The following is a 144,179-nucleotide window of genomic DNA, read 5'->3' on the forward strand; positions in this document are numbered from 1 at the left end:
GGAAAAAATAAAAAGGAGGAATTTGGTGTAAAAATTTCAAGTTGTCTTTTGTTGAATAATAAAATAAATTGCAATAAAATGAAAATTTACATAAAAATGAAAAGTTTCTGATTAACCTTGCTCCAGCAAGAGGTTTGTGCTCCTACTACACAAGTTATTTATCTGTTTAAATAGGATTATTTATGTACGATATAAGATATACGATATAACTGTATAAATACATACAAAAGTAAATACATATACATTATGTGTTATATTAAGCACAACAATGCAGTTGAGTTTTCGATTCAGAATGTTCAAGGTGTTGAGTAATTTTTTTCAGTATTAATGCACTCTTTTTAATACATTATGTCTAAATGATAGAAATGTGAGTGTGGGTGTGTATGTGTGTGTACATAACACTTAAGAGAGAGAGAGAGAGAGAGAGAGAGAGAGAGAGAGTTTCAGTAGAATCTCATCTATATTAATGTGAAAGTAGTCTAAAGATTTTTGTAAAATGGACTAAACAACAGCAAACCTTGAAGAGCTCTTGCACAAACGTGGGAAAAAACAAGAGGGAGAGAAAACACTACACTAAAGTGATCTAAACACATTCAATTAATTAGGCAAGTACATGAAAACTCTATAATAATACTTTACAATAATTATAATAATTAGCCTATAATAATTATAATTATCATCATCATCATCATCATCAGAGAATCAGACTCAGAATCAGAGAGACCTTCTTATGTCGGAAAGGATTAATGTACAATCAGGTGTTATTTTATGTTTTAGGGAAAAGTGAAAAAAAAAAAACACAAAATCACCTATGTACAAATACAAAGTCATGGATAACACTGGATAAAGTTCATCTTACCCATGATGAAGCTGATCCTGATCAGTAGACTTTCCAGAATAATCTGAATCATTTTCTGTCTCGCCATCACTCTCACTCTCCAGTCCAGAATAACAGCCGTTTTTTTTTTTTCCCTGCTCGTGTTTTTATGAAAGTGAAAGAGAAAATGTGTCTCATTAGTAAATGTTGATCAACACGAGAGAAGGTAATGCTCATTACTCTGCAAAATCTTTATGAGTGAATATCCTTCCTGTGAAACAGGGCGTCGTTTAATTACTCAGAACATGCTTTCAGTCCTTGGTGTCAAATTTTATTCATTTATTAATTTATCCAAACATATTTTTGAATGATTATATTCAGTAACATTATCTTGCAATTTTTTATGAGAAAGGGCTTGCATCTATTCACTTTACCCTTGATCCCAGACATGCAAAAATATGAGAAATTGTCCTTTCAGTTGTTTAGGGCGGCAGTTAAAGTGAGACATAACAGTCTACAATGGTGTTCTGGGACCTTCGATAAATAAATAAATATCCAGATTGTCAGGTCATAATAAAGATTCTTAAACACTACACTCTATATAAATATAATATATAAATATAAAGCACTTACGCTGATCATTGCACTACTCTATATTCTACCCGTATTTATTCTGTATATATAGTACTGTATCATTCAGAACTCATATGTACATATGTGTATCTTGTTACTTTTGAGCATGTAGTCTTTCAGACACACTAATCTAGTGCACAATGTTTGCACAGTTACACTGTATTATACTGTATATTATTATAGACATACAGTAGATATATATGTATACCACATTTTTATTATCTAATGCACCTTCTGTTTATTATGGCACATTAACTGCCCAATGTTGCACAGTTACACTGTATATTATTACTACATATATACCATATAGTGTAACTCTATTACTTACTTCTGTTTGTATAACACATTGTTAGTTATTGTAAATAGGATAAATAATAAGTATGTGACAAATAAAATTTGAATTTGAATATGCACTTCTACAGTAGTTAGATGCATACTGCATTTTATTGTCTTTCTACATGTACTTTGCACAATGACAATAAAGTTGAACCTCAATGTTCCTCAATCTAATCTATGATCAGTGGTTCATGCTAATGTTAAGCAATCTGTTAAATTACCATTTCGTGTGTTGCAGTCTGATTGCAGCTTGTATTTCCTTCAGGTTCTTACCATCAAGATACTCCTTCAACAAATCAGAACTTGATATATGGAGCTACATTATTATTACTATGGTGTGAGTGAAAAAGCACATTGTGCACGCCAGTGGCGGCCGGCCCATAGGGGGCGCTGGGGCACCGCCCTCCCTGATAAGAGGGGCTAAAAATGTAAAATATATTTTTACAAATTAAGATTTTAAATTCGGTTTACCCACCAGTATGTGCCTACATGCGATATGAATAACATATACAACATTTCCCACCTAGTGACATTCATTCACCAGTGAATTTCCACAGACAGACTTGTATCGTTTCTGTCATGGGGCGCTGAGAAAAAGCGCCCCTGAGTGCAGCCAAATAGCCAGTCATGTAGCTGTTGCTAGGGTAAATTAATAAATATGCGGCCAATCAGATTCTCAGAATTTTATGGTCTTGGGGCGCTGGAAATTCTGCCCCAAGCCGCAGAAAATACCGCGAGATTTAAGTTTTTTTTTTTTTTTTGAGGCGCGGCCAATCAGAGAGAGGCGCGGTCAATCAGAGTAATGATGGCGAACTTAACGAGCGAAGAGCAGTTTCCACCAAATTCGGTGAGATCCTTATTAATATACCCGTTTTAGACTGTTGTGTTAAATTGCATTTTTAAAACTCTTTTTCTTTGTGTAAACCACTTTGAGATGCAACTTTGCTTGAAAGGTGATCCAGCTGATCATACCCTTTGATGTTGATTATTGTATTTGATACTCTCTTAAGCATGCATGGCGTATTATACAATGGAAATTTGTTCATTTACTTTATCTGTGAAACTGGTGATTTTGAGGAGGAGATTAAATCATTACTGTTAATTGTAATCATCGTCTGACTGTTGATTTTAATTCTTATATTGGACTAAGCAAAGAAATATTTTGTCACATCAGCCCCACCAGGAAAAATTTCCACCAGCCGCCACTGGTGCACCCGTTGAGTGTGCACGGAGTTGAGTGTTATTTAGAGGCGATTCCTTTCCCCTGCTGCACTGCTACACTGGGTTTTAGGATTCCCCCCACCTGCCAAATCTACTTCAATCCCAGTCTGCCAGGTATTTCTGCAGCTTCATTAATGCTGTTGTTGGTCTCTCAGCAGTCTGTCTGATCTGTTTCCTTCTTGTCCTTCCATTAATCATAAAGGGACAGTCTGTTATTGGTAATGTCACTGTACTGCCCTGTTTTCCCCACCTGTTAATGCCAGCTCTTCTGAACAATATGTTTAGCTAACGAAATTTCTTACATGCTTTGTAAGATCTTTATGGATCATAAATTCAGCAGTGAGATGAAATTAATATGTCAAGAAAATTACAGAACATGACATGCTGGAACACCTTTTTTTTATTTGTAGATAATTAAAATCACACATTGATGACAGCTGGGCTATATCTTCTTTAAGAACAAAAAAAAATCACAAAAACATGCAAATGCAAATGTTTAAGAACTTTTTTAGGGCAAATGTATATAGTATGTTTGTACTTTATGTTCATGCAAAACAATAACTTATAACATACACCAATCAGCCATAACATCATGACCAGCCACCTAATATTGAGTAGGTGTAAGGATTCAAGCAACTTTGACAAGGGCCAAATTGTGATGGCTAGTTGACTTGGCCAAAAGAACTCCAAAAGTGCAGCTCTTATGGGATGCTCCTCTTTTTGTCTGTACCTACAAAAATGTTCCAAGGAAGAAGAGCCAGTAGATGGCGGCAGGCTCATAGGCAGCCAAAGCTCACTGACACATAAGGGGAGAGAAGGCTGGCCCGTGTAGTCGGATCCAAAAGAAGAACTGCTGTAGTATAAAGTGTTGGAAAGGTTCATGCTGGTTCTTATAGAGAGGTGTCAGAACTCACGGTGCATTAATGTTTTGGTGGAGAAGGGGAATCCACTCAATATTAGGCAGGTGGTCACCATGTTATGGTTAATCATATATACAAGACATTTAGCTGTCTGGATTCACCCTTATATCATATAGACAGACAGGCAGACAGATTTTTTTCAGGGTCACCAATGTAACGTAAGGATACAATAAAAAGAGTGAGTTCTCATAAATGTACAGACTAAACCTTTCTTTTATTTATAGTGATAGAATTAGATCCACTCTTATGCCTCCTTCACTTCTGTAATAATAAATTAGCTTCGTAAATTACAAGTAAAAATAAATTGCATTTTAAAAATATACACAAACTTTGCAGGTCTGTTTCAGGGGTTTAGGATTGATAAAAACAGACACTAAATTCCAGGAGACTACAGTTATTTTGTATTTTTTACATTTGTTATTAGTTTACATACTATACACTGACTATTTTATTTTTGATGCCTTTTAATGTTTAATAATACAGTAATCAGTGGTAAGAGACAAAAGATTTTGAAAAGATTTGTTCTCCAAACTACTCTACACAATTTGCATAAACGTCCTCATCACCCTCATAGTCATTTTCCACGGCCCTTCTTTGTTCATCAGCATCATTACCGTAGACATCATCCAAGTCCTCTAAATTCTTCTGTTGGAAAATAGTTTCTTGGTTTTCATAATCAGCTTCATCATCTGTGTCATTCTCTCCTTGTGGACTCTGATGTATGTTTCTGTCACCTACAAATTATTTGTTTCAAAATACACACAAGTTTACAGTTTTAATTCTATCTAACTTTTTTTTTTTATTTAATTCTAAAGGCAGATAAAATAACTTTTCAATTCCAAAATGATTACATTAAGATAATAATAAATTAATTAATTAAACCATAGGTTTTGTGCTAAAAAAAAAGGGTATATCTCTACCTCTGAAAATGACCTGATACTGGAAATTTTAAGAAACATACCAATTTACATTTTGAATTTGGCGGGATTCCTGTAAAAGATTCTGCGTAGGTTGTTACTATGGATACAGTAACAAATTACCATGAGCTTGTAAATATAAACCTGAGATTTGTGGCTGCACTACTATAAAGAAAATCCATTTTAAAAATCTAACAGCTCTGTAGTATAAAACAAAATTAGAGTAGTTCTGTCTGAAAACGGATGTTATTTAATATAACGAAACATTTATGACTTTAGAAACTCACCTTGTGCATTACTCTTCCTAACTCCTTGAGGGTTCCGTCTTTTCTGTGTCTTCAAAAAGCAAATGATTAGAAATAAGATAATAAGCAGTCCTGCTGTTCCTCCAGCACCAATGTAGGGAGTCAGATATGCTGAGAGACAAATCATCATCATCATCACTATCATCATCATAATCATTAACATTATCTTCTAAGAACAAACTGCATAACACACACAAGAACAGGACTAGTTTATTTTACTATACGTTTCACAGTGATGAACAGGGGCTCAGTAGCAGTGGAGGTAAAGGTGCGTGAAGACACGTTAACTTCATAAGTACAGCTGTAGTTTCCTTGATGAACAAAATCTGCCTCAGGAAAAAGGAAGACAGCTGAGTGGTTAACAGCTGACTGAGTCCTGGTGATGTTGGATTCTTTGAAATCCAAGTGGAAGGAACCTCCTGGATACTGAGGTTCAGTGGAGCAGTTGATGGAGAAGCTGTAACCTCTTGTTACTTCTGGTTTATCAGCATCACTGAAGGAGATATTGGGCTGTTGGAGGTCAACTAGAAAATAACATGCAGTGTTTTTTTTCAGGATCTTCAGATATAAATCTAAGAGTCTTATTAAAAATAAATTACAATAAAAATGACAGAACTAGGCTGCAAACAGAGGTGCAATAAATTGGTGCAAGTAAAATGTCCAGAAAATGTCCCTTACCCACAGTGATGGTAATGGAGCTGCTCCTGGATGATCTAGAGTTACTTTCCCTGTATGTGTAGTCACAGGTGTACTGGCCCTGATGTGATTCATCTACAGTCAGAGTAAATGTTGTTGTAGTCACTGCAGTTTGCTTCTTTATTAATGTCCCAGTTGTATACAAACTGAAGTCTACAGAGATGCATGTTGGGCTGGGTGTGGAACATCTGAACTGAAGGACTTCTCCAGGTGAGACCACAGAGTTTGGGGAGATCTGGGTCAGTGTGGGAGTCTGTAAATCTTACGATGAAGTAATATATTTAATTCCTCTAAATTAAATATGTAATTTAAATGTATTTGTAAATGTGTTCACTTCAAACAGGGTTCTTCTACAACAGACAAAAACAACTTACTTGAGCACACGACTCCAGCATCATCACCATGTCCACAGTTCTCTACTCCAAATCCTCTGTGTGAGCACTGATCTATGTAGCTCTCAGTTCCAGTACAGCGAACATCATCCAGCCAGGTTGGTTCACTTCCTTGACCAAAGCGGGCATTATGAGGAGCGCTGACTGCTTTACCACATCCAAGCTGTCGACACACCACCTCTGCATCCTTTAAGTCCCAGAAATGATCACACACTGTTCCCCACTGGGCTTTGTGCTGGATCTCTACTCGACCACAACAGTTACTCGCACCGTTCACCAGCCTGATCTGTTTGTGAACTAATTTATGATAAAAAAAAGGTTTTTCTTTTCTTTTTCTTTTTTTATTAATATTACATTTTTTGGCAGTTTTGGTGAGTTATACAGTATAATAATTGAAGTTAAGCCCAAAAATAAATAATTAATAACTCAAAGCTGTTCAGATTAACTTATTCTCTCTGCTCTTACCCACAGTGATGGTAATGGAGCTGCTCCTGGATGATATGGAGTTACTTTCCCTGTATGAGTAGTAACAGGTGTACTGGCCCTGATGTGATTCATCTACAGTCAGAGTAAATGTTGTTGTAGTCTCTGCAGTTTGCTTCTTTATTAATGTCCCACTTTTATACAAACTGAAGTCTACAGAGATGCATGTTGGGCTGCGTGTGGAACATCTGAACTGAAGGACTTCTCCAGGTGAGACCACAGAGTTTGGGGAGATCCGAGTCAGTGTGGGAGTCTGTAAATCTTAGAGTGAAGAAATACTATTTACTGTAACAATTTGGTAATGATCTTTATCTGAAACAGGTTATTTCTCCAAGACTTACTTGAGCACACGACTCCAGCATCTTCATGATGTCCACAGTTCTCTACTCCAAATCCTCTGTGTGAGCACTGATCTATGTAGCTCTCAGTTCCAGTACACTGAACATCATCCAGCCAGGTTGGTTCACTTCCCTGACCAAAGCGGGCATTACGAGGAGCGCTGACTGCTTTACCACATCCACGCTGTCGACACACCACCTCTGCATCCTTTACGTCCCAGGAATGATCACACACTGTTCCCCACTGGGCTTTGTGCTGGATCTCCACTCGACCACAGCAGTTACTCGCACCATTCACCAGCCTGATCTGATTATGAACTGATTTACAGTATATAAAAAAAAAAAATTGTGTGGTTTCTTTTTTACTAATATTAGATTTTTTTGCCAGTTTTGCTTGAGTTATACAGTAAAATAATAGAAGTTAAGCCCAAAAACAGCCAATAACTCAAAGCTGTTCAGATTAACTTATTCTCTCTGCTCTTACCCACAGTGATGGTAATGGAGCTGCTCCTGGATGATGTGGAGTTACTTTCCCTGTATGTGTAGTCACAGGTGTACTGGCCCTGATGTGATTCATCTACAGTCAGAGTAAATGTTGTTGTAGTCTCTGCAGTTTGCTTCTTTATTAATGTCCCAGTTTTATACAAACTGAAGTCTACAGGGATGCATGTTGGTCTGGGTGTGGAACATCTGAACTGAAGGACTTCTCCAGGTGAGACCACAGAGTTTGGGGAGATCCGAGTCAGTGTGGGAGTCTGCAAATCTTAGAGTGAAGAAATACTATTTACTGTAACAATTTGGTAATGATCTTCATCTCAAACAGGTTATTTCTCCAAGACTTACTTGAGCACACGACTCCAGCATCATCACCATGTCCACAGTTCTCTACACCAAATCCTCTGTGTGAGCACTGATCTATGTAGCTCTCAGTTCCAGTACACTGAACATCATCCAGCCAGGTTGGTTCACTTCCTTGACCAAAGCGGGCATTACGAGAAGCAATGACTGCTTTACCACATCCAAGCTGTCTACACACCACCTCTGCATCCTTCAAGTCCCAGGAATGATCACACACTGTTCCCCACTGGGCTTTGTGCTGGATCTCCACTCGACCACAGCAGGTACTTGCACCATTCACCAGCCTGATCTGGTCATGAACTTTTTTATATAAAAGACAAAAGTATTATTTTTTACTAATCTCAGATTTTCTGGCAGATGTGCTAATAAGCTCACATGTTGTAGAACATTTTAAGAGTACATCACAGAGTCAATGAAATATAGCAAGATCTTAACCCACATATTTATGCATCACTGACAAACAATACTAATGTGTTAGTTTATTTTATTAAGCTTTATATATATATATATATATATATATATATATATATATATATATACAAACTGCAGGTAATAAATACATTATAGAAATTGCAAGTAATAAAATAGCTTAAATAATTAATACATGCCGCAAAGAACTGTAAAAGCATCCTCTCTGTAAAAGCACTAAAAAAGCATCTTACCCACAGTGATGGTAATGGAGCTGCTCCTGGATGATGTGAAGTTACTTTCCCTGTATGTGTAGTCACAGGTGTACTGGCCCTGATGTGATCCATCTACAGTCAGAGTAAATGTTGTTGTAGTCTCTGCAGTTTGCTTCTTTATTAATGTCCCAGTTTTATACAAACTGAAGTCTACAGAGATGCATGTTGGTCTGGGTGTGGAACATCTGAACTTAAGGACTTCTCCAGGTGAGACCACAGAGTTTGGGGAGATCCGAGTCAGCGTAGGAGTCTGCAAATCTTAAAATAATGAAAAATATATTTAATTTCGATGTAGTTTTTTTTCACTTGAAACAGAATTTTGCTACAACAGACAATAACAACTTACCTGAGCACACAACTCCAGCATCTTCATGATGATCACAGTCCTCATTTTCAAATCCACTGTGTAAGCACTGATCTATGTAGCTCTCAGTTCCAGTACACTGAACATCATCCAGCCAGGTTGGTTCACTTCCCTGACCAAAGCGGGCATCTTGCAGAGCGCTGACTGCTTTACCACATCCAAGCTGTCTACACACCACCTCTGCATCCTTTAAGTCCCAAAAATCATCACACACTGTTCCCCACTGGCTATTGTACTGGATCTCCACTCGACCACAGCAGTTACTGCGACCATTCACCAGCCTGATTGCATTCTGGCCTGATTTATAATATAAAAGTTTGAGATTTAATTAATTATTTATCTGTCTTCCAATTTGCTCATGAGAAATAAGGAGAAGTAATATTCAAAACAAACTCAATTTGAAGCATAAAATATGGCCGTTCCATCAGAGAAGGAAATACTCCATAGATGTGATAACCTGGTGATTTAGTACATTCAGGTGGTCAGCTGACTTCATTTTATTGCCACATAATGTTGCTGAGTCTAGAGCTGTGCAACTGAAGCAACCCCAGATCATAACATTGTCTCCAGAGGTTTGTACAGTTGTAACTGGGGTCAGCCATGATACAGAGCTGCTGGAGCAGATAAAGTTAAGGGTCTTGCTCAAGTGCCACACTGGTAACCTAGTGGACTTGGAGCTCAAACCACCGACCTTCTGATCAACAACTTAGTGCCTTAGCCCTTTGAGCCACCACTGCTCCTAAATCTACAAGTGTTTAAGTGATTTCCATGCATATTTTTTTTACCCAGACATTGTACATTACAGATGATGTGCACTATCTAACGCAATAAATAAAATTCATGTGAAACTTATTTACCTTTAACTAATAAAAATGCTGTAAAATAAATACTGGATGCATACTGTAAAATTACAGTAGATTCCCGGCATCTGTGCTGCGAGTAACTTACAGTTATTTAACAGAAATATTTTTTAGAGTGTACTATAGAACAGCACGTCCCCATGAGACAATACGTATTATCTACAGCAGGTAACAAGAAAAACCAACAATTTTTTTTACATAACATTTCAAGTAGTTCAGCTCTTGTATATAATCTATCTAGATGTTAAAATGAAACTCAGCCAACTTCAACACATTTAGAATTTGTAGCTTCCAGTTCTGAAAAGCAGAAAATCTCTAAGATGTAAACAAAATTATTGCTCCGTTTTTTTTCTTTTTGTTTTAACAATGAGAAGTTGTGCGTGCGCACACACACACACACACACACACACACACACACACACACACTTTCTGTACCTGAACAAGTAACACCAGCATCTTCACTATGGCTACAGTCATGTGATCCAAATTCATTACGAGGGCACTGTGTGATGGAGCTTTCACTTCCTGAACAGCGAACATTATCCAACCATATTGAGCCACTTCCCTGACCAAAGGACGCACTTTGATGAGCGCTGACAGCATTACCACATCTAAGCTGTCTACACACCACCTGTGCATCACTCATGTCCCAGTCATCATCACACACTGTTCCCCACTGGTTATTATAATAGACTTCCACTCTACCAGAGCAGGAGTGACTGCCACCAACGAGTCGTATGTTAGCGCCATCTGAGAAAAACAGCAAAATGTATATTAATATTAATTATTGATAATCAATCTCTATGCTATTTTGTAGCCCAGATTTTGCTATAATAAATAATAAACATTAATTTATTTGGGTATTTAATATTTTACTCCTTAAAAACAGTTTCTTATTATTTTTAAACCATTTAATATTTTTGTATTAGAATATATTGTGCTATAAACCACTTTAAACAGAAGCACAGAGAAAGAAAAGGAAAAGAGGAGAAAGAAAAAAAATATTTCAGACATTTAGGGTCTGTCACTAGGGGTAGACAAACTGTACATAAACAATCAGCTCTTTAAAGATTACAGAACTACTTAACTTCAACTCTCAGTCTACAACTCTACTTCTTAAAATGAAATCTCACCAGAGATGGATTAACATGATTAAAAGCCTCCACTAGAACTTGGTGAGTAGTGCACAAGACGTAAACACACATAGACAACTCTATAAGATTACTTAGATTAATGATAACGTGGGAAACTGGACGCTAAAATTAAAAAAATCAAACACCAACCTGTATCTTTCTTTAAATAATAAATAATAGCTCTTTCTGTATACTACCTACTGATCTACAAACATTAAGGCAAAAATACATTTTGACAATTGCTTATATAATTATATATTATTTATGAAGCTGCAGATCACATATATCACAGAATACATATGACATCTGGGGGAAAATGATGTCTGCTCCAGTTAGAGGCTGGTTGCCAAATGTATGCGGATGACACGTATTGTATATGTACAGTAACAGCAGAAACTCCACGTCAGGCTGCAGAGATGTTAACCAGGCAGCTGGCCAGTGTTTCCCAGTGGCTGCAGGATAACTGTTTAACGTTAAATTATACTAAAACAGTTTCAATGTGTTTCTCATTAAAGAACAAAGGCCAGAATATATTTAAAGTCAAAATTGACCAAAAGGAAATTGAGAAAGTGAGTGAATTTAAGTATTTAGGGGTCATTGTAGGCTCTAAATTTAAATTTGATGCATATATCAGAAAAATGACTAAGATTATTAAGACAAATTTAAACTGTTCATATAATATCATGTATATCTCTCAAAGCAGCTCAAATGTATATGCATGTTATAATTCTATCACATATGTCTTACTGTGTGATTGTTTGGGGCCAGGCCTCCCAATCAGTTATCAGGCCGGTAATGTCCTTATACAAACAAACTTTAAAAGTAATGGATCAGAAACAAATGAGATGGCGTCACTGGGAAATTCTTCAAAAGGATAATTTGCTAGGTTTTAATATTTTTTTGAAGTTTTCATTCATAAAAATTATATTTAAGTGTATAAATGGGCTTGCGCCTAATGTTATCTGTCAGCTGATACAAAAATATAATAGTGCTGGGGTGAAGATCAGAGGTGCAACAAGTGGAAATTGTAGAGTTCCAAGATATAGAACTACTAAGGGTCAGTCATCTTTTCCAGGAAAAGGTTCACAATTACTGTATGTAACATGATACCATTAGAAATGGTAGTTAGAGTAGATAGTAGAGTAAAAGTACTAGTAGTAGTTCTTCACAAAGCTGAAACAACGGCTAAAACAGCAACAGGAATGTGAGCAGTGAACAGCTTGGGATGGATCGCTAGATTCACACTGGTAAAATTTGTGCTTTCTCACTGGGTCCTGGATGTCATACACTTTGACACAACCATGGACATGTACAACTCCAAACCAAGTCACAAATACAATGTTTATTTTGTTGTGGTTTTTAATATCTATTCTTTTTTCTGATGTTTGTTTTGCTGTGCTATATGCCCCATATAGCGGCATCGCAGCATCGGTTGCCTGTGCGCAGCAATGCTTAGTGTGCGGTCCCTAATTAAATAAACAAATAAATAAATACAATTAATTAACAGATGAGAAAAATACCTTAACAAAAGGGTTGATGATTTGTCAGTCGAATTACAAGTTCAAGACTTCTGGCAAGAAATCACTAAAAAACTAACACAACTATTAAAGAGCAGCATTTTATTCCCCCCTTCATGTGCATCCTAGGTAACAGAAGCTCTCTTTACACATAAATCATGCTATAATGGCAGTAATATGATTCCTGTTATTTAGTTTGCCTTGCATTTTGTAGTTCACACAGAACCCATAAATGAAGTTCTGATCCACCTTATTGTTTGCCTTAAAGCAGCACATGACTTTCCATTATTAGAGGAGCCATGGCGTTTTTCACAACCATAACAGCTTCTAGAGTGACTTGTACCACATGTGTCGTGAATACTGTGCATAACATTGCTTTTAGAACAACAAATACCTGTAAATTGAGTGTAGAGGTTATAGCTGTGCACATTTACATCAACCACTGCTGTCTTTCCAATTCACTCCAATTCTCATTGCACAGGCATTTAACTGAACTGCCTTTAAATCCCACCCCTGCACTCTAGCATTGGCCTTTATTTGGTCCACCTAACCAATCAAAGACAAAGCTGAATTCTTGTAATATATCACTATAACCAAGTGGGATTTGTCAAAAAAAGGTTATTTTTACATCTTACAGTGTCTCTGGGAGTCAAAATGAGACCAGTGCTTCATAACGCATTAGAAACACTTTACTAATTTTAAAGCTGACTTTGCTGATCAATCTCAATCATTATATTAATTAAGTGCAGAAGAAAGTCTGATCTACTTTATGTAAATTATATGCGTGTGAACTGCTAACAGTTGGCTGACAGTTGGATTTGCAAACATGACACTTTTTAAAATGTCAGACCCCTACCCCGAGCCCAGCGACTGCCTCTAATTCCACACCTGTTCCTTTCATACAGAATGCTGAAGCACAACAACAATGCAGGTATTCCAGCCTTAAACTGGCCATGTGAGTGGGGCTAGAAATAAACAAGCAGGACACAACTACACCACAATGCTGACAATTCTTACAGACCATTATCACTGCAGCCCTCCACCAGTCGGGGCTTTATGGCAAAGTGGCCTAAAGGAAGCCTCTCCTAAGTGCAATACACATTAAAAAAAAAAACACCTGAAGGACTTTAAGATGGTGAGAAATAAGATTCTGTGGTCTGATGAGACCAAGATAGAACTTTTTGGCCTTAATTCTAAGCGGCATGTGTGGAGAAAACCAGGCACTGCTCATCACCTGTCCAATACAGTCCCAACAGTGAAGCATGGTGGTGGCAGAATCATGCTGTGAAGGTTTTTTTTTTTTTCTCATGAAGAGCTTATGATGGGGATTGTTAAAGACAGCCTCAAGCTTGAGGTCATGCCTAAGGTTACGTTAAAGTATGTATAAGAAATACTATTTACTACAAGTGACTCCTTTGACTTTGCTGTGGCCAGGGAGGTTGTTGAAATTTCTACCAGGCAGGAAGCTCACACTAGTTATTTTTGATCTTCTGGGTGTATCTGGGTGTAAACAGACTTGCTAAACTTTACAACCACAAGTTTGGTGGATGCTATAATAAACTACAAACTACACGAGACCAAACACATCTAAAAATATATAAAGAAGAAGATATATATATATATATATATATATATATATAAAATCACATGAGTTTATATCATTATTATTATCATCATCAGAATGAGGGGAAATGTCTCACATATAGATGCACGCGCAGGGTAAAAAACTAAAACACATACGACTATCCAAATAGTCCAAAAAATTTGTTGTGACATGATGTTGAGATGTTGTGCTAATGCTAACTATAGAAACTCTGCTGGTCTCTGGATGTGGAGCGTTGTGCATGCTCGCTTAAGTATTTAAAAAATGTTCAAATGCTCAATCTACCTGATTTACTCTGTTATAAAAGATCTTGACTAATTTTCACTAAATCCTGTCTAATGGACCTTTTTTTTTTCTTTCAGTTTAGATCAGGGGTCTCCAAATCCAGTCCTGAGGGGACAGTGTCCAACACAGTTTGGTGATTCTTCTTCTCAGACACAGCTGATTTAACTAATCTGTTAATTACTAGGTTCAGTGGGTGTGTTTAGGTGTTGGTGAATTACAAACTGTGCTGGTCACTGGGCCCCCCGGACTGGATTTGGAGACCCCTGGTTTATATGAATGAAATTGAAACTCACCCGTCAGCAGAGAGGCTCTAAGGACACTGACTATGGAGAGAAAATAAAGAGGAAAGATTATATTAAAGCAGTGATAAAAAATGTGAACACTTTGTTTTTGTCTTAAAATCATCAATTAAGTTAATTAAACCTCCACTATATTTGAATATATTACAGTCAGGTCCATAAACTTTGCAACAAATACACTTGTATATAATAAAGTTTGCTCGGGCAAAAGCTTTGTGCTTCTGATACACAATGCTGTTAAAACTATAATGTGACTAATGAAAATGATACAAATTCACAACATGTATAACTACTTTTGTATATTGTCTTATTGTATTTTTGTATGGACCTGTGTTTGTGCATATAATTGGTAGAGTTCTATCCAGAAATATTGGCACCCTTCATAAAAACGATTTCCTCACAGCAAAAAAATAAAACAGGCTAGAATTTTGTCATTATTGCATGCAAATTATGATGTAATTTATGTAAACATAAACATGCTTTGTAACAGTTTTTCTCTAAAGAATGTGTTCATAGTAAAATAAACATCGGAATTCTAAAATCACCCGAAGATCATTAAGAAAACCTTTTAAGATTATTAACAATCAGCTGATTAAAATAAGTTGTGCAACATATTGCTTTATAAATAACCCTGTATTGTCTTGTCTTAACTAATCATATACTTACTGTGTGTGGATAAAATGTTAATATGGTATTAAGGACAAACCAGATGCATTTATTTGAATATTGAACTTACCAAGTATTATGTTGAGACGAAGTCTCAGTGTCCTGGTTCTTGAGGTGTCTTTCATTTTGGTATTAATTTCAGGATTTACTGCTGCTGTCTTCTAACAATGAATCTTGTGATGTCTGATGATTTTTTATGCATCTGAAGTGACCAGTTCTTGTTAAAACTATTTTTGCTGCAGGCACAATGCTTAAGGTGTAAAAACAGCCGAAACCATTCTTGTTAGTGAAAGTTAACAAGTCGCTATTCAAACTCCCAGAATATCAATGGTGTGATACCCACTTCCTCTGGTTACTTCCTTTCAGCTAGTGTCCTCACAGTGACAAATGAAATAAATAAAGGACATGAAGGGTGTCAGTAAGAAGTCAGGTCATGACAGGATGCCAGATCAGCTTTTCTGGAATGGTCCTGGAGACATGAAACATTATTCTTCTAAAATATTTATGGTCAGTTGTTGTTTTCATGATGCACATCTCCAAAGTCTTCTGGTGGAGGACTTGATGGTAAAGGACACACATACCATTACTAGGAAATGAGAAATAATTCTGGCATATTTCTGTAAAATTACTATGTGACAGGATCTATTGCTAAAAGTGCTTAACAAATAAAATGTAATTACATCGACTTACACTTACCTAAATATCACCAGGACTTATTACCAGGGGTTAACGTGTGGCGGAACAGTCTAGAATGGCGTTATGACTCCTTCGGTAAAGAAATAAATAAATAATCGGCTTGGCAGTTTATTCCAAAGATTCTAGAGCCATTTGGCCCAGTGTTTATCTGCCATGCTCCAGAAAAAATCTAAAATTCCGTATTTTTTGTAACTCCTAATCAACAGTTGTTTAATCTAGATCGATAATAACAGTCAAGTTTGGATATTCTTTTTTCCATAATGTCATGCATGCACTTAACCACGTATCACATGATAAGAAATACAAAATATTTAATAACAATTATCTTATTTTGACTTAAACTTTATGGGCTCCAGTCAGATCAAGCAGAGACTCAGAGACAGAAAGAAGGGGAAGATGGTAGGGACAGAAGTATCACCTGGCTGTAGTTGGTGCTAAACATGCTAGCTCGCTAATCTAACTTGAAGGTATGGCAAATGAGTCGAAGTCAACTGACAGAAAACTTTATAAACCGAAAGAAAAAAAGATTATTCTAGTGTTTAAACGCTCAATAACCTGCTCATTTATGAAGTTATCCAATCAGCCAATCATGTGGCAGCAGCACAATGCACACAATCATACAGATACAGGCCAAGAGCTTCAGCTAATGTTCATATCTAACATCAGAATGGGGAAAAGTGTGATCTCTATGACTTTATGGCTGTTGGTGTCAGATGGGTGGTATTTCAGAAACTGCTGATCTCTTGTGGTTTTCATTTACAGAAGTCGCGAGAGGCTTTATTTTAAACTGCTGACTTAATTCATAAAATGATAGCGTTTAAAATATTCTTTGTCCCCAATTATTAAATTAAATGTTATTATTGTAGAATGCAGAAAACACAATTGTACAGCAGACGACACCGTCATGTTGGGCCTGATCTTTGACAACGATGAGACTGGAGCAGATTGGAAATCTGGGGAACTGGTGCCAGAGGAACAATCTTCTAAACGCCAGCAAGACAAAGTAGTTGATAATGGACTTCAGTACAAAGCAGGAGAGGAACTACCAGACCCCCATCATGGTCCTGTCACATCAACACTGTGGTAAAAAAAAGGCCCGGCAGCGTCTTTCCCACCCCAGACGCTTGAGAGACTTCAGACTGCCCTCCAGGGTGCTTAGGAACTTTTACTCCTGCAGTAGAGAGCATCCTGAAAGTAAACAACATGACCGACAGAGGGTGGTGAGATCAGCCAAGCGCACCATCTGCATCAAGCTCCCTGCACAGCAAGTGGTGCTGGACCAAGGCCAGGAAGATCGTGAAGGACCTCGGTCATTCCAACAACAGACTGTTTTCTCTGTTGCGGTCAGGAAAGCCAGGGATTTCCCTCCCGGAAGGCCAACACAGAGAGACTGAGGAGGAGTTTCTTCCCCGCAGGGAATACGGTCTCTTAATCAGTACACCACACAGAACTAAAAACGTCCGTTTTGCACACTACACTTCTCACACCGGACAATTATAGTCTATTTATGGACGCTAGACATTTGTACATTCATGCACATTTGCGCTCATCCTGGACATTTCTAGACATTTATACTTCATTTCATTTTGCACACTTCTGGTCATTTCATGTTTGCATACTTCCTGGAGATTTATATCTATTTCATTTTGGACACTCTTGCACATTTTCCACATTTTTACATATTTGTAAAGCCATTATTGTGTATTTTGTACAGCTAGGTTTTTAAAAATATTTTTATATCCCGTATTTTATATTTTGTTCTTTTCTCTGCAGTTTCTCTTTTTTTATAGAAGGTTTTTATATTTTATTCCATTCACTAATTTATTTCTATTGATAATTTAAATTTTAAGGTCATGGGCGGTCGTATAAGCATTTCACTGCAAATCGTACTGTGTATGACTGTGTATGTGACAAATAAAATTAGAATTTGAAATTAAAGTTTCAGCAAAAGCGGTGTAGCAACAGTAGTAATAATGAGCCAAGTTCATATGGTACTGTACACATTAGCATGTTTTATACATGCAACAGGCAATCATTTAAAAAAAAAAAGTGTGATTTCAGTCGGGGGTCTGTGCCTCTGTAGAGCTTTATGTCCAGCAACGGCTTTCAAATCAATATTTTCAGTTATATTGAGGGGAGTTATTTTTCGCCGTTGCACCACTACACTGGGTTTTAAGGTTCCCCACCAGCTAAATCACATGTTAACCCCTGATTACTACAATAGACATTTACCGTACAGCTTTAGAGTAATGAATATTTACATTAAGAACATTGTTAGGACAGAAATGGGTGTGAGCGAGCTGTGACTTTACACTTTTTTTCTCATACAGAGTGATTGACATCACCACTCAAAGTTAACTCTGAGACCAGCAAGAAGAATTGAGTCTACAAATTTAAGTGCACCACATATGTTAAATTGCTTAGTTCTATTGTACTCTATATACAATGTAGAAGAAAATGCTGAAAATCTGAAAAACATGATATATAAGCATGATGCATATATCAGTTCATAATACATCAGGACAAGGTCTTGCATGGTGTCCATGCCCTTGGGGACCAGCAAGGTCACTTTACCTTGGACAAGAATTCTTCCTCTGGACTAGAATCAAACCTTTATGAATGGAAATATGGAAAATATTGCCAGGAGTGTATTCTGGCCACGTGTTTTGGTTGTTAAAAACGTTGTGGCAGAACTTCCGGTTATGGAGTGGTACTGAGAAGACACGAGATAATGACCCTCCTATAATTTTGTATATAAATCCTTCAATCTCGCTTAAAACTTTAATACTTCATTTGATATTTAACGCATAAAAGTCTAACAACCGAAATGGCACCGAAAAAGAAGAATAAAACTCAGGAAAAAGTATATAACGAAGCTCAAGAGATGTCCCAGGATTCTGATAACGCAGACGAACTAAAAGAGACAGAGGAAGATGACGACAGCGAACCTACGAAAATAAGTACGTCAAGTCCTAGTAATGCAGATGTGTTACAAGCCATTAAAGAAATGGACAAACGAGTTATAAATAAAATTGACGGTGTCATGTCAGCAATCAAGGAGGTAAATGAACGCGTGAGGGAGACTGAGGAACGCATTTCTGGAGCGAAGGATGAAATCGTTCAACTCAGTGCTCGCGTGAATTCCCTTGAATCACAAGTTGGACGACATGGAAAACAGAAACAGACGGAACAACCTGAGGCTGGTGGGTTTGCCAGAGCGGGAAGAGGGAGGCGATGCATGTGCGTTTTTGGAGGCCTGGATTTCAAAAATATTGGAAATGGACTCGAGTACATCGTTAGTTATAGAACGCGCACATAGAGTCGGCCCACAACGAAACATGGATGCTTGGAACACAAAACGGGTTGCCAGTACACCACAAAGAACACTAATAATGAAGTTCCTAAACTTCAAGCAAAAAGAACAGGTGATTAAAGTGGCCAGGTCCAAGGGGGTGATTTCATACAAGAAACACACTCTTCGTTTTCATCCAGATGTTTCGGCTGAAGTTCATAGGAAACAAAGAGCATATGCTGGAGTGAGACAGAAGCTGCGTGAGAGAGGAATCGGTAAACACAGGATCATATATCCCACCCATCTACTACTTACTCATCAGGAAAAATCAAGGGTGTTTGACACACCGGAGGCAGTCGAAAATTTCATTGAAGAATTACATAATAAAGGTGGGCTCAATTCAGCTGAACTACTTGAAACCTGAATGCAGATGTAAAATAATTCATATAATAGATTATGAACATTATCCTCTTTTTGGTGCGAAGACTCTGTAGTGATTAATGGAGACTAATTTGTAAAATAATAATCAAAGGTATTCAGGTGTTATTATTCTCTGGAATTGTAAAAAAGCGTGTTAATAGTTTGATATAATATGTGAGAATAATGTTACAAATAGGGTTGTTTGTGACAAATATAGACAGAAGTACCGGATAGTTCCTTATGGAGAGAAAGGGGTGGGGGTTAAACCACACATCGCTAACCTTACTCGCTCTTGTCGATTTCTTCTTTACAATATCAGAAGAATTCGCCCACTTCTTTCTTCACAGGCTACTCAGGTGCTTGTTCAGTCCCTTGCTATTTCAAGACTGGACTACTGCAACTCACTCCTGGCAGGCCTGCCTCTGTCCACGATTCGTCCTCTGCAACTGATCCAGAATGCAGCAGCACGTCTCGTTTTTAACCTCCCCAAATTCTCCCACACCACCCCACTCCTCCGCTCCCTGCACTGGCTTCCTGTAGCTGCCCGCATCAAATTTAAAACACTGATGCTTGCCTACAAAGCTAAAAATGGCCCAGCACCCACTTACCTCTCTGCTCTAATCACACCACTCACTGCACCACGTTCCCTCCGATCCTCCAGCACTGCTCGCCTCATTCCACCATCTCTCAGGGATCGAGGGCGGCATTCATCCAGGCTCTTTTCTGTTCTGGCACCTAGGTGGTGGAATGAACTTCCTCTAGATGTCCGTACATCAGAGACTTTGACTATCTTTAAACGACGACTCAAGACTCATCTGTTTCTCCAGTACTTGGACTAACCTCTCCCCCCATCCCCCCCAAAAAAAAAAAAAAAAAAAAAAAACTCTTCTTAGTTGTGTTGGACTAATGGCACTTAGTTATTAACCTAGTTAACCCAGTGTAAGTATGTATCCAATGATGTAAACATTAAAGCACTTTTTGTAAGTCGCTCTGGATAAGAGCGTCTGCCAAATGCCTAAATGTAAATGTAAATGTAAACGCAGTAGTATGGACGCTACTGGGGAAATCCGGATTGAGGTGGAATGTTCTTTAATGTTAGGAGTGTTGTTCATTGTTGTTTATATGTTTATTTTTTGCTTCTCATTATTTAAGAGTGTTGATCTTGTAAAAGGTAAAATACTGCTTAGTAGGAAATGTAACAGATCATGGGGAAGACAGGGAATGTGAAATTTGTAACTTGGAATTGCAGAGGATTGGGCAATAATAAAAAGATAAAGCAGGTAATGGATAGGATCAGACAATTACACGCACAAGTAGTATTTCTTCAGGAAACTCACATGGTAAAAAGTAAAACCATTAGGATTCGTCAGAGATGGCAATCGTAACAATGATTTGACTCATGTTGTAACACAGCCCCTTTTGTATGTGGCACTGTTAAGGAAGTGAAATGCTGTTCAGTAAACATAGAGTTACAAACATAATGGAGTTATTTATATACTCACTCTAGAGAAAGAACGAGAGTGAAACAGCAAGGGCAAGTGTTTGCTGCTTGTCACACTTCTAATGCAAGAGGGGTAATGATTTTAATTCATAAATCAATCCCAATACAGGTTCAGAAAGTAATTAAGGATACACTAGAAAGATATATTGTCTTACAATGTACATTTTTGTCAGAGAAGTTAATTTGATTAACATTTATGGTCCAAATGATAACAATCCTGCATTTTTTAATGATACGTTTTTGTTAAATGCTAATTTGCCTGGATACTATTTTATAGCAAGGGATATGAATTGTGTTCTAGATCCCACTAAAGATCGTTCAACAGGGATTGATAAAACACATACGATTGATAAAACCATACGAAAACCAGGAAGGTGATACAAGAATTTATGAAAGACCTTAATTTAGTACTGTAGATGTTTGGAGGAATCTAAATCCTACAGCAGTATCATATTCCTGTTTTTCTGGTATACATCAAACACACTCACGTATTGATTACTACCTAATTTCTGCACAATTGGTTAACAATATAACAGACTGTAGTTATCACAGTATAGTCATATCTGACCATGCAGCAGTATCTTTATCATACAAAACTACAAAATTTGGAAAAAAAAAAAAAACTCCTAAATGGCGTTTTCAGATCGGATGGCTTCATGATTTAGAGTTTGTAGAATATGTGGGCAAACAAATTGATTTTTTATTTTTAAATTAATAAGTCTGAAACATCTGCTTGTATTAGATGGGAAGCATTCAAAGCTTTTATTCGAGGACATATAATTGGGTTTTGCAGTTCAAAAGCTAGGAAATCAAGAAAAGAAATGAAACAATTAGAAGATTAAATAAAAAAAACCCAAAAAATAATATTTTTCAATAAATCATAGATAAAGCAGAAGCAAAAGAGAAACTTTTATTACTTAGGTCCCGATATAATGAACTGTCAGCAAGTAGAGTAGCGTCAAAAGTTTTAAGATTGAAACAAAATTTTTATAAATATGGAGATAAAACAGGACGGTTACTTGCTTGGCAAATTCGGCAACAACAGACAGAGCGTACAATCACAACAATTAAGAGTTCAACTGGAAATGATTTGACCCAGGAAAGATTGATGAAGCATTTGGAACCTATTATGAAAAATAGTTCAGAGTGCTCGCTAAAGGTAGATATCCAGACGCAATTTTTTGATAGTCTAAATATACCTCGGATTTCAGCTAAAGAAAAGAACAAATTAGATGAAGACCTCACATTACAAGAAATTGCAGAAGCCATTGACTCTATGAAATCAGGAAAAGCTGCGGGCCCAGATGGGCTTCCTATAGGAATTTATAAGACGTTTAAAGAAAATTTGATATCTTTTATAGAAATGATAGTAGAGGCGTATCATCAAGATCTTTTGCCTGCATCAATGAGAGGAGCTTTAATTACACTATTACCGAAACCAGGAAAAACAAACACAAAGTGTGAAAATATGCGGCCAATTAGCTTGTTAAATTCAGACACAAAAATATTAAATAAAGTTCTAGCTAAGAGGTTAGAAGGTACGTTACTTAATTTAATAGGAGAGGATCAAAATGGTTTTATACAGTGTAGGCAGGGATTTTAAAATGTTTAAAGAGTCCTAAATATTCTATATGAACAGAGGGGTGAACAAGATACTGCTCTACTATCATTGGACGCAGAAAAGGCCTTTGATCGGGTTGAATGGTCTTATTTGTTTAATGTGTTGATTAGATTTGGTTTTGGTGAAAGGTATTGTAAGTGGGTTAGATTACTTTATAATAGTTCTACAGCAGAAGTGTTGACAAATAATATTGTTTCAAAACCATTTAGTGTATCAAGAGGATTTAGACAAGGTTCTCCACTTTCTCCTCTACTTTTTCCCATCTCAATAGAGCCTTTTGCAATAGCATTAAAAAAAAAACATGTGGAATTAACAGGTATTAAGATTGAAGAGATAGAACATAAAATTGCGTTATTCGCTGATATTATTCTTTTCCTAAAACAACTTGATACATCAATACCTGCTTCATTAGATCTTATCAATACATTTGGAAGAATTTCTGGATAAAAAAATTAACAATTCTAAAAGTTCTATTCTATATCAAAATAAGATTAACAGACAGCAACCTAGTAATTGTGTTGCAACCTTCAATGTTGTGGATTGTTTTACATACCTGGGTATAAAAATTGTACCAAAACTAGAGGATGTAGTGCAAGTAAATTATGATCCTCTTCTGGAAATTGTTAGTAGATCTAAAAAAAATATGGATGCCCTAACACATTTTTAATTGGTCAAATAAATATTTTAAAAATGAATATTTTGCCAAAATTTTTATATTTCATTGGTATTATTGGGCGGTGCAACTTAGAACAATTATGTTTTATTTTTTTTTATCTCATGTCTGTCCATCTTGGGTGGATATGGAATCAGCTGCCACTAAGTCTGGCCTGCCTTTAAATTTATGTTCATCAGAGTTGAAAGATCTTTTTAAAAAAAGTGTATCCAATCCCATAGTTATAAATATGATTTCCGTATGGTCTGATGTAAAAAAATATTTAGGTGTCGTTTACCCGTTGTCTTGTTTTAGTCCCTTTTGGGGCAATGAAAAATTTAAACCAGGCAAATTAGACGCAGGTTTCAAGATTTGGGCTGACAAGGGCATTCGAAAGAAAGCAGATTTATATGTTAAAAACACTCTTTTGTCATTTAAGGAAATAGTTAATACATACAATATTCCTGCAAAACATTTAAGTATTTACAAATAAGAAATTTTATCCTCAAATCACAAAATAATTCCATTGATATGCCATCATTGTCTATCTTGGAAAAAGAAGTGACAAGAAATTGTTTTAGTAAAGGTTTAATTTCTTCATTATACAATATGCTAATGTCAGGATCAAAGGAGTCTTCAGATTATAAATTGGAAGCTTGGAGATTGGATCTTAAAGTGGATATTTCGATGGAGGACTGGATGGAAGCATGCAAGGAAGCTCAATCAGTAATAATGAACACACGTCTGAAATTGCTATAATACAAGTGGTTGATGAGGATTTACATAACTCCAGTTGTATTACATAAATACAATGAAAATATCCCAGATACTTGCTCAAGATGTAGTGACTTTAAAGGAACACTACTGTATATCATTGTGTTTGGGAGTGTGAAGAACTTCAGACTTTTTGGAAAGGTGTGAAAGGAATGATAGAAAAGATTCTTGATGTAAACATACCACTGTTACCTTTAATCTTTTTATTTCATTTATACCCTAAGGATCTCAAGTTTAAAAAAAAAAAAAACAGCATTTATTTACAAATATATATATTCTTCAAGCAAAACGGCTTATTTCTTTAAATTGGAAAAGTACATGTGCACCAAGTATAGGCCGTTTTATATATAGAAATTTTTGATGGAGTTGGGGGACCTTTTAAATTGTTTGTAAAATGTGGTGGAGTTGGAAATATTTTGATAGAAGACTAAGAAAAGATGTTGTATTGTATGGTATTGTATATAAATGTAAGATACTGAGAAGCCTTTGGTTTTGTTCTGTTTAGCTTGTTTGTTGATTTATGTTTCATCTGGTACATTGATATTTGTATGTACATGTGTATAGTTAAAATGCAATAAAAAGCAATAAAAAAAACGTTGTGGCAATTGAAATTCAGCAACGTTACTGGACACTGTTGGCAATCGATAGTTTTTTTTAATTAAAGCGACTTTTACACAGTGGTGTTGGAGCAGTTTCGCCTCATGATGTTGTTCCAACATAAATGACCCAATTACAGTGTTGAAAAGACGACTTCAAAACAATTAATAATATTATTGTATAATTAGTATTTTTGTAGCTCAAATCTGAAAGTCCTTATCCTGTTTGTAGGTTTATTTACTGCAACAAAGTTAATGCACTGTGCAGCACTTAAATGCTGAATACTGTTAGGGCTTGTAACAACACACATCTATTGAGTAAGCTTATCTTTAAGATAAGATAAACCTTTATTAGTCCCACAAGTGGGAAATTTGTTTTGCCACGGCAGCAAGTGGACAGTACAAAGCTAAAAATTAAGAAACAACTGAATAAAGTAAAATAAGATAAAAATAGGGGAAATCAAATAAAATAAATACTAACTGTATAAATGTATACTATACAATCTGGCTATAAAATATGGACATCTGTGTAGTAAAAAATATTTACATAAATATATATTTAGACAATAAGTAAACACAGTTGGCTAAGTAATATGTTCGTACTCACTGAATATATGTATACATACAGAGAGTGAATGACTAAATGTTTTAAATTGCACTTTGCCCAGTTATGGTGGTTTCCCGAGACAGAAAGAAAAATTGCATGTTTCACCATAGTATTGCACATGACTGGAGATATTGCACATCACTATAAAGTTTAAAATGTTCCTTCATAATATTGCACATAACAATGGTGTATTTCATGTGTGTTTGTGCATTTGCTTGTGCGTATGTGGTCAGAGTCTAAGTTGTACAGTCTGACAGCAGTTGGTAAAAAAGACTTGCGGAATCTCTCCTTCCCACATCGTGGGTGCAGCAGCCTGCCACTGAAGGAGCTGCTCAGTGCTGTCAAATACTCCTGCTTTGTCAAACAATCAGCAACACAAAATAACTACTCTAATTTAAATTTATTATTTATTTGCACAGGAATACAAGAAAGTATAATTAATGTGTTCCCCATAATTATGAACTATATTTACCTTTTGATTTTTGTTTATATCACAAAATATGACAAAGTATGAAAAAGCCTTAATTATACAGCACTAAATATAAAAATAAACTGTAAACACAAAAAAAATATTTTTCTTTTAACATAATTGAGATGTTTCTTTCTAAAATAGTTTAAATCTTTTAGGCTGTGTACATTCTGTGAACATGATATACTTATATTTTACTCTAAATGAATGTCATTACGTAAAATAGTTAAGTTTGACTTTGTATGTAATTTAATATACATTATTTGATTTTAATGAACATTGCATTGGTTCAGTGTAATGGAGTTACTGTAGGTCTTAGTTTTCACAAAATCACATTAGTTCATTGAGATTGTGTTGTGATACTTTTACTATAAATGCCCATATTAATGCAATCTTGTGTTCATGATCCAAGAAACATTTGTACTGTACAAAACCTGAGCCTGATTGTTATCCTGGAATATGGCCACATTATCAGGGAAGGAAATACATAGAGAAGCGTTTGCCATCACTTCCTTCTACAGTGGGAATGATAGAGCTTTACTGACCAACTGTCTCACTGTTTGTACTGCATAGTTTTAGACATATAGCCAGTTGTAAGAAATATAATCTTAGATCCCTTAAAGACAATGATAAAAATAATAATGCATCATTTTAGCACTTAACATTCAATCTGCTTAGTGATTAGACAAACAGTTACAGGTTATGACTGTTTTTAGATTATAAATCTGAATTGTTTTATCTCATATTGTTTCACTGATATTTACCACTTGATGTTATTTATTTATTGCTTGATTACATTCTGGAAGGTGTATTTGTGTGACTAGAAAGGTGTCAATAGGCGTCACCATCTTTTAGTTCCTTAAAAATGTAAGAAAAAAGTGGCACAATAATAGTGTTACTTACTAGTGAAACCAATATTAGTGTTAATCAAAATATGTCTAAATATATTAAAATAATGTAACAGACCTAATTTGATTTTGTTATATTGAGCTAATGTTAGATGCAGGGCGCTCATGATGTGCATATGTGAGGTGCATTTATCACCTCGGGGCTTGCCATAGAAGGGCAAGGTGCATGCGCACTTCCTGCTCATTAGTGTCGCAAATGTTTTGAGTTCAGTTTTGGTGAATGGTGGAGAATAAACAGATAAGAAAAACAATAAAATTTTACATTACGTATAATATATTACTTATATATACTTATAAGTGCAGGCTCAGGGAGTAAAACATTTAATAATAATAACAGCTGTAGTTTATATCATAATATATGCATTATACATAATGTGCTGATGATGGCTGGGCAATAAACAGTATATAATCTAGAGAATAAACAGAATTTATTAAAATAAAAAGAGAAAAAACACTTTACAGCCAGGGAAGCACTAAAGAGACTGGATATGGGGAAAATAAAAAATAAAATAAAAATGAGGAATTTCATTAAACCAGTGGTGTAAAAACTCCAAACTGTCTTTTGCTTAATAACCTTAAAATAAACTGCAATAAAATAAAATTTAGATTTTCTAATTGACCTGCTGTTAGATTTATAATGTCTTGGTAATTAATCTGTCCAAAAATGATTACTCCTTTTTAATAATACAGTACTCTATTTCTGGAGGGTTATGTACAACATACCTACATAAATACATAAAGCAAATACATATACTTGTGCAATATGTGATAATTTAAGTACAAACACTCAGTCTGTACCTCTTTATCCTGTATACAGGGTCACAGCGGGGCTGGAACCTATCGCAGGAGACTTAGGGCATAAGGCAGGGTACAGCCTGGGTACAGAGGGGGATGAGGTGAACAGTCTTTTTAATAACAAAACATGAACGAAGGGAGTTGACTTTACCTTGGAGCATGTTAGAAACAGAACTCATAAAATAATACTTAAACATACACTGACTAGGGATTACACAAACCAACACAATACAAACAGGGGATACAAACCAGACGAGACAAGACACACTAAACAGCGCAGCGGGCTAGACGCACGGGCCACTAAACAGCGCAGCGGGCTAGACGCACGGGCCACTAAACAGCGCAGCGGGCTAGACGCACGGGCCACTAAACAGCGCAGCGGGCTAGACGCACGGGACACTAAACAGCGCAGCGGGCTAGACGCACGGGACACTAAACAGCGCAGCGGGCTAGACGCACGGGACACTAAACAGCGCAGCGGGCTAGACGCACGGGACACTAAACAGCGCAGCGGGCTAGACGCACGGGACACTAAACAGCGCAGCGGGCTAGACGCACGGGACACTAAACAGCGCAGCGGGCTAGACGCACGGGACACTAAACAGCGCAGCGGGCTAGACGCACGGGACACTAAACAGCGCAGCGGGCTAGACGCACGGGACACTAAACAGCGCAGCGGGCTAGACGCACGGGACACTAAACAGCGCAGCGGGCTAGACGCACGGGACACTAAACAGCGCAGCGGGCTAGACGCACGGGACACTAAACAGCGCAGCGGGCTAGACGCACGGGACGCTAAACAGCGCAGCGGGCTAGACGCACGGGACGCTAAACAGCGCAGCGGGCTAGACGCACGGGACGCTAAACAGCGCAGCGGGCTAGACGCACGGGACGCTAAACAGCGCAGCGGGCTAGACGCACGGGACGCTAAACAGCGCAGCGGGCTAGACGCACGGGACGCTAAACAGCGCAGCGGGCTAGACGCACGGGACGCTAAACAGCGCAGCGGGCTAGACGCACGGGACGCTAAACAGCGCAGCGGGCTAGACACACGGGACGCTAAACAGCGCAGCGGGCTAGACACACACACACACAAGACAGACTTGGCTAGGCCTACAGTACTAGCATTTATGCACATTAGCTGCTAAGCTAGCTAGTAGCTAAACAGACTAATTGCTAAACAGGCTAGTAGCCAGAGACCCAAGGGGCGAACAGACTAGGGGCACAGCAGACTAGGTATGAAACAGACTAAGAACTCTAAAGGTTAGTGGCTAAACAGGTAAGTACCTAAACAGACTAAGAGCTAAACAGACGAGGAGACTAGACAGACTCAAAGACTAAACGGAATAAGATCTAAGCAGGTTAGTAGTGCACTGGTTAGTATTTATAAAGACTAAGAACTAAACATGCAAAGGAGGTTACTTACACATAAGGGTAAACACAAAAGTCTTCTTCTCCTAGAGGCTAATCCTGCTAGGAGACACAGAGACAGAGACATACTAAAATAAGACAAATATAAACCGAACTTAAAGCTCCAGAAACCAAAAGGCCAACTATAATTAAACAAACTAAACCAGAGCATAACCAGACAAAACAAAGGCCCATTTAACAGAACTCACAGTAATGCCCGACCCAGTTTCCCAGAACAACCAGCTATTTATAATGTAACTAATTAGCTACCTCGTTCAGGTGAGCCCCCTGCTTCACCTGACCGAGGTGCCTTCTGGAAAACTAAGTCTACCAACAAAAACTACAAACCAAAAACAGTGCCCTCTAGTGGTAAACCCTTACACGAGGAAGGAAAAAAATTGTAAAAAACCACTGCACTGATTGATTGATGGGCGTGGACAACAAACGCGCTAAATTCACAGGAACGATGGAGACTGACTGCATCACTGGCATCTGTTTTGCCCGTCTCCACCATTCTTTAGTGCGTTTGTAGTTTTTACAGCTGAAAGTGAAATGCCAACAAATTCTTATGAAGCAAACCCCTGTCCATATTTAAGCGACCCCCTTGATTTCAAGCACAATAAAGGGAACAGATTTATTATGCAAGGGTGTTCCATCCCCCATCCCACCCACGCTGTTAAAAAAAGTAACGCAGTAACTTTTACTCTGAGTAAATTTTTAATGAGCTACTTCTTTTTACTTTTACTTGAGTATAAGGGAAACTTTACTTGTACTTCAGTAAAAGTTCACTAAAGTAACAGTACTTTTACTTAAGTACAAAATTTTATTACTCTTTCCACCTCTGATCAGTTGTTATTTCATGTTTTAGGGAGAAGTACAAAAAAAAAAAAAAGCACAAATCACCTATAAATACAAAGTCATGGATGGATAACACTAAGTTTAGACTTACCCATGATGAAGCTGATCCTGATTAATACACTTTCCGGAATAATCTGATCACTTTCTGTCTCCGCATTCTGTCTCCAGTCCAGGAAAACCACAGATTTATTTTTTCCCGAGTTTTTACGAAAGTGAAAGTGAAAGTGCGGCTCATTAGTACTGTAAATCTTTAATAAATATTCACTCTACTGTTTTACAGATTATGTACTCAATGGATTAAATGTTGATCAACACGAGAGAAGATAATGTTCATTAATTTGTGAAATCATTACGTGTAAATATCCTTCCTGTGAAAGAGGGCATCGTTTAATTACCCAGAACATGATTATCACTTTGTTTGTTTGTTTGTTTGTTGGCTTAATCTACACATAATTGTCTAATTATATTCAGTAAATAAAAAAAGAGATGCTACACTATCTGTAAATAAAAACAATATTAAATGTTTTGCTTTTTAATAGACTTTACACACTACAACAGGTTTTAAAACATATGTGCTGTGGCCCTCTAGTGGAACATCTTCTTTAATTTTAAACATCTCACTACAGGGAAAAAGCAAAGATGTTAATGTAAATGACACAAACAAACAAAAAAAAATTAAGATAATATTGTAAAAAATGCCTTTTTTTTCTTTAACTGACAAAAAAATCCCTAGAACTCAAAGATTCCTTAAAAACACACTGGGCACAGTGACCATAAAGGCATCACCAGAAGTGGGCAAAAAACATGAATTCATTTCCACAGGGCAACTGTTACTCAAGTAAAAGTAAAACTTAAATTACATGTGCACCTGAATAAAATCACAAAAGTGCTCACCTTCAAATTTACTTGAGTAAGAAATGTATAGTGTAACCTCGGATTACGAGTAACGCGGAGAACAAGTGTTCCAGAAGACGAGCAAAGATTTTTAATAAATTTTGACCTAAAAAAACGAGCATTGTCGTGGTTTACGAGCTACGAGTATCATGTATAACTGTAAGGGCCATATTTCATTCTTGTGATTTGTTGTTGTGTTTATTTTATTTCAGTATATTAGTTAAGCATTAAGCATTAAGTATCATACTCATAATTTGTATTGTGACATCATTTCATAAGTTGTTCTGTGACATCATCTAACAGTTATGTAGCTGCATGTCTATCACGCACGTTAGTTGTTCAGTTGTTGTTAAGACACGGAAGGATACAGAAAGGTGTGGAGAACACAAGCTTGTAGACCGTGAGACAGTAAGCTAAAAGGATACAGTAAAATGAGTTGTTGTAACTGTGATCTATCGAAGCTACAGAACTTAGCAAACGACTTGTCGTGACTACAGTGGATTTATGCAAGAAACTGTAACAACCGTTGTACTTTGATGTTAAAAATAAACAAGAGACAAAGAAATCAACGAAACGTTTGGAGTCGTGAGTGACACTGTGTAACAAAAGGGACACGCGTCAGAACTTGTGAATAACATGCATGTACATGTAAAGTCAAAAGCTTTCTTCACTGCAAAATAAAGATAAGTCATTAAAGAGTGGGACCGTGGAGTGAAGAGCGCGTGTGCGATTTAAAAAAACGCGCATCGACTGCCGACGAACAACCGAAAGCGACAAGAGGACTTGCCTGCTTTAAATTTCACCATGTCACACGGCGAGGACAACGTCGCTTTCGTCGAATCTGAGCGGGTGATGGTGCTCGACGAAAACGATTCTCCAGACAAGCTTCACAAACTGAAAAATGCCAGGGAAGGCAAGTGGAGTCAGTTGACTGTATTATACAACGAACTAGAGGCGCTTATGGACAATGCTTGTAACTTGCATGACGTTAAAGCCAAGCGCTGCGAATACGAAGGGCTGCTAAATGACTTTATTGAAAGCAATGTAAAAGTGCGAGCGTGCGCAAAGGATGAAGAGCGTGAAACCGATCAGCACCACTGGTATCACCCCAGATTGACGCGGTGCACAGAATTCATGGTAAGAGTGAAGTCATGGATTGCGGAAACTAGTAATCGCTTTAAGTTGCCCCAAACAGTTGACGATGGAGTTTTGCCAAACTACAGTGTGTCAATGTTGGAGCTCAAGACGCCCGCCCCTAAAAGGCACGGAAGCGTAACGTCAGCGGCATCTAAGAGGTCCTTAACATCTACAGCATCCGCAGCTCGACTAAGAAAGGCAGAAGCCAACAAAGCAGCTTTGCTGGCTAGAGCAGCAACCTTGAGAGATCGGCAGGCCCTGGAACTAGAGGAAACACAATTAAAGGTTGAGGTAGAGCAATTGAAAGCATGATTAAAGGCTAAACAAGCACAATTAAAAGCACAAAAGGAAAGGCTGGAAATGGAAACGGCGCTTGCTGAACTAAATTCGTACCAGGACCGTAAAAAACAACATTCTGCGAGACGGAGCGTGGTCATCGAAACGATTGGTGCATGTCTCCCCGAACCGGAACACAATGACCACCACGACCACAGTTCGGCAACGGAATACTTCGAACTGCCATCACACCTCCGAGCAACCCACTTAAGCATGCCCGTGAGTGCCAAACCCATAATGTCAAGCACCTTAATGGAACGGCCTACCCAAGGTAACGAACACTCACTTTACAACATTGACATAGTAGAGCCTCAGGGTAGGATGCCACTTCAGGCAGATATTACAGAAATGTTTGCGAAGAGTCAAAGGCAATTTCCCTTACCTCCGCGCAACGTTTCTTCATTCGATGGTGACCCTCTTACGTTCACGTCCTTCGTAAGAACCTTTAAACATGTCACTGAAACCAGAACTGATAGCAATGCGGATAGGCTGTACTATCTTGAGCAGTATACCATAGGACAGCCTAATGACCTCGTGAGAAGCTGCCAGCTCATGCCAGAACATCGCGGTTATGCAGAAGCCATGAGATTGTTACATGATAAGTTTGGAAATAAACAAATGATCGCTACAACACTGATGCAAAAGGCACTCAACTGGCCGGAAATAAAGTCAGAGGATGGAAAGTCGCTGACAACTTTCTCCCTGTTCCTGGTAAACTGTTACAATACCATGTCAAGCATCGATTATATGGATGAGCTAGACAATGCTACCAACCTGAGGATGATAGTCTTAAAAGTGCCCTACAAATTGCATGAAAGATGGAGGACTGTAACTAACTCTCTGCAGTTAACAGATAATCACTTCTACATCGGCCTCCCATTTAAGAAAGCAGCTATTCAAATGCCCAAAAACCGAAGTGCAGCCATGCAGCGCGCACTGAACCTCAAAAGGAAGTTTAAGAATAACCGCTCCTTTTATGAAGAGTATTCAAGCTTCATAAACGACATGTTTGAAAAGGGTCATGCAGTCAAGGTCCCTACACCTCACCTAAGTCGACAAGACGGGCAAGTGTGGTATATACCTCACCATGGTGTATACCATCTTCAAAAGAAAAAGCTAAGGGTAGTCTTCGACTGTGCCGCTAGCTATCAGGGAGTATCATTAAATAGCGAGCTCCTGCAGGGACCCGACCTGACAAACTCACTCATTGGAGTGCTCACACGCTTTAGACAAGAGAAAGTTGCCATGATGGCAGATGTGGAAGCCATGTACTATCAGGTTAGAGTTCCGGAAAAGGACACAGACTTGTTGCGTTTTCTATGGTGGCCGAATGAAGATGTGAGTCAGGACTTGGTCGAGTATAAAATGGTCGTTCATTTGTTTGGTGCAAAATCAAGTGTAGCTAACTTCGCCCTTAGGAAAACAGCAGAAAAAAATCGCAGCAATGCATCTGCCGAGGCAGTCAATACAGTACTTAAAAACTTTTATGTAGATGACTGCTTGAAGTCATAATCAAGCAGTTGCGCTACCTGTATATAGTAATCTTACCAAACCTTGCGCAGGTGGAGGGTTTCACCTCACCAAGTGGACAAGTAATAGTCGTACATTACTAACTTTCATTCCTGAGAGTGAAAGAATCAAAGACATAAGGGACTTAGATTTGAGTAAAGACGCACTCCCTGTCGAGAGAATTTTAGGGGTGTTGTGGTGTATCAATTCAGACACGCTCAAGTTTAAGATTAGTTTAAAAGAGCGGCCTGTGACTAGAAGAGGAATCTTGTCAGTCACTAGTTCAATTTATGACCCCATAGGCTTCCTCGCACCAGTCATACTGCCAGCTAAGATCTTAATGCAGCAGTTGTGTAAAGAGAGACTCGCTTGGGACAATGACATTCCCGAACAATTTATAAAAAGATGGAGGGCCTGGCTACAAGAGTTGCATCAACTGTCTGAGTTTAGTGTAGCAAGATGCGTAAAACCATTTGACTTTGGAGTTACAACTACAGCACAACTCGAAATGGGATATGGAGTTGTCTCATACATTAAGTTAGTAAATGCTGATGGACATTCATGATGGGGAATTCTCGCGTAGCGCCCTTGAAACAAACTACTATCCCCCGAATGGAATTGACAGCGGCAGTGGTTGCTGTAAACAACGACAAAATGTTGAAAGGTCAACTGGAAATAGAACTGCTGGACTCTGTGTTTTGGACCGACAGTACAACTGTCTTAAGATACATTGTCAATGAAAAACTTTGCTTTAAAACCTTCATGGAGGAGGAGGTATGTCAACAGGAGGTATGTCAACACTTCAAAAAACCCAGCTGACGCTGCATTCAGAGGAGTTTCCTGTGAAAAATTCATGAAAAACAACAATTGGATCCATGGTCCCTCCTTTCTCAAAAAAACAGAGAGTAAATGGCCTGAGAACATTTATGATCTGTCAACGAAAGAGGATGACATTGAGATTAAACTTTCAGCGTCTGTGAATCTCGTAAAGACTACAGAGAGCACAGATGCCATGAGTAAATTGATTAACTATCACTCTGACTGGTACAAGTTGAAAAGATGCGTTGCCTGGATTCTTTGTGTTAAGGACATGCTTAAACAGAGAACAAAAAAGATTAAGGGACAGGTAAATAACCCAATAACAGAAAACCCTAGGTCTCTAACAATTAAGGACTTAACAATGGCAGAAAACGAAGTCATTAAGTTCGTTCAAAACCAAAAATTTAAAGACGAAATTTCCATGTTACAAAAGGGTAATGCATCCGTAAAAAGAAACAGTTGTCTCTCCAAACTAGACCCAGTACTGCAGGACGGAGTGCTAAGAGTCGGAGGACGTCTTTGTAGGTCTGCAATGCCTGATCATGTAAAACACCCAGTCATTATACCCAAAGACTCACACATTACAACTTTAATCTTAAGAGACATTCACGAACAGGTCGGACACTGTGGAAGGAATTATATGCTTTCAAAATTGCGGCAGAAACACTGGATTCCGACTGCAAATTCTCTTGTGAGAAAGTTTCTGTCCAGTTGTGTGACATGTAAAAAGATCAGAGCAAAGACTAGTGAACAAAAAATGTCAGAACTGCCACGTGACAGAATAACACCAGATCACCCACCGTTCACTAACATAGGGGTAGACTATTTTGGACCCTTCGAGGTCAAACAGGGTAGAAGTAATGTTAAAAGGGTCATACGGGCCTACATGCACTTTTTTAAGCTGTTTGGACTGAACTGTGTGTTAGGAGAGTGCGTACACAACCACTCTATGATGATAAAGAGCCGCCCAGTGATTTTCTTTTTATTTATTAAAATAACATGCCCCCTCTGAAATCAGGCCAATCTCAAATGCCTTGTAATGTGACGCCACACCAAAAGAGGCCGCTCCTACACTAGTTGATTGACACTGGTGTTTTAGCAAAGACCCGCCTCGAGTGAGAAAAAGCTGTCGGCCATTGTTTTTCGCCGCTGGAGCAAAATGTCGCCTAAGCGAATGTGGTGTACAGGTATTGGGTGTAATAGAGAACACAGCAGTCGTCATTCACTACCGACATCTGAGCCGCTGAGGACGCAGTGGCTGAATTTTGTTTTTGAAGCTAACGTCCCAGCCGATCTACCTAAATGCGTTCATGTTTGCGCTAATCATTTTTCACTAGACTGCTTTATAAACGTGGGTCAATATAAAGCAGGTTTTGCTACGTACTGCTCCTGAAAAATGGATCTGTAGGCTTGGGGAGTGTAATTTCTTTTTCTATGAATCTTTGTGTTTAATAACTGTGTTATTTGCAAGTTTGTCCTCCAGAATTAATAAAAAAAAAAAAAACGTACAGTAGCTGGAATAATATCTTTAAATACATCACTCACCAAGAAGCCACCCATCGCGCACCCTGCCACCTTGGAGCCTCATCCCAACCATGCTGTTTGTAAAGATAAATGAATCCTGGGTTTACCCAGGCCACCTTGCCACAATATTTGTTAGGCGCATTTGAGCATCACATATTATTTGCTCATTTATTAACTGGAAATGTTTCCGATTCACGTATGCAAATTCGTCTTCAGATGGCGCCTTTATAGCAGTGTGCGTGCAGTCGATCGCTCTGATTACATTAGGAAAACCGGCGATCGCTGCAAATTTCGCTTTAATGTTTGACTAGTCAACTGCATGGTATGGAAACCTTATATACCTGCTAGACATGCGGATGATCCCGTCCCATACAGTTGGCATTGCACGGCTCAAAGACGACTGGCTTAACCCCGAGCAGTCTGTCAGTTCCCTTTGGAAAGGACCAGTTGCCAGGAAACCAAGCGTTGTCAGCACCTGTAAGGGAACGGGTATTGCGTGGCTCCTCGCTGTCTCTCTTTCCAAATTTGGACCCAACTCAGCACAGAGCTCCAAGAGGATAGCTCTTGGAAATCTGAAACGGCTAATAAGCCCGTCATCATCGTGGGCCAGAAAATCACTGTGATCCCTAAAAACGCGTTCCCTTCAGATTCGGCCACTGACAATGTCCTCTAATAAGGCCAACACTGCCATTGCCATAGACTAAGGGTTGTATACATTTACAAATGCTTTTATATGTTCTAAATCACATAATTGGTAGGAAAAATATTGTGTCAATTAACCTATTTTATCAATTATAAATTAATAGCAATGTTTTTCATGTGTTGGTGCGATACGTTGTAGTGTGCAATTTAACATAATTGCCTCTAGGAGTCGCCAACGGGAATAAAACAAACACACAAGAAATACACGTACGCCAGACATGAAGTTGGCGTGGAAGAACGCACATTCTCACGTTAATTTCACTGTTAGTAAATCTGACCGTGAGCCTGAAAACTGGCGTAAGCAAAGTTTTTGTGCGTACACAGCGTTGATACATGAGGCCCCTGGAGCCCCTGACACCTAACCACCTGCTGCTGATGAAAAAACAGCCAAACTTGCCTCCTGGACTTTTCAAAAAAGAGAACATTTACGTACGTCGCAAGTGGAAGCAAATTCACTACCTTGCCGACTTATTCTGATAGCGATGGGTGCATGAATACTTGCCCTTGCTTCAGGAGCGCCAAAAATGGTCTCAAGTAAGAAAAAACCTCATGATCGGAGACAAAGTTCTAATAATTGACGAGTCCTCTCCAAGAAATTCATGGGTCGTCGGACGGATCACAAAAGTGTTCCCTGATAAAAAAGGACTTGTGAGATGTGTGCTGGTCAAAACTAAAACCAGTACCCTGGGAAGACCCATCGATATGCTGTGCCTCATATGTGAAATGGACTGTTAATTACCTTATAAAGTAGTCATGTTCCTTCACAACAATATGAATACCTTAAGTTAAATCGTTAACAAATGTTTAAAGTGTTAAGAAAGTCAATTCAAATTTTAATCTAATAGTAAATTTTGTGGCCCTATTGTAAAAAAAAAAAAAAAAAATGTGTGACAATTGTCTGCACTGGCTTCCTGTCTCATCCTGCATGGAATATAAAATCTTGATGTTAACACATAAATGTCTCACTGGTCAGGCACCATCTTATCTGCAAGAGCTGATCTCTGTATAATGTTCTAACCGCACCCCTAGGTCATCTGGAAGTGTGCTCCTTAAAGTCCCTTTTACCAGTCTCCGTACCATGGGGGACCAAACCTTCTGCTCAGTTGCACCACAGCTCTGGAATCGCCTTCCTGTTCATCTGAGAGCCACACAGAGCCTAGACTCTTTTAAAGCTAACTTGAAAACTTTTTTATACAAAAATCAAACAATTGTTGATGTGGTTTTATTTGAATGTTTTTGTACTTTTTGCTTTAATGTTAGCACTCTGAGATTTAATGAATGAAAAGTGTTACAAATAAAATGTATTATTATTATTATTATTATTATTAAGAGGTTACAGTTCGCCAAAGAACACATTGACTGGCCTAAAGGGAAATGGCGCAATATTTTGTGGACTAATGAAAGCAAGATTGTTCTTTTTGGGTCTAGAGGCCCCAGACAGTTTGGGTCTAGGAGCTGCAGACAGAAAGTAAATTCATCACTTTGTAAAGATGAATGATGACACTGCTATTTTTTTAACAGACTAATATTTGTTTTTCTTTACTTTCTGTAAACTAATAATACATTTAGCACATTTTTCTTCATGTTGTGATTTAGAATAGAATGTGCAGGTTGTGTTATAATGCATTTGTGTTATTTAAATTAATAGTTATTATATGGATATGGAGCTTTACTCACTTTTTTCAACACACTGCTATTATTTTGAAAACCACTGTATAAAATAATTTTTTTTTAATTGTTATCTGAAATATAAAAAAAACTTAAAACCTTAATCAATTAAAAAACTATATAATAATAATCCATCAGATTTCACGAACTATTTCAGTTGTAGTTTGAGTGATATAAAAATAAAATCTAAATTTTAGTATTTAGTATTTTTCCACATTTGTCACCACTTAATGAAAAACATGAACTGCATATTTTATATATAGTACAGTAGCAGTGGGATAACTGAGTACCAATAAACTTGTAATAAAAATGTTACTTCTAAAAACTTAATACAGTGGCATCTGAAAAAGCTATATAGACTAAGTAAAGGACAAAATGATTTTAAAACCTAAAACTCTATAATTTAAAACAATAGTGTCGTAGGAAGGGAAACATTAACAGTGATGGTGTTAGTGGGCTGTGTATTATGTTTAGTTCTTCACATTGCTGTAAACAGTTTGCATTTTTTTTTTCAATTCTTTTTTTAGGACTATCAATATCACTGCATTCATTATTAGACATGTCTAAATCCTTCTCCTGGAGTTTTAATAACCCAGCTTCATTATCTGTCTCCTTTAGCATTTTCATATGTCTGTATAAAAATTTGGTCAAAAGAAACACAAGTTTTGAGGTTATTAATCTATCAATACAGTAAACTCTGTTTAATGATGTTACAGGAAAATTATCTATAACCTAACTTTGATTATTGTCCCATAACTGTTCAATCAAAATTTAATTTGTCTTCAAGTTTAATAAATACAAAAATTACAATCACTTAAAATTCCATGAACTCAGATTCCCAGAAGCAATTGAAAATCAATCTGTTTACCCCTTTTTTTAACTTAACTAATAAATAGATGCATTAATTATAATTGCCAGTGATTATAATTCAGTGGTAGACCCTGTGTTAGATCTACACAGCTTGCCCTATCATCCGGAGATTACTGGTTTGATTCCTGGGTGAGGGCCTGGAGAGAGATGATTAGCTGAGCTCTCTCAGCGGGGTGGGTGTGTGTGCTGCCCCAAGACGGTTGAGAGAATGAGACAATTAAGAGTACATGATTACCGAATTCCATTCCATGAGAATGTTCATAATTAGGATTTGTTTGTAAGTCACACAGAGAGAGTCTTATACACAAATTTAATAAATATTTAATACAAATATATAACATAAAGCATGCCAATCCTCTTGACTATATCTGTCCCCTTTGTCAACACAAATGTACAGTACTAACAAATATAATCACGCCTAAGGAAATTAGTCTCACAGTAAAAAACAAATCATGAAAGAAATCCCAGACATTTGTAACTCAAAGGATTTGTAACTCATTTACATTTACATTTACATTTAGGCATTTGGCAGACGCTTTGCCAGAGCGACTTACAAAAAGTGCTTTAATGTTTACATCATTGGATACATACTTACACTGAGTTAACTAGGTTAATAACTAAGTGCCATTAGTCCAACACAACTGGGAAGAGGGTTTTTTTTGGGGGGGGGAGGGTAAGTTCAAGTACTGGAGAAACAGATGCGTCTTGAGTCGTCGTTTAAAGATAGTCAAAGTCTATGCTGTACGGACATCTAGGGGAAGTTCGTTCCACCACCCAGGTGCCAGAACAGAAAAGAGCCTGGATGAATGCCGCCCTCCATCCCTGAGAGATAGTGGGGTGAGGCGAGCAGTGCTGGAGGATCGGAGGGAACGTGGTGCAGTGCGTGGTGTAATTAGCACAGAGAGGTAAGTGGGTGCTGGGCCATTTTTAGCTTTGTAGGCAAGCATCAGTGTTTTGAATTTGATGCGGGCAGCTACAGGAAGCCACTCAGTAACTTCAAATTCATAAGTCGGGGACTACCTGTATTGCTCTTTTTAATTATTAAACTAATTATTAAACACTTCTATTGTGACAATCTGCCAAAACAGAGGGTGTGAAAAAAAAAAGAAACTACCATATTGTATTCAAATGAGTTTGTTAATATAATTGTCTAATTTCGTGAGACACTTTAGAGCTGCTGCTTTAATGAAATATCTGTCTTAAGAATTTCACCTCACTGTGGTTTTAATGTGTTTAGTTAAATTCGGACTTACACAACTTAAAACATTCCTGTTTGTGCACCTGGCATGGCCATTTTTTCTGTGTCGCCAAAAAGCAAATGATGACTGGAATTAATAAGAGAAGTATTCAAGCTGTCACTCCAACACCAATGTACTTAAGTACACTTAAATATACATTTTAAAGGTAACAGTTAATTGAGTCCTTTTATTATTATATTTTGTCGGATGAGATATGAAATGCAGATGTACCTTGCACAAGCACAGGTGCAGATGCTTTGATTTGATTTGACCCAAGACTTCTGATTGTGACAGTCTGGGGCATAGAGGCAACAAGCTTGCTGTAGTTTTGCTCACTTTGCATTGGTCATTTAAGTCGACACCCGTGGAATCCTTTTTGTGGAGGACTTAAATTGCACTTCTGGCAGAGAGCATAAGATGTGGGACATCTCTAAGCCAATATGACTGCACTGATGCCAGTTTTGGTTGGGTCAACTGAAATAGCCAGTGGTATATAAACCTTACAATATTTACCATATGTACCAGGGTCAGTCTCTTTCTTGCACCCAAGTAGTGCTAAAAGAGAGAATACAATTTAAAGGACACCCATCCGGTAGCCCAGACAGATAGAAAGGCCCATGAGAAGTCAGTTAACAGTATACAGTAGTCTTTAAAGGTAAAAATTTATTAGACTAGTTGTTCGCACCTGATCTCACAGGTCAGAGCAAGTTTACCTGGATGTCGAGTTTAAAAGGAAAAGGTTGTGTGGTCTGATGAGTCCAGATTGCGGTTTTCCAGAGTGATGGGTGCGTCAGGGTAAGAAGGGAAGCGTATGAGGTAGCTTAGGTCTAGGCTTAACAATTTTATGTGACAATAAAATAGTGTTTGTGTCTTTTCTTTTGTAATCAGTTTTTTTTTGTAATTTTGTAAAATTGTTTGGTGCCACATTGTCTCTTCTTTGCAGAATCAGTCACTGTGTGCTTCCCCATCTTTCTTCCTCAAAAACTGTATATTTGCATAAATAATCTATCTACTGTAGGTGCATGAGAAGAGACCTTACCAAAAGGCTTGATGATGCCAGTCAAGTTACTAGTTCTAGACTTCTGGCATGAAATCAGACCAAAACTAGTAATTAGAGTAATTTTATTCAGTATTAATGCACCGTTTTAATACATCATGTCTAAATGAGAGAGAATTTTTAGTAAAATCTCAGCTAATAATATGAAAGTAGTTTTTAGTAAAATAACCTAAAACAACAGCAAACCATAAAGAGCTCTTACACACACACACACGCACACACACACACACATGTGGGGAAAACAAGGGGGAGGAAACACACTCCAGTGATCCATAGTTATTAAACACATTCCATTGTGGAAGTCTTGGATGAGAAATACATTAAAAAAAACTCTTTCTTTGAGTCAAGACAATAATCATCATCATCATCATCATCATCATCATCATCATCAGAGAATCAGATCTGCTTGTGTCGAAAATCATTAGTGTACAAACAGTTGTTGTTTCATGTTTTATAGGGAAAGAAAAAAAGCACAAATCATCTACTAATACAAAGTCATGAATAACACTGGATAGAGTTCAGACTGACCCATGATGAAGCTGATCCTGATCAATAAACTTTCTGGAATAATCTGAATTGTTTTTGGTCTTGCCATCACAAATCTAAAAAAAAATGTGTTTGTTTGTTTGTTGGTTTAATCCAAATATAATTGTTTAATTAATTTAATAAATTACAAGAAGAGATGCTGCAATATCTGTAAACAAAAACAATATTAAATGTTTTAGTCTTTTTTATTGATTTTCCACCTTAGAGCAGTGATTCGAAAAGTGTGTGCTGAAGCCCCCTAGTGGTACATCTCCCTCTGTTTTAAACATCTCACTATGGAAATACAGTGGAAACTTGGATTACGAGCATAATTCGTTCTGGAAGTAGGCTCGTATTCCAAAACACTCGTAAATCAAAGTGGGTTTCCCCATAAGAAACCCAAATTATTTGTTTTACAGCCCCAAAAAATGAATACATAAAAGTAATTAACACAAAATAGAAAGTAAAAATAGAACAAATTAATCAGCACTTTACCTTTAAAAAAATAAAATGAAATCCAGACAGATAAGTGTTTCTGTTTATGCACGCAGGCGCTGTGTGTGTGTGTGTGTGTGTGTGTGTGTGTGTGTGTGTGTGTGTGTGTGTGTGTATGTATATGTGTGTGAAGCTAAAGTAAAAGGAGAGGAGGAATCAGCCCCTACCCCTTCTCATCTTACACAGTAAACCTTCCTCCTCTCTTATTTGAGTTTCACTAACACACACACACACACACACACACACACACACACACACATTCATCAGAATAATTAGCAAGGATAATAAGTCTTGCGTGAGCGCACACTAACGGAATCAGTGCTGTAAAGTAAAAAAAAAAACATGCACTTAACCTTTGAAATGAATCACAGCAGAGCAGTGTTTCCATTGAAGAGAAAGAGAGAGAGAGTGTGTGTGTGTAAAGGCGAGAGGAGGGTTTGTGTGTCTGTGTGTGTGTGTGTGTAAAGGCGAGAGTAGGGGTGTGTGTGTGAAGGGGCATGGTGTTCAATGACGCGCGCGCACACATAACAGCAGGCTGACACACAGAGAGAGAAAATGGATCTTTAACCTCTCTGATGAGACTGGCTTTTACTTTACACACGTTTCACAGTGATGAACAGGGGTTCAGTAACGGTGGACGTAAAGGTGCGTGAAGACACGTTAACTTCATAGGTACAGCTGTAGTTTCCTTGATGAACAAAATCTGCCTCAGGAAAAAGGAAGACAGCTGAGTGGTTAACAGCTGACTGAGTCCTGGTGATGTTGGATCCTTTAAAATCCAAGTGGAAGGAACCTCCTGGATACTGAGGTTCAGTGGAGCAGTTGATAGAGAAGCTGTAACCTCTTGTTACTTCTGGTCCACCAGCATCACTGAAGGAGATATTGGGCTGCTGCAAGTCAACTAGAAAATAACATGGAACTTTAAATATAAATGTGTGTCTTATTAAAAATTAACTGCAATAAAAATTACAAAACTAGGCTGCAAACTGAGATGCAATAAATTGGTGCAAGTAAAATGCCCAGAAAATGTCCCTTACCCACAGTGATGGTAATGGAGCTGCTCCTGGATGATATAGAGTTACTTTCCCTGTATGTGTAGTCACAGGTGTACTGGCCCTGATGTGATTCATCTACAGTCAGAGTAAATGTTGTTGTAGTCTCTGCAGTTTGCTTCTTTATTAATGACCCAGTTTTATACAAACTGAAGTCTACAAAGATGCATGTTGGGCTGGGTGTGGAACATCTTAACTGAAGGACTTCTCCAGGTGAGACCACAGAGTTTGGGGAAATCTGAGTCAGTGTGGGACTCTGTAAATCTTAGAGTGAAGAAATACTTTTTACTGTAACAATTTGGTAATGATCTTCATCTCAAACAGGTTATTTCTCCAAGACTTACCTGAGCACACGACTCTTCATGATGTCCACAGTTTTCTACTCCAAATCCTCTGTGTGAGCACTGATCTATGTAGCTCTCAGTTCCAGTACACTGAACATCATCCAGCCAGGTTGGTTCACTTCCCTGACCAAAGCGGGCATTATGAGGAGCGCTGACTGCTTTACCACATCCACGCTGTCGACACACCACCTGTGCATCCTTTAAGTCCCAGAAATGATCACACACTGTTCCCCACTGGGCTTTGTGCTGGATCTCCACTCGACCACAACAGGTACTAGCACCATTCACCAGCCTGATCTGGTTATGAACTTGATTTATTATATAAAAGACAAAAGTATTATTTTTTACTAATCTCAGATTTTCTGGCAGATGTGCTAATGAGCTCGCATGTTGTAGAAAATTTTTAAAGTACATCACAGAGTCAATAAAATATAGCAATTTAGCCCACATATTTATGCATCACTGAGAAACAATACTAATGTGTTAGTTTATTTTATTAAGCTTTATATATATATATAAATAATGCAGGTAATAAATACATTATTAATTGCAAGTAATAAAATAGCTTAAATAATTAATACATGGATTAATACATGCTGGATGCATACTGTAAAATTACAGTAGATTCCCGGCATCTGTGCTGCGAGTAACTTACAGTTATTTAACAGAAATATTTTTAGAGTGTACTGTATAACAGCACGTCCCCATGAGACTACGTATTATTTACAGCAGGTGACAAGAGAAACCAACATTTTTTTTAAACATAACATTTCAAGTAGTTCAGCTCTTGTTTATAATCTATCTAGATGTTAAAATGAAACTCAGCCAACTTCAACACATTTAGAATTTGTAGCTTCCAGTTCTGAAAAGCAGAAAATCTCTAAGATGTAAACAAAATTATTGCTGTTTTTTTTTCTTTTTGTTTTAACAATGAGAAGTTGCACGCGCACACACACACACACACACACACTTTCTGTACCTGAGCAAGTAACACCAGCATCTTCACCATGGTTACAGTCATGTTTTCCAAATCCCCTATGAGTGCACTGTGTGATGGAGCTTTCACTTCCTGAACACTGAACATTATCCATCCATATTGAGCCACTTCCCTGACCAAAGGCGGCACTTTGATGAGCGCTGACAGCATTACCACATCCAAGCTGTCTACACACCACCTGTGCATCACTCATGTCCCAGATATCATCACACACTGTTCCCCACTGGTTATTATAATAGACTTCCACTCTACCAGAGCAGGAGTGACTGCCACCAACGAGTCGTATGTAAGCGCCATCTGAGAAAAACAGCACAAGGTATATTAATATTAATTATTGATAATCAATCTCTATGCTATTTTGTAGCCAGGATTTTCATATAATGAATAATTAACAATAATTTATTTGGGTATTTAATATTTTACTCCTTAATAACAGTTTCTTATTATTTTTAAACCATTTAATATTTTTGTATTAGAATATATTGTGTTATAAACCACTTCAAACAGAAGCACAGAGAAACTCTACATAAACAATCAGCTCTTTAAAGATTACAGAACTACTTAACTTCAACTCTCAGTCTACAACGCTACTCATTAAAATGAACCAGAGATGGATTAATATGATTAAAATCCTCCACTAGAATTTAGTGATTAGTGCACAAGACGTAAACACACATAGACAACTCTATAAGATTACTAAGAGCATAATGATAACATGTGGGAAACTGGACGCTAAAATAAAAAAAAATTAAACACCAATCTGTATCTTTCTTCAAAAAATAAATAATAGCTCTTTTTGTATGCTCCCTACTGATCTACAAATTATTTCAATAAAAACATTAAGGCAAAAATAAATTTTTACAATTGCTTATATATTTATGATATTTATGAAGCTGCAGATTACATATATCACAGAATACATATGACATCTGGGGGAAAATGATGTCTGCTCCAGTTAGAGGCTGGTTGCCAAATGTATGCAGATGACACAATTGTATATGCAACAGCAGAAACTCAAATTCAAATTCAAATTCAAATTTTATTTGTCACATACACAAACATACACAGTACGAAATGTAGTGAAATGCATTATACGACTGCCATTGACCCTAAAAGAGAGTTAAATTTTACAAATAAGAAATAAATATGAATAAAAGAAATACGATAGAAATTAAATAAAAAAATTAAATTAAACTAGGAAAAATAGAACTAAAAATAAAAATAGAAATAGAAATGTGCTAGGAAACTCCACGTCAGGCTGCAGAGATGTTAACCAGGCTGCTGGTCAGTGTTTCCCAGTGGCTACAGGATAACTGTTTAACGTTAAATTATACTAAAACAGTTTCAATGTGTTTTTCATTAAAGAACAAAGGCTAGAATATATTTAAAATCTATTTGATACACATATTAGGAAAATGACTAAGATTATTAAGACAAATTTAAGTTTAGAGTCTACAATGACCCGTAAATACTTAAATTTACTCACTTCCTCAATTTCCTTTTGGTCAATTTGGATTTTAAATGTATTCTGGCTTTTGTTCTTTAATATTTAATGGTATCGTGTTACTTACAATAATTGTGAACCTTTTCCTGGAAAAGATGACTGACCCTTAGTAGTTCTATATCTTGGAACTCTACAATTTCCACTTGTTTCACCTCTGATCTTCACCCCAGCACTATTATATTTTTGTATCAGCTGACAGATAACATTAGGCGCAAGCCCATTTATACACTTAAATATAATTTTTATGAATGAAAACTTTAAAAAAATATCAAAACCTAGCAAATAATACTTTTGAAGAATTTCCCAGTGATGCCATCTCATTTGTTTCTGATCCATTACTTTTAAAGTTTGTTTGTATAAGGACATTACAGGCCTGATACCTGATTGGGAGGCCTGGCCCCAGATAATCACACGGTAAGACATGATAGAATCAATCATCTTTTTCAGTAAAAGGTTCACAATTATGAAACACGCTACCATTCCAGATGAAATCAGAAACAGCACTCGGTGAGTTCTCCACAAAGCTGAAACAATGTGCAATTGCACAACAGCAATGTGAGCATAGAGCAGCTTGGGTTGGATTGCTGGATTCACACTGGTAAATTTTGTGCTTTCTCACTGTGTCCTGGATGTCATTGATGTCATGGGGTGTTGATTGATGGCACCTGAAGGGGAGCCATTTTAAATCCCAGAACTGGCTCACACTCTCCTTGGCTGTGCTAATTAGCACGGCAGCAGCAGTTTTTGTGGATTTCTGGTGACCTGGCGACCTGGCTTTTTACAATACAAACTCTTTCTGAACTTGAATCACTAGCCAACTTCTTAACATGAGATGAAACAGGAAACTTTCCAATTCTGGACCTATTATACAGGTCTTTACCCTGAGACTCTGCCCGTTTGTCCCTAAAATTTACTTTATGAGTTAAAACAAACTCATCGGCCAAGATTGCAGCTTTTTCTAAGGTTACTGCTCATTCAAATAAACAGACACAACGTCAGACAGACAGTTTTTGAACTCTTCAAGCAAAATAAGCTGTCTGAGTTGCTCTCTAATTTCTACCTTCTGAGATGTACACCACCGATCAAGCAGATTCAAAACCATGGCGTTTTCCACAACCTTAGGGTGACGTGTACCACATGCTGACAATTCTCACAGACCATTAATTATACAAAACTACACCTCTGATAACAAGATTAATCAGTTAACAAACACTTTGGACCACATTGAGTAGATATACAGTAAATGGACTCTTTCATTATCATGATTTTTGTAATACTAACATGCAGAAAGTTTGTAATTAACTCAGATAACATTTCTCTGAAGAGAAGAGGCTAGAGTTTATGAAGGGGATTTTTAAAGACAGCCTCCAGCTTGAGGTTAAGGTTAGGTTAAAGTATGTATAAGAAATGGTTACTATAGTGAAGGTTGTTGAAATTTCTACCAGACAGGAAGCTCTCACTAGTTGTTTTTGACCTTCTGGGTTTATCTGGGTGTAAACAGACGTGCTAAACTTTACAACCACAAGGTCGGTGTCAAAGTCAAGTCAAAGTGGCTTTTATTGTCATTTTAACCATATACAGTAGGTACAGTACATAGATAAATTAATCATCTAAAAATGATATTTAAAAAACCCTAAGCATAAAATGCAGACGTGCAAGTATGTGCAAGACAATGCAAGACAGTATGCAGTTCTATCTTGAGTAAAATTTTAAAACAACATATTGTAACATATTAAGAATAAATTTGAAGAATGTAAACATGACTTATATCTTGGAAAAAATAATACATACGTAGAATGATTTTATGTAGAAAACACAGGGGTTCCCTAAAAACGACTAGCTGACTTTAACTGGGTTTCTACAGACAGGATCACATATTTGATGAGTTTCCCAAAATGCAATGTTTCAGGTGGGGCTACTTGTCATACATGGTGCATTGTGTTCATCAGCTAATATATATGTTATATCACATGAGTTTATATCACTATTATTATCAGAATAAGGGAAATGTCTCACATAAAAAAAAATTCTTTAATTTTTGTGAAGCTGCTTTGAGACAATGACCATTATTAAAAACGCTATATAAATAAAATTGAATTGAATTGAATATAGATGCACGCGCAGAGTAAAAAACTAAAACATATACGACTATCCGAATAGTCCGAAAGAGATGTTATGACAGGCTATGCTAATGCTAACTATAATAACTCTGCTGGTCTCTGGATGTGGAGCGTTGTGCATGCTCGCTTAAGTATTTAAAAAATGTTCAAATGCTCAATCTACCTGCTTTACTGTGTTATAAAAGATCTTGACTAATTTTCACTAAATCCTGTCTAATGTACCTTTTTTTCTTTCAGTTTAGATCAGGGTCTCCAAATCCAGTCCTGGAGGGGACAGTGTCCAACACAGTTTGGTGTTTCTTCTTCTCAGACACAGCTGATTTAACTAATCTGTTAATTACTAGGTTCAGTGGGTGTGTTTAGGTGTTGCTGAATTACAAACTGTGCTGGTCACTGGGCCCCCCGGACTGGATTTGGAGACCCCTGGTTTATATGAATGAAATTGAAACTCACCCGTCAGCAGAGAGGCTCTAAGGACACTGACTATGGAGAGAAAATAAAGACGGAAGATTATATTAAAGCAGTGGTGTAAAATGTGAACGCTTTGTTTTTGTCTTAAAATCATCAACTAAATTAAAATACTAATGAACCTTCACTATATTTGAATATATTGCAGTCAGGTCCATAAACATTACCAAGAAATAAGCATTTGGTCTCTGTACACCACCACACTGAATTTGACATTAAACTCTTAAGACGTGAGCGAAGACAAGACTTTCAGCTTTATTTCAAGGAGTTTGACAAACATGTGGCATTAAGCATTTAGGGAATTCCACCCATTTCCATCCATGCACACACACACAAACACACACACACACGCACACTCTTTTGGGGGGTCCATAAGTAATGGAACAAACTAATCAAATTACAAACATAAGGATTGCATTTAATACTTGGATGAAAATCCAACCCATGGACATGAAGGAATGCAGAGTTAAATTTCTCGAGATACCTATTCCTGAATGGTTAAAGACACACTTTTTTATCAAACCCCTTAAATTGAACCTGAGTCATGAGTTTCACTGCAAATTCAATGTGGTGTACAGAGGACAAACGCCAAAAACTTGTCTTTGTTCCAGATTTTATGGTCCTATACGAAATATTGTAGCTGCAATTTAGTCATAAATGAAACAGTACGTTTTCTTCAACCTCTGCAATTTTAGCAACAGAAATAAAACCCTAGTATATGATAAAGTTTGCTCGGGCAAAAGCTTTGTGCTTCTGATACACAATCCTGTTAAAACTATAATGTGACTGTAATGAAAATGTTACAAATTCACAACATGTATAACAACTTTTGTATATTGTCTTATTGTATTTTTGTATGGACCTTTGCTTGTGCATAAAATTGGTACAGTTTTATCCAGAAATATTGGCACCCTTCATAAAAACATGCCTTGTAACAGTTTTTCTCTGAAGAATGTGGTCATAGTAAAATAAACATCTGAATTCTAAAATCGCCAAAAGATCATTAAGAAAACCTTTTAAGATTATTAACAATCAGCTGGTTAAAATAAGTTGTGCAACATATTGCTTTATAAATAACCCTGTATTGTCTTGTCTAATCATAAAACTAATCATATACTTACTGTGTGGATAAAATGTGCAAATTATAAAATGATATTAAGGACAAACCAGATGTATTTATTTGAATATTGAACTTACCAAGTATTATGTTGAGACGAAGTTTCAGCGTCCTGGTTCTTGAGGGGTCTTTCATTTTGGTATTAATTTCAGGATTTACTGAAATGCTTAAGGTGTAAAAACAGCCGAAAGCATTCGTTAGTGAAAGTTAACAAGTCGCTATTCAAACTCCCAGAATATCAATGGTGTGATACCCACTTCCTCTGGTTACTTCCTTTCAGCTAGTGTCCCCACAGAGACAAATGAAATAAATGTAGAACGTGAATGGTGTCAGTAAGAAGTCAGGTCATGACAGGATGCCAGATCAGCTTTTCTCGAAAGGTCCTAGAGACATGAAACATTATTCTTCTAAAATATTAATGGTCAGTTGTTGTTTTCATGACGCACATCTCCAAAGTCTTCTGGTAGAGGACTTGATGTTAAAGGACACACATACCATTACTAGGAAATGTGGAATAATTTTGGCATATTTCTGTAAAATTACTATGTGACAGGATCTATTGCTAAAAGTGCTTAACAAATAAAATGTAATTACATCGACTTACACTTACCTAAATATCACCAGTACTTATTACCAGGGGTTAACGTGTGGCGAAACAGTCTAGAATGGCGTTCGCCTTCGGTAAAGGAAGAAATAAATAATCGGCTCTGCAGTTTATTTCAAAGATTCTAAAGCCATTTGGTCCAGTGTTTATCTGCCATGCTCCAGAAAAATTTTAAATTCCATGTTTTTGTGCCTCCTAATCAACAGATTATTATTTTTTTATCCATAATGTCATGCATGCACTTAACCACGCATCTCACGATAGGAAATACATAAGTTTTAATAACAATTATCTTATTTTGACTTAAACATTATTGGCTCAAGTGGACGTCAAAAAAAATATTCAGACAAGGCAGAGACACAGTGACAGCAAGAAGGGAGAGATGGGAGGGACAGAAGTATCACCTGGCTGTAGTTGGTGCTAAACATGCTAGCTCGCTAATCTAACTTGCAGGTATGGCAAATGAGTCAAAGTCAACTGACGGACAACTTTAACTGTATAAACCAAAAGAAAAAAAAAATATTCTAGTGATTAAATGCTCAATAACCTGCTCATTTATGAAGTTATCCAATCAGCCAATCATGTGGCAGCAGCACAATGCACACAATCATACAGATACAGACCAAGAGCTTCAGCTAATGTTTATATTAAACTTCAGAATTAAACTCTATGAGTTTATGGATGTTTGTGTCAGATGCTGATCTCTTGTGGTTTTCACTCACAGCAGTCTCGAGAGGCTTTATTTTAAACTTTTAACTCAATTCATGAAATGAAAGAGTTTAAAATGTTTTTTGCTCCCAATTTATAAGTTAATTGTTATTATTGTAGAATGCAGAAAACACAATTATACAGCACACGACACCGTCGTGGTGGGCCTGATCTCTGACAACGACAAGACGACCTACCTGGAAGAGATTGGAAATCTAGAAAACTGGTGCCAGAGGAACAATCTCCTTCTAAACGTCAGCAAGACAAAGCAGTTGATAGTGGACTTCAGTACAAAGCAGGAGAGGAACTACCAGACCCCCATCATGGTCCTGACACATCAACACTGTGGTGAAAAAGGCCCGGCAGCGTCTCTACCACCTCAGATACTTGAGAGACTTCAGACTGCCCTTCAGAGAGCTTAGGAACTTTTACTCCTGCACCACGTAGAGAGCATCCTGAAAGGAAACAACATGACCGACAGAGGGTGGTGAGATCAGCCAAGCGCACCATCTGCACCGAGCTCCCTGACCTGCACTCAATCTACATCAAGCGGTGCTGGACCAAGGCCAGGAAGATCATGAAGGACCTCAGTCACCCCAATAACGGACTATTTCCTCTGTTGCAGTCAGGAAAGCGATTTCCCTCAATGAAAGCCAAGACAGAGAGACTGAGGAGGAGTTTCTTTCCGCAGGCGATACGATCTCTTAATCAGTAGACCACACAGGTTTTGCACACTGCACGTTATGGACATTTCTCACACCCAACAATTATAGTCCATTTATGGACACTATACATTTGTACATTCATGACTTGATCATGATTTGTACATTTCTAGACATTTATACTTCATTTCATTTTTGCATACTTTCTGGACTTTCATTTCCATAAAATTTTGGACACTCTTGCACATTTTCCACATTTTGAATATTTGTAAACCCATTATTGTGTATATTTTGTACAGCTAGGTTTAAAATATTTTTTATAAAAATATAATAATTATCCATGATAACACTAAGTAATTCTCCTTATGGGGTTTTCTCTCTTTTTTGTTTCTTGGCATCTGGTTCATATGTGGCAGTGTTTCCCCTAAAAAAAAAATGTTTGTCTGTTTGTTTATTTATTTATTTATTTATTTTAATTTAATTGAGAGATACGTTTCTGTTTAAAATAGTTAACTTGCACATTCTGTGAACATTGTTATGACTCAGTCTATGGTTGGGCTGCACAGCAATATTAAAGGTGAATGAATAATGGTAAACTGGAAAAGGAGTGTGGTACTGTTTTACCTCAAAAACGAAACACATGTAACAGATTGTAATTTATATATTGAATAAAGTACTATACAAAATAACCGGTGTGAACTTCAGGGTGGACCAAGGCCAAAACTTTATACAGAGACTAGTCATTTACTTACATACAAAAGATACTAAGTTTCACAGACTTACTAAGCCACAAGGGCAGACCCATGGACCAAATAAATGAACCAAAAATCCACACATCAACCACCAGAAATAGCAAACACAAAACAGGCAAAGAATATGCTGAATAGTCAAAAGCCACCACCAGCACTGGCTTCTGGGGTGGTTAAATACTGTCGGCCAATAATGATGTCTTCGGGGCGGAGACAATCACACAAGCTGAGGAGGAGAGTTGCAAGTCCTGGACTGGAATCAGGAAGGGACTGACCTGCACACATGAGACAATACATATATACAACAAAGCCCCCCACACACACAAATGTGAACCAACCACTGGTTCACATCGAATCAAAGAAACATACCGAACCATTTAAAAGCAGGACAGGGTGTCAGCTACTATATTGAGCATACCTTTCTTATGGGTAATATCAAGATTAAATCCTTGTATGAGTAAAGACCAACGCATCAGTCTTTGATTAGAATTGCACATTTTGTTCAAGAAGACTAGTGGGTTGTAATCAGGTGTATACCTGAACGGAAGTGGAGCTATTACCGAAATACACTTCAAAATGTTGTAAGGCCATCAATAAGGCTAAGGCCTCCTTTTTAATGGTGCTCTAGTTAAGCTGGTGTCTGGCAAATTTCTTTGAGAAGTAGCACACAGGGTGATCCAGTCCATGGTTGTCCTCCTGGATAAGCACAGCCCCAGCCCCGGTACCACTAGCATCTACTTCAAGTTTGAATGGCCTTTTCAGGTCAGGAGCAGAAAGGACTGGAGAGCTTGTTAACAATAATTTTACAGCATTAAAAGAAGACTGACATTCAGGAGACCACCTAAAGGCAACATTGTGGCGAAGGAAGTTGGTCAGGGGTGCAACAACATTGGAGAAACTTTTACAAAAACAACGATAGTAGACATACCTAAAAACCGTCTAAGGTCTCGGGTTGTCGTCGGAGCAGGAAATGCACAAATAGCTTGTATCTTAGCATCAAGAGGCTTTACCCTACCACCTCCCACAAGTTTGCCAAGATTTAAGACAATACCTTTTCCAAATTCACATTTTTCCAAATTTAAATACCAGTGAAGCCTCAGATAAACGGGTGAAAACAAGCTCAAGCAACTTTAAATGCATCAAGATAGGCTGCGCAATTCGGAACATCGCCAAGCACATGGTTCATTAGTCTCTGGAATGTCGCTGGTGCATTCCGGAGGCCGAAAGCCATGACTGTATACTGGAGGAAGTTATCAGGAGTAGCGAAGGCAGATATTTCGAATGCCCTTGGGGTAAGAGGTACCTGCCAAAAACCCTTTATAAGGTCCAGCTTAGTAGTAAATTTAGCTGTACCAACACAATCAACACAGTCCTCCATTCTTGGCAGAGGGAATGAATCAGGTTTAGTTACAGCATTTACTTTTCTGTAATCAGTACAGAAGCGAAAGCTGAGTCAGCTTTGGGCACTAATAGGCATAGGGAGCACCAAGGGCTAACACTAGGAACAGCTAACCCATGTGTCAGCAAATACTCAGTCTCCTTCTTCATGATGGCACGTTTGGTTGGGTTGACTCTATAGGGATGCTGTCTGATAGGTGGGTGGTCATTCACATCTATGTCATTCAATTAGGGTGGTGCAGGATGGAACATCAGAAAACAGGCTAGGGAACCTTTTAACTAATTTCCTTATAGTTTGTTTTTGCACGAGAGAGATGCTGCTTTTTCCCGAGCTCTGCTAGACTGACCAATTTTTCAACTTTTTCGTCCGCTTGCGAAGAGTGAACATATAACAGATAAGTATTTTATACTATCTTATAAAATATTCACTCGAAATGCCTGTTATATCGTTACGATTTAATTGTTTTCCTGCACACCGCTTTTAACCAGCATTAGCATCGCTAGCCCATTAGCCCGGCTACCACAAGTTTGTTTACGCTTTTTCACACCGGTTATCTCCGTTTCTATACACCATGTCGGTTGGGTCTCTGCCCCTGTGTGCAGGTGAGGAGACACTGGAGCTGCACTCGGTGGACTTGGAGCTGGAGGCTGTGGAGAAGCTGATCCGCGACCTACAGGTGAAGTTGGCCCGGCTACAGCAGCGGAAAGCCACGCTGGAATCGTCGCGGACCGACGCTCACCTGTCCCAGGTAAATTCACGGCGGGAGAATTCTCCTACAACCTCAACCCCGCGTGCTTCTCTGCCCAGGTCCAATGCACCGAGGACGCAGCCCGCCCAGCTTTCCTTCACCCCGGCGCCGGGATACCACGAGGCCTGGATACTGCAGCAGCGGAAGACGCGCGCCAAGCCCCGGGCGAGGACCTCTCCTCCTCCGCCACCACCAGTCTTCGAAATCTCGACGCGAAACCGCTTCGCTCCTTTCCGCGAGACGGCACACGACGCGCTGGTCATTGGAGACTCCATCGTCCGGCACGTGCGTGCTACCACGGCTAAAGGTAAGGCGTACACTCGCTGTTTACCTGGTGCACGTGTTCTTGATGTTGCTGCACAGGTGCCTGCGGCCCTGAGGAAGAACATTCGAGCTGTGGTTCTTCATGCTGGTACGAACGACATCAGGCTGAGGCAGACGGAGATCCTAAAAAAAGACTTCAGAAGCCTGGTTGAGAAGGTCCGCAGCACATCACCATCGACAAAGATCGTCGTATCTGGACCACTTCCGACATTTCAGAGAGGAATCGAGAGGTTCAGTAGATTATTTGCCTTTAATGAATGGTTACAATCTTGGTGTCAACAACAGAGATTACCCTTTGTTGATAACTGGAATGTTTTCTGGGAGCGTCCTAGGCTCTACCACACAGATGGCCTGCACCCTAGCAGAGCTGGAGCAGCGGTCCTTTCAGACAACATCTCCAGGACATTACGAACCATCTGACTGGCGGTAAGTCATACCTTAGATTCTTTAGATATCAGCCACAATACAACCCACCATACTAATAGATGCACACACATAGCTTGTACTATAGAAACTGTGTCTGTTCCCCGAATAGTGAGAAAAAAGAATAAATTCGTTAAATCCAGCCGAAACAATCTGATAACCATAAAACCAGAAAAAGGCCAAATAAGCAATCGAAATCTACCTCTAAAGTTTGGACTTCTCAACATTAGATCCCTTGCGCCTAAAGCACTTATTGTTAATGAAATGATATCAGATTATTGCCTTGACGCACTCTGCCTCACCGAAACCTGGCTTAAACCAAATGAATATATTGGTCTGAATGAGGATATTTGAAGGATGAAGGATATTTTTTATAAGCACGAGCCCCGTCTAACTGGTCGTGGTGGTGGTGTCGCCACTATCTACAATGATGTACTCACTGTTACTCAGAAAATGAGGCCCAGGTTTAACTCATTTGAAGTGCTCGTCATTAATGTTGCACTTAATGAAATACATAATAAACCCGCACTATATTTTACAATGGCCACCGTGTACAGACCCCCAGGGCCATATGCCGATTTTCTTAAAGAATTTGGACATCTGCTATCAGACCTAATTGTTAACTGTGACAAAGTGTTGATAGTAGGAGACTTTAACATTCATGTAGATGATGCTAACGATGCTTTAGCCCTCGCATTTATGGACTTACTAAATTCCTTTGGGGTTATACAAAATATAAATGAATCAACTCACCGCTGTAATCATACGCTAGATTTAATTATATCTCATGGTATAGATGTCTCTAATATAGAGATTTTACCTCAAAGTAATGATATAACAGATCATCACCTCCTGATATATACTCTACCCGTAGAACAGATGAGCTGTGTCCCCCCACGTTATCGATTTGTTAGAAATATGAATCCGACTACTAAAGACAGATTCACGAGTAATCTGCCGGATCTGTCTCAAATTCTTATAAGACCCCAAAATGCAGACGATCTGGATGAAATGACTAGCAGCATGGGTACTATTTTTACCAGTACATTAGACACTGTTGCTCCCATCAGATTAAAAAAAGTCAGAGATAAAACACTTGCTCCTTGGTACAATAATCATACTCGCGCCCTAAAGAGAGCAACTCGTAACCTCGAGCGAAAATGGAGAAAAACTAAATTAGAAGTTTTTCGAATTGCGTTTAAAGACAGTATGTGCAGCTATAGACAGGCTATAAAAACTGCTATGACCGAGCATCTTAGCCAACTGATAGCATGCACCGAAGTGATGCATACGGTTGGAGAGCCACTTTTAAACATTATTAATTCTTCATTATATCTAGGTCACGTCCCTAAACCTTTCAAGTTGGCAGTTATTAAGCCGCTTCTTAAAAAATCTAATTTGGACGCAAATGAAATAACAAATTATAGACCGATTTCAAACCTCCCCTTTATATCAAAAATATTAGAAAAAGTAGTATCAGCTCAAATATGCACATTTTTGCAGGAAAACAATATCCTTGAAGAATTTCAATCAGGTTTCAGGCCCCATCATAGTACAGAAACTGCACTAGTTAAGATTGCAAACGACTTGTTTTTAGCTTCGGACCAAGGCTGCACCTCAATTCTAGTCTTGCTTGATCTTAGTGCTGCATTCGACACTATAGATCATAATGTTCTCATAGATCGCTTACAAAATCACATAGGTATTCAGGGACAGGCATTAAAATGGTTTAGATCATACCTGTCTGATCGATACCATTTTGTAGATCTAAATGGAGAACTGTCTGGTGTAATCCCAGTGAAATATGGGGTCCCACAAGGGTCAGTTTTAGGACCTCTGCTGTTCTCAATATACATGCTTCCCTTGGGTAATATCATTAAAAGACATGGGATTAGTTTCCATTGTTATGCTGATGATACCCAATTATATATCTCAACAAAACCAGATGAAATACCTAAATTGTCTAGATTAACCGAGTGTGTCCAGGACATAAAAGATTGGATGACCAATAACTTTCTCTTACTAAACTCAGACAAGACAGAGATATTACTCATCAGCCCAAAAACCAGCACACAACAGCTTTCACAATTCAGCCTGCGTTTAGAAGGATGTACTGTTACTACTAGCTCAACAGTAAAAGACCTGGGCGTAATATTAGACAGTAACTTGTCCTTTGAAAATCATATTTCCAATATCACAAAAACAGCCTTTTTCCATCTTAGAAATATCACCAAACTTAGGAGCATCTTATCCGTATCTGATGCAGAAAAGCTAGTTCATGCATTCATGACCTCCAGACTGGACTATTGTAATGCATTACTAGGTGGTTGTCCTGCATCCTCAATAAACAAGCTTCAGTTAGTCCAAAATGCAGCCGCCAGGGTTCTCACCAGATCCAGAAAATATGATCATATAACCCCAATATTATCATCCCTGCACTGGCTACCTGTTCAGTTTAGAATTAATTACAAAATAGTATTACTTACATACAAGGCTTTAAATGGTTTAGCTCCCACATACCTAACCAGTCTTCTGAAACGCTATAATCCACCACGCTCCTTAAGATCACAAAACTCCGGACTTCTTGTAATTCCCAGAATTTCAAAATCTACAAAAGGGGGTAGGGCCTTTTCATATTTAGCTCCAAAACTTTGGAATAGCCTTCCAGACAGTGTTCGGGGCTCAGACACAGTTTCCCAGTTTAAAAGTAGACTCAAGACGCATCTCTTTAATCTGGCATACACGTGACTCATCCCATAACCTCATACTCCAGTACATCTACCCTGAATGGCAACTACGCTAATTCTCTCCATCTGTTCTGTACTTTTCTACCCATCCTGAGGCATCTGGTGATTGTACCAGCTTCAGTAGACAAAGGCCAACCCTGCGAGGATCCTGAGGCATCCAGAGAAGGACCAGCTCCAGCTGAATTCTGCCTTATTATGGTTGGAGCTACACATCCTGCTCCTGTGCTCCCAGTGATCCAGATCCCATCTGCCCTCTGCACCTACTGACTTATCCCTATGTTGAACTGGACTTCATGTTAATTTAAAGAATTTCTGTTATATTGTACTGTACTTTCAGCTGCATAACACACATGGTGTTATATCATCTCTATCTGTTATCACCCAGATGAGGATGGGTTCCCTGTTGAGTCTGGTTCCTCTCAAGGTTTCTTCCTATTACCATCTCAGGGAGTTTTTCCTTGCCACTGTCGCCGTCACCCTTGGCTTGCTCATCAGAGAAATTTCATTCATTCATCTCGTTATTATCTAGACACATTTTTCTCACACATACACAAATTATTATTATTATTTTATTATTATTTTATTTTATATATATATATATATATATATATATATATTTTTTTTTTTTATGAATTTCTTTTATCTTTGTGAAGCTGCTTTGAGACAATGACCACTGTTAAAAGCGCTATATAAATAAAATTTCATTGAATTGAATTGAACTAATGCTAGAATGTCTTCTTGGAAAGAATGAGGCAAATTTGCCAACTTCTCTGGCACGTTAACCAACACAGCAGAATTAGACAGTTGAGTAATGGGCAAACAGTTTCTCCCTAGACATAGACCATCCTGCTCTGGAAAGTATTCAGCCGGCACAACATTTACATTAACAGGTAAGGTGGCGACAGGTGAAGTAGGTTCTGTCTCAGGGGGTGTGCGAACATGGTACCTTTTTAACAAATTAATGTGGCAAAGGCAAGTTTTATTTTTATGGTCCGGAGTACTAATTACATAATTTGTGGGGCTAAGCTTCTGCTTTACTTCATAAGGCCCAACAAATCTAGCTTGGAGTGAGGATCCCGGCACTGGTAATAAGGCTAAAACTTGATCTCCAGGACAAAATGCATGAGGAACTGCCTTACGGTCGTATCGCTCCTTCATGTCATCCTTGGAACAACATAGAGCTTGGTGAGCCATGTCCCTTGCAATTCTTAAATGTTCACGAAGGGCCTGAACATACTTTAAAATTGATTTCTCTTTGTGAACTGGTGACGTGGACAACCATTGTTCCTGTAGGACCTTTAATGGCCCTCGCATAATGTGACCAAACACAAGTTCTGAGGGACTAAAACCAAGAGACTCATGCACAGCATCACAGATTGCAAACAACAAAAGGGGAACACCCTCATCCCAGTCCTTTCCAGTGTCAATGCAATATGAGCGCACCATGTTCTTAAAAGTCTGCTGGAAACGCTCAAGGGCGCCTTGTGATTCAGGGTGATGGGCAGTGGAGACCTGATGGTTAATTTTAACTCTCTAATTACCTGAGAGAACAGGCATGACATGAAATTAGAGCCACGATCAGTCTGTATGCATTTAGGCATGCCAAATGTAATGCAGAATTACACAAGGGCTTTAATGACTGTCTTAGACATTAGTGAGCACATAGGGATAGCTTCTGGGAACCGCGTGGCAGCACACATGAGAGTGAGCAAATAACTATTCCCAGAACATGTCTTAGGCAGGGGACCTACACAATCAATGATGATATGCTCAAATGGCTCAGTTCTGATAAGAATAGGCTGTAGCGGAGCAGAAGGAATAACTTGATTAGGCTTACCCACTTTCTGACATGTGTGACAAGTACGACAGTAGCGTGCCACATCGCTCTTCATGCCAGGCCAAATAAAACACCTTAATGCATGCGAATATGTTTTACGGACCCCCGTATGTCCAGAGCAGGGGTGATCAAAAGCCAGTTTTAAAACCTGTGGCCGGAGGGAGTAGGGGACCACCACCTGGAACCTCTCCAACCAACTATCAGATGACCCAGAGGGAGACCATTTCCTCAACAGAACATAATTTTCTATAAAATAAGCAATCGGAAAATCGTCAAAAAGACGACATTAGGTGTCCCATCACAACCACTGTCAGGAATTTTGCCCTCTAAAGGTCCCTTTTGACACAAGAATGTCTCAGAAAGATCTACCACGTCACTCAACTTCTTTAGCCGGGCACGAGTTAACACAGGTGTGAAACACAGAGGGATACTGGATGGCTACATCAGGACTGTTATTGATACTGTAGGTTCAGACACGAATTCAGGTAGGGAAAACACTATTACCAGCTATATCATTTCCCAAAATGAAAGATATCCCACTAACTGGTAATGTTGCACGTACAGCCACCTTTACAAGCCTAGAGAAACCTTTAGTCTCCAGATATACATGATGTAGGGGTACAAGGATTACAGTCAACTCAATGGCTTGAATTAAAACATCACTGCCTGCTTAGGAGGCTTCTGAGAGGGGAAGCACACTTTCTAAAACAAAAGACTGAGCAGAACCAGTGTCTCTTAAAACATTAACCGGATACTTTACTTCATCAACACCTAACGACACATAACCTAAAAAAACAAATGAGTCGAATACTGGCTCAATAGTACACTAGGGAACTGAAATATCCGACCTGATCTCTGCTGCATTAACTTTCTTAACTGCAGCCTGCTGTCTCACTCCTTTACGTTTCAGTACTGGGCACACAGCGATTAAATGACCTTTTTCATGACAGTAAAAGCAGTCTCGAGATTCAGAAGGGGAACCGGTGGATGAGCGAGTTTGGGGCGGTGGACTAGACTTTAATGGGTGCAAGGACACATCCTTACGCGAAAAAGAGCTACTAAAAACTGTTTTGTGGGTTAGCACAAACTCAGTGAAAATGGCAGCTTTATACAGAATATCAATCTTTTGCTCATTCAAATACACAACTACCTGCTCAGGAACACAAGACTTAAACTCCTCCAGCAACATCAACTCTTTAAGCTGCTCAAAATTCGTCACACCACTAGCCGAACACCATTTATCAAACTGAATTGCTTTCTCATGAGCAAATTCAACACAGTCTAATTTAAGAGTTTTTAAAACTCTGCCTGTAAGCTTCAGGCACGTGCTCATATGCACGAAGAACAGTTGCCTTTACCACTTCAAAATCTACACTTTGTTCCAGCGTGAGAGCTAAGCATGCTTCCTGCGCTTTCCCTGACAATTTACACTGCAACAACAGTGTCCACAAACTTTTAGGCCAGTCTAGTGTGGTAGCTATTCTCTCAAACACAGAAAAGTATGCATCAACCTCATGCTCTTGAAATACAGGCACTAACCCAATATAACGGCTCACGTCAAAAACAGGCTTACTTACCGGAGAGGTCTGGTTTGGAGCAAGCGGAGACGCTGACGCACTTAAGGTCTCAGCCATCACAGGATCAGGGAAGCCCACTGGAGAAGAGCAAGACTTCCGTTGAAGTGGCACTGGCTTCCTACTCTGAGCAGTTAGGTCAAGCTTCTTACTCTGAGCAGCCAGGTCAAGCTTCTTACTCTCAGCATCCAGCTCCCTCTCACGAACACGCAACAGCTGCGTATTCCTGCCGCTTAATTTCCAGCTCCAGCAGAAGAACCTGCAAACCGGGGTCTACTGTAACAGCCCATAGCTGTCCGGAACCTACACCACCCGCTAACCGCTCTCCAAGCTCCGCACCACCATCTGTAGCACCCGAACCTCGAAGGGGCGGGGTGGCGACACCCGGATGCACCTCTCATTCAGTAAGACCTGCAGAGCCACTAGTGCCTGATACAATGCCACTTTAACATCCTTCTTTGCAGCTAACCTTGGAACTGTAATATTAAAGAAATCTGCCATTAAAAGCAGATCATCCTTCCTACACTTATCAAAATCCTCCAGATTTGGACAAAGCATAAACATAGTAAGGTCGAAAGCCATTTTTCACACTAACAGGCCTGAGGAAAATGCAGAAAAGAGAAGATGAGTACAGTGGTTACCTAATCGGAATGTAGGTTCTACCGTTGCGGCGCTCGGCGGTACCGTTTGGCTTTGTGCGTTTGCTGGCTTTTACCGCTGAGTGGCGCTATATAACTACAGACTGACGCCTCATGCCTTAGTTCATTCTCCGCTGGATTAATGAGACACGGAGTTTTAGAACTGCACGTAGTAGCGGATAAAATCAAGTAAAACATTGTAGTTAAACAAATTTATAATCACAGAACTAAAATGACAGTACAAATGTAGAATTCAAATTAAATTAAATCTTATTAGGATTAAATTTTAACAAAATAAATGTTAACACAGTGAGCCTTTAGATTTTATCACGTGTAATTAGAAAAGACGCGTGTAGGGTTTTGTGTCGTCTTATATCTTGGGTTCTTTAAATTTATAGTAGATTTATTAACTGAAATAAATGACCATAAAATTATAACATTGTCAGGATGTTCTACTGCGTCAGCTGATGTCGGTCAGCCCCGCTTGTGTTTTTGCGTTATTATAAGAATGAAATGCAGTAGACTGTTATGATCAGTAACGGGTTCGATCCATGTTGCACGGGCGGCACCATAAAGCACGGACACGAGGCGAGGTCTTACGGGAAAAAGGCTAATTTATTTAGGTAAAATGGGGAAGGAAAGTGTTGAAGGAGGGAGAATGGAAAGAAAGGGATAAAGGTTGTGCATGTGTAGTTCCGGGGGCTGTGCCACACTGGCATGTGGGCATTCTAAACTGTCGATCTAAACACAGCTGACGATAAGTGTTGGTGCGCGGAGTGGCAGAACTGAGCACGCGGAGGCAGCGCTCCTGCACACTCCCTCTAGTTTAAAGCACTACTTCTAGTTTAAAGTCCCTGGGGCGCGTCACATCGCCCCACTGATATGCTTCTTTCATATTCTCCATCACATCACGTACTTCCCGTGGACAAAACTCCGCGGACAAAACTCCGCGCTTTGCTTTTATAATGCGGAGCAAGCACGAGATCACATATTAACGTTAATTATCGCCAGCCGGCACGAATAGGTGGCTCTGTCTCTTTGCCGCCTATTCAGGGAGCCTACGGAGTGAGCGAGTAGTGATAGTAGATTTGGCCGCACACCCATCACACGCGCACGCCGTGGCAGATCATAATAATTGTCCTAAACTTGTATTTCATAAGGTTTTCCCAGCGGAAGTACAGCGCAACGGCCGTCATTATTTACTATTAAACATTAAACGAATTTACAAAACTTTATGCGTGCGATTAAGCGCTGATTCTACGTAGGAAAGTAAAGAAGAGGATCATGATGCTCAACATTCCGGAGACCAAACCCCATTTAAATTAAATTAACAAATATTGCAAGTAAATAACAGTAGCCAACGTTTAAAAAAGCATTTTTATTTAGATTATAAAAAAATTATCCTGCATCTGTTTTAGGTGTTCCAGCTGCCACTGTTCTAGAATTCAAATTAAATCAAATTTTATTATGGTTAAATTAAGGCACAATAAATGTTGCCTTTTGATTTTATCATTTGTAATTAGAAAAAAAGCATGTAGGGATTTGTGTCATCTTATTTCTTGTGTTCTTTAAATTTATAGTAGATTTATTAACTGAAATAAATGACCATAAAATTAAAACAGTGTTAGGACGTTCTACTGCGTCAGCAGATGTCGGTCATTTAGCCCCGCTTGTGTTTTTGCGTTATTATAAGAATGAAATGCAGTATGCTGTTATGATCTGTAACGGGTTCGACCCATGTTACTTAAACAACTCAGTTCAGGTGTAAGTAAATGGATAGAAAGTAAATGTCTGTGCTGTTTGGGGGAGGGACGTGCTAATGATTTGATCGGCTCTGTGTGTGTGTGTGTGTGAGAGAGAGAAAGAGGGTGTCGCGGTCGTTTTCTGTCAAACAAAGGCTCAGCTGAAAAATGTTAGGCACATCAGTCACTTAACCCCCAATAAAAGGTATTTGAGTGTTATGATAGTTGTAATATAACAAATGCGCACTGAATACTAAACCTAAACCAGGCACGAAGATTAATAAACCAAGATAGCCCCCATACCCGTTTTAAAAAAAAAATACCAAAGAATATTATTGTATATAGACTGATTAAAAACAATGCAATTTACGCTATCATAAGGAAAATCTCAAGTTCTTCCATTCCAAGGATTAAAAAAGGTAACAATGTCAACTTTAGAATCTAGAATCCAGAAGATTAAAATTACACAAATTGAAATCACTGAAAGTCTCCAGAAGAGCCTCAGATTCAAGAGGTTTTTAAAGTGTGGAGAGGTCCATTACAGTTTCTCTGAATGTATAGGTGAGAACAGCCGATTCACACCTGGGGAGGGTGAATCATTTGTATTTGAATGTTGTCTGGCATTGTAAAGCACTATAGTGACACTAAAAGAACAACCCAGGATTAATAAGAATTATTATACTGCATAAACATTATTTAGCACAAAAAATTCCTTGCGCTCGGGAAAACTATGCGTGCAGTTGAGCGCTGATTAGACTATAGGAAATTAAAGCGGAGGGTTTTTATTTAGACTATAAAAAAATTAACCTGCGTCTATTTTTTAGGCGTGCCAGCAGCCACTTTTTAGTTAGAAGTTTTCAATACAAATCTTATAATGCCCACGCTGACTCTGCTCTCCGCGAATGGCCGGACCGGCCCCTCCCACCTCTCGCTCCTTTGAAGTCCCTGGGGCGCGTTCCATTTGCCCTACTTGCATGCCGCACTTCCGCGTTGTTGCACGCGCGTTGCATACACAGCGCGTAGTAAAATCCACTGTAGCCCAACAAACCCCGAGTATTTTATAGCGCGGGGTGCAAGCCCGGGCAACGATAGCAACGATAGCTCACCAGTCATGTGTAATTCTGCGGTCCTGCTGCTTCGCATGTCTGAAGGGGAGGACGCCTAACTAGTGAGCGAGGAGCGATATTGATTTGGGCGCACGCCGTGACAGGCTGAAAAAACTGTTGTCAGATTAATGTGCAAAAACTATATAATAAAACTATATAAGACTACATGGCCTTTATAAGACTTAACTTTTATTTAAGCGCACTCACAATAACGAAAAAACGTATTGATTAGTCTACTTCTGCCGGTGCACTCTGGAAAACTTTATGCATGCGGCTGAGCGCTGATTAAAACTATGGAGTAAATTAAAGAGGAGAATCACGATGCCGAATCGAAGTCCTGAGCCCAAACCTCATTTAAATTAAATTAACAAATATTATAAGTAAAAAACAATAGCCCATGTTTAGAAACCGTTTATAAATTCTTTCCGACATGAGTTGGCCGGTGTTATGCGCAGAGCGCCGGGAGATTTCCTGAAGCTCCGAAATCACTGGGGCATTTTTTCTAAATAGACGCTATCTTTAATAACTGATGGAGGTTTTGAGCTGTATACACACGCATTCCTGCCTAAACAACTCTTAAAACTACACCTGTGACACAATAAACAGTAATATTTCGAACAGTCTGCAGGCTGATATTTGGAGAAACGAAAGAATAATGAATAAACCAGTTGTTAGGTCAAAATAACCCAACCAGGTGTTCATTTGTAAACTACATCTCATATGAGCCAACATGAGCAACCCAACAATGTGTTTAAAGTATCTAAAGTAATCCAGAACAAATAACAATAAACAGATACAGAGATACGTTATATAACAGCCACTATTGTATTTACTGCAACGAGCGAAAATGTCACTTTGCGCCACCTGACAGCCATTTTACGAATGACTTTGAAATGCAACTGATTTATTTTGGCCGCTGACGTTTTTACACGGCGGTGAGTGCGACGGTAATAACCATTCCAATTGATTAACTACTGTACTTCCTAACCTTTAGCTGGATCCCGGACGAGCCCCCAATTCTGTTACAACCCAGTCTACGGTTGCGCCGCACAGCGATATTAAAGGTGAATGAATAATGGTAAACTGGAGGAGTGTGGTACTGTTTTAACTCAAAAATGAAACACACGTAATAGATTGTAAATTATATATTGAATAAAGTACTATGCAAAATAACCGGTGTGAACTTCATGGTGAACCAAGACCAAAAAAACAAACAGAAGAACTGATTTAAGAAAGCTCTAACTTCCCTACAAAAGAAAAAAATTAAAACACAATTTGCTAACCTAACTCCCTATCCATTTACAGTTAAGAAAAAACCCCTCCCACACCCAACAAAAAAAAAAAAGTTGAAAGGTGAAAAAAAAGAGAAATATATACATAAAACACTAACACTTTATACAGAGACTAGACATTTACTTACATACAAAAGATACTAAGTTTTACAGACTTGCTAAGCCACAAGGGCAGACCCATGGACCAAATAAATGAACTAAAAATCCACACATCAACCACCAGAAATAGCAAACACAAAACAGGCAAAGAATATGCTGAGTAGTCAAAAGCCACCGCCAGCACTGGCTTCTGGGGTGGTTAAATACTGTCGGCCAATAATGATGTCATCGGAGCGGAGACAATCACACAAGCTAAGGAGGAGAGTTGCAAGTCCTGGACTGGAATCAGGAAGGGACTGACCATAGTCTGTACCTCTTTATCCTGTATACAGGGTCACAGGGGGGCTGGAACCTATCGCAGAAGACTTGGGCCATAAGGCAGGGTACACACTGGGCAGGGTACCAATTCATCTCATAGCACACACTCTTAGACACACACTACAGACAGCTTGGAATTGCCACTTAACCTAATCTGCATGTCTTTGGACTGTGGGAGGAAACCCATCAAGCAGAAGGAGAAGATCCACCAAACTCCATCCACAGACCCGAGGCGGGAAACAAACCCGGTTCTAACCACTAAAAGCCACCGAGCCGCCAATAAAAACACTGTACTGTTTAAGGTGTTGAGTAATTTTATACAGCTTTAATGCAGCATTTTGAATACTTCATGTCTAAATAGAAGTGTATGTGAGAGAGTGTCATGATTGGGGGGTTTCCAGCCTATCCAGGATAGGTGCAGAGGGGATGATGGTACAATAAGAGTCTTTTATTGATCAAAACATAACACAAAACATGGGATAATAAAGAAACTAAACAAACAAAGAAACAACCCAAGGACTTAAACCAATTAAACAAGGTCTTTAGCTTAATAAAAATAATCTTTAGTTTAACAAAAAGGTTCTTTAGCTTGACAACGGCGAGACAAACAAACTAAACATGGAGCAGACTTTAAACAGAGACCGGACTAGAGACTAAACGGGTTAGTAGTTAGTGTGGTTAGTAGCTACTCTGGTTATGGAAGACCTGGATGATGGGCTAACGGGTTAGTACCTAAGCGCGTTAGTAACTGAACCTACACGGGGAGAACTAACACACGAAAGGCTAAGCACGCATGCTAAACAATAGTGTAAAAAATCTAACGATTGGACTTTTTGTAAAATGAACTAGACAACAGCTAACCGCGAAACCGTCTTAAGTTTAAAGGGGAAAAACGACACTCCAGTGATTTATATTATTAACACATAAATTTGCCCCAGAGAATAGAAGATTTACCAGAATACATGAAAACTCTAAAAGAAAGCAGAAAAAAAAAGTGCAACTATGTGGGAATGTTGCTTTTCTTGTAATAATAATAAAAAAATAATAAATAAATAAAAATAATAATAATAATCAGAGAATCAGACCTGCATGTGTCGGGAAAGGCATCACCAGAAGTGGGCAAAGAACACAAATTCAAATCCACAGGGCAACTGTTACTCAAGTAAAATTGGGTGAAAGTCCCCATGTGGTGTAATTTGGCATTCTACTTAATATTGTGTGTTAGATCTATGGAATTAGCACCACAGTTGTGTTACATGTTTCCAATTTTCTGCTTACTGTCTGAGGAAGAATCAAATAAGATAAGATAAGATAAGATAAGATAAACCTTTATTAGTCCCACAAGTGGGAAATTTGTTTTGCCACGGCAGCAAGTGGACAGTACAAAGTTAAAAATTAAGAAACAACAGAATAAAGTAAAATAAGATAAAAATAGGGGAAATCAAATAAAATAACAAATACTAACTGTATAAATGTATACTATACAATCTGGCTATAAAATATGGACATCTGTGTAGTAAAAAATATTTACATAAATATATATTTAGACAATAAGTAAACACAGTTGAATAAGTAATATGTTTGTACTCAATGAATATATGTATACATACAGAGAGTGAATGACAGGCATTTACAGTAATATTCTAAATGTTTTAAATGTTTTAAATTGCACTTTGCCCAGTTATGGTGGTTCCCCGAGACAGAAAGAAAAATTGCATGTTTCACCATAGTATTGCACATCACTATAAAGTTTAAAATGTTCCTTCATAATATTGCACATAACTACAATGGTGTATTTGATGTGTGTGTTTGTTCGTTTGTGCGTTTGCTTGTACGTATGTGGTCAAAGTCTAAGTTGTACAGTCTGACAGCAGTTGGTAAAAAAGACTTGCGGAATCTCTCCTTCCCACATCATGGGTGCAGCAGCCTGCCACTGAAGGAGCTGCTCAGTGCTGTCAAATACTCCAGCATGGGGTGGGAGATGTTATCCAACAGGGATGACAGCTTAGCCGCCATTCTCCTGTCGCTCACCACCTCCACTGGGTCCAGAGGGCATCCTAGAACAGAGCTGGCCCTCTGAATCAGCCTGTTCAGTCTCTTTCTGTCTCCAGCAGAGATACTGCTGCCCCAGCAGACCACACCATAAAAGATGGCTGATGCCACCACAGAGTCATAAAAGGACTTCAGAAGTGGGCCCTGCACTCCAAAAGACCTGAGCCTCCGCAGCAGGTAGAGCCTGCTCTGCCCTTTTTTGTAGAGTGCATTTGAATTGTGGTTCCAGTCCAGTTTATTGTTCAGGTGAACACCAAGGTACCTATAGCTCTCCACAGACTCAATGACCATGCCTTGGATGTTCAGTGGTTGTAGTGGAGGATGTTTGTGCCTCTGGAAGTCTACCACGAGCTCTTTGGTTTTTCCAGTGTTGATCTGAAGGTAGTTCCTTTGGCACCAGTCCACAAAGTCCTTGTTACTGTAAGTTCCCTGTACTCCTTGTCATCCCCTTCAGTGATGAGGCTGACTATTGCAGAGTCATCGGAGAACTTCTGCAGGAAGCAGTTGGTGGAGTTGTGAGTGAAGTCTGCAGTGTATATGGTAGAGTGTATATGTATAGAGTAGAGATATGTTCATATACTTTTGGGCACATGGTTTAAATGTGGAGTTCAACACAATAACGAAGATGAAGATGAGGGTAATTGCTTTATTTAGTTTTTATTATTATCACTGTTGCATCACTTTTTAAAAAAGAGCAAATTTAGAATAACTTTTTTATTATGTTTTATTATATTTTCAAAGTAAATAGAGTGAACAAAAGTACATGAATTAAACATACACACAAGTCACAATTAATTTTAAAAAACTATATAATTTAAAAAACTACTGAGTCAAGTCAGGAGTAGAAGTGACCCAGAAGATCTTCCCAAAAAACAGCTGTGAACAGCTTAGTTAGCACTTGCTCGGTTATACCGATCATTCACTTCTGACCGGCTACTCTAAGTCTGCGGGCTCCTAATCTGGTGTGAACATTCTGTTATGGGGGTCGCTTTAGAACAGATCCACTGGGTATGTTGTCATGGGGGCAATCAGGAGAGTCCGGAGACCGGCATATGACGTGCAATCATTAGGTGGCACCAGGTGTCAGTTTAAGTGCAAGATCAAGACAAAGACAAAGAACAGAATTCTGCATCAAAGAAAGAGAAAGCAGCACGCAATGTGATAAGGGAGCCCGAACCAAATATAAAAAGATACAGATAAAAAAAAGTGATAATGAAAGAGAGAACTGAAAAGAAAATGTAACGGCAGAGGGGCAGAACACATGATGTGCTATTATTACAGTAGAACCAGGTGAAGAGTGCTTTGCTTCAGTAATAGGGCCAAAGAAAATATCAAGCTTAAGAGAAAAGACATCAAGAGGTTAAGAGTCTGAGAGCGAGCAGCACATGCCATTCAAACCAAAGTAAAAGTTAAACAAAAAGAGAAAACTGAAAAGAGACAAAACGTGAGAAAAATAAGAGGTAAACCCACTAAAGGATAACCTCGTCTTGAGCAGAAGAGAGCATTTATTGTTTGATACCAAACTCCACCCTGTCTCGAGGAGACGAGGGAGCTTTTTGTTTTGGGTTTTTGTTTTCAGTTTTATTTCAGGTGTTTATTCAGTATTAATGCACCATTTTAATACATTGTGTCTAAATGATAGAAATGAGAGAGAGAATTTTTTGTAAAATCTCATATTTAATAATATGAAGGTAGTTTTTAGTAAAATAACCTAAAACAACAGCAAACATAAAGAGCTCTTACACACACACACACACACACACGTGAACAAGGGGGAGAAAACACACTCCAGTGATTTATAGTTATTAAACACATTTAATTGTGGAAGTATTGGATAAAGAATACATAAAAAAAACTCTTTCTTGGAGTCAAGACAATAATCATCATCATCATCATCATCATCAGAAAATCAGATCTGCTTGTGTCGGAAATCATTAGAATACAATAATTTGTTATTTTATGTTTTATGGGGAAGTGAAAAAAGCACAAATCATCTACAAATACAAAGTCATGAATAACACTGGATAGAGTACAGACTGACCCATGATGAAGCTGATCCTGATCAATAAACTTTCCTGGAATAATCTAAATTATTTTCTTTCTCGCCTTCCCAAATCTCAAAAAAATATTTGTTTGTTGGTTTAATCTAAATATAATTGTCTAATTAATTCGATAAATTAAAAGAAGAGATGCTACAATATCTGTGAACAAAACTTTTAGACTTTTTATTGATTTTTCAGCTTAGAGCAGTGATTCGAAAAAAGTGTGTGCTGAGGCCCCCTAATGGTACATTTCACTATAGAAATACAGTGGAAACTTGGATTACGAGCATAATTCGTTCCGGAAGCAAATTCATATTTCAATACACTTGTAAATCAAAGCAAATTTTCCCATTAGAAATAATAGAAAATCAAATTACTCGTTCCACAGCCCAAAAAAATAAATATATAGAAATAATTAACACAAAATATAAAGTAAAAATAACACAAATTCACTTTACCTTTAAAAAAGTCAAAATAAATCCAGACAGATAAGTGTTTCCGTTTATGTGCGCAGGCGGTGTGTGTGTGTGTGTGTGTGTGTGTGTGGGTGGGTGGGTGTGTGAGTAAAACTTAAATAAGAGAGGAGGAAGATTTACTGTGTAAGATGAGAAAAGGGAGGGGCTAAATCCTCCTCTCCTTTTATTTTAGCTTCACACACATACACACACACACACACACACACACACACACAGCGCCTGCGCACATAAACGGAAACACTTATCTGTTTCCGTTTAATTCAGGGAAAGACTGTTTTATCTGAAAAATTTGCAAGGAACATGGCTAATAATTCTCGCGTGAGCGAACACTAACAGAATCACTGCTGTAAAGTAAAACAAACAAACAAATGAACCCTGCACTTTACCCTTAAAAAGAATTGCGACAGAGCAGTGTTTCCATTAGAAAGAGTGAGTGTTTGTGTGTAAAGGCGAGAAGAGAGTGTGTATAAAGCGGAATGGTGCCAATGATGCGCGCACATACATTACGGCTGGCTGACACACAGAGGAAGAAAATGTATCTTTAACCTCTCTAATGAGACTTTCTTTTGCTTTACACACGTGTGTTATAATAAACAGTACACGCATGCATGGATGTTGATTATACCAGTGAAAGACGAGCACTAAGACCCAGCAGGGGAGACGATTACCCACAATTCCGCAGCACAAGAGAGAAAAAGTGTTGGTTCAGTTGTGATCACGTGACGCTCAGCGTCAAAAGAAGAAGCGCATGCGGGATACATGACACTCAGTACTCGTAAACCAAGACTTTTTCCAAATTTTGATTTTCCAAGTCAAAATTTATTAAAAATCTTTGCTCGTCTTGTGGAACACTTGCAAACCGCGTTGCTCACAATCCGAGGTTTCACTGTATATATAAAATGAGGATATTTTTACAATCTAAAGTTATCCAATGTAAGCATGCTTGTTTCTAGACTGTTGATATTGAATAAATGTTTTGTTCTCCAAACTACTCTACACAATTTGCATAAACATCCTCATCACCCTCATAGTCATTATCCACGACCCTTCTTTGTTCATTAGCATCAACATTAGCGTAGACATCATCCAAGTCCTCTGAATTCTTCTGTTGGAAAATAGTTTCTTGGTTTTCATAATCAGCTTCATCATCTGTGTCATTCTCTCCTTGTGGACTCTGATATGTGTTTCTTTCACCTACAAATTATTTGTTTCAAAATACATACAAGTTTACAGTTTTAATTCTATGTAACATTTTGTTTATTTATTTAATTGTATAGGCAGATAAAATACATTTTTAATTTCAATAAAATGAAATAAAGATAACCAATAAATCTAATTTGTACGTCTTGTGCTAAGAAATTATATCTCTACCTCTAACTTTTAAAATGACCTGATACTGGAGACTTCTTTAAGAAATATCAATATACCAATTGACATTTTTTATTTGGCGTGATCCCTGTAAAAGATTCTGCGTAGGTTGTTACTATGGATACAGTAACAAATTACCATGAGCTTGTAAATATAAACCTGAGATTTGTGGCTGCACTACTATAAAGAAAATCCGTTTTAAAAATCTAACAGCTCTGTAGTATAAAACAAAATTAGAGTAGTTCTGTCTGAAAACGGATGTTATTTAATATAGTGAAACATTTATGACTTTAGAAACTCACATTGTGTATTGCTCTTCCTATCCACCTGAAGGTTCCGTCTTTTCTGTGTCTTCACAAAGTAAATGATTAGAACTAAGATAATAAGCAGTCCTACTGTTCCTCCAGCACCAATGTAGGGAGTCAGATATGCTGAGAGACAAATTATCATCATCATCATCATCATCATAATCATCTTCAAAGAACAAACTGCATAACAGACACAAGAACAGAACTGTTTATTTTACTATACGTTTCACAGTGATGAACAGGGGCTCAGTAGCAGTGGAGGTAAAGGTGCGTGAAGACACATTAACTTCATAAGTACAGCTGTAGTTTCCCTGATGGACAAAATCTGCCTCAGGAAAAAGGAAGACAGCTGAATGGTTAACAGCTGACTGAGTCCTGGTGATGTTGGATCCTTTGAAATCCAAGTGGAAGGAACCTCCTGGATACTGAGGTTTAGTGGAGCAGTTGATGGAGAAGCTGTAACCTCTTGTTACTTCTGGTTTATCAGCATCACTGAAGGAGATATTGGGCTGCTGCAAGTCAACTAAAAAATAACATGGAACTTTAAATATAAATGTGTGAATCTTGGTAAAAATAAACTGTAATAAAAATTACAAAACCAGACTACAAACAGAGGTGCAAGTAAAATGCCCAGAAAATGTCCCTTACCCACAGTGATGGTAATGGAGCTGCTCCTGGATGATATAGAGTTACTTTCCCTGTATGAGTAGTCACAGGTGTACTGGCCCTGATGTGATTCATCTACAGTCAGAGTAAATGTTGTTGTAGTCTCTGCAGTTTGCTTCTTTATTAATGTCCCAGTTTTATATAAACTGAAGTCTACAGAGATGCATGTTGGGCTGGGTGTGGAACATCTGAACTGAAGGACTTCTCCAGGTGAGACCACAGAGTTTGGAGAGATCCGAGTCATTGTGGGAGTCTGCAAATCTTAGAGTGAAGAAATACTATTTACTGTAACAATTTGGTAATGATCTTTATCTGAAACAGGTTATTTCTCCAAGACTTACTTGAGCACACGACCCCAGCATCTTCATGATGTCCACAGTTCTCTACTCCAAATCCTCTGTGTGAGCACTGATCTATGTAGCTCTCAGTTCCAGTACACTGAACATCATCCAGCCAGGTTGGTTCACTTCCCTGACCAAAGCGGGCATTACGAGGAGCGCTGACAACTTTAGCACATCCTAGCTGTCGACACACCACCTCTGCATCCTTTAAGTCCCAGGAATGATCACACACTGTTCCCCACTGGGCTTTGTGCTGGATCTCCACTCGACCACAGCAGTTACTCGCACCATTCACCAGCCTGATCTTGTTATGAACTGATTTACAGTATATAAAAAAAAAGATTTTGTGTTTTTTTTTTTTACTTATATTAGATTTTTTTGCCAGTTTTGCTTGAGTTATACAGTAAAATAATAGAAGTTAAGCCCAAAAACAGCCAATAACTCAAAGCTGTTCAGATTAACTTATTCTCTCTGCTCTTACCCACAGTGATGGTAATGGAGCTGCTCCTGGATGATGTGAAGTTACTTTCCCTGTATGTGTAGTCACAGGTGTACTGGCCCTGATGTGATTCATCTACAGTCAGAGTAAATGTTGTTGTAGTCTCTGCAGTTTGCTTCTTTATTAATGTCCCAGTTTTATACAAACTGAAGTCTACAGAGATGCATGTTGGGCTGGGTGTGGAACATCTGAACTGAAGGACTTCTCCAGGTGAGACCACAGAGTTTGGAGAGATCCGAGTCAGTGTGGGACTCTGTAAATCTTAGAGTGAAGAAATACTATTTACTCTAACAATTTGGTAATGATCTTTATCTGAAACAGGTTATTTCTCCAAGACTTACTTGAGCACACGACTCCAGCATCTTCATGATGTCCACAGTTCTCTAGTCCAAATCCTCCATGTGAGCACTGATCTATGTAGCTCTCAGTTCCAGTACACTGAACATTATCCAGCCAGGTTGGTTCACTTCCCTGACCAAAGTGGGCATTACGAGGAGCGCTGACAACTTTACCACATCCTAGCTGTCGACACACCACCTCTGCATCCTTTAAGTCCCAGGAATGATCACACACTGTTCCCCACTGGGCTTTGTGCTGGATCTCCAGTCGACCACAACAGTTACTCGCCCCATTCACCAGCCTGATCTGATTATGAACTGATTTACAGTATATAAAAAAAAAGATTTTGTGGGGTTTTTTTTACTAATATTAGATTTTTTTGCCAGTTTTGCTTGAGTTATACAGTAAAATAATAGAAGTTAAGCCCAAAAACAGCCAATAACTCAAAGCTGTTCAGATTAACTTATTCTTTCTGCTCTTACCCACAGTGATGGTAATGGAGCTGCTCCTGGATGATGTGGAGTTACTTTCCCTGTATGTGTAGTCACAGGTGTACTGGCCCTGATGTGATTCATCTACAGTCAGATTAAATGTTGTTGTAGTCTCTGCAGTTTGCTTCTTTATTAATGTCCCAGTTTTATACAAACTGAAGTCTACAGAGATGCATGTTGGGCTGGGTGTGGAACATCTGAACTGAAGGACTTCTCCAGGTGAGACCACAGAGTTTTGGGAGATCCGAGTCAGTGTGGGACTCTGTAAATCTTATGATGAAGTAATATATTTAATTCCTCTAAATTAAATATGTAATTTAAATGTATTTGTAAATGTGTTCACTTAAAACAGGGTTCTTCTACAACAGACAATAACAACTTACTTGAGCACACGACTCCAGCATCTTCATGATGTCCACAGTTCTCTACTCCAAATCCTCTGTGTGAGCACTGATCTATGTAGCTCTCAGTTCCAGTACACTGAACATCATCCAGCCAGGTTGGTTCACTTCCCTGACCAAAGTGGGCATTACGAGGAGCGCTGACTGCTTTACCACATCCACGCTGTCGACACACCACCTCTGCATCCTTTAAGTCCCAGGAATGATCACACACTGTTCCCCACTGGGCTTTGTGTTGGATCTCCACTCGACCACAGCAGTTACTCGCACTATTCACCAGCCTGATCTGATTATGAACTGATTTACAGTATATATATATATATATATATATATAAAATAAAAAAAAAATTGTGTTTTTTTTACTAATATTAGATTTTTTTGCCAGTTTTTCTTGAGTTATACAGTAAAATAATAGAAGTTAAGCCCAAAAACAGCCAATAACTCAAAGCTGTTCAGATTAACTTATTCTCTCTGCTCTTACCCACAGTGATGGTAATGGAGCTGCTCCTGGATGATGTAGAGTTACTTTCCCTGTATGTGTAGTCACAGGTGTACTGGCCCTGATGTGATTCATCTACAGTCAGATTAAATGTTGTTGTAGTCTCTGCAGTTTGCTTCTTTATTAATGTCCCAGTTTTATACAAACTGAAGTCTACAGAGATGCATGTTGGGCTGGGTGTGGAACATCTGAACTGAAGGACTTCTCCAGGTGAGACCACAGAGTTTGGAGAGATCCGAGTCAGTGTGGGAGTCTGCAAATCTTAGAGTGAAGAAATACTATTTACTGTAACAATTTGGTAATGATCCTTATCTGAAACAGGTTATTTCTCCAAGACTTACTTGAGCACACGACTCCAGCATCTTCATGATGTCCACAGTTCTCTACTCCAAATCCTCTGTGTGAGCACTGATCTATGTAGCTCTCAGTTCTAGTACACTGAACATCATCCAGCCAGGTTGGTTCACTTCCCTGACCAAAGCGGGCATTACGAGGAGCGCTGACTGCTTTACCACATCCACGCTGTCGACACACCACCTCTGCATCCTTTAAGTCCCAGGAATGATCACACACTGTTCCCCACTGGGCTTTGTGCTGGATCTCCACTCGACCACAGCAGTTACTCGCACCATTCACCAGCCTGATCTGATTATGAACTGATTTACAGTATATAAAAAAAAAAAATTGTGTGGTTTCTTTTTTACTAATATTAGATTTTTTTGCCAGTTTTGCTTGAGTTATACAGTAAAATAATAGAAGTTAAGCCCAAAAACAGCCAATAACTCAAAGCTGTTCAGATTAACTTATTCTCTCTGCTCTTACCCACAGTGATGGTAATGGAGCTGCTCCTGGATGATGTGGAGTTACTTTCCCTGTATGTGTAGTCACAGGTGTACTGGCCCTGATGTGATTCATCTACAGTCAGAGTAAATGTTGTTGTAGTCTCTGCAGTTTGCTTCTTTATTAATGTCCCAGTTTTATACAAACTGAAGTCTACAGAGATGCATGTTGGTCTGGGTGTGGAACATCTGAACTGAAGGACTTCTCCAGGTGAGACCACAGAGTTTTGGGAGATCCGAGTCAGTGTGGGACTCTGTAAATCTTATGATTAAGTAATATATTTAATTCCTCTAAATTAAATATGTAATTTAAATGTATTTGTAAATGTGTTCACTTAAAACAGGGTTCTTCTACAACAGACAATAACAACTTACTTGAGCACACGACTCCAGCATCTTCACCATGTCCACAGTTCTCTACTCCAAATCCTCTGTGTGAGCACTGATCTATGTAGCTCTCAGTTCCAGTACACTGAACATCATCCAGCCAGGTTGGTTCACTTCCCTGACCAAAGTGGGCATTATAAGGAGCACTGACTGCTTTACCACATCCACGCTGTCGACACACCACCTCTGCATCCTTTAAGTCCCAGGAATGATCACACACTGTTCCCCACTGGGCTTTGTGCTGGATCTCCACTCGACCACAACAGTTACTCGCACCGTTCACCAGCCTGATCTCATCATGAACTGATTTTAGCAGAAAAGAAAAGTATTTTACCTTCCTAGATTTGTTTGGGAAGTTTTGCTCTTGAGTTATAAAGTAAACTATTAGAAATTTAAGTAATAAAAGACTTAAGTATTACATAAAAAGAATGAAGGGTTTTCTTAATGATTTAGTTTTGTGTCTACCAGTTTGATCATGAGCTATAAAAAACAATGAATTATGAATTAGGTAGATACAACACAAAAAGTGATGTGGCCCCTTTAAACAATTTTTTTATTAGATAGTAATGTGCCTGTTATATTTTTTGTAGTAACAACTTACACAGAGACTCTCCATAAAAACCACCTGAACAAATTAAAAACCTGTAATTGATGACATGGTAAAGTTTTCTGTAAGAAAAGTATTAAATATCACTATAAATAATTTTTGCTTTAGCCTTTTAACTTAAGAGTTTTTGGTACCTGAGCAAGTAACACCAGCATCTTCACTATGCCCACAGTCGTGTGTTCCAAATCCCCTATGAGAGCACTGTGTGATGCTGCTTTCACTTCCTGAACAGCCAACATCATCCATCCATATTGAGCCACTTCCCTGACCAAAGACAGCACTTTGATGAGCGCTGACAGCATTACCACATGCAAGCTGTCTACACACCACCTGTGCATCATTCATGTCCCAGTCATCATCACACACTGTTCCCCACTGGTTATTATAATAGACTTCCACTCTACCAGAGCAGGAGTTACTGCCACCAACAAGTCGTACTTTAGCACCTAAGACAAACAAGAAAGGTTTCATATCAATTAATGATAATGATTCTAATATAATTGCAATATTACAGGACTTGAACTAATATAAATCAATTTGTATTACTCCTAAACTGTTCTTAAAATGATGACATGGCTTTTATATGATGAATAATGAACATAATTTAGGCAAGATATTTGTGAAAAACAAGGATAACAAAGTTATTAAATTAAACCAAAATACAAAAAATATTTCACAGTTTTTACAAAATCTTAATATTATTATGATTATTATTATAAACATAATTTTATTATTAAAATACAATATCTCTTGTACAGTAATTTTAGTCTGGACGTTGCTAGGTTGGTGCAGCCCTAATCAGGAGGAATAGACTATTCCACAATTTTGGTGATATAAATACAACAGCTTGATCTCCTTTGAGTTCCAAAAGTTCCAAAAGGACACTAAACTCTTACGTGTGTGTGTTTTTGTGTGTGTGCTGCATTGAGTGTTCTGGTTCCATTTTTTTTTCTTTAAGGCCTAAAAATGTTCCTCACTTGACTCTGTGCTGGATCTCCTCTTCCTCACAACAGTTATGTGTACTATTCACCGGCTTGATCTTACTCTGAGCTTCATTATTATGTGAAAAAAAGAGGGTTTTACTAATGATCAAGTTTTGTGTCTACCATGTGCTATTAAAAAACAAGAATAGAAACAAGATAAGATGGCACTTATATACAATGAAAAATAAAGTAATTTGTATGTAAAATCCATGTTTTATTGCTATAATTTTATTAATTTTCTTAGTTTTTGGTAATGAAAGTATTACATTTCATGGTATATGCCATACAAGGTCATTATATAGTTTTTTTTTTTTTTTTACCTGCACAAGTAACACCAGCATCTTCACTATGGCTACAGTCATGTGATCCAAATCCCCTATGAGAGCACTGTGTGATGGAGCTTTCACTTCCAGAACAGTGAACATTATCCATCCATATTGAGCCACTTCCCTGACCAAAGGCGGCACTTTGATGAGCGCTGACAGCATTACCACATCCAAGCTGTCTACACACCACCTGTGCATCATTCATGTCCCAGTCATCATCACACACTGTTCCCCACTGGTTATTATAATAGACTTCCACTCTACCAGAGCAGGAGTTACTGCCACCCACGAGTCGTATATTAGCGCCATCTGAGAAAAACAGCACAAGGTACATAAATATTAATTAAATAATAAATCTTCATGTTATTTTGTAGCCCAGATTTTGATATAATAAATAATAAACAATTTATTTGGGTATTTAATATTTTACTCCTTAATAAAAGACTCTTTTAAACCATTTAATATTTTTGTATTAGAATATATTGTGTTATAAACCACTTCAAACAGAAGCTCTACATAAACAAACAGCTCTTTAAAGATTACAGAACTACTTAACTTCAACTCTCAGTCTACAACGCTACTCATTAAAATGAAATTTCACCAGAGATGGATTAAAAAGATTAAAAGCCTCCACTAGAATTTAGTGATTAGTGCACAAGACGTAAACACACATAGACAACTCTATAAGATTACTAAGAGCATAACATGTGGGAAACTGAACGCTAAAATAAAAAAAAATCAAACACCAATCTGTATCTTTTTTCAAAAAATAAATAATAGCTCTTTTTGTATACTACCTACTGATCTACAAATTATTTCAATAAAAACATTAAGGCAAAAATAAATTTTGACAATTGCTTATATATTTATGATATTTATGAAGCTGCAGATCACATATATCACAGAATACATATGACATCTGGGGGAAAATGATGTCTGCTCCAGTTAGAGGCTGGTTGCCAAATGTATGCAGATGACACAATTGTATATGCAACAGCAGAAACTCCACGTCAGGCTGCAGAGATGTTAACCAGGCAGCTGGTCAGTGTTTCCCAGTGGCTACAGGATAACTGTTTAACGTTAAATTACACTAAAACAGTGTCAATGTGTTTTCATTAAAGAACAAAGGCCAGAATATATTTAAAATAAAAAAAAGTGAGTGACTTTAAGTATTTGGGGGTCATTGTAGACTCTAAACTTAAATTTGATGCACATATTAGGAAAATGACTAAGATTATTAGGACAAATTTAAACTGTTTCCTTTAAACTGTTACTTTCAAAGCACCTCAAATGCATATGCATGCTATGATTCTATCATATATGTCTTACTGTGTGATTGTCAGGGGTGTCAGAGATGAAATCACAAACAGCACTCGGTGTGTTCCCTTTCAAAAGCTACACTCGATGTTGCGTGAGGACGCTATGGGCACATCTTTTTGTGTTGCCGGTTGTGAAGCATGTGTGTATCAAACACGCAAAAATTTTTTGGCTTATACTGTATAACTTTGGTCAGGTGACGTCATCTGATAAAGTGCACCTGCAGGTTATAAATGGGAGTGAACCGGAAACATTCCTCAGATCTTTTTGTCTTTAGGACTGCTTTGTTGTGTTTGCGTGTGTGTGTAAACCAGCTAAATTAGGAAAGTGTTTAACTCACCGATATGGCTGAGTTTCAAGCGAGACGTGTCCCTCCGTGTGATAAACCCACCTTGAGGGCGATCTCCACACTTACTGTTTTGAGTGTTAGGAGATCGTTACTTTGCTGTAACCGTTCCCTGAAAAGGCGGGAACGAGATGCTGTGTGAAAACGCTATGGGAATATCTTTTTATGTTGCCAGTTGTGAAGCATGTGTGTACCAAACACGCCAAATTTTGGCTTATATAACCTATACTAGATCCGAGAACAACACTCTGGTCGGCCAACAGAGCGCTATCCATAAGAGGCGCAAACGCTGTTGACCCTTGCCAAGACTCCCGGGAGCAGAGCTATCAGGCAAAACGCATAAAGGCGTAACTGTAACTGTAACTGCTCCCACATTCATATGCCCTGGAATGTAAATTGCCCTGAAGGACAGGAACCTGGTGCACTAGCTATTAGTGGCGCGAGCACAGTCCGCCCTGGCGATTAATATATGAGACTTCCATAGTGTTGTCCACCCGCACTAGGACATGGCAGCCTTTTAACTGCTGGAGGAAGTGCTTTATGGCCAGAAATAGAGCCATCATTTCAAGGCAATTGATGTGCCGCGCGAGAAGATGGCCTCTCTAGCTTCCTTGGGCTGGACGGTCATCTGAGACCACACCCCAGCTTGTAAGAGAAGCATCTGTTGTTAGCATCTGCGACAACAAGATGAAGTTAGGGTGGGACCCAGAGTAAAAACCGGGGTCTAACCACATAGGAAAGGTACGAAGCACCTGGCGCGTAATCTTTATTGGGGATTGGCCCTAGAGTGAAATCCCCTGGTTCTTAGCCACAACTGAGATGCTCTCATGTGCAAAAGGCCCAAAGGTGTCACCGTGAATACAGCTGCCATAAGAGCTAAGATCTCTGAAAGTGATGGTCACTTTGCTTCACTTTGCTGAGGGATAGGTAGTTCTTTCTTCAGGCTTGAGTTTTCACCAGGACATGAGACCCATCGAGGTTTCATCCCAGCGGTGCCTCCAGTTCCTCGCCCTCGTGGTGAACTGGTGCTAGGATATTCATTCCAGTATGTCTGAGCGTTTTTATTCATAATGTTTTTCCATGACTGCTCTTCAGGGAAAATTGAGATTTCTTCACCTGGTAACCCTTTGGTTGCATGTCCTTCTGCAATGCTTTTTGAATCTGGGGTTGAAAATTGAGCTCTTCTTCCAGCTCCTCTACCAGCATAATTTAGATTTAGTTCCTGCTCCCCTGATCTTGCTAATTCTTTCAGTGTACCATGAACTTGTAATTCTATGTCTGTCCATTCATCTTCAATTGTTGGTACTCCCATCATAGGGATAGTAGGATACACTTTATTCTCCAGGGGCTGTTCAGTGTTATAGGGTGGTGGCCTTATGCACATCTCTGGTGGTGGCGGAAACGTTTCTTTCTGTCCATCTTGCCTTTCTGTAATTTCTTCTTGTTTGCCTTTGTTCTTTTGTTCATTTTCCTTGATTTCGTTTTCTCTTTTTAATATCATGTTCATCATTTGTTGTTCAGTTTTCTCCTGTTGCCTTTTCTGTCTACGTTGTCCTTCTTCCTTAAAATAGTCTATTATCATTAACTTAAGTTTGAGTTTTCCTTCCATTTCTTTTTTCTTTTTTTCTGTTCCCCAGCTTATGATTTTCTGTCTCAATTGAGTACATGTTTCTACGTTGAACGACCCATCAGTAGGCCATTGGTCTGAATATCCTTTTGTTTTATCATGCCATTTTTTCATATATTTCCCTTTACTACTCTTTGACTTTTCCAGCTTCCCTGTGTTTGGACGCCATGGCCCATACGTGGCCCAGATAACTTCTTTATGCGTTCCCCCGATAGCTCTGATAGCCTGCTTCCGGGAGTCCTGGCGAGGGTTCGTCAACAGCCTATTACTAATAATGCACTTTTGGCCGACCAGAGTGTGGTTTTCGGATCTAATATCTCTCCTCGATGGCTCACGGTCGGTGATTCCAGTGAGGAGGGATCTTCTGTCTCAGGCGCAGGGGACAATATTTCATCCCCGGCCCGAGCTCTGGAACCTTCACGTCTGGCCCCTGAAGGGGACCAATTAAGAGATACTGGTCTTCCAGCCAGTGTAATCGAAACTATTTTAAATGCTAGGGCTCCCTCCACTAGAAGAACTTATGCCCTCAAATGGAGTATTTTTGAATGTTGGTGCATGGCCAAACATGTAGACCCAGTCCACTGCCGAATTGTTTCAGAGTTTCTGCAAGAAAAGATGTCCTCGGGCTTATGCCCTACCACTCTCAGAACGTACATAGCCGCTATTTCGGCTTGTCATGTTCTGACCGACGGGGTTTCTGTGGGAAAGCACCCTTTAGTTGCCTGTTTTATTCGTGGAGCTAAACAGTTTGGGCCACCCACCAGAGCGATGGTCCCTTCTTGGGACTTAGCTATTGTGCTCGATGCTCTGAACGACACCCCTTTCGAACCACTAGAGTCAGCGCCCGCCAGGCTTTTGACTCTCAAGATGGTTTTTTCCTACAGCAATTACTTCCTTGAAAAGAATTGGAGATCTGCAGATTGGAGATCGGCTTTGTCAGTCTCCCCATCCTGCCTAGACTTTGCCCCTGGGCTAGTCAAAGCTATTCTGCATCCTCACTCGAACTATCTTCCCGAAAGTTCCATTCTCAACCATGCACCCAGTTGTTCTCGAAGCATTTTGTCCTCCGCCTTTTACAGCTTTTGAAGCAGAAAAGACTTCATTTACTCTGTCCAGTACATGCTCTTCAGATTTATGTCCACCGCACTAGACAGTGGCGTAAGTCAGAACAGCTTTTCATATGCTACGGAGGCCGCAACCGGGGGGCGGCTGCCACTAGACAAACGCTATCACATTGGGTGAGAGATGCTATTGCCCTAGCCTATGAGGCGCGTGGTCACACTTCGCCTCTAGGAATCAGGGCTCATTCGACCTGGGGGATTGCCTCATCTATTGTGCTGACAAGAATGGTCCCCTTGCAGCAAGTGTGTGATGCGGCATGTTGGTCCTCTCCGCACGCATTTGTTAGATTTTTATAGTTTGGGTGTTTATACTATTTTAGGCTCACAGGTCCTCGAGTCAGCCTTCCAGAGCTAGGTCTGAGACCTCCTTGGCTATTGTGCACACACGCAACACAAGCCTGGGGGTTCAGACACTTGCAGTGCGGTGGAGTTGGTATTCTCGTTCCCATAGCGTTCTCACGCAGCATCGAGTGTAGCTTTTGAAGGGGAACGTCTCAGGTTACTTTGCTGTAACCCTGTTCCTGTTGGATGCTGCGCTCCAATGCCACACTGCTTGCGTGACTGGACGTTCTTTCAGACAAAATTGATCTGAGGAATGTTTCCGGTTCACTCCTATTTATAACTTGCAGGTGCACTTTATCAGATGACGGCACCTGACCGAGGTTATATAAGCCAAAAATTTGTGGCGTGTTTGATACACAAATGCTTCACAACCAGCAACACAAAAAGATGTTCCCATATTGTTCTAACGCAGCATCTCTTTCCCGCTTTTTCAGGGAACAAGGTTACAGCAAAGTAACCCGAGACGTTCTCTACAAAGCTGAAACAATGGCTGAAACAGCAACAGTAATGTAAGCATTGAACAGCTTGGGTTGGATTGCTGGATTCACACTGGTAAATTTTGTGCTTTCTCACTGTGTCCTGGATGTCATCACACTTTGTATTTGTGACTTGGTTTAGAGTTGTACATGTCCATGGTTGTGTAAATGTTTATTTTGTTGTGTTTTTTAATATATATTCTTTTTTCTGATGTTTGTTTTGTTTTGATGTGCTATATGCCCCATGTACGCGGTATCGGTTGCCTGTGCGCAGCAATGCTTAGTGTGCGGTCTCTAACTAAATAAACAAATAAATAAATGAAATTAATTAACAGAATAGAAAAAGACCTTAACAAAAGGGTTGATGATTTGTCAGTCGAATTAGAAGTTCAAGACTTCTAGCAAGAAATCACTAAAAAACTAACACGACTATTAAGGATCAGCATTCTATTACCCCCTACATATGCATCCTAGGTAACAGAAACTCTTTTTACACATAAATCGTGCTATAATGACAATAATATGACTCCTATTATATTTAGTTTGCCTTGCATTTTGTAGTTCACACAGAACCCATAAATGAAGTTCTAATCCACCTTATTGTTTGCCTTAAAGCAGCACATGAACGTCTATTATTAGAGGAGCCATGGCGTTTTTCACAACCATAACAGCTTCTAGAGTGACGTGTACCACATATGTCGTGAATACTGTGCATAATATTGCTTTTAGAACAACAAAGACCTGTGAATTGAGTGTAGAGTTGATAGCCGTGCACATTTACATCAACCACTGTTGTCTTTCCAATTCACCCCAGTTCTTATTGAACAGGCATTTAACTGAATTGCCTTCAAATCCCACCTTCGCACTCTAGCATTGGCCTTTATTTGATCTACCTAACCAATCAAAGACAAAGCTGAATTCTTGTAATCAATTATTATAACCAAGTGGGATTTGTTCAAAAAAGGTTATTTTTACATCTTACAGTGTCTCTGGGAGTCAAAATGAGACCAGTGCTTCATAATGCATTAGAAACAGAGTAATTTTAAAGCTTGTCTTGCTGATCAATCTCAATCATTCTATTAATTAAGTGCAACAGAAAGTCTGATCTACTTTATATAAAATGTCTGTGTGTGAACTGCTAACAGTTGGCAGTTAAAGCTTCCTGACAGTGTGTTGCACACATCACACTTTTCAAAATGTCAGACCCCTGTTCCAAGCCCAGTGACTGCCTCCGATTCAACGCCTGTTCCTTCCATACAGAATGTCGAAGCACAACAACGATGCAGTGATGCAGTGTTCCAGCCTTAAACTAGTCGTGTGAGTGGGGCTAGAACTAAACAAGCTGGACACAACTACACCACAATGCTGACAATTCTTACAGACCATTATCAGACCTCTGATAATAATAAAATAAATGAGTTTAACAAACACTTTGGACCACTTTGAGTAGATGTACAGTGGGTACAGAAAGTATTCAGACCCCCTTAATTTTTTTACTCTTTGTTATATTCCAGCTATTTGCTAAAATCATTCAAGTTCATTTTTTTCCTTATTAATGTATGCACAGCACCCCATATTGAGAGAAAAACACAAAATTTATTTATTTAAAAAAAAAAAACTGAAACATCACATTTTCAAAAGTATTCAGACCCTTTGCTGTGACACTCACATATTTAACTCAGGTGCTGTCCATTTCTTCTGATCATCCTTGAGATGGTTCTACACCTTCAATTGAGTCCAGCTGTGTTTGATTATACTGATTAGACTTGATTAGGAAATCCACACATCTGTCTATATAAGACCTAACAGAGCTCACAATGCATGTCAGAGCAAATGAGAATTCCAAGTTAAGAAATAGATTGTCACAAAACGATGCAGGAAAACTAGTTCATGCTTTTATAGTTATAGCTTTTCTAGGTTGGACTATTGTAACGCCTTACTGTCTGGTTGTTCAACTAGGTGCATAAATAAGCTTCAGTTAGTCCAGAATGCAGCAGCGAGAGTCCTTACTACTGTAAAACCAAAAGATACGAGCACATCACCCCTATCTTATCCACACTGCATTGGCTACCTGTCAAATTTCACATCCATTTACTCACCCATTTCACATCCAATACTACCCTTGACATATAAAGCATGACATATATCATAGTATCTGAGTGAACTGCTAGTGTCTAATGATCCGCCACGATCAAAGGATGCAGGCTGCTTGTCAGTACCACGTATTATAAAACCTAAAGCAGGAGGCGGAGCTTTTTCTTACAAAGTCCCAAAGTTATGAACCCTTCCTAGAGCTGGTGGGAGTCTGATGAGAGCAAGATAGAACTTTTTGGCATTAATTCTAAGCGGTATGTGTGAAGAAAACCAGGCACTGCTCATCACCTGTCCAATACAGTCCCAGCAGTGAAGCATGATGGTGGCAGTATCATGCTGTGGGGGTGTTTTTCAGATGCAGGGACAGGACGACTGGTTGCAATCGTGGGAAAGATGAATGTGGCCAAATACAGGAATATCCTGGACGAAAACCTTCTCCAGAGTGCTCAGGACCTCAGACTGGGCCGAAGGTTTACCTTCCAACAAGACAATGACCCTAAGCACACAGCTAAAATAACAAAGGATTGGCTTTACAACAACTAAGTGACTGTTTTTAAATGGCCCAGCAAGAGCTCTGACATAAACCCCATTGAGCATCTCCCTGGAGAGACCTAAAAATGGCTGTCCACCAACGTTTACCATCCAACCTGACAGAACTGGAAAGGATCTGCAAGGAGAAATGGCAGAGGATCCCCAAATCCAGGTGTGAAAAACTTGTTGCATTTTTCCCAAAAAGACTCAAGACTCATTAGATCAAAAGGGTGCTTCTTTTAAATACTGAGCAAAGGACCATCTTATATCAAATTTTCTTTTTTTAATAAATCTACAAAAATGTCAACAACTCTGTGTTTTCTGTCAATATGGGGTGCTGTGTGTACATTAATGAGGAAAAAAATTAACTTAAATGATTTAAGCAAATGGCTGCAATATAACAGAGTGAAAATTTTAAGGGGGTCTGAATACTTTCCGTACCCACTGTAAATGGAGTACTAAGATTTGTCTCAGCCTGCTTCACTATCATGATTTTTGTAACAGTTTATAATTAACTCTCTGAAGAGAAGAGGCTGGAGGTTATGAAGGGAATTTTTAAAGACAGCCTCAAGTTCGAGGTTAAGGTTAGGTTAGAGTATAAATAAGAAACGTAATTCCTTTGACTTTGCTGTGGCTTGCGAGGTTGTTGAATTTTCTACCAGACAGGAAGCTCACACTAGTTGTTTTTGGCCTTCTGGGTGTATCTGGGTGTAAACAGAGGTGCTAAACTTTATAACCACTTGGTCGGTGTCAAGGTCAAGTTAAAGTGGCTTTTATTGTCATTTCAACCATATACAGTAGGTACGGTACCTAGTGAAATTAAACACTGTTCTTCCAGGACCCAGATGCCATAATAAACTACTAAGAAATACATGAGACCACACACATCTAAAAATTATATTTAAAAAACCCTAAGCATAAAATGCACAAGTGCAAGACAATGCAAGACAGTATGAAGTTCTATCTTGAGTAAAAGTTCAAAACAACATATTGTAACATATTAAGAATAACTTTGATGAATGTAAACATGACTTATATCTTGGGAAAATAATACATAGAATGATTTTATTTAGAAAACGAAGTTCACAAAAAAAAGACTGGCTGACATTAACTGGGTTTTAAAGGAAATGTCTCACATATAGATGCATGCGCGGAGTAAAAGACTAAGACATATACAGTACAACTATCCGAATAGTCCAAAAGAGATGTTATGCCAGGCTATACTAATGCTAACTATAATAACTCTGCTAGGCTCTGGATGTGTAGCGTTGTGTATGCTCGCTTAAGTATTTTTAAAAAATGTTCAATCTACCTGCTTTACTCTGTTATAACAGATCTTGACTAATTTTCACTAAATCCTGTCTAATGTATCTTTTTTCTTTCAGTTTATATAAATGAAATTGAAACTCACCCGTCAGCAGAGAGGCTCTAAGGACACTGACTATGGAGAGAAAATAAAGAGAAAAGATTATATTAAACCAGTGATGTAAAATGTAAACGCGTTGTTTTTGTCTTAAAATCATCAATTAAACTGAAATACTAATAAACCTTCACTATATTAAAATATTTTACAGGCAGGTCCATAAACTTTGCAACAAATACACTTTGTGCATTTGGTCTCTGTACACCACCACACTGAATTTGACAATGCGCATGTAAATAGCTGTGATTCCTGAATGGTTAATGCCACACTTTTGTCAAACCCCTTAAATTGAACCTGAAAGATGAGTTTCACTGCAAATTCAATGTGGTCGTGTTCAGAAGACAAATCCCCAAAACTTGTCTTTGTTCCAGATTTTATGGTTCTCTATAAAATATTGTAGCTGCAATTTAGTCATAAATGAAACAGTACTTTTTCTTCTACTCCTGCAATTTAAGCAACAAAAATAAAACCCTTGTGTATGATAAAGTTTGCTCGGGCAAAAGCTTTGTGCTTCTGATACACAATGCTGTTAAAACTATAATGCGACTGTAATGAAAATGTTACAAATTCACAACATGTATAACTACTTTTGTATATTTTCTTAGTGTATTTTTGTATGGACCTGTGTTTGTGCATATAATTGGTAGAGTCCTATCCAGAAATATTGGCACCCTTCAAAAAAACGAATACTTCACAGCATAAAAAAGACTGAAATTTTATCATTATTGCATGGGAATTATGATGTAATTTATGTAAACATAAACATGCTTTATAATTGTTTTTCTCTAAAGAATGTGGTCATAGTAAAATAAACATCTGAATTCTAAAATCACCCAAAGATCATTAAGAAAATCATTTAAGATTATCAACAATCAGCTGGTTAAAATAAGTTGTGTAACATATTGCTTTATAAATAACCCTGTATTGTCTTGTCTTAACTAATCATATACTTACTGTGTGTGGATAAAATGTGCAAATTATAAAATGATATTAAGGACAAACCAGATGTATTTATTTGAATATTGAACTTACCAAGTATTATGTTGAGACGAAGTCTCAGCGTCCTGGTTCTTGAGGTGTCTTTCATTTTGGTATTAATTTCAGGATTTACTGCTGCTGTCTTCTCATAATAAAGTTTGTGATGTCTGATGATTTTTCATGCATCTGAAGTGACCAGTTCTTGTTAAAACTATTTTTGCTGCAGGCACAATGCTTAAGGTGTAAAAACACCCGAAGCATTCGTTAGTGAAAGTTAACGTTAGTGAAAGTAAGTCGCTATTTAAACTCCAAGAATATCAATGGTGTGATACCCACTTCCTCTGGTTACTTCCTTTCAGCTAGTGTCCTCACAGAGACAAATGAAATAAATGAAGGACATGAATGGTGTCAGTAAGAAGTCAGGTCATGACAGGATGCCAGATCAGCTTTTCTGGAAAGGTCCTGGAGACATGAAACATTATTCTTCTAAAATATTAATGGTCAGTTGTTGTTTTCATGACGCACATCTTCAAAGTCTTCTGGAAGAGGACTTGATGTTAAAGGACACACATACCATTACTAGGAAATGTGGAATAATTCTGGCATATTTCTGTAAAATTACTATGTGACAGGATCTATTGCTAAAAGTGCTTAACAAATAAAATGTAATTACATCGACTTACACTTACCTAAATATCACCAGTACTTATTACCAGGGGTTAACGTGTGGCGGAACAGTCTAGAATGGCGTTCTGACACCTTCGGCAAAGGAAGAAATAAATAATCGGCTTGGTTCATTCCAAAGATTCTAGAGCCATTTGGCCCAGTGTTTATCTGCAAAATCTAAAATTCTGTGTTTTTGTAGCTCCTAATCAACAGTTGTTTAATTTATATTGATATTAACAGTCAAGCAGTTGGTGCTAAACATGCTAGCTCACTAATCTAACTTGCAGGTATGGCAAATGAGTCAAAGTCAACTGACAGACAACTTTATAAATCAAAAGGAAAAAATTGATTTTAGTGTTTAAACGCTCAATAACCTGCTCATTTATGAAGTTATCCAATCAGCCAATCATGTGGCAGCAGCACAATGCACACAATCATACAGATACAGGCCAAGAGCTTTAGCTAATGTTCATATCAAACATCAGAATGGGGGAAAGTGTGATCTCTATGATTTTATGGATGTTTGTGTCAGATGCTGATCTCCAGTGGTTTTCACTCAGCAGTCTCGAGAGGCTTTATTTTAAACTTTTGACTCAATTCATGAAATGATAGAATTTGCCCCCAATTTATAAGTTAATTGTTATTATTGTAAAATGCAAAAAACACAATTATACAGCAGACGACACCGTCGTGGTGGGCCTGATCTCTGACAACGACGAGACGACCTACCTGGAGGAGATTGGAAATCTGGAGAACTGGTGCCAGAGGAACAATCTCCTTCTAAACGTCAGCAAGACAAACTAGTTGACAGTGCACTTCAGTACAAAGCAGGAGAGGAACTACCAGGCCCCCATCATGGTCCTGACACATCAACACCGTGGTGAAAAAGGCCCGGCAGCGTCTCTACCACCTCAGGCGCTTGAGAGACTTCAGACTGCCCTCCAGAGAGCTTAGGAACTTTTACCCCTGCACCACGTAGAGAGCATCCTGAAAGGAAACAACATGACCGACAGAGGGTGGTGAGATCAGCCAAGCGCACCATCTGCACTGAGCTGGACCAAGGCCAGGAAGATCATGAAGGACCTCAGTCACCCCAATAATGGACTATTTCCTCTGTTGCGGTCTGAAAAGCAATTTCCCTCACTGAAAGCCAACACAGAGAGACTGAGGAGGAGTTTCTTTCTGCAGGCGATACGATCTCTTAATCAGTACACCACAAAGGCCTAAAAACATCCGTTTTGCACACTGCACGTTATGGACATTTCTCACACGCAACAATTATAGTCAATAATCCTGGACATTTCTAGACATTTATACTTTATTTCATGTTTGCATACTTCTGGACTTTTATATCCATTTCATTTTGGACACTCTTGCACATTTTCCACATTTTGCATATTTGTAAAGCCATTATTGTGTATAGTGTATTTTGTACAGCTAGTTTTTTTTTAAATATTTTTTATATCCCATATTTTATATTTTGTTCTTTTCTCTGCAGTTTTCTCTATTTTTATATTTTATTCTTTATTCCATTCCCTAATTTATTTTTATTTCTATTTATACTTTACATTTTAAGGTCATGGGCGGTCGTATAAGCATTTCACTGCAAATCGTACTCTGTATGACTGTGTATGTGACAAATAAAATTTGAATTTGAAATTTGTTTTAGCAAAAGCAGTGTAGCAACAGTAGTAATAATGAGCCAAGTTTATATGGTATAAATTAGCATGTTTTATATATGCAACAGGCAATCATTGAAAAAAGTGTGATTTCAGTCGGGGGTCTGTGCCTCTGTAGAGCTTTATGTCCAGCAACGGCTTTCAAATCAATATTTTCAGTTATATTGAGGGGAGTTATTTTTCGCCACTGCACCACTACACTGGGTTTTAAGGTTCCCCACCTGCTAAATCACATGTTAACCCCTGCTTACTACAATAGACATTTACCGTACAGCTTTAGAGTAATGAATATTTAAATTTAGAACATTGTAAGGACAGAAATGGGTGTGAGCGAGCTGTGACTTTGCACTTTTTTCCTCATACAGAGTGAGTGACATCACCACTTAAAGTTAACTCGGAGACCAGCAAGAAGAATTGAGTCTACAAATTTAAGTACACCACATATGTTAAAATGCTTTGTACTATTCTACTCTTTACTGTATATAATGTAGGGGAAAAAAGCTGAAAGTCTAAAAAACATAGTATATAAGCATGATGCATATATATAAGTTCATAATACATCAGGACAAGGTCTTGCATGGTGTCCATGCTCTCGGGGACCAGCAAGGACACTTTATCTTGGACAACAATTCTCCTTCGGGATTAAAATAAAACCTTTATGAATGGAAATATGGAAAATATTGTCCGGAGTGCTTTGGTTGTTAAAAACATTGTGGAAATTGAAATTCAGCAACGTTACTTGACACTGTTGGCAATCGGTAGTTTTTTTAATTAGAATGACTTTGAAATAGTGATGTTGGACCAGTTTCACTTCATGATGTTGTTATAACATAAATGACCCAATTAGTGTCGAAAAGATACTATATTTAACAATATTATAGTATAATTAGTATTTTTATAGCTCAAATCTGGAATATATTTATGAAGTCCCTATACTGTTTGTAGGTTTATTTACTGCAACAAAGTCAATGCACTGAGCAGCACTCAAATGCTGAATGCTGTTAGGGCTTGTAACAACGCACATCTATTGCTTTGTCAAACAACCTGCACCACAAAATTACTACTCTAATTTAAATTCATTATTTATTTTCACAGGAATACAAGTAAATAGAATTAATCCGTTCCCCGTAATTATGAACTATATAACTTTTGATTTATTTTGTTTATATCACAAAATATAAGACAAAGGATGAAAAAGCCTTAATTATACAGAAATAATACAGCACTAAATATAGAAATAAACTGTACAGGAGAGAGCAAACACTTAATTTTTACATGTAAACGTATTGTTAATGCACTTTAGAGAGACTCGCTGATGTGAAGAAATGGAGGAGAGGAAGTTGGGTGGGGAGGAAGTTAATGTTTGGAAGGAGAGTCGCCTTCCATAATAACACTAAGTAATTCTCCGTATGGGGTTTCCTGGCTCCTAGTTTATACGCGGCAGTCGTTTCCACTAAAAAAAAATTATAAATATATATTTTTTTTTATTTAATTGAGAGATGTGTTTTTTTCTAAAATAGTTTAAACCTTTTAGGCTGTGTACATTCTGTTAACATGATATACTTATATTTGACTCTGAACGAATGTCATTAGATAAAATAGTTAAATTTGACTTTGTATGTAATTTAATATACATTATTTGATTTTAATGAACATTGCATTGGTTCAGTGTAATGGAGTTACTGTAGGTCTTAGTTTTTACAAAATCACATTGGTTCAATGAGATTGTGTTGTGATACTTTTACTATAAATGCCCATATTAATGCAATATTGTGTTCATGATCCAAGAAACATTTTTACTGTACAAAACCTGAGACTGATTGTTATCCTGGAATATGGCCACATTATCAGGGAAGGAAATACATAGAGAAGCGTTTGCCCCTTCTTGTCATCACTTCCTTCTACAGTGGGAATGATAGAGAGCTTTACTGACCAACTGTTTCACTGTTTGAGACATATAGCCAGTTGTAAGAAATATAATCTTAGATCCCTTAAAGACAATGATAAAAATAATAATGCATCATTTTAGCACTTAACATTCAATCTGTTCAATCTGCTTAGTGACGAGACAAACAGTTACAAGTTATCAAAGTCAACTTTATTGTCAATTCTGCTACATGTACAGTGCATACATATAGAGAATCGAAATTACGTTTCTCTCAATCCTCGTTACAAATAACACTGAAAAAACCTAAAACTTAAACCTAAAAAAAAAAACTTTAATAACACAAACTTAGAGAACAACAGAGGTAAGATAATTGAGTTACTGTCCTGCAAAAAAGGACAGTTAACATCACAGAAGGCTGATATAGTGAGAAATGGAACAGTGCAATAAGAATAGTGCAAGTGTGCTTATTTTAGTTCATTAAAGTGACATTATAAAGAGCAATATAAAACAGTATTAAAAAAAACGGTGTACAAAACAGTATAAACAAGTTATGTACATTTTGTTTTTTTTTTCCTGGGTTGAGGTAGTGGAGGTACCAATGGTGCATGGAGCATAAAGTGACAGGTGCAAGTGTGTGATTGAGTGTAAGTCTGTGTATGTGTAAGTGTTATGTGTGTGTGTGTGTGTGTGTGTGTGTGTGTGTGTGTGTGTGTGTGTGTGTGTGTGTGTGTGTCTGTGTGAAATGAAGGAGTCGGAGTATAATGGTGGAAGAGGCCGAAGAGCACAAGGGAGGCAGAGCTGGGAGGGAGTTGAGCATCCTGATCGCCTGATGGATGAAGCTGTCCTTCAGTCTGCTTGTCCTGGCTTGGAGACTTCCTGATGGTAGCAGACTAAAAAAAGCCTGGGTGGGTAGGGTCACGGGTAGCTTTTCGTGTAAGGCGGGTGTTGTAAATGTCCAGGAGGGAGGGGAGAGTGACACCAACGATCTTCTCAGCTGCTCTCACTATGTGCTGGAGACAGGACGCATTGCAGGTGCCGAACCACACAGTGATGCAGCTGGTCAGGATGCTCTCAATGGTGCCTCTGTAGAAGGCGCACATGATGGGTGTCGGGGCTCCAGTTCTTCTCAGCTTACGAAGAATGTATAGACGTTGTTGTGCTTTCTTGGCGTGCTACGGAGTTGTTGGACCAGAAGAGATCTTGTCTAATGTGCACACCAGGGAACTTGGTGCTGCTCACCCTCCCCACGATTGCACAATTGATGGTCAGCGGAGAATGTTGGGTGTATGCTCTCCTGTAATCGACCACAATCTCCTTCGTCTTTTACACGTCAAGGCGGCTCACCTCACTTAGTCTCATCTTTGTTGCTAATGAGACCCACCACAGTCATGTCGTCCACAAACTTGATAAAGAGGTTGGAGTCATGTGATGGTGTGCAGTCATGGGTCAACAGCGTGAAGAGGAGCGGGCTCAGTACTCATCCTTGGGGGGCCCCATGCATTTTAAATTATAAATCTGTGAATTGTTTTATCTGATATTGTTTCACTTATATTTACCACTTGATGTTATTTATTTATTGTTTGATTAAATTTTGGAAGGGGACTTTGGGTGACTAGAAGAGTGTCAATAGGTGTCGGTTGTGTCTATGAAAATATACTGACAGCTAAAAAATCAGCACAGTCAGGCCCATAATAGGTTATTTCTTATCCTGATTGAATTCGAGATTCGTGCCCAAATTCTTAGATCATAGTAGATCTGTGGACAGTGACTTGAACAAGCAGCCAACCCCTGACTTATTTTAGATGTTTTTTTTCTACAGATAGATATATAAAAGTTTTTTTTTCTTTTTTTATTGAGAGAGAGATAAAGCAGAGAGAGAGAGCAGCTGGATCCTCAACTTCCTGTCCGACAGACGCCAGATGGTCAGACTGGGCAGTATCACCTCATGCTCTGTCATAATGAACACTGGTGCTCCACAGAGGTGTGTACTGAGCACTCTACTGTACTCACTCTACACATACGACTGCATGGCCACTAACAGCTCCAACATTGTTGTGAAGTTTGCAGACGACACAACAGTGGTGGGTGATGAAACAGCATACAGGGAGGATGTCAGAGCCCTGACACATTGGTGCCAGGAGAATCATCTCTTCCTCAAGACCAAAGAGCTGATCATGGACTTCCGGAGGTGTAGAGGTGCACATTCCCCCATCATCATCAATGGTGCTGCTGTGGAGAGAGTGAGCAGCCTCTGTTTCCTGGGTGTTCATATAGCAGAGGATCTCGCATGGTCAGTTCATACTGACAAAACAGCGACTCTTCTTTCTTAGGAGACTGAAAAGATTTGGCATGAGCCTCCACATCCTCAGGACCTTCTACTGCTGTGCCATCGAGAGCATCCTTATTGGATCCATCACAACCTGGTACGGCAACAGCACCGCCTACAACCGCAAAGCTCTGCAGAGTGTAGTGTGCCGAGAGAATAATTGGAGGTGAGCTTCCCTTCCTCGAGGACATCTACACGAAGCGGTGCCTGAGGGAAGCGAGGAGAATCAAAGACTCCAGTCACCCCAGTCACAATCGTTTCAAACTACTTCCATCAGGCAGGAGGTATGGCAATATCCGGTCCCGAACCAGCAGGCTAAGGGACAGCTTCTTCCACCAGGCCATCAGACTGCTGAACACTGACCAATAAGTCTTCATAGACACTGCACTATTGCAGTCTATGCAATTGATTGATTCAACAAGCTGCTGAAAGCATTCTTTAGAAATGTTGGCCCATATCTTGCAGTTGATGGAGATTCGTGCACATACAGGGCACAAAGCTCCCATTCCACCACATCCCAAAGATGCTCTATTAGGTTGAGATCTGGTGACCGTTGGGACCATTTTAGTACAGTGAACTCATTGTCATTGTCATGTTCAAGAAACCAATTTGAAATGATTCGAGCTTTATGACATGGTGTAATATCCTGCTGGAAGTAGCTATTAGAGGATGGATACATGGTGGACATGGTCAGAAACAATGCTCAGGTAGCCCGTGGCATTTAAACGATGCCCAATTGGCACTAAGGGGCCTAAAGTGTGCCAAGAAAACATCCCCCACACCATTACACCACCAACAGCAGCCTGCACAGTGGTAACAAAGCATGATGGATCCATGTTCTCATTCTGTTTACGCCAAATTCTGACTCTACCATTTGAATGTCTCAACAGAAATCAAGACTCATCAGACCAGGCAACATTTTTCCGGTCTTCAAATGTCCAATTTTGGTGAGCTTGTGCAAATTGTAGCCTTTTTTTTCTATTTGTAGTGGAGATGAGTGGTACCTGGTGAGGTCTTCTTCTGTTGTAGCCCATCCGCCTCAAGGTTGTGCGTGTTGTGGCTTCACAAATGCTTTGTTGCATACCTCGGTTGTAACGAGTGGTTATTTCAGTCAAAGTTGCTCTTCTATCAGCTTGATTCAGTCTGCCCATTCTTCTCTGACCTCTAGAATCAACAAGGCATTTTCGCCCACAGGACTGCCGCATACTGGATGTTTTTCTCTTTTCACACCATTCTTTGTAAACCCTAGAAATGGTTGTGCGTGAAAATCCCAGTACCTGAGCAGATTGTGAAATACTCAGACCGGCCTGCCTGGCACCAACAACCATGCCACGCTTAAAATTGCTTAAATCACCTTTCTTTCCCATTCTGACATTCAGTTTGGAGTTCAGGATATTGTCTTGACCAGGACCACACGCCTAAATGCATTGAAGCAACTGCCATGTGATTGGTTAATTAGATAATTGCATTAATAAGAAATTGAACAGGTGTTCCCTCTTGGCTCTCGACGAAGGCGGTCGCATCTGCTCTCCCTCCCTTATCTCTCCCCGCTTGCTTCTCTGTCTGTCTTGTGATTACTATTTAGAGACTCTTTTCGTCTTGCTCTTGAAAATATAAAGGAATCTGGATTTGATCAAGTGGTCTCTGAATGCAATTGACACGATCTTCTCGACGAGAAATGTGGGTTCTGGGGAACCTACTTGTCCTGCTGGGACGTTTGCTGCTGGATACACGATGGACGGTTGGGAGAAGTGGCGCATTGTGTGCCTGGCCGCACTGTCTCTGGAGGATGTTGAAGATATCTACCTATTCGGAACTCTGATAACTGGGATTCTGCTGATTGGATTAGGTGGGATTCTTGGATATCGTAAAATTTTAAAAGCAGTCAGTCTCAACCCCAAGAGACTGGCTGGCTGGGAAATAGTGGTGACGAGAGCTGTCAGTAATCAGACTGTGGTACTGGACCGCAAATTGGATAACATCTTGGTGAGACTAGCAGCTATGCAACGTGATTTGGACAGACCTGGAGACCAGTGATGGACATTAAATATCTGTGAAATTGGCAGATATTGATCGAAACCTGGAAAATATGTTTTTCTTTTTCGGCTGCCCCTTTTCTTTCCAGCTACTGCATTTCAAGTCCATGGCTGGAGACATAACTAACTCCCCGAAGACCAAGATAACGAGACGCTCTGGAATCCTACTCCTCCCCCCTTTAAGGACACCTGGCGCAGACTATTATGGGATGTTACAGGCTTACAACTGACACGCACACACTCACGCACTCACAGAACAGCTACAGATAGACACTCTACCTTCCCCATATCCAACGCCTTCGTGTGCTTATTCCCTTCAGTGTGGGTAGGCGGAATCGGGACCAGCGCTCTCTAGCTGCAGGGACTGGAGCTGTTTGCCTACATTGGACATTTCCTATCCCCTGTACCCTCATCGTTGCAATGTTTATGTCTTGTGTTTACATGTTTTTCTGTGCTTGTTGCTGAGGTATTTTTTGTACCCCTGATCGCACACTGCCCTTTTCGAAGGACAGTCTGGGAGGGGATTTTTTACCCTCGTTATCCTAATGTATCTTATTCCTTATTTTCTATGATGGCGCCGGTTAGGTGACTGCCGTCGCGACTCTGTGGTCGCACAAAATCATTTCACTGCATATTGTACTCTGTATGATTGTGTATGTGACAAATAAAATTTGAATTTGAATTTGATTTAATCATTTAGGTGACTGTATGTATGTATGTATGTATGTATGTATATGTATATATGTGTATGTATATATATATATACACACCGTGTTCCAAATTATTGTGCAAATGATATCTTTCTCTGATTTTCATAATTAGTCAATGCAAATGACAGTCAGTATAATTTTCAAGTCATCAACCATTAGGGTATAATTTAAATTTAATAAACAAACCTTATAATTATAATATTTATTAAAAAAAAAAAAAAACTAAAAACGCACTGTTCCAAATTATTATGCACAACAGAGTTAAAACATTTTATAGGTTGTAAAGATTTGAAAATAGGCTTATGTTGAATTTGCAGCATTATGAGGTCATATTTACTGAAATCAAAAGCTATTTAAATCAAAAACATCCTAACAGGGCATGTTACATCTTAACATAGGACCCCTTCTTTGATATCACCTTCACAATTCTTGCGTTCATTGAACTTGGGAGTTTTTAAACAGTTTCTTCTTGAATTTTTTTTTTGCAGGATGTCAGAAAAGCCTCCCAAAGCTGCTGCTTTGATGTGAACTGCCTCCTATCCTAGATCTTTTGCTTGAGGATGCTTCAAAGGTTCTCAATGGAGTTGGGGTCAGGGGAGGATGGTGGCCACACCATGAGTTTCTCATCTTTTAAGCCCATCGCAGCCAATGACACAGAGGTATTCTTTTCAGCATGAGATGGTGCATTGTCATGCATAAAGATTTTGCTACAAAAGACACGGTTCTTCTTTTTGGTCATTTTCACACCTTCAGGGACCCTAAATGGCCCTACCAGCTCTCTCCCCATGGTTCCAACCCAAAACAAGACCACACCACCTTCTTGTTGATGTCACAGCCTTGTTGGGACATGGTGGCCATCCACCAACCAACCACTACTCCATCCACCTGGACCATCCAGGATTGCAAAACACTCATCAGTAAACGATGTATGTCTAGGCCCACTGCAACCGTTTCTGCTTGTGAGCCTTAGTTAAGGGTTCCTACACCTTGAGGTTCGCGGGACTCAAGAGGCACCAGCAGCTTTAAAAACCTGTTTGCTGCTTTGTAATGGTCTTTTTTGCAGCTGCTCTCTTAATCCAATGAATTCGTCTGGCAGAAACCTTCCTCATTCTGCCTTTATCTGCACTAACCCGTCTGTGCCACAAATGTCGTACAGTATGATGATCACGCTTAAGTTTTTGTGAAATATCCAATGTTTTCATACCTTGTCCAAGGTATTGCACTATTTGACGCTTTTAGGCAGCAGAGAGATCTTTTTTCTTTCCCATATTGCTTAAAATCTGTGGCCTGCTTAATAATGTGGACCAACCTTTTTTAGTACTTTCCCTTTAATTAGGCTTATCTGCCAAAGTAATTATCACAGGTGTCGGAGATTCATTTCAGTGATCCAAAGAGCTCTGAGACGCAACACCATTCATGAGTTTAATTTAAAAACATTTAAAATATTTGCATAATTATTTGGAATGCGGTGTATACAGTGGAACCTCGGATTACAATTAACGAGGTTTACGCGTGTTCTGCAAGACAAGCAAAGATTTTTAATAAATTTTGACTTGAAAAATGAACATTGCCTTGGTTTACGAGCAATTGCGGAATTGTAGGTAATCGTCTCCCCTGCTGGGTAAATACACACACACATACACACATTAACAGAGAGATCGTTTTTAAAACCGTTTAAAAAATAGCAAGAAATCTCGCTAGTCACACTCACGTGAGCGCAGACTAACGGAATCACTGCTGTAAAGTAAAACAACAACAACAAAACTAATTAACCAGTTTCTCACCTTTAAAAACAGTGGAGACAGAGTTTGTGTGTGTTTGTTTGCTTTACTTTTATGATTCCTCCTTTCTAATAATACAGTAGACTATTTCTGGAGGGTTATGTACAACATACTGTACCTACAGAATTACATACAAAAACAAATACATATGTATGTAATATGTGAAATTTTTAAGTACAAACACTCAGTCACTCATAGTCTGTACCTCTTTATCCTGTATACAGGGTCACAGGGGGGCTGGAACCTATCGCAGGAGACTTGGGTCATAAGGCAGGGTACACACTGGACAGGGCACCAATCCATCTCATAGCACACACTCTTAGACACACACTACAGACAGTTTGGAATCTCCAGTTAACCTAAACTGCATGTCTCTGGACTGCGCACTGTAAAAAATAAACCGTAAATTTTACGGTAAAAAACTGGCAGCTGTGGTTGCAAGAACTTTACCGTCAAAAATACGGTAGCAACGTTATTAGTTTTATGAGATTGCAACCACTGTACTGTATATTTTATGGATTTCAATTGTTTTTTTTGTTTTTTTTACAGTTTATAACTGTCTAACATACTTATTGCTAAAAAAAAAAAAAAGTTTATACCCTTCAAATTCCAGGGTTTACACTAATATTTACAGTTCATAAACATCTTTTTTACAGTTCAGAACTGTCTTACTTAAAGGTTTATGTTGTAATAAATACAGTTAAAACCTATAATTATTTCACAAAGCAGACAAAACTATTTAAACTGAGGAAAAAATTTTTTTATTTTTAATATAAATAAACTGAACATAAGTGAATTCATTCAGCAATTCTGTCAAAGCACTATTTTATCACATAAGCTGAGAGCAAGAAAAGATAGAAGTTACATTGCTAAACATTGAAATTTTACCTTTAAGAAACTATTAATACTTTTATACAAACCTAAATTAAATCATAAATTGTCTTTTTGTAAAAATACATGTTTGCAGATCCATCAAAGGGGTTTATGATAAAAGAGACTTAAGTTTGCTACTGTATATACTCGCTTAATATTATTGTGAAATCAGAGTTAAGCAGGTGTCTTTCTCGTATATTGTAAGGGTGATCATCTCTAAACCTTTTCGACATGTCTGCAGCGGGCATGTATTTTGACATGACAAGCCATGCAAATATGTTTACAACTTGCGATTGAGAAATTGAGAATATTATGGTCCAACAATACAAAAGACATACTGCACACAAAATGCAACATATTCTAACGTTTTTCCCCCCAACTTTAACACATTTAAAGAGGGGGGAAAAATGTGCGTGTTTGACACACAAAAAAACATTAAAACAGTACTCACTGTTACAGAACAGTATTCTGGACATGTTTTACATAAGAAAAAAATCATGTCACCCACAAAAAAATAGAAAACAAAAAAGGTTATCACTGTATAAATCTTAAAAAAAAAAAATAAAAAAATAAAAAACATTTTTTAAAAGGAAAATGCACAACCCTGTCCTTAAGGTCAATAATACCAACTAAACATTTGTTAATTTACCATATTAACAAAATTAAGATCATTTCCCCCTATTTTTTCTATCAAATACAAACAAAGCCCAAATATATTGCATCCAAAACAAAACATCCAAACATTTTCAAAAAAGTGCAAAAAAGGCCTTCATTGGGAACTCAACTCAGGTGCTTGATGTTGGTTTATACTTAAAGTTTGTTTTTAAGCATCTGTACTTTTGGTGAAAGTCTGGTAGCATCCAGCTGGAGGAAGATCTTCTGCAGTACCTCAGAGAATGTTTTCAGTTCCTGAGAATAACTGGAGACATTAAGACCGTACATGCAGTAGCGATGTCTCCCAAGTCATGAAGCACTTCAACACCCTCAATAACAATTCCAACATCAGCTGGAGAGGTAGTGGCATCACATCCAACATTGATGCTGTAGATGCCAAATACAACATGTTCAAGATCCTCTCTGCAGCACAGCCATCTGTATCCAGATGAGGCCAGGGGTAGCTCAGTGGTTAAGGCGTTGGACTACGGTTCAGAAGATCCCAGGTTCAAACCCCACAACCACCAAGTTGCCACTGTTGGGCCCTTGAGCAAGGCCCTTAACCCTCAACTGCTCAGATGTGTAATGAGATAAAAATGTAAGTCGCTCTGGATAAGAGCGTCTGCCAAATGCCCAAATGTAAATGTAACCTTAAAAACCTCCATTAATGTCACAGGGGGTAACATACCTTTGGGGTCAGGGGTAGCTCAGTGGTTAAGGTATTGGACTACGGTTCGGAAGATTCCAGGTTCAAACCCCACAACCACCAAGATGCCACTGTTGGGCCCTTGAGCAAGGCCCTTAACCCTCAACCGCTCAGATGTATAATGAGATAAAAATGTAAGTCGCTCTGGATAAGAGCGTCTGCCAAATGACTAAATGTAAATGTAAATGTATCCTATTGATACACAAAAAAGCAAAAATGAAAATCACTAGACTAATACAGAATTCCAAAGAGCCTGTTTGCATTGCATTTTTCCCTGTAGTTGTTTTTCTAGTCTTTAAATCACTAACATTTGGTCCACACTGATTTCTCACATTCCTTTCTCAAGTACACCTGTGATCTGATGCCATCTAATAGCAGCTTTAACTTATAATTTAAGAAGGCTCAATGGATAGTGATATTCTGAAGAGCCCAATGATACTATTACATCTGCAGTAATCATTAGCATTACCTACCAGATATTCTTTGAAGAGACTGTCCGGATCTTCATTAAGGTAGACACAAAGTGCCTTGATGAGGCACTCCCTCTTCTTCTCAACAGTTGCATTCTTAAAAAAAACAAAAAGAGAGAGAAAAAAAGTACTCAATATACTTATACAATATACAATATACTCAAAATACAATCCTATTAAGTGAGTAAACATTTCACTAAAAGTAACAAGCTACTCAGAACTAACAAATGAAATGTCATGTGAGAAACAGGATTTCCATTAGTAGACGTAGATCTTACCTGTTGCGAGTAAAGCACACCTTTTATTAAGGACCAGAAAAACTGCAAAAGAAAAAAAAATTTATAAAGATGTTAACATTTTAATTAGGTTAACATCAAGTATAAAAATTTGCCCATTATACACAAAAATATACTTTATTGCAAGACCATTTTCATATTGTACACCATTATTTTAGCATTTGTAAAAAAAAAAAAAAAAAAAATGTAAAAACAGGCCAATGTTTAATTCATGGTATCTTAAAATTAGGTAATTATACCACCAGCCCTTTTATCAAGCATCTTATTACAATGTTGTTTTGTTTAAACCACAGATATAAGTTAAGATAACAATTATTACTATATATAATTATATACATTTTGCCAAATAATGGAAATCTATGCAGTGGACCTGTGACACGTGGCTAAATCCGTTAGCTTACTTCCGTCTAAAACACTAGCACTCTTTAAAACTACAGAAGCAGGTCAAAGATAAATACCATATATATTATACCATATAAAAAATATGTACTGGCGAAAAAAAAAATCTAATATCTTACCTTTCCGTGTGTTGACCTCCTCTGTTAAAACGGACAGAACTGCAAAGGGTAACGCGCGCGCAGGCGGAGAGTCAATTAACTCCAGCGCAGGTGTAGTTTGAATTGTCTCGCTCTTCTGTTTCATTAGCGGTTCATGACAGCTGGGGTCTCGCTACTGCCCCCTGCTGTACTGTATGAAATGTTGACTTAACATGAATGGTTTGTAATTAGACAACGTATTAAGAATTTGTACGGTCGAATTGACCGTAATTACAAAATTACTTTACCCTAAATCGAAAAAAAAAAAAAAAAACATTTTACGTCAAAAAATACGATTATTTTGAGTATATGAAAGTAATTATATTACGTAAAGTGGACAACCTGCCTTGTTAATTTTTTTGTGTTTACTGTTTTTTTAAAACACTACTATACAATATTTTATGATAACAACTAATTATTCTTCAACTAAATTCTTTTCTAATTTGTACAGATTACAAAAAATTCGAGGCATAAATATGTTGAAACGCTTTTCTCCAGGATGTTTTTTTAGAGAGCATTGACTGAAATCACCACAAGCAGGTTTAATTTTTAACAAAATAATAACATCATGTTTATCTCATGGTTTTCACATGTGATCCCATGGGTTTCACACAAAAATGTTCCAAAAACACATTTTTGCACATGTAAAAACATGTAAAATTCATGTATTTTCTGTAAGGGATAATACAGTATATGGTTGATTTTACTGCAATTAACCGTATTTTCATATGTTTTTAACTGTTAAATGTAAGGTATTACTTCTGTAAAACTAATTACGGTTTTTCACTGTAAATTTTACGGTTATTGCATGTTTTGTGGAATACGGTTTTATTCTGTAGCATTTATACAGTATTTTACCGTTAAATTTACTGACATTTTTTAGGAAACCCACCAACAACAAGGAGAAGATCCACCAATCTCCATCGACAGACCCGAGGCGGGAAACAAACCCGGTTCTAACTATTTAAAGCCACCGAGCCGCCAATACAAACACTGAACTGTTTAAGGTGTTTATTTTATACAGCATTAATGCTCTATTTTTAATACTTCATGTCTTAATAGAAATGCATTTGTGTGTGTGTGTGTGTGAGAGAGAGAGAGAGAGAGAGAGAGAGAGAGTAAGTGAGTGAGCCAGAGAGTTTCAGTAAAATCTCACCTGTAATTACTGCATATGAAAATAGTGTAAGAAATCTAATGATTGGACTTTTGGTCAATTGAACTAGACATCAGCAAACCGGGGAACCGTTTAAAGTTCAAAGGTAAAAACGACACTCCAGTGATCTGTATTATTGAACACATTCATTTGTCCCCAGAGAAAAGATTTACCAGAATACATAAAAACTCTAACAGAAAGCGGGAAAAAGTGCGACTATGTGGGAATGTCGCTTTCCTTGAAATAATAATAATAATAATAATAACCAGAGAATCAGACCTGCATTTGTGTACATTACCAATTGTTATTTCATGTTTTAGGGAGAAGTTAAAAATTAAAAAAAAGCACAAATCACCTTTAAATACAAAGTCATGAAATACACTGGATAGAGTTCATGATAAGGCTGATCTTGATCAATAAACTTCCCGGAATAAACTGAATCATTTTCTGTCTCCGCATCACAAATCTCCAGTCCAGGTAAACCGCAGATTTTATATTTTATAAACATCTCACTACAGAAAAAAGCTAAGATGTTAATGTAAATGACACAAACAAACAAGAAAATTAAGATAATATTATAAAAAATACTTTTCTTTTCTTTAACTGACAAAAAAATCTCTGAGAACTCAAATATTCCTCTAAACACACTGGGCACAGAGACCATACGGGTATCACCAGAAGTGGGCAAAGATTACAAATTTAATTCCACAGGGCAAAAAGGGAAAAAAAAAAAAGTAAAATTGTGTGAAAGTCCCCATGTGGTGTAATTTGGCATTTTACTTATTATTGTGTATTAGATCTTTGGAAGTAGCACCACAGTTGTGTTACATGCTTCCAACTTTCTGCTTACTGTCTGAGGAAGAATCAAATAGAGTAGAGATGTGTTCATATACTTTTGGGCACATGGTTTAAATATGATGTTCAACACAATAACAAAGATGAAGATGAGGGTAATTTCTTTATTTAGTTTTTATTATTATCACTATTGCATCGCTTTGTAAAAAAAAAAGAGCAAATTTAGATTAACTTTTCTTTATTATGTTTTATTATATTTTCAACAAGTAAATAGAGTGAACAAAAGTACATGGATTAAACATACACACAAGTCACAATTAATTAAAAAACTATATTATTTAAAAAACTACTGAGTCAAGTCAGGAGTAGAAGTGACCCAGAAAATCTGCTCAAAAAACAGCTGTGAACAGCTCAGTTAGCACTTGCTCGGTTATACCGATCATTCACTTCTGACCGTCTACTCTAAGTCTGCGGGCTCCTAATCTGGTGTGAACATTCTGTTATGGGGGTCGCTTTAGAACAGATCCACTGGGTATGTTGTCATGGGGGCAATCAGGAGAGTCTGGAGACCGGCATATGACGTGCAATCATTAGGTGGCATCAGGTGTCAGTTTAAGTGCAAGATCAAGAAAAAGACAAAGAAAAGAATTCTGCATTCAGAAAAAAGTCAAAATAAAAGAGAGAACTGAAAAGAAAATGTAACGGCCGAGGGCAGATCTGCTAGGAAACGCACTGTGTTGTTCAGAACACCAGCACGTCTATTTACGCCCCTGGAAACTAACACATGATGTGCTATTATTACAGTAGGTAGAACCAGGTGAAGAGTGTGTTGCTCCAGTAATAGGGCCAAAGAAAATATCAAGCTTAAAAGAAAAGACACCAAGAGGTTAAGAGTCTGAAAGCGAGCAGCACATGGCATTCAAACCAAAGTAAAAGTTAAACAAAAAGAGAAAACTGAAAAGAGACAAAACGTGAGAAAAATAAGAGGTAAACCCACTAAAGAATAACCTCGTCTTGAGCAGAAGAGAGCATTTATTGTTTGATACCAAACTCCACCCTGTCTCGAGGAGACGAGGGAGCTTTTTGTTTTGGGTTTTTGTTTCAGTTTTATTTCAGGTGTTTATTCAGTATTAATGCACCGTTTTAATACATCGCGTCTAAATGATAAAAATGAGAGAGAGAATTTTTAGTAAAATCTCAGCTTTAATAATATGATAGTAGTTTTTAGTAAAATAACCTAAAACAACAGCAAACCATCATGAACTCTTACACACACACACACACACACATGTGGGAAAAACAAGGGGGAGAAAACACACTCCAGTGATCCATAGTTAATAAACACATTCAATTGTGGAAGTATTGAATAAGGAATACATTAAAGGTCCCACACATATCATTTTTCATTAAATGTTAATATGATTCTTTAGGGTCCTAATGAAAAGTTTGTATTATACGTTAATTAAAAATTCTCAATGGTTGTGTAAAAAAACACTACTTTTAACTGGTAAAAACTAGCTCTGTTCTCAGCAACCTATTTCAGTACATGCTGCTTTAAATGCTTATGATCTCTGCTGAGCCCGCCCCCTAGTTCTGTGGGGCGTGTCTTCACAACACACGTGGGGTATAGCCACGGGAGTGTAGTTTAGTGCGGGCAATGCTTTGGACTGCATAACCCACAAAGCATTGCCCACAACGCAGTGCGGGCAATGCTTTGTGGGTAATGCAGTCCAAACTGGAAAACGCTGGAATATAGAGCTTGAGCCTGTTTTCTTAAGTAGTTTTTGGTTTGATTTAAGTACGGAACCTACGCGGAAGTTTGTAATATCGCCTGACAACGCAAAAATTAAAAGAATGGACATGCATCGACTCGATTTGTCTTTCTCATCACTGCATGGGCATGAATTAACGGGCTGTTACGCTGCCGCGAGCAACAACAACAAAAGCGGAGAAGCTTACTGAGAGAGATACGGACGCGATGTGTTTACTGATGTGTTTACATGACTTCTTAATCTTCGACAGACATCGTTATAAACCATCTAACGTTACAAAGGTAAGCATAATATAGTTTTCCGACTACGTACACAGTTTGCAACTAGACAATCACCTTAATGCATTGTTTATTATAAACGGGCGATTAGGGATTATATAGAGACGGATGTACACAGAGAAGAAGCCATAACCATGTTCTATGAGAGTATAAGTTAACTTACACTCCGCATTCATCGTGATTATTAGAAAAGGCGATCTGCAAAGATTCACAGAAAAAGGAATTACACTCACCGAGCCTGGTGAAGATGAAGCAGGAACACGAAGCGTTAGTACAGATCCATTTTTTAAGAGCAGCTTCGTAGCAAAACCTGCTTTATATTGACCCGAGTTTATAAAGCAGTCTGGTGAAAAATGATTAGCGCAAACATGAACGCATTTAGGTAGATCGGTGGGGACGTTAGCTTCAAAAACTAAATTCAGCCACTGCGTCCTCAGCGGCCCAGATGTCGGTAGTGAATGACGACTGCTGTGTTCGCTATTACACCCAACAACTGTACAACACACTCGCTTAGGCAACATTTTGCTCCAGCGGCGAAAAACAATGGCCGACAACTTCTTCTCACTCGGGGCGGGTCTTTGCTAAAACACCAGTGTCTATCAACTAGTGTAGGAGCGGCCTCTTTTGGTGTGGCATCACATTGCCATGCATTTGAGATTGGCCTGATTTCAGAAGGGGCATGTTATTTTAATAAATGAAAAGGAAATCACTGGGCGACTCTTTATCATTGTAGAGTGGTTGTGTACACACTCTCCTAACACACAGTTCAGTCCAAACAGCTTGAAAAAGTGCATGTAGGCCTGTATGATACCTTTATCCTTTATTTATAATCTTAATCATTTATCATCTTAATCATCAGGCGAGAAAGCCTTCACAAATCTCAAAAAATTATTTGTTTGTTTGTTGGTTTATTCCAAATATAATTGTATAATTAACTAGAGAAATAAAAGAAAAAATGCTACAATATCTGTAAACAAAAACAATATTAAATGTTTTAGATTAACGCAGGGATTCGAAAAGTGTGTGCTGAGGCCCCCTAGTGGTACATCTCCCACTGTTTTAAATATCTCACTATAGAAATACAGTGGAAACTTGGATTACGAGCATAATTTGTTCCGGAAGCGGGCTCATATTTCAAAACACTCGTAAATCAAAGCGAATTTTCCCATGAGAAATAATGGAAAATCAAATTACTCGTTCCACAGCCCCAAAAAAATAAATATATAGAAATAATTAACACAAAATATAAAGTAAAAATAAAACATATATACCTGCACTTTACTTTAAAAGTCAAAATAAATCCCGACAGATAAGTGATTCCGTTTATGTGCACAGGCGCTCTGTGTGTGTGTGTGTGTGTGTGTGTGTGTTCACGGAAAGATTGTTTTATCTGAAAAATTTGCAAGGAACATCGTCTCGCGTGAGCAACCCACTAACAGAATCACTGCTATAAAGTAAAACAAACAAACAAATGCTCTACCTTTGCAAAGAATCGCGGCAGAGCAGAGTTTCCATTAGAGAGAGTGAGTGTGTTTGTGTGAAGGCGAGAGGAGGGTGTGTATAAAGCGGCATAATGTCCAATGACGTGCGCGCACACACATAACGGCAGGCTGACACACAGAGAGAAAAAGTGTATCTTTAACCTCTTTAATGAGACTTTCTTTGACTTTACACACGTGTGTTATAATAAACAGTACACACGTACACGGATGTTAATTATACCAGTAAGAGACAAGCAATAAGACCCAGCAGAGAAGACAATTACCCACAATTACGCAGTGGAAGAGAGAGAAAGTGTTGGTTCAGTTGTGATCACGTGACGCTCGGCGTCAAAAGAAGAAGCGCATGCGTGATACATGATACTCAGTACTCGTAAACCAAGACTTGTTTATTTTCCAAGTTAAAATTTATTTAAAATCTTTGCTCGTCTTGTGGAACACTCGTAAACAACGTTACTCGTAATCCGAGGTTCACTGTATATATCTGTATATATAAAATGAGGGTATTTTTACAATCTAAAGTTATCCAATGTAAGCATGCTTGTTTCTAGACTGTTGTTATTGAATAAATGTTTTGTTCATCAAACTACTCTACACAATTTGCATAAACGTCCTCATCACCCTCATAGTCATTGTCCATGGCCCTTCTTTGTTCATCAGCATCAACATTAGCGTAGACATCATCCAAGTCCTCTGAATTCTTCTGTTGGAAAATAGTTTCTTGGTTTTCATAATCAGCTTCATCATCTGTGTCAGTCTCTCCTTGTGGACTCTGATATTTGTTTCTTTCACCTACAAATTATTTGTTTCAAAATACATACAAGTTTACATTTTTTATTTGGCGTAATCCCTGTAAAAGATTCTGCGTAGGTTGTTACTATGGATACAGTCACAAATTACCATGAGCTTGTAAATATAAACCTGAGATTTGTGGCTGCACTAAAACTGATTTAGAAAGAAAATCAGTTTTAAAAATCTAACGGCGCTGTAGTATAAATTTTTTTTTGAGTAGTTCTGTCTGAAAACGGATGTTATTTAATATAACGAAACATTTATGACTTTAAAAACTCACCTTGTGTATTGCTCTTCCTATCCACCTGAAGGTTCCGTCTTTTCTGTGTCTTCACAAAGTAAATGATTAGAAATAAGATAATAAGCAGTCCTACTGTTCCTCCAGCACCAATGTAGGGAGTCAGATATGCTGAGAGACAAATCATCATCATCATCATCATCATAATCATTAACATTATCTTCAAAGAACAAACTGCATAACACACACAAGAACAGAACTAGTTTATTTTACTATACGTTTCACAGTGATGAACAGGGGTCCAGTAGCAGTGGAGGTAAAGGTGCGTGAAGACACGTTAACTTCATAAGTACAGCTGTAGTTTCCTTGATGAACAAAATCTGCCTCAGGAAAAAGGAAGACAGCTGAGTGGTTAACAGCTGACTGAGTCCTGGTGATGTTGGATCCTTTGAAATCCAAGTGGAAGGAACCTCCTGGATACTGAGGTTCCGTGGAGCAGTTGATGGAGAAGCTGTAACCTCTTGTTACTTCTGGTTTATCAGCATCACTGAAGGAGATATTGGGCTGCTGCAAGTCAACTAGAAAATAACATGGAACTTTAAATATAAATGTGTGAATCTGTGTTAAAACTTACAAAACCTGCAGACTGCAAACAGAGGTGCAAGTAAAAAGCCCAGAAAATGTCCCTTACCCACAGTGATGGTAATAGAGCTGCTCCTGGATGATATAGAGTTACTTTCCCTGTATGTGTAGTCACAGGTGTACTGGCCCTGATGTGTTTCATCTACAGTCAGAGTAAATGTTGTTGTAGTCTCTGCAGTTTGCTTCTTTATTAATGTCCCAGTTTTATACAAACTGAAGTCTACAGAGATGCATGTTGGGCTGGGTGTGGAACATCTGAACTGAAGGACTTCTCCAGGTAAGACCACAGAGTTTGGAGAGATCTGAGTCAGTGTGGGACTCTGTAAATCTTAGAGTGAAGAAATACTTTTTACTGTAACAATTTGGTAATGATCTTCATCTCAAACAGGTTATTGCTCCAAGACTTACTTGAGCACACGACTCCAGCATCTTCATGATGTCCACAGTTCTCTACTCCAAATCCTCTGTGTGAGCACTGATCTATGTAGCTCTCAGTTCCTGTACACTGAACATCATCCAGCCAGGTTGGTTCACTTCCCTGACCAAAGTGGGCATTACGAGGAGCGCTGACTGCTTTACCACATCCACGCTGTCTACACACCACCTCCGCATCCTTTAAGTCCCAGGAATGATCACACACTGTTCCCCACTGGGCTTTGTGCTGGATCTCCACTCGACCACAGCAGTTACTCGCACCGTTCACCATTCTGATCTGGTTATGAACTGATTTATAATAAAAAAGGAAGGTTTTTTTTTTTTTACTAATATTGGATTTTTTTGCCAGTTTTTCTTGAGTTATACAGTAAAATAATAGAAGTTGAGCCCAAAAATAAATAACTAATAACTCAAAGCTGTTCAGAAGAACATGTTCTCTGCTCTTACCCACAGTGATGGTAATGGAGCTGCTCCTGGATGATGTAGAGTTACTTTCCCTGTATGTGTAGTCACAGGTGTACTGGCCCTGATGTGATTCATCTACAGTCAGATTAAATGTTGTTGTAGTCTCTGCAGTTTGCTTCTTTATTAATGTCCCAGTTTTATACAAACTGAAGTCTACAGAGATGCATGTTGGGCTGGGTGTGGAACATCTGAACTGAAGGACTTCTCCAGGTGAGACCACAGAGTTTGGCGAAATCTGGGTCAATGTTGGACTCTGCAAATCTTATGATGAAAAAATACAGTATATTAAACAATTTAGTATTGATTTTCACCTCAAACAGGTTATTGCTCCAAGACTTACCTGAGCACACGACTCCAGCATCTTCACCATGTCCACAGTTATGTGATCCAAATCCTCCGTGTGAGCACTGATCTATGTAGCTCTCAGTTCCAGTACACTGAACATTATCCAGCCAGATTTGTTCGCTTCCCTGACCAAAGTGGGCATTATGAGGAGCGCTGACTGCTTTACCACATCCACGCTGTCGACACACCACCTCTGCATCCTTTAAGTCCCAGTCATCATCACACACTGTTCCCCACTGGGCGCCGTTCTGGATCTCCACTCGACCGCAGCAGTTACTCAGACCATTCACCAGCCTGATTGCATAAAGGCCTGATTTATTATATAAAAATGTATAGGATTAAATTAATGATTTATCTGTCTCCCAGTTTGCTCATGAGTAATAAAGAGAATTAATACAAATACAAAATAATGTACATTTTTCCACAATATTATTGCAGTTATTACCAAATATTCAATAGAAAAATACAGATCACACGTTGATGGGTTGGATTTTGGTGATGGATCCCCTGTACATAGCTGCTATAACATAAACTGCCTGACCAAAAGAAAGTCACTTTTGTGGTGGTGAATTCATTTGTGAAGATTTCTCAGAACTACACTTTCTCAATTTGAAGTACATTCAGGTCTTCAGCTGACTTCATTTTATTGACACATAACGTTGCTGAGTCTAGACCTGAGCAACTGATCAACCCCAGATCATACCACTGTCTCCAGAGGCTTGTACAGTGGACACTATGCATGATGGGAGCATCGCTTCATGGGCTTACCTTCTTACCCTGATCCTTTTCAATTGTTACTTTTTTTTTTTCATTATATTGAATTGAATTCAAGTTTATTTATATAGTGCTTTTAACAATAGTCATTGCACAAAGGAGCTTTACAGATTTAAAAGAAAATTATGGAAATGTTTATGAAATGTGAGAAAATGTGTAAGAATCAGTGTTTTTTTTTTTTTACTAACATTTGGTTTTCTCATGGCCACACACCTAATTAGCTGTTTAGCTGTGAGTTTTTATCACATTATGCTTATGGAAATGCTTACTTTCACTTTTAAAAATAGCTTGCAATATAAGTTAAGTATTTATTTGTCACATATACATTACTGCACAGTAAAATTCCTTCTTTAATACCCAAGCGTAACTGGGGTCAGAGCGCAGGGTCAGCCATGATACAGAGCCTTTGGAGCAGATAGGGTAAAGGGCCTTGCTCGAGGGCTACACTGGCAATCTAGTGGAGCTGGGGGTTGAACCACTGACCTTCAGATCAGTAACTCAGTGCTTTAGCCTCTGAGCTACCACTGCTCCTAAATCACAAACTGATTAAGTGTTCTACATGCATAATTTTTTTCCGACCACATCTCCTCCACAAAGTTGACAGTTCAGCACTATCCCTCAACTCAATAATGAGTTGAACGGTTCTTAACCCAGTTCCAGTCATTTTAAACATGCCCTGTTTTCAGTGCTCGATGCAGGTGACTTTTTCCCCAGACAATGTACATTACAGATGATCCTCATTATTAAACATAATTTATGTAAAAAAAAAATTCCTTTAACTAATAAAAATGTTGGCAAATAGTTATAATATCTTCTTTGTCTTTCGGCTGTTCCCTTTCAGGGGTTGCCACAAAGTTATAATATAAGAACAATAAAATACTTAGTGACTAAGAGACAGATACTAATCCTACGGTATAACAGCACATCCCAATGTCAGGGTCAGGGGGAGCTCAGTGGTTAAAGCATTATACTATGGTTCAGAAGGTCCCAGGTTCAAACCTTCAGGTTGCCACTGTTGGGCCCTTGAGCCAGGCCCTTGACCCTCAACTACTCAGATGTATAATGAGATAAAAATATAGGTTTCTCTGGATAAGGGTGTCTGCCAAATGCTGTAATGTGACTATACTTATTATCTACAGCAGGTGACACGCCAGGTGACACTTATTATCTACAACAGGTCTTTTTTTTTTTACATAACATTTAAGTAGTTCAGTTATTGTATATAATCTTTATATTTATCAAAATAACAGCCAACCTCAACACATTTGGAATTTGTAGCTTCCTGTTCTAAAAAACAATTAATTTGATTATTATTTACTGAAATCTCTAAGATAATTTTTTTTGTCTATTTTTAGCAATGAGAAGGCATGTACACACACACACACACACACACACACACACACAGATGATAAGGTAATAATTAAATAGATTTCTGTACCTGAGCAAGTAACACCAGCATCTTCACTATGCCCACAGTCGTGTGTTCCAAATCCCCTATGAGTGCACTGTGTGATGCTGCTTTCACTTCCTGAACACTGAACATCATCCATCCATATTGGGTCACTTCCCTGACCAAAGGCGGCACTTTGATGAGCGCTGACAGCATTACCACATCCAAGCTGTCTACACACCACCTGTGCATCACTCATGTCCCAGCCATCATCACACACTGTTCCCCACTGGTTATTATAATAGACTTCCACTCTACCAGAGCAGGAGTTACTGCCACCAACGAGTCGTATGTTAGCGCCATCTGAGAAAAACAGCACAAGGTATATTAATATTTATGAATTATAATGAATCTCTATACTATTTTGCAGCCAGGATTTTCATATAATGAATAATTAACATTACTTTATTTGGGTATTTAATATTTTACTATGTGATAACAGTTTCTTATTATTTTTAAACCACTTATGTATGACATATTTTATATTTTTGTATTAGAATATATTTTGCTATAAATATAATAAATATATTTCTCTATATATTAACTGTCAATATATTGAATGATTTAGTGATCTAAATATTTTCACAATAGACAGAATAATATATTGTATTAATATATTATAATATATTGAAAAATACATAAGGAATTGCCGCTTTTTATATAATAAATATATTTGAATTAATATCTTAATGGATATAAATTTATATTTAACAATATACTTCATTATATATTAAATTTAATTTACTATATCCATGTCTTTTTTTTTAATATTTGCTAATGACTCATTTGCTTATGCAAATGGACCATATACACACATGCGTGAGGTGACATGCTTCTGCCATAATTAAATTATAGTCAGATACAGTAAAACCTCGGATTATGAGTAACACGGTTTGCGAGTGTTCTGCAAGACGAGCAAAGATTTTTAATAAATTTTGACTTGGAAAACTAGCATAGTCTTAGTTTACGAGCACGAGTATCATGTATCACGAGTATCACGAGTATCACGCATGCGCTTCTTGATTTGACGCCGAGCGTCACGTGATCACAGCTGAGACAACGTTTTTTCTTTCTCTTGCGCTGCGGGTAATATCAACATCAGTGTGTGTGTGTGTGTGTGTGTGTGTGTTTTTTTTCTTGACCTGCAGTGTGTGTGTGTTATGTGTGTGCGCGCGTAATTTTACACCGGTTCACTCACACACAAACACACACTCTCTCTCGCCTTTAATGTGTTTGTGTGTGTGTGTGTGTGTGTGAAGCAGAGAGGGATGAGCACGGTGTCAAATTACACGTGTGCACACACATAATACACACACTACACAGCACAAGAGAGAACAACACACACACACACACAGCGCCTGTGCGCATAAATGGAAACACTTATCTGTCAGGATTTTTTTTTACTTTTTTTTAAGGTAAAGTGCAGGTTAGTTTGTTTTAGTTTTACTTTAGATTTTGTGTTAATTCTTTTTATGTATTTATTTTTGGGGGCTGTGGAACGAATAATTTGAATTTCCATTATTTCTTACAAGTGTTTTGGTATACGAGCCCGCTTCCAGAACAAATTATGCTCGTAATCCGAGGTTCCACTGTATAAATGAGATGCATGTAACACAAATGAGAAATATTATAGTTTTATTAACATATCAAAAATCCTCAATTAACAGCATACAGTGATGAGCCACAACAAACACCACCTGAGACCAGTCAGTGTCTATACTGTCCTCCACAACATTAAAACCAGCAGGTTAACAATATTAAAAATGTTTACTATTACCACTAATTTGTAAATTGTGCCTATGCGTAAAAATAAATACATAAATGGAATAAATTTTAATGTGCTAAATACAATATACAGCTTTCATTGTGTAATAAATTTACAATTTACACGATATAACAGACACCAGCAAAATCTGGCAAATGAAGACACTAAATGATACAAAATGTCACCCAATGAAGATATGTCAAACAGGTCAGGTGACGTCATTTGATTAGGTGCACCTGAAGGTTATAAATAGGCATGAACCGGAAACATCCTCAGCTCAAGGACTGCATTGTTGTGTGCGTGTGTGCAAGCACTTTTTAAAAGAAAGCGAAAATAGAAAGTGCCTTATTACTCCCCAGAAGGATGGCAAAGTTAGACACGAGTGCCGTCCCTCCGTGTAGAAGAATATCTCGCTAAGGGTGATCTCCACGCATTCTGTTTTCAGTGTTTGGGGAAGAGCACGCTATCTCGGGCTTGAGGAAGCAGGTGAGTACCGCGATTTTCTGCCTATTAAAGTCGCTCTCACTCGGCTCGCCATCTTTAAAACGAAACCGCGAGCTGCAACGAATTTTTCGTGTGCATATCTGGCGGAAGCGCACAAGACGGAATCTTCCTTTTCTCTTGGAATCTTCCTTTTCTCTTGCTCTCTCACCGGATCATGGGCTTTTACCGTCCACTTTTTAAGCGCGCCTCGGCGCTTCCTGTGAGTGGGCGGAAGAAACTTTCTCTCGCTTCTGCTGAGATGGAAACTATCACTTTAGAGCGCTACTCTATGAGGAGTGAGCCTATCAGTTTTTATTACAGTGGTCGCACGCACGGTCGAACGCGTACACCTCGATTTGCCGTAAATAAATAAATAAATTATAAAATCCCCCAAACGCTCAAAGTTAAACGACAGGTTTCTGTCAGGTGGCCGGAGGAGGGGCCTCAATGATGGCCCCTCCCCTTCTTGGCGACCTCTATGATGAGTTAACTCTTTCATGGAATAAACCGTACTTATCCCGTGTTGATGTGCTATTGACATTGCTTTGTTCGAATGTCATTGATGCGAAAAGCGAAAAGGTCTTTTATGATGATGCCCCAGATTAAAGAAACGCTTGCGGGCTATCTCTCTCCTGGGAGCTCATCCTCCCGGGAAAAATCCACACCTCCCACCAAGCTGTGTAGACTAACATCTTCGTTGGTGGGAAAAGCTTTTCAGCACGTCTCAGGCAGACCTACTGAGAGATCTAAGCACTGGCAGGAGGCCATGGTTCAAACATCAAAAGGGGGTGTTGTATCTAATTTTACATTTTGTGGGCTGAATATCAAAATGTTGACAGCCAAAATGATTGTTTTTCAAATCCAACCAGAACTTTGGTTTGTGACCATCGACCAGAAGGACGCACATATATAAAATGTACGCATGCAGCCCTGGCTCTATGATTCCAGGGCATCCATATTCTGAATTACATAGATGACTGGCTGATTCTGGCTCAGTCTTAGAAGCTAGCGCTTCAACATCGAGATGTCATCCTAGCTCACTCTGATTTTTAGGATTAAGACTCAACGCCACGAAAAGCGTTCTCTTTCCTGCTCAAGTATGACATATTATGAGTGTCGCATGGGATTCGACCGCAATGCAGACACAGCTGTCTCCTGCGCATGTCGAATCCATTCTCAATACCCTATAGGAGATCAAGCTAGGCCAGAAAGTAACTTTTACTACTTTCAGAGAGTGTTAGGTCTCATGGCAGCTTCCGGTTTGAGACCGCTCCAGTTGTGGCTATTCCCCCTATACAGGGGATTTTATCCAAGGGCCAATCCCCTGAGGCAATAAGGGTTACGTGGTTCTATGTGGTTCATACACCAGTCTTTGACTCTGGTTCCCACTCTAGGTCCATGTTGTCGTCACAAACTGCTAATGACAGACGCTTCCCTCATGGGCTGGGGTCCGGTCTTAGATGGCCGTCCAGCCCAAGGGATCTGGAGAGGTCATCTTCTCGCATGGCACATCAATTGCCTCGAAACGATGACTCTATTTATGGCCCTGAAATACTCCCTTCAGCAGCTGAGAGGCTACAATGTCCTAGTGCTGATTAACACTCGGTAGTCTCGTAAATAATCGCCTGGGCAGACTGTGCTAGAGCACCAGATTCTGCTTTGGGGCACAGGACAAGTTCCTGTCCCTCAGGACGATTTACTTTCCAGGGCACATGAATATGGGAGCAAACTTGTTGTCCAGGCAAGCTGTGACACACGGGGTTTGGAAACCCCACCCCGAAGTAGTCAGTCCTCTAGAAGAACTTATGCCCTCAAATGAAATATATAAAAAATTGGTGCATGGTAAAAGATGTAGACCCAATCCACTGCCAAATTGTTTCAGTGCTGGAGTCCTACAAAAAAATTAAGCTTTGGCTCATGCCCTTGTACTCTTAGAATGTACGTAGCTGCTATTTCGGCTTGTCATGTCTTTGACCCTGGGCTGGTCAAAGCTATTCTGCATCCTTTCCCCAACCATCTTCCAAAGGTTTCATTCTTGGCTATGCACCCAGTTGTTCTCGAAGCCTCTGTCCTCCACCTTTTACAGCTCTGGAGCAGGAAAGACTTCACTTACTGTCTCCAGTTCATGCTCTCAGATTTGCAGTACATCCACCGCACTAGCCAGTGACGTAAATCAGAGCAGGTTTTTATACATTGTGGGGGCCGCAGCCGAAGGGCGGCTGCCACTGGACAAATGCTGTCACATTGGGTGAGAGATGCTATTGCCCTAGCCTATGAGGCGCGTGTAAGACTTTGCCTCTAGTAATTAAGGCCCATTCAACCAGGGGGCTTGCCTCATTAATTGCTTTGCAAGAGGCATCCCCTTGCAGCAAGTGTGTGATGCGGCAGGTTGATCCTCTCCGCACACATTTGTCAGATTTTATAGTTGGATGTCCATGCAATGCTAGCATCCCAGAATTATGTCTAAGACCCCTTGGAGGACTGTGCGCAGACTACACAACCCTGGGGGTCCAGACACTTGCAGTGCGGCGGCGTTGGTATTCTCATTCCCATAGCGTTTTTATGCAGCATCACATGTAGCTTTTGAAAGGGAACATCTCAGGTTACTTTGCTGTTACCCTGTTCCCTGAAAAAGCGGGAACGAGATGCTTCGCTCCAATGCCGCACTGCATGCGTGACTGGACGTCCTTTCAGGCAAAATTGACCTGGGGATGTTTCCGGTTCATGCCTATTTATAACCTCCAGGTGCACCTAATCAAATGACGTCACCTGACCGAGGTTATATATGCCAAATTTTTTGTCGTGTTTGACACACATGCTTCAACAACCGTCACACATAGCGTTCCGATAGTGTTTTCATGGAGCATCTCATTCCCGCTTTTTCAGGGAACAGGGTTACAGCTAATTATTATAATAAATTAACATATAAAATATAATAAACCCTATATTCGCAATATCTGGCGATATGTAGCCGAGTGCTTTGTAGTTTAAAATTCTTTCAACTTCTACCAGGAGGGTCTGCAGTACTGGTTCTGGCACTGACTGCTCTCTAAGGATCACTCGGAGTGCTGCTTTAACTGATTTTATCTCACGCTCCCAGGTTCCCCCAAAGTGAGGAGCATTCGAGGGGTTATGGCGGAAACTGATTTTCTGCTCTGCCAGCTGTTCCTGTAGTTTTGGTGACATGGCTTTAAAGGATACTTGTAATTCCTCCGACGAAGTTGGTGCCATTATCGCACATCAGCTCTATAGGTTTGCCGCGTCGGGCTATAAAACGGCGCAAGGAAAGAAGGAAAGCATTGCTGTCCATATGCTCCAGCAGTTCCAAATGTACACAGCATGTTGTTAAATTAAGTTAAGTTAAGCCTTTATTCGTTGTCACATATACATTACTGCACAGTGAAATTCTTTATTCTTCACATATCCCAGCTTCTTGTTAGTAGGCAGGGGTCAGAGCGCAGGGTCAACCATTTTTACGGCGCCCCTGGAGCAGACAGGGTTAAGGGCCTTGCTCAAGGGCCCAACAGTGGCAACCTGGTGGAGCTGGGGCTCGAACCGCCAATCTTCCGATCCGTAACTCAGAGCCTTAACACACTGAGCCACCACTGCCCATATCCCCCACCTTTTCTCTTAGCAATGCCAAAATTTAGCAGGTTTCAATTTAACATACCTCCATTCAGCCATCTTAGGTCTGTTGTTTTATCGATAATTCTGCTCATATCTGCGCACGCGTTAACAGCCTTTTGATCAAAAAGCCACACGCGTAACTCACTTTCACTTTGCACAAGACAGTGTTTATTGTTTAGTGTATATTTAAAACGCATAAAAACAATAAAACAATTGTTTTAGACTAACATATCATACATCATTGTAGTCTTTTTGCACACACGCTCGGGTGCGTTACAATAATAATAAGAATAATAACAATAATAAATTCGGAGCACTACTACTAATAATTATAATACTGAATGAAGAAAGCGCAGTCAAAGAAGTACCATCATTAAAGGAGAGAAGAAAATGAAGAATAAATACATATTGGTATTTACAGTTTGAGCTTAACACGTTTATGAGCTCTCTCTCTCTTGCTGTCAATGAGCGCCAAAGAGAGATAACACATTTTTGGCTTAGTAAACACACAATACTTCAGACTGAAACACGACTGCCCCCTACAGGTAATGAAGGGCATTTCACAGCTTGCCGTGCGCAGCCGCGCAAAGCCGCGGCAAGTCACGGGATTCCTTTTCTCGAAACGTGCGTTTTTAATGGCGACATCTGTAACTCAAATATATTTAAACAGAAATATCTGTACTCAATTTGGCAGTCTGATTAACAATTAACAACAATGATGACTCAGCAGAATACTCGCGGCAATCGCGGCAGCAAATAACCGATTAAGTGCAACACTACTGGTAAATTAAATATCAGAAATAACAATAACCTGCATATTAAATAATAATTGAATACAACATTGTTCTGACTTACTTGTACTATATGAACAAATTATAGAAACATAGTGGTCAACATAAACAATGACAGACAGCTTTACATTTCAGTCGGTCCCACACCAACAATCGTCCCCTTAGAAACAGGAAAGGAACTTTAGTTCCTAGTTCCTTAAACAGGCTTTCTGACATCAACAATTATTAATAAATAAGCAATAGCAGTATGCAACGACGCATGGCATATGTATATTTAATAAGAAATTAGAATAACTGAGGCACATAGCCAGGTAAGTAACAAGTATCACTTTTCATTTGGACAGAAATTTGTTGACGGTCCCTAAAATACCGCTTCTGAATGTCTGAATATCAAACATCAAACTTCACCGCGGTTTTCTGCGTGAGGATATGAAGTTGGCGGACAACTTCTTGAAGACCATCAAACACAGTTTGGTTAAGGTCAACATCCATCTCAGCATCAAAGCGAACTACATAAATCATCCATTAATCTTTCGACACAATATAAAACATAGTAATTAGCTGCGAGCTTCATTAGCGGCAGCTTGTAAAAAATACGCCATAGTTGCCAGACAGCAGTCATTACAAGCCAAGGCATTACTAGTTGAGTTGTGACAATTTCCCAATCACGGTTTCGACTAAGGCTGGGACCGCCTACCTTATTAGCATACAGCGACAAATAAATACATGAAGAAATGTGGAAATGCAGAAATAAATAAATGTAAAAATGTGGAAAATCTAAAATATATAAATAAAGAACTGTGAGAACACAAAAATAAATAAATGAAAAAATGTGAAAATTCTGAAATAAATAAATATTGAAATATGTTAATAAACAAAAGTAGGAATACATTTAGCAATTTTCCAGGGTATATTGCTTTTATGTATTTATTTATTTATTTAACTTTTTGTTTATTCACACATTTATTTATTTATAATTACGTCATGTTAAGTCCTCCATATAGAGCATGTGTGGCAGAAATTGTGTGAAATTATGTCTTAATTAGATTCTTCATGTACTGTAGGCCATAAAAAATGTTGAACATTTAGTCATAAATTTAATCAAAAATAAGTTTGGCCTTAAATGATAAGAGTATACAGAAATCACAAACATTATCTCGTTGCTTTACTTCTTGATAAAGAAATATTCTGTCTATTGTATTTTAGTTCTTTATTGGTAATGACATTTATACAGAATGTAAAGTAAGTTTTCATTAGGGTGTAATACACATTTGTAAAAGATTAGCCATGTTGATCAACTAGGGAAACCTGGGTGAGTTTACCGTTACCAACCTACATATCTCCATTAAAAAACATAGTTGATTAAAAGAAAAACTTCCCACTAACCTTCCAACCCAAATGCACAGTTTACAAGCACTGTCTACTTTGTGTGTATCTCTGAGATTTACAAAGAAGAGATTTCCATGAGAACTAATCTTGGAGTTTCCTTAATCAGAGCACACCGACAAAATAAAAGTGTGTGTCTAATCCTTAAACATACATACAGTTTCAATAATGTTTAAATAAAACAGTTATAAGTATAAATATAATGGGTTTTGTCTGCATTGCAATATGGTCCATTCATATATTGCCACATATTAATAAATATAAGCACTAGTTTCCTGTATGTGGAAATGTATTATTCAATATATTGCATTATTTTTTTTTACAATATATTGCCATATATTTGTCTTCCGTAAGGGACTTCAAACACAGAGACAGAAAAGAAAAAGAAAAGGGGAGAAAGAAAAACTAATTTCAGACACTCAGGATCTGTCACTAGGGGTAGACAAACGATAGATCATTTCACCAGGATCAACATGATTAAAAGCCTCCACTTAAACAAGACGTGAACACACACAGACAACTGGATGAGATTACATTAAAAACTAAAGCATAAGGATAAGATGTGGGAAACTGGAAGCTGAAATTAAAAGAACAAGAACCAATCTGTTACTTACTTTAAAGAATAAACAATAGCTCTTGCTGTATGCTAGCTGCTGATCCACTAATTATTTCACTTACACGTAAAAAACTTCTTTTTTTTATCAATTGCTTATATACAATATCTTCATTAGGTCTACTAATCACTAGGTCTTTTTGTAATCAATCATTATAACCAAGTGAGAATTGTCTAAAAAAACTACTTTATATAAAATGTGTGTGTGTGTGTGTGTGTGTGTTTGTGTGTGTGTGAACTGCTAACAGTTAGCTGTTAAAGCTTCCTGACAGTGTGTTGCACACATCACGCTTTTCAAAATGTCAGACCTCTGTTCCGAGCCCAGTCACTGCCTCAACCCCAGGATTAATGGTAAGGAAAAAAAATCAAACTCTGAGTCGACGCCTGTTTCTTTCATACAGAATGTCGAAGCACAACCACGATGCAGTGTTCCAGTCTTAAACTGGCCGTGTGAGTGGGGCTAGAACTAAACAAGCAGGACACAACTACACCACAATGCTGACCAATATTACAGACCATTATCAGACCTCTAAAAATAATAAAATGATTTAGTTTAACAAACATTTTGGATGAGTTTAAGTAGATATATATGGAATACTACTGTAAGATTTGTCTCAGCCTGCTTCATTATTGTTGTTAAAGATTGTTGAAATTTCTACCATACAGGAAGCTCTGACTAGTTGTTTTTGGCCTTCCGGGTATAAACAGAGGTGCTAAACTTTACAACCACAAGGTTGATGTCAACGTGTCTTTTATTGTCATTTTAATCATATACAGTAGGTACAATACATAGTGAAATTAATCACTGTTTTTTTTTTCAGGACTATGATGCTACATTAAACAACAAAGAACTTCATGAGACTACATGCATCTAAAAATGATATATGACATCTAAAAAACCCTAAGCATAAAATGCAGAAGTGCAAGTATGGGCAAGATAATGCAAGACAGTATGAAGTTCTATCTTGAGTAAATTTTTAAAACAACATACTGCAAAATATTAAGAATAAATTTGATGAATGTAAACATGACTTGTATCTTGGGGGAAATTATATATAGAATGATTTTATGTAGAAAACACAGGGGTTCACAAAAAAAGACTAGCTGACTTTAACTAAGTTTCTACAGACAGGATCACATATTTGATGAGTTTCCCAAAATGCAATGTTTCAGGTGGGGCTACTGTACTTGGTTAATTGAACAAAAACAATCAGAATCTCGAGTCATACATGGTTCATTGTGTTTATCAGCTAATACATATGTTATATCACATGAGTTTATATCATCATTATTATTAGTATAAGGGAAATGTCTGACATATAGATGCACACGCAGAGTAAAAAACTAAAACATATACGACTATCCGAATAGTCCAAAAGAGATGTTATGACAGGCTATGCTAATGCTAACTATAATAACTTTGCTGGTCTCTGGATGTGGAGCGTTCTGTATGCTCGCTTAAGTATTTAAAAAATATTCAAATGCTCAATCTACCTGATTTACTGTGTTATAAAAGATCTTGACTAATCTTCACTAAATCCTGTCTAATGCACCTTTTTTTTTTATTTCAGTTTAGATCAGGGGTCTCCAAATCCAGTCCTGGAGGGGACAGTGTCCAACACAGTTTGGTGATTCTTCTTCTCAGACACAGCTGATTTAACTAATCTGTTAATTACTAGGTTCAGTGGGTGTGTTTAGGTGTTGGTGAATTACAAACTGTGCTGGTCACTGGCCCCCAGGACTGGATTTGGAGACCCCTGGTTTATATGAATGAAATAGAAACTCACCCGTCAGCAGAGAGGCTCTAAGGACACTGACTATGGAGAGAAAATAAAGAGGGAAGATTATATTAAAGCAGTGGTGTAAAATGTGAACGCTTTGTTTTTGTCTTAAAATTATAAATTTAATTAAAATACTAATGAACCTTCACTATATTTGAATATATTGCAGTCCGGTCCATAAACATTAGCAACAAATAAGCATTTGGTCTCTGTACACCACCACACTGAATTTGACATTAAACTCTTAAGACGTGAGCGAAGACAAGACTTTCAGCTTTATTTCAAGGGGTTTGACAAACATGTGGCATTAACCATTTAGGGAATTCCATCCATTTCCATCCATGCACACACACACACACACACACACACAAACGCACACTCTTTTGGGGGTCCAAAAATAATGGAACAAACTAACCAAATTACAAACATAAGGATTGCATTTAAAACTTGGATGAAAATCCAACCCATGGACATGAAGGAATGCACAGTTAAATCTCTCGAGATACCTATTCCTGAATGGTTAATGCCACACTTTTGTCAAACCCCTTAAATTAAACCTGAGTCATGAGTTTCACTGCAAATTCAATGTGGTGTACAGAGGACAAATGGCAAAAACTTGTCTTTGTCCCAGATTTTAGCGTCCTATATGAAATATTGTAGCTGCAATTTAGTCATAAATGAAACAGTACTTTTTCTTCAACCTCTGCAATTTTAGCAACAGAAATAAAACCCTAGTATATGATAAAGTTTGCTCGGGCAAAAGCTTTGTGCTTCTGATACACAATGCTGTTAAAACTATAATGCGACTGTAATGAAAATGTTACAAATTCACAACATGTATAACTACTTTTGTATATTGTCTTATTGTATTTTTGTATGGACCTGTGCTTGTGCATATAATTGGTAGAGTTCTATCCAGAAATATTGCCACTCTTCATAAAAACGAATACTTTACAGCATAAAAAAGACTGAAATTGTTTTGCATGGGAATTATGTTGTGATTTATGTAAACATAAACATGCTTTGTAATTGTTTTTCTCTGAAGAATGTGGTCATAGTAAAATAAACATCTGAATTCTAAAATCGCCAAAAGATCATTAAGAAAACCTTTTAAGATTATTAACAATTAGCTGGTTAAAATAAGTTGTGCAACATATTGCTTTATAAATAACCCTGTATTGTCTTGTCTTAACTAATCATATACTTACTGTGTGTGGATAAAATGTTAATATGGTATTAAGGACAAACCAGATGTATTTATTTGAATATTGAACTTACCAAGTATTATGTTGAGACGAAGTCTCAGTGTCCTGGTTCTTGAGGTGCCTTTCATTTTGGTATTAATTTCAGGTTTTACTGCTGCTGTCTTCTTATAATGAATCTTGTGATCTGATGATTTTTCATGCATCTGAAGTGACCAGTTCTTGTTAAAACTATTTTTGCTGCAGGCACAATGCTTAAGGTGTAAAAACAGCCGAAACCATTCTTGTTAGTGAAAGTTAACAAGTCGCTATTCAAACTCCCAGAATATCAATGGTGTGATACCCACTTCCTCTGGTTACTTCCTTTCAGCTAGTGTCCTCACAGAGACAAATGAAATAAATGAAGGACATGAAGGGTATCAGTAAGAAGTCAGGTCATGACAGGATGCCAGATCAGCTTTTCTGGAAAGGTCCTGGAGACATGAAACATTATTCTTTTAAAATATTTATGGTCAGTTGTTGTTTTCATGACGCACATCTCCAAAGTCTTCTGGAAGAGGACTTGATGTTAAAGGACACACATACCATTGCTAGGAAATGTGGAATAATTCTAGAATATTTCTGTAAAATTACTATGTGACAGGATCTATTGCTAAAAGTACTTAACAAATAAAATGTAATTACATCGACTTACACTTACCTAAATATCACCAGTACTTATTACCAGGGGTTAACGTCTGGCGAAACAGTCTAGAATGGCGTTCTGACACCTTCGGTAAAGGAAGAATTAAATCACCGACTTGGTTCATTCTAAAGATTCTAGAGCCATTTGGCCCAGTGTTTATCTGCCATGCTTCAGAAAAATGCTGCTTGTTGGTGCTAAACATGCTACCTCGCTAATCTAACTTCCAGACAAATGAGTCAAAGTCAACTGATGGACAACTTTATAAACCAAAAATAAAGAAATTGAGTCTAGTGTTTAAACGCTCAATAACCTGCTCCGGCAGCAGCACAATGCACACAATCATACAGATACAGGCCAAGAGCTTCAGCTAATGTTTATATCAAACATCAGAATGGGGGAAAGTGTGATCTCTATGAATTTATGGATGTTGGTGTCAGATGCTGATTTCTTGTGGTTTTCACTCACAGCAGTCTCGAGAGTTTCAGTGAGTAAGTGAAGGCTTTATTTTAAACTGCTGACTCAATTCATGAAATGATTTTATCTGATTTTAAATGAATTTAAAATGTTCTTTGTCACATCCTGGACATTTCTGGACATTTCTACTTCACTTCATTTTGCACACTTTTGTTCATTTTATTTTTGCATACTTCTGGACTTTTATATCCATTTCATTTTGGACACTCTTGCACATTTTTCACATTTTGCATATTTGTAAAGTCATTATTGTGTATATTTTGTACAGCTAGTTTATATATATATATATATATATATATATCCCATATTTTATATTTTATTCTTTTTGCTGCAGTTTTTCTCTATTTTTATAGAAGATTTTTATATTTTATTCTTTATTCCATTCACTAATTTATTTTTATTTCTATTGATAATTTTGATTTTAAGGTCATGGACGGTCATATAAGCATTTTACTGCAAATCATACTGTGTATGACTGTGTATGTGACAAATAAAATTTGAATTAGAACTTTGTTTCAGCAAAAGCAGTGTAGCAACAGTAATAATAATGAGCCAAGCTCATATGGTACACATTAGCATGTTTTATACATGCAACAGGCAATCCTTCCCTTCACCCCAAACATCATCAACCATTCCATATCATCTGGTCATGTTCCTGCTGCTTTTAAAAAAGGCAAGGGTTATTCCCATCCTCAAGAAACCCTGCCGGGACCCATCAGAAGTTAACAACTATCACCTGGTATCACTTTTCTCCTTTATTTCCATTTCCATATTCTTGAAAGAACTGTTTAGAACCAAATGTCTCTTTATCTCTCACAGAACAATCTTAATGATCCCAACCAATCTGGATTCAAAGTGGCACATTCCACAGAGACTGCCCTTCTGTCAGTCACTGAGAAGCTTCATGCTGCTAGATCTGCTAAACTTTCATCTGTCCCCATCCTCCTGGACCTGTCAGCTGCATTTGACGCGGTGAACCACAAGATTCTATTATCTATTCTTACAAGCCTTGGAATTTGTGGAACAGCGTGGCAATGGTTTGCTTCTAGAAGATCATATGAGGTAACATGGAGGGGATCTACATCTGCCCCACGTAGACTCTCTACTGGTGTCCCGCAGGGCTCAGTACTTGGTCCTCTTTTGTTCTCCCTCTACACCCAGTCTCTTGGTAAGGTCATATCATCGCATGGATTTTCATACCATTATTATGCAGATGACACCCAACTTACTCTCCTTTCCTCCGGTCAGGTTTTCACTCGGATCTCAGCATGTCTGGCAGACATCTCCTCCTGGATGGCTGCTTATCAGCTGAAGCTCAATCTCAGTTAAAAATGAACTGTTGTTTATCCCTTGTGACTCATCCCCATGTCAAGACCTTGTGTTATCCCTGGACAACAACCAAATCACTCCTTCAGCCATCGCCCGCAATCTTGGGGTAACCGTGGACAATCATCTGTCATTTTCCCCACACAACGCTAACCTTACTCGCTCTTGTAGATTTCTTCTTTACAATATCAGAAGAATTCGCCCATTTTTTTCTTCACAGGCTACTCGGGTGCTTGTTCAGTCCCTTGTTATTTTAAGACTGGACTACTGCAACTCACTCCTGGCAGGCCTGCCTCTGTCCACGATTCGTCCTCTGCAACTGATCCAGAATGCAGCAGCACGTCTCGTTTTTAACCCTCTGAGGTCCGAGGTGATTTTGGGGCCCTTGAGATGTTTGGACATGCTCTGATTTTTGTGCTTTTTTCAGCTACTTATAATATATTATTGACCAACCTGTATTTTTCTTAAAAATACATTATACATTATACATTACAAAAAAATATTATGTGTGGTTAGTAAGTTTTGTGAAAATAAAAGTAGCTTAAATAAGGCCATGAAACTCATACAGAACATTTGTTCACAAGACTTTTTGAGAACTGGGCTGATGTGTGACTAGTGTTTTTGCTTCAAAATGATGTGGAAATGATCTTGTTCACTTGCTCACAGAAAACAATATAGTGATTAACATTTTTTAAGTCACTTTTTGAGTGTAAAGGGTCTATGCAAGAAGGCGTGAACTATCATCACTAATGCAGTGATTCACACCTGAGAACAAAAAGGCCTGCATACTGAACTGCATAATGAGCCACCAGACAGGTATGTGACTGAGAGAGGAGAGTTACAAGAAAGTATCTGAGGACAAAATAAGGTATATATTTTCATTGTTTAGGTTATTCGAGAATGTATTTGACACACACAAAAACTTGAAGTTAAACAGTTTATTAGGCCTAAACAATTAAAGTTGACTTTTTAGCTGCATTACTGCAGTCACTCTAACAGAAAATATAGCAAGAAAGCCCAACAGCGTCTCTTCTTTCTGAGAAGACTGAGAAAGGCCCAGCTTCCAACACCGATCCTGACCACCTTCTATAGAGGAACTATCGAGAGCATTCTGAGCGGCTGCATCACTGTCTGGTTTGGGAATTGTGCCATATCGGACCACAAAACCCTACAGCGAATAGTGAGGACAGCGGAGAAGATCATCGGGGTCTCTCTCCCCTCTATTGAAGACATCTACACCACACGCTGCATCCGCAAAGCCACCAGCATTGTGGCTGATCGGACACACCCCTCTCACACACACTTGACACTCCTGCCATCTGGAAAAAGGTACCGAAGCATTCGGGCACACACATCCAGACTGTGCAACAGCTTTTTTTCACAAGCCATCCGTCTCCTCAACAAAAAGGGTCTGGACTGATAAACACAAACACACACACACACACACACACAAACACAAACATTATCACACAGCTTAACTCAACTACATCAAAATATTGGGACTGGACTGACTAATCAACACAAGTGCAGACACACTGACCTACACCACCAAATTATCGTACACACATCTGTAAATGCTTCACTGTTTATCTCTTTTGCACAATGATCATTACTGGACTACTTTTTGCACTAATTCCTCAATTCTTGCTGCTGTTTTAAGGAATGTTTATGTTTACCCACTACCTCAACACCATATTTTATGTTCTGTTATGTCGTGGTTGTGCACTGTCACTTTGTTGTTGCTCTTGTTTGCACATTTGCACGTGCACTAGTTAGTTTTTGTTAATTTATGTTGTAATTTATGTTAGGTCTCTCTGTCCTGTCTCTGCTAGCCAGTTAACTAGGCCTCTTGGTTAGCTAGTTTAGTGTCTATGTTAATTTATGTTGTAAATCTATGTTGCATGTAGCACCTTGGTCCTGGAGGAACGTTGTTTCGTTACACTGTGTACTAACTGTATATGGTTGTAATGACAATAAAGCCTACTTGAACTTGAACTTGAGCTGTTATCAAAAATTACACCTAAATTACATGTTAAAATATAAAAGTGTAAGAACAGTGCAAAAAAAAAAACCCTGATGACGCCACTAAGAACTTAAATTACACTTTCAGTTTTGATCCTATACAGACAAGATCTATATATTAATCGAATCTGTAAAGTGTCTACTTTTTTTGTATGCACACATGTTAAAAAAAAAACTTTCCACATTAATAAAATAAAGAAAGCAAACAGGGTGCGCTGACTGTCGCTTTTTTTTTTGTATATGTATTTAATGTCTCTCTGTGGAGTATTTGCTGAGTTTCAGTTCATTTTAACGACGTGTTTCTCCCTGCAGTTCACACAGACCAAAGCGACAGACAGCGCACCCGGTTTGTTTTCTTTATTTTATTAATGCACAAAGTTTTATTTTTAACATGTGTGCATACAAATAAACGTAGACACTTTACAAATTCAAATAATATATGGATCTTGTCTGTACGACTAAAACTGAAAGTGTAATTTAAGTTCTTATTGACGTCATCAGGGGAAAACGCCTTAAAACGCATATATGAGTGCGCGGACCTCAGAGGGTTAACCTTCCCAAGTTCTCCCACACCACACCACTCCTCCGCTCCCTGCACTGGCTTCCCTAAAAATGGGCCAGCACCTACTTACCTCTCTGCCCTAATCACACCACACACTGCACCACGTTCCCTCCGATCCTCCAGCACTGCTCGCATCACCCCACTATCTCTCAGGGATCGAGGGCATTCATCCTCAAAACATGAGCCTGATTGTTATCCTGGTATATGGCCACGTCATCAGGAAAGGAAATACATAGAGAAGTGTTTCTCCCTTCTTGTCATCACTTCCTTCTACAGTGGGAATGATAGAAAGCTTTACTGACCAACTGTCTCACTGCTTTGTACTGCAGAGTTTCAGACATCTAGCCATTTGTGAGGAATAGATCCCTTAAAAACAATGATAAAAATAATAATGCATCATTTTAGCACTCCACATTTACTGTTCAATCTGCTTAGTGACGAGACAAACAGTTACAGGTTATGACTGTGTTTTTAAATTATGAATCTGTGAATTGTTTTATCTGATATTGTTTCACTGATATTTACCACTTGATGTTATTCACATGGGCACAGTCAGGCCCATAATAGTTCATTTTTTATCCTAAATGAATTTGAGATTCTTGCCTAAATCTTTAGATCATACATATATGATCACACATATCATAACATAAATATTCATTAATGTTAAGAATCGATATGAACCAATTGCATGGCTACTTTTTATTCATTATAAAATCTATATTTGGTTAAGTTTTGCTTGACAGTACGGTGAGAGACAACGGAGGATAGGGTGAGACAGCCGGAAGTGAGAAAGAAAGCGAAAAGAACCAGGTGTGAAGAGCATCGTTATAGACCTAATGGCCAGCATATTCTATTTGTTTATTTCCTTAAAAAAAAGGTGGCACAATATTAGTGTTACTTACTAGTGAAACTAATAGTGTTAATCAAAATATGTATACATATATTCAAATAATATTAAAAACAATATAACGTTCACTATTAATAACAACGTGTTAATACCAAGCCATGTCTTACATACTCATTATGGGCTGAGCCCCCTACAGGTCTGATCAGGGAATTGCTCCTGTTTAAGAGATTTGTGTCCAGCACCGCAGGAGACTTGGGCCATAAGGCAGGGTACACACTAGACCGGGCACCAATCCATCTCATAGCACACACTCTTAGACACACACTACAGACGGTTTGGAATCGCCACTTAACCTAATCTGCATGTCTTTGGACTGTGGGAGGAAACCCATCAAGCACAAGGAGAAGATCCACCAAACTCCATCCACAGACCCGAGGCAGGAAACAAACCCGGTTCTAACCATTTAACACTAGAACTACCAGAGAGGGGCCATTTGGCCCGGTTGTTTTTACCTAATATCCTTAATCACGTGTGAACAGTTGCCTTTGTTCTGTAAATGTGGCAATTACTTACAGAGCGACGTACAAGGTGCTATTGACTTTACAATCAGGGATCACAGTCATCTAGGAGCAATATGTAAGGGGCCATACCAAGGGTACAATTGGTGTAGAAAAAAATTATTCAAAGATTCCAAAGTTCAAAGCGTTTATTTTCTTAAACAAAAAACATACAACATAAATTCAAATTCTATTTGTCACATTCACATACATACACGGTACGGCATGAAGTAAAATGTATTGCACGACTGCCCAACAAATTGACACAATAAGAAAACACAATAAAATAGAATAAAAAGAAAAGCATAGAAGAGAAAAGCATACTAAAGACAAATGGTATGTAAATTCCACTCATTTATCTCCACGTAGCCTTCTCCCAGCATAAAAACTACTACCACTAATAGAATAATATATATATTTACATAAGTGTGCAACATCTGGTGTTTGTGTATGTGTGTGTGTGTGTGTGAGTGACCAGCATTTTAGCAGTTCATTGGTGTGATCTGTTGGCACATATCTGGCACTGCTACTCAGTTTCCTTTTTGCATTTTTCACATGTGTACTTGTAGCAGGCTACACAGTGTAAGGTTGCATTATTTTTCTTGCACTGGAAGGTCACCTGACACTTGGCCCTTTTCCCTGGGTGTGGTGTGGCAGGTTGTTGCCAAAGCAGCTGCTCCATGTCCACCATCCTTTCTTGCATAAACTGCTCAGCAAGCTCAGTTGCAAGCTGCACCAGGAAATCCACCCTTCTCTCCTTCACTCCAGTGCATGCCTGATACAGCACATGAGCATTCATTGCTGCCATGTCAATCAAGTTGTAAAACACAGCGACTGGCCATCGCCGTGTTCCTGCCCGTACAGTGTACTGTCGAACCTTTTGGTTCATAATGTCCACGCCACACTTCATGGTGTTGTAGTCAGTGACTGTGTTTGGCTTCCTCTTTCTGTTATCCCCAATCTCAACTATGTTGTGCATGGTGCTGAGGATGCAGACGGTCTTCCTCCGCTTGGGCGCATAAACTGTGAGTGTAGTGCCAGTTGTTGAAAACACCTGATAAGTAAGACGAGAAAAGATATAACGTTATAGTCATTGCACTTTTATATATAGTATAATAGCACAATGAAATTGGGAGCTTTTGCTCTAGGTTCAAAATAGAAAAGAAAAAATAACACAGCACTTATATAAATGCTTATATTAATATAGGTCAAACGAATAATACAGCACTTTATATAAAAATAGATAAAAATAACGACAACATACCTGTGTGGTGAATTTGTTTGCCGTCTCATAGCTGGAATTCTTCTGTGTGGTCTGTGTCTCCAGCCGACTTTTCTTCTTAAGAGGAGTTCTACCTTCTTTCAATCTTCCTGAAAAATAAAAACTTTGTTCTTTATTCATATTATGTTTATTTGTAATGTGTATCTATTCGAATAACAAAGATAAATTGACACAGATTTTTATCTTTGCTCATTCTGCTCTTTGCTTTATTTTATACTTTGTTACCTGAAAGGTTTTCTTTTTATAAAAAAGAAAAAAATCTAATTAGTTTGTGTGTACGGCTCAGACAACTTGCAAAATAGTAAAATCAATTAGAAAGAATCATGATGTAATCCTGATATATATACTGAACAAAAATATAAACGCAACACTTTTGTTTTTGCTCCCATTTTTAATGAGATGAACTCAAAGATCTGAAAAATTTTCTACATACACAAAATAACCATATCTCTTAAATATTGTTCACAAATCTGTCAAAATCCGTTACGATGAAGAACTGGGGTCAAGTCGAGACCCCGATGAGGACGACGAGCATGCAGATAAGCTTCCCTGAGACTGTTTCTGACAGTTTGTGCAAAAATTCTTTGGTTATGTACTCCGATTGTTTCAGCAGCTGTCCGAGTGGCTGGTCTCAGACGATCATGGAGGTGAACATGCTGAATGTGGAGGTCCTGGGCTGGTGTGGTTACACGTCGTTTGCGGTTGTGAGGCTGGTTGGATGTACTGCCAAATTCTCTGAAACACCTTTGGAGACGGCTTATGGTAGAGAAATGAACATTCAATTCACGAGCAACAGCTCTGGTGGACATTCCTGCTGTCAACATGCCAGTTGCACGCTCCCTCAATGCTTGTGGCATCTGTGGCATTGTGCTGTGTGATTCAACTGAACCTTTCAAAGTGGCCTTTTACAGGTGGCCAGTCTAAGGCACACCTGTGCAATAATCATGCTGTCTAATCAGCATCTTAATATGGCACACCTGTGAGGTGGGATGGATTATCTCGGCAAAGGAGAAGTGCTCACTATCACAGATTTTGACAGATTTGTGAACAATATTTGAGAGATATGGTTATTTTGTGTATGTAGAAAATGTTTTAGATCTTTGAGTTCATCTCATAAAAAATGGGAGCAAAAACAAAAGTGTTGCGTTTATATTTTTGTTCAGTATATATATATATCTTATTATATATGGTATGTGGTTTATTTTGATAGGTTAACTGTTTTTGTGGCGTTTAGTGCTCCTCAGCGTGTTCAGAGAGAGAGAGATCACATCACAAATACGCTTCTTCCACTTAACTCTTTAGGTGGATTTTTCCCTGATTTTTGTTCTCCTCTTCGATTTAAATATGGTTTCCCTGCATCCTTCAAAGCTATTCTTACTCTGCCCTTCCATTTGTGGGGGGAACATTCCAATCGGCCACCCATTTACAAATGAATGGGAGTCAATTGTCGGTGATTAAGTTGTTGGTTTAAAACCAAGGGGCCATTTGGCCTACCTCTGGTAGGGCTGGAGGGGTCAGAAAAACCTGGTAGTTCTAGTGTTAAAGCCACCGAGCCGCCAATACAAACACTGAACTGTTTAAGGTGTTGAGTTATTTTATACAGCATTAATGCAGCCTTTTGAATAATTCATGTCTAAATAGAATTGTGTGTGTGTGTGTGTGTGTGTGACAGAAAGAGAATGAGTGATTGTGAGAGACAGAGAGTTTCAGTAAAATCTCACCTGTAATGATATGAAAATAGTGTAAAAAATGTAATGATTAGACTTTTTGTAAAATGAACTAGACATCAGCAAACCGGGGAACCATTTAAAGTTTAGGTGAAAAAGGTGAAAACGACACTTCAGTGATCTGTATTATTGAACACATTCATTTGTCCCCAGAGAATAAAAGATTTACCAGAACACATGAAAACTCTGAAAGACAGCGGGAAAAAGTGCGACTATGTGAGAATGTCGCTTTGCTTGAAATAATAATAATATAATTGATAATAATCAGGGAATCAGACCTGCATTTGCGTACAATCAGTTGTTATTTCATGTTTTAGGGAGAAATAAAAAAAAGCACAAATCACCTATAAATAAAGTCAGGTATAACACTGGATAGAGTTCAGACTGACCCATGATGAAGCCGATCCTGATCAATAAACTCTACGGGAATAATCTGAATCATCTTCTGTCTCCAGGCCAGGAAAACCACAGATTTAGTTTTTCCGCCCGAGTTTTTACAAAAGTAAAAGTGCGGCTCATTAGTAAATCTTTAATAAATATTTACTCTACTGTTTTACAGATTATGTACTGAATGGATTAAATGTTGATCAACACGAGAGAAGATAATGTTCATTAATTTGTGAAATCATTACGTGTGAATATCCTTCCTGAATTCATTTCCACAGGGCAACTGTTACTCAAGTAAAATTGGGTGAAACTCCCCATGTGGTGTAATTTGGCATTTTACTTATTATTGTGTATTAGATCTTTTGGAAGTAGCACCACAGTTGTGTTACATGCTTCCAACTTTGTGCTTACTGTCTGTGGAAGAATCAAATAAAGTAGAGATGTGTTCATATACTTTTGGGCACATGGTTTAAATGTGATGTTCAACCCAATTACAAAAATGAAGATGAGGGTAATTTCTTTATTTAGTTTTTATTATTATCACTGTTGCATCACTTTGTAAAAAAGAGCAAATTTATAATAACTTTTCTTTATTATGGTTTATTATATTTTCAGCAAGTAAATAGAGTGAACTTTCTTCCAGAAGAGGCAGGAACATAGGGTGACATATAAGAGTGGAGGCAGAAGCACTCAGGTCGACTACATCTTGTGTCGACGTTGTAACCTGAAAGAGATCAGTGACTGCAAAGTGTTGGTAGGGGAGAGTGTAGCCAGACAACACAGAATGGTGGTGTGTAAAATAACCCTGGTGGTGAGGAAGGCGAAGAGGACAAAGGCAGAGCCGAGGACAAAGTGGTGGAAGCTGAGAAAGGAAGAATATTGTGAAGTCTTTAGGGAGGAGTTGAGACAGGCTATGGGTGGTCAGGAGGGGCTTTTAGTTTACTGGACAACTACAGCCAATGTGATCAGGGAGACAGGTAGGAGGGTACTTGGTGTATCATCAGGTAAGGGGAAAGTGGACAAGGAGACTTGGTGGTGGAATGAGGAAGTCCAGGAGTGTATACAGGGAAAGAGGCTAGCTAAGAAGAAGTGGGACACTGACAGGACTGAAGAGAGTAGACAGGAGTACAGGGAGATGCAGAGTAAGGTGAAGGTAGAGGTGGCAAAGGCCAAACAAAGAGCATATGAGGACTTGTGTGCTAGGCTAGACAGTAAGGAGGGAGAGGTGGATCTGTACAGGTTGGCAAGGCAGAGAGATAGAGATGGGAAGAATGTGCAGCAGGTTAGAGTGAATAAAGATAGAGATGGAAATGTACTAACAGATGCCAGGAGGGTAATGGGAAGATGGAAGGAGTACTTTGAAAAGTTGATGAATGAGGAAAATGAAAGAGAACAAAAAGTAGAAGAGGTGAGAAGGGCATTGATGAGGATGAAGAGTGGAAAGTCTGTTGGTCCAGATGACATACCTGTGGAGTTATGGAAGTGACATGTATGAGAGCTGTAAGACCATGGTGAGGTATGACAGAAAAGTTCAAGGTGGAGGTGGGTCTGCATCAAGGATCGGCTCTGAGCCCCTTTTTGTTTGCTTTGGTGATGGACAGGTTGACAGATAAGGTTAGCCAGGAGTCTTTATGGACTATGATGTTTGCAGATGACATTGTGATTTGTAGCGAGAGCAAGAAAGTTCGAGGAAAATTTGGAGAGATCGAGGTACGCTCTGGAAAGCAGAGGAATTTGAGGAAGTTATGATCACGTGACACTAGCCATCAAAACAAAAAGCGCCTGCGTGATACATGATACTCAGTACTCATAAACCAAGACTTGTTAGTTTTCCAAGTCAAGATTTATTTAAAAATTTTTGCTCATCTTGCGGAATACTCGCAAACTGTGTTACTCGTAATCCGAGGTTCCAATGTATATGTGAAAAATAATGTAAATGACATTCTGATATACAGTAAAGCACAAGAAAAAAAAAGTAAGATGCTTTTTTTTGCAAATAACGTAAAAATACCAGAGAATTCATACTTTCCTCAACAACAAAAAAAATTGGGTGCGCTCACACACGCACACGCGCACAGACACACACACTTCTCCCCTGAGCCCTTGGTAAACATCTAAACACCGTCCGTATGCAAATGAGTCAAGACGTAGCAAGAGTGGATTGGAAAGAAGAGAGCTGTTCATTTACTATAAAAAAATAACAAAAAAAATCAAAAAAATATATAAAAACATAATATAATCTGTTCTATAGCCCATCTGCTTTAACCTAGTTTTTTTTTTTTATTATTCATAAGACAACCTTTCAGTTTTGTAAATATTCTAGGTATAGTGTGTTAAGTCTTACTTTAGGGTAAACGTTTTTGAAAATTAGAACATCCAGCTAAGATAAGTGTTATGTCATTGATTGATATAATCTGGATTAAGGATATTTTTTTTTTTTTTTTTTTTTAAATTAATTTTTATTTTTTAGTTTCCCCCCTGAGGGATTGCCACCTTATTGTGGTCGGGGGGTTTGCGTGCCTCATCAGTCACCTTAAGAGCTATAGCAGCAGGAGCTTACTGTAAGTATTCAAGTGGGACACCCAAGTTGGACAGGTCTGAAGGTAGAGGCCTGACAAAGTGCAATTACCTTCTCCAGGCTTCAGATGCAGCTAACAACACAATTCAGCAAGGATAATACTGTTACTATAAGCACAGGGGAAAAAAAAGTGCTCGAACAATGATGCCCCCTTCACATTTCTCACTGCCCCCCATATGTGCCTGTGTAGAACTGGCCCTGCCCTCACACCTCAGTACACTTACCAGGCAGGGGCCCGAATCAAGAAAGACAAAAACACACACAGGCTTGATGTCTAAAGATCCGTTTCTTCATTCTCAGTAAAGAAAGCACATTTAAACATTTGGTGAGGTGCTGAGAGCACCAATCATTATCATGTCAGTCATAGGGGGACCTAGAGTTGGACAGATGATAGGAAACGCATTTGCATTTTCTAGTTAAATAAACTCGTTCTACCGGACAAGAGCAGTTAGGATGTATGTTCGTCTGGATACAGGCTACAGGAAGTGTTACTGTACAAGGAATCAGGAAGCACAATGAGAGGGATGTTCTATTGGCACAGGAACCCTCTCATCAGATAAAAATACATTACACCTTTATACAAACATTTTCAACTAACGAATTTTCGAAGATATTTTAAAAGAAAAGAAGAAGTTAGATTACATGTCCGGCATACAAGAAATAACGATGGAGACAAAAGTGAAAATAACTGAGAGAATGGAGCGAGGTGAAAAGATGGCAAAACATATCTAGTTCTTTTAACATGAATTGTTCAACCATCGACACTAAAGAACAAGGACAAAGAACAACATCATGGAGCATGTTAGTTAGTTTTATACTGTGGGTAGCTGATTGCATAAGTGTCCTAGTACTTAAACAATGGTTGTTGGACCTTGACTTTGTGTGTAGCACATTTATTTTACTCTGTGTATGGATATCGTCGCGACTGGTGTCCGTAGATATAACCACCAGACACTTTTGTACCTAAATAACCCGGTTCCCGACATCCACGATGAGCTGCAGAAAAAGCTACGTGACCTCGGCTTGCTGCGTAAACCAGACCTCAAAGCCTCGCTGTTGCCTGATGCCGGCGGCCAGAAAAGGGGACATCGGAAGTGGCGCGCGAGGAAGCGGAAGCGCGGCAAGTGGGCAGGAGTCTGCCTAGCCGGCCAGCTCTCCCGTCCATCATCTTATCCAACGTCTGCTCACTGGACAATAAACTGGACTACATCCGACTCCAGCAGGCTACACAGCGTGAGGTTAGAGACTGCTGTGTCTTTGTTTTCACGGAGACATGGCTCAGCGACAGAGTACCGGACACCGCTATTCAGCTAGATGGACTAGCCTGGTTTTGCGCTGACAGAAATGCAGCTCTGTGCGGTACGACTTATTGTTCATTGCTGGTGGAGTTTGTGACAGTTAGATGGAGACCTTTTTAATTACCATGGGAATTCACCACTGTTTTCATTATCGAAGTGTACATTCCACCTAGCGCTAATGCTAAGGAAGCTCTATGGGAACTGTATGCAAAGATCAGTGAACCGCAACATAGACACCCGGATGGACTGTTTATTGTTGCTGGAGATTTCAACCATGCAAATCTCAAGTCAGTGCTTCCTAGATTCCATCAATATGTAGACTTTGCAACGAGAGGGGAAAACATGCTGGATCTTGTTTATATGAACATCCCCTGCGCATATCGGGCAGAGCCCTGCCCCACCTTGGCTACTCAGACCACATCTCTTTTATGCTAATTCCAGCATACAGAGGGATTCAAAACCGGTTCTGAAGCAGGTGAAAACCTGGCCAGCAGGAGCCATCTCTGCTCTTCAGGACTGTTTCGAGGCTGCAACTTACGGCGACTTCACTGACTTGGAGGAGTGCACGTCATCAGTGACCAGCTACATCAACACATGCACCGATGACGTCACTGTGCATCGTCTCGCGACCCAATCAGAAGCAGTGGATTACTGCGGAAGTGCGTGCACTTCCGAGAACCTGAGACTCTGCCTTCAAAGCGGGAGACAAGGTGGCCCTTAGAAGAGCAAGGGCCAAACTTTCTCGTGCCATCAGAGAGGCGAAGCGCGCACACGCTCAGAGAATCCACAATCACTTCAGGGACAGCGGCGACACACGGCAGGGCTTAAAAGCCATCACCAACTACAGGACATCATCACCTGCCTGTGACAATGACGGCTCTTTCCCAGATGCGCTGAACAACTTCTATGCTCGGTTCGACAGGCAGAACGACGTGGCGGCGAGGAAGATCACCCCTCCTCCGAACGAACAGGTGTTGTGTCTTACTACAGCTGATGTGAGGAAAACTCTACCAGTACCACCACTCTGAGCACTGGGGCCCCACAGGGCAGTGTGCTCAGTCCTCTGCTGTTTACACTGCTGACTCACGACTGTTCGAATCACATCATCAAGTTTGCTGATGACACAACAGTGGTGGGTCTCATTAGCAAGAACGACGAGTCAGTGAACAGAGAGGAGGTGCAGAGGCTAACGGACTGGTGTAACGACAACAACCTGTCTCTGAATGTTGACAAGACAAAGAAAATGGTTGTTGACTTTAGGAGGATACAAGGCGACCATTCTCCGCTGTGCATCAACAGCTTCTCTGTGGAGATCGTCAAATGCACCAAATTCCTGGGCGTCCACCTGGAGAAAGACCTCAGCTGGGCCCTCAACACCAGCTCTCTGCACAAGAAAGCCCATCAGGACAGCAGAGAAGATCATCGGGGTCTCTTTCCCCTCTATTGAAGACATCTACACCACACACTGCATCCGCAAAGCCTCTAGCATTGTGGCTGATCAGACACACCCCTCTCACACACACTTCACACTCCTGCCATCAGCACAAACACACTGACCTACACTACCAAACTATCGTACACACCAACCTGTAAATGCTCTTCTTTGCACAATATTCATTACTGGACTACTTTTTGCACTAACTTCCTAATTCTTGCTGCTACTTTAAGAAACGTTTACTGGTTCTGCACTACCTTAGCTCACCACCTCGACACCACAAAGTATTATGTCATGTTGTGTTTGTCGCACTGTCACTTTGCTGCTCTTGTTTGCACATTTGCACATGCACTTTATGTTGTCTGTAAAAAAAAAAAAAAAAGTTTAGTCTTTCTCTCTGGGTTAGTCTTTGTTAATTTATGTTGTCAGGTCAATCTGTCTCGTCTCCGCTAGCCAGCTAACTAGGCCTCTTAGTTAGCTAGTTTTAGCTCTTCTGTTAATTTATGTTGTAAATTTATGTTGCATGTAGCACCTTGGTCCTGGAGGAACGTTGTTTCGTTTCACTGTGTACTAACTGTATATGGTTGAAGTGACAATAAAGCCTGCTTGAACTTGAACTACAAGCTTGTCACGCATTTCTGTTGGAAGTTTTCTCCATTTTTCTTGCCAGAATCATTGAATTGCTACCAGGCTGAGCGGGCAGGGTCGGTGCTGCCCAGGTCTCTGCATGGTCTTTTTGAGGTCTTTTTCAGGTCTCTGCATGGTGAGTTGAATGTGTTGAGGCTTCCCAGCCAATAGTTTCAGCAAAAGGATTAGTTTATTTCATGAAGCTTAAATTATGCTTATGTGCTGACATCTAGTGGACAAATCTTATACAACACATGGACCCTAACATTACAAGCAGTATAATTAATATGGGTTTATGTCCATCCCTTCATCCATCTAGGAACATCTGTAGTTCCACTAGGAACTGTAAAGTCCAATGGAGACACATTTTATTTATTCCACTTTTTATGACTGTGGTAGGACCTCTAGTCAGGATTTACACACACATTCACACACTATGGGCAATTTGGGAACGGCAACTAGTCTAATCTGCATGTCACACTGACCCAGAGGGGGGGAATTGACCTGGGGAATTGACCTGGACCCTGGAGGCGATAGTGCTAACCACTACACAGTGCCACCAATATGGACATGTAGCTAGTTGTTGACAGTTGTTAGTTGTGTGTGCTTGATGATTTTTTAAAATAACACTGCGCAAAGGAATTACTGGTGCATCTCCGAACAAAATAACCTTTTGACTACGTTTTAGCAATTTATTGAAGTAGTTACCTTATTAGAAAAAAAAATACTGCAAAATGTTCTTAAATAGGGACGTCCTTATCTTTCTTCCTTTCTCCTTTATAATATGATATGTAACATCACAAGCCCACAGTGTGCCGAGAGCATAGAGTAGATCAGCAGTTTGGGAAATACTCAGACCAGCTCACTGGCACCAACAGCCGTGCAATAATCATGACGCTAAAATGCTTTGAACTGCAGATCATCATAACCACGTCTACATGCCAAAGTGCATCGACTTGCCGCCTTGTGATTGGCCAATTAGGTATTTACCTTAAAGAGCAGCTTAAGTTATATTATAGGGTTTATGGTGGCACGGTGGCTAGCACGGTCACCTCGCACCTCCAGGGGTCTGGTTCGATTCCCACCCTGGGGTCTGTGTACATGGAGTTTGCATGTTCTCCCCGTGCTTGGCAGGTTTCCTCCCAAATGGCCTGGAGTGTGTTAATGGGTGTGTTGACTGGAGTTCCTGTCACGGTTGTAAATATGGAAATACAAGAATATAATAAATACAACAGTCTCCATTGGTCTCCATCGTCCCTAGTTGGACTACACGGGTTCCTTGATGGATTATAGTTTTGCCCTGAATGAAAAAAGA

General features: G+C 38.6%; 2 protein-coding genes, 1 long non-coding RNA gene and 1 pseudogene across 3 annotated transcripts; all 4 read right to left on the minus strand.

Moving 5' to 3' along the window:
- Window positions 1-3,407: 3,407 nt before the first annotated feature.
- On the minus strand, window positions 3,408-7,088 carry LOC128544939 (galectin-3-binding protein B-like). The gene is made up of 6 exons (XM_053515253.1): window positions 7,062-7,088; window positions 6,220-6,424; window positions 5,828-5,920; window positions 5,374-5,673; window positions 5,132-5,260; window positions 3,408-4,661 (listed from the first exon to the last, which is right to left on the minus strand). Exons 1-6 carry the CDS (start codon window positions 7,086-7,088, stop codon window positions 4,459-4,461), a joined length of 957 nt encoding a protein of 318 aa, XP_053371228.1. The 3' UTR covers window positions 3,408-4,458.
- A 1,473-nt stretch (window positions 7,089-8,561) lies between these two features.
- LOC128544940 (deleted in malignant brain tumors 1 protein-like) lies at window positions 8,562-15,590 on the minus strand. The gene is made up of 5 exons (XM_053515255.1): window positions 15,397-15,590; window positions 14,655-14,684; window positions 10,244-10,573; window positions 8,946-9,260; window positions 8,562-8,857 (listed from the first exon to the last, which is right to left on the minus strand). The coding sequence occupies exons 1-5, from the start codon at window positions 15,449-15,451 to the stop codon at window positions 8,562-8,564; spliced, it is 1,026 nt and encodes a 341-aa protein (XP_053371230.1). The 5' UTR covers window positions 15,452-15,590.
- A 25,027-nt stretch (window positions 15,591-40,617) lies between these two features.
- LOC128544941 (deleted in malignant brain tumors 1 protein-like) lies at window positions 40,618-119,097 on the minus strand (annotated as a pseudogene).
- LOC128544331 (uncharacterized) lies at window positions 80,041-91,675 on the minus strand. Its single transcript, XR_008365776.1, has 6 exons — window positions 91,546-91,675; window positions 90,840-90,909; window positions 90,487-90,612; window positions 90,205-90,384; window positions 89,161-89,190; window positions 80,041-80,204 (listed from the first exon to the last, which is right to left on the minus strand). It is a non-coding gene; the product is annotated as an uncharacterized LOC128544331 (long non-coding RNA).
- Window positions 119,098-144,179: the final 25,082 nt, after the last annotated feature.

Source organism: Clarias gariepinus, chromosome 16, assembly GCF_024256425.1.
Source record: "Clarias gariepinus isolate MV-2021 ecotype Netherlands chromosome 16, CGAR_prim_01v2, whole genome shotgun sequence".
Taxonomy (NCBI): Eukaryota; Metazoa; Chordata; class Actinopteri; order Siluriformes; family Clariidae; genus Clarias; species Clarias gariepinus.

Excerpts from the sequence above, each read along its gene's own strand:
- LOC128544939 (XM_053515253.1), bottom strand. The coding sequence starts at position 7,088 with ATGAAGATGCTGGAGTCGTGTGCTCAA. Across the intron at positions 5,674-5,827 it reads CTCCATTACCATCACTGTGG|TTGACCTCCAACAGCCCAAT; the intron begins GTAAGGGACATT and ends GTTATTTTCTAG. Across the intron at positions 4,662-5,131 it reads TAGGAAGAGTAATGCACAAG|GTGACAGAAACATACATCAG; the intron begins GTGAGTTTCTAA and ends AATAATTTGTAG.
- LOC128544940 (XM_053515255.1), bottom strand. The coding sequence starts at position 15,451 with ATGAAAGACACCTCAAGAACCAGGACACTGAGACTTCGTCTCAACATA. Across the intron at positions 10,574-14,654 it reads TAGAGCCTCTCTGCTGACGG|ATGGCGCTAACATACGACTC; the intron begins GTGAGTTTCAAT and ends TGTTTTTCTCAG. Across the intron at positions 8,858-8,945 it reads TGCTGGAGTTGTGTGCTCAG|ATTTGCAGACTCCTACGCTG; the intron begins GTAAGTTGTTAT and ends CATTATTTTAAG.